We start from the raw sequence: 144,179 nt of genomic DNA on the forward strand, positions 1-144,179 counted from the left end.
TATCTCTCAATCGCTCTCTCTCCTCATTCTCTCTCCCTGCTGTTGCTGCCCCCGCAGCCCGCCCCCCTTTTTTCACGCCGTTCCCACTCTCACCTCCCAGCTGTCCTCTCCCCCCCCCCTACTTCATGGAAGCCATTGCGCGGTAGGAAGAGCAACCTCACCGACCTCGTCAGTGAACTGCTCTGCTACCGCGTAGCTCCACCGGTAAGTGAAGCCCCACTGTTCACTGATCTCTGTCAGTAGTTCGAGGCCCTCCTCCACCCGCAAGCTTCTGCCTGCGCCTCATCCCTGGTGTCTAGTGGGAGAGCTCTGCTCTTCCTCTGGGCTGCCCTCTGCCTCTTTTTTATTTTTTCCTCATTTTTTCTTTGTGAAAAACAAAGACTCCCAGCTGTCCTCTCCTCCCCCTCCCTACTTATTGGTGGCCGCTGTGCAGCTGCATGGAAGGTGCACATAAGGCAAGCCCGCCTGTGCCTGTCTGCAGGACCTCCTGCCCACCACCGCTACTCATCAGCAACACTCATCGCACTCAAGCCAGGAAACAACAACATCTGTAAGCAAGCATCACCAAGCAACACTAAGGGACCCTTCACCTGTCGCCACTGCAAATTCACCAGCTTCTGTCACTCAAGCCCTCCCCCGAAGACCCACAAAACAGAACACAACCTCAGATGTATCCTGATCAACACTCGCTCCATCCAGAGGCACACCATCGAACTCTGGAATCTCATCAACACCACATCCCCGGACGTCACCTTCCTCACAGAAACCTGACTTAATCCCTCTTCGGCTCCAGACATCGCCATCCCAGATGGCTACAGGATCATTCACAAAGACTGCATGAACCGCCCTAGGGGAGACATCATCATCATCCACAAAGACTCCCTACACCTGTCCACCAGCACCGAAGACTCTACAACCAACATGGAACTCCTCCACTTCCAGATTGGAACCAACCCTAGCACCACTCTGCAAGGCACCCTCATCTACAGGCCGCTGGGCCCCGGCCCCGATTCTGCAATACCATTGCTGACATCGCCACCACCTACGCGCTCGCTTCCAAGGACTACATACTCCTTGTGGACCTCAACTTCCACCTGGAGATAGCCAATGACAACAACTCCATGACACTGCTCGAAGACCTTGCCAACCTCGGAGTCAAGCAACTCATCACTTTGCCCACCCACTCCGCCAGACACACACTTGACCCCATCATCATCGCCAGCAACCACACCTCAATCAGCCACATCACCGAACTCCAATGGACACCCGTCTCACATACCACCCCGCAGGAGCTGGAACAAGATTGTCAAGGCCCAGCTACTCACCAGCTTCAACAATTCACCCCCCCAGACGACCTCGACACTAACACAGCTGCCCAGGACCTCATCAACTGGATCTCAGACTGCACAAACACCTTAGCCCCCATAAATAAACCCTCCAACAGACGCTCATCTAGGAAAGCCAAATGGTTCACCCCAACCCTCAAGGAGTCCAAACAAAACTGCAGACCAATCTAATCAAAATGGCGCACTGACAAGACCCCAACCAACCACGAAGCCTTCAAAAAAGCCTTACACACACACCACCAACTCATCAGGACCACCAATAGAAACACCTTCCAGGAATGCATCAATAACAATGCACACAACAGCAAAGAACTCTTCACGATCATCAGTGAACTGACCAACCCTAGAGTGAACTCCACGGACATCCTCCCATCACAAGAACTCTGCAACAACCTCTCCACCTACTTCCACTGCAAGATAGTAGACATCTACAACAGTTTTCCGACACAGGACAATCCCACGGTCAACACTGACATAGCCTCCACCGAAGCTCCACCAAACCCCCACCATCTACTCTGCTGGGCCAACATCTCTGACGAGGAAACCCTCAACATCATGAACTCCACCCACTCCGGCTCTCCGTCGGATCCCTGACCCCATCTCATCTTCAACAAAGTGAGCAGCACCATCACTCCCAAGCTCTGGCACATCATCAACCGCTCCTTCGAAACCGCCACCTTCCCAGAAATATGGAAACACGCCGAAATCAAGCCCTTACTGAAGAAACCAACCGCAGACCCAGACAACCTCAAGAACTTCCGGCCTATCTCTCTACTCCCCTTCCCGGCCAAGGTCATCGAAAAGGCTGTCAACAGAAAAATCACCAAATACATCGAACTCCACAACATCCTTGACCCCTCCCAGTCTGTCTTCCGGAGCAACTACAGCACCGAGACCGCCCTCCTAGCCGCCACAGACAACATTTGCATCCCCCTAGACAGGGGTGAGACCACGGCTCTCATCCTCCTCGACCTGTCTGCTGCCTTTGACAACATCTCCCACCGCACTCTACGGACTCATCTCCACAACGCCAGAATCCGAGACAAGGCACTAGAATGGATAACCTCCTTCCTCTCTGACAGAATCCAAAAAGTCTGACTCCCCCTTTCTATTCAGAGGCCACCAAGATCATCTACAGCGTCCCACAAGGCTCCTCCCTGAACCCCACTCTCTTCAAGGCCCCCCTAGCTACCTTTGCCAGACACCACACACTCAACTTTGTTTCATATGCAAATGACACATAGCTAATCATCTGCTTCACCAACGACGCGCACGCAGCCAAAGCCAACTGCCACAACAGAATGAAGGTAGTCGCCGCATGGATGAAGGAGAGCTGCCTCAAGCTAAATACAGAAAAAACAGAAGTCCTCATCATCTGCAACAGCCCCTCAGCGTGGGACATCTCCTGGTGGCCAACAGCCCTCGGAAGCATTCCGGCCAGCACCTACCACGCCCGCAAACTCAGATTCATCCTGGAATCATCACTCTCGATGAACCATCAAGTCAGCTCCTTCTACATGCCCACCAGGCACCTCCGCTCCACCGACTTCACCCTCGCCACCATCCCACTTATCCTGAAGGCCACAGCCGGAGGAAGGTCCTTCTCCCCCCACACCGCCAAGACTTGGAACTCCCTCCCGAGCCACCTCAGAAGATCTCCCATGCTTTCTCAATTCAGAAAGGATCTCTTCACCTGATCACCACTGACCTTCACTTACTGCTCCCCCCCAGTGCCTTGAGACCCGGGTGAATAGCCACTCTTTACAAGTACTTAATTGATTGATAGATATATTCAGAATATCAATTGTAAATGCCTAGGGTGACACCCCGTAAAAGGTCTCACTAGCACCAGTGGGCACACACACAAGACAGGTGCCACACATTAAGTAACCATTAGATGTACCATGCAAACCCTGCATGTGAGGGTACTATAACAGTCAGCACACAAGCAAGCTCAGAATCCTAAAACCATAATACCTCCTTTCTGTAGTTAAAACAATACAGTTAGTGCAGTTCATTCTTAACACAATATAGTGCGTGCAATTAATTCAAGTCAGGACTACAGGCAAAAATTCCTCCACAATAGTCAAAAGCAGAATTGTAAAATCAAACCCAACTAGAACCATTATTAAAATATTCCAGGATGGTGCCATCTTTCAACAACATGTTTATTTATTACTGGATAGCACATGAGTCTTTCTTCCAGTATTACGAATGATGTAAAGCAACCACATGTCTTAAATATAAAGCCACATCATCTCAGAACTACAAGACGAAAAGTCCTTTCTCTCAGTACATTTGTAAACTACCGAAGAGACTCTCAAAGGCATTCATTTTGGCACCTCGGAGATATAGAACAACCTTACAATTAAGACTTCTTCTAATTTCTATGGGATCCAGGGGGTGGCTCCTGCGGGGGGGCACCCCAACGGTCTAACAAGTTTTAACTAGCGCAACTGCTTTCTGGAGTCATCATGAACCAAGTATGCAAATTTGAAAATGCGACCCTAGGGCATGACTTTAGCTTGTAGCCATCTCTTATGCACAATGATACCATTCACAAGCCCTGTGGCCCTGGGACATGCTGAGCAGCTTTCATACTAGGGCAATCAACAAAGTCTCTGGCCATCTTGGGTCATTCTCAATGGGGTGTTTAGTATGTTGTCATTGGTGTCAGGCTCTGGCCATCAGCAGTGTTTATTCTTGGACTCCTGGCATCTAAAATTGTGTGCCTTCTAAGAGCATGATTTTAACTGATCCCTTCCAGTGATGAAGTAGTGCATGACGCCTGCTACCCTGCCCATGAGCTTATCATCGAGGAACTGCTGTTTTATCTGGGCTTTTGGTACTTGTCCTTGGCCCATGGCCTCCCTCAGCAGCACCCCAAAGCCTACAGGACGTATAACTCTCCCCCCGCTGCCAGACCCCATATCCTCATAAGCACTTACAGGGTGCATGTGTATGCAACAATTCTCTATTATGTCCCAAAGGGAGTGTGGAAGCCATGCCTAATACTAGTTTCTAGGTGGAACCTCATGTCCAAATTGTTTGAGTCCTCTTTTCCATTAGGAGTTAGATGCCCTTGAGCTCTTTCTTGCAGTAGGTATTAGAAATCCTTGTGTCCTTTTCTTTAGCAGCAGTCAGGTGTCTTCTTTCTTCCAGCCAGACCTTCTACTTGTATAGTTTTCCCCAGGCCCAGAATATTCTCTTAATGACCCTTCCTGTGCAGAGTTTTTTGAGGGTGGTTGAAAGCTCTTTAAAATGTGCATCTTTTCACAGTCCAACAACTGGGATTTCAAGTGGTCATTTGTTGCAGCTCTATGACAGCCTTAAGCTCCACTCCAAAGTAAAACAGCAGGCTAGTCCATTTGCTCCAAAACACCAAAGGAGAGCCACTCCTGTAAGTATTACAAGAGGCCTTTCTATCTTACTTTGTTTCTCTGTGGATGGGCATCTCTAGGCTTGTCAAGCAGCAATAATGTTATTAGTATGCAGAGTCTAGCTCCACCCTCTTCCTTCCTCTCCCAGGAACAAGCCTCTCCAGCTGGATCTATTGTGGGGGAAGGGTTTGCTGTACCTTTTGGCCAGCAGAGTAACTACCATGGCTCAGCACGTTCAAGTACTTTTTTTCAGACAACCTTATAGCTAGATAAACTACAATTGATCTACTGTGAATACACATACTCACTCTGGAAACAAAGTGTACTATTCTACACATAACAAACAATTCAAATTGTTTGCCAAGTAGCTGCATCTTCCTGTTTCTAATCAGATTATAGTAAAATAGTGTTGAAACAATATATTTTTGAGAATATTATTGATTTAGGTTTCAAATATTGTTGATATATGTGTTTTGTATGCCAAATTCTGATTTGAGGTGTAATGCTCTGAAAAAATGGTTTGAGGTGTACACAAGTACATGGAATACTTTAACCCCTTAAATTCTAAGGATGACATCGTCACGTCCTAATCGCAACCAGCTCCAATGGTGCTAAGGACAAGACCATCTAATAATAATACTTAAGGATTAATTCACCGTGTCAGTTACCATTACTACATTATTGTCCATAGTTTTACTGTCAAATACATAAAATCGTATATTATGTTAACCATATGTTGTGCTCCGGCCTCACAAGAGAATAGATTTAAGTTGTGATTATGTAGAGGTTAATTATATGTTATGCTAGCTGCTGTTTAATTTTAAAAACATACGAATAAACACAAAGTGGTTGGATTATTGTTACACAGATACTTTGTACTGAACACCTTTCTATATTTGCATTCTGTCAATGTTGGTTGTATTAGGTTCTGAAAACTCTGAAAACCGTTTTTCTTCGAAACTAAAACTCAGATCATAACATGTACCATATCTGATAACATTTTCTACATTCTAGTCTGAGCACAGGGAGAGTAACCCCAACAGTGACGTGTGGTCGATGGGAGTTGAATGGCAGCAACATTCCTGTTGCCTTTAGAGTCCCGTCTTTCTCATTAAACTACAAATTGCTATGCAGTTTTTACATCTACTCATAATTTAAATAAAATCAAAACAATACGTACATTGCGAGCCATTTCACTTCAAAAATTGGCACAGCCCTACCATTTAAACGCCATCCTTATATGCAGACCCCAGGAGACTTTTGACAAGGGCATCAGCAAAAAGAAGTATCAACCACTGAAATCTAAAAAATGAAAGGGAAATACTGTGGACTGGGAAAATGACGATAGACTTAATGACAATCTATACTTACTTTAAACATGTCATAATTAAATATCTTGATTCAATAGTATATTTGCTTTTGGTTGTGTGGGTTCGATTCTTCATATTTCATGCACCTGTAAAATTCTCACATGCCATTTAGTGCTCCAGTCGTAACAGCTGCTACTCCCGGTTTCCCCTTTGTTACACAAGGTGCCATTTTTGTGATACCTGACTCTGCAATCACAAAGCCAGTACCATAAGCTGAAAGCCAACATAGGGCCAGATGTAGGTAAGTTTGGGATTGCGACTCGCAATTTGCGAGTCGCAATCCCATATGCAGAATGGTGTCCCTGACACCATCTGCGAATCGCAAGGGGGTCGCAAAGACCCACCTCATTAATATTAATGAGGTGGGTCGCAATTTGCGACCCCCTTGCAATTCCCTGCACTCACAGGGATGGTGGCCTGCTGGAGACAGCAGACCACCATGTCTGTGACTGCTTTTTTAATAAAGCATTTTTTTTTTCTATTGCAGCCTGTTTTCCTTAAAGGAAAACGAGTTGCAATACACTCGGGAAAATGAAACCATTGGCTTAATTTTTTCAGAGTAGGCAGTGGTCCATTAGACCACTGCCTGCTCTGAAAAAATATTGTTGGCAACATTCACAAAGGGGAAGGGGTCCCATTGGGACCCCTTCCCTTTTGCGAATGAGTTAGCACCCACTTCACATGGGTGCTAACTGCGAATTGCTTTGTGACCACGTTTGCGGTCACAAAGCAATTCCGCATCGCGGTGCGACTCGCAAATAGGAAGGGGAACACCCCTTCCTATTTGCAAGTCGCATTCCCATTTTGCGAGTCGGTACCGACTCGCAAAATGGGAATGTGCATCGCGATGTCCGTTTTGCATGGCGCAAACTGCGATTTTCGCAGTTTGCGCCATGCAAAACGGTTCCTACATCTGGCCCATAGTTCTATAAAACCTACGATATTGTCTTTGCACAATTGCTCCATCCCCCTTTCCTGACAGCAAAAAGGATGCTGTTAGGATGTAAGGGAGGTACAGGAACTGGGAACTGACATACTGAGGGGCATATTTATACTCTGCTTGCACCGGATTTGCATAATTTCTTTTAAGCAAATTCGGTGCAAACCTAAAACCATATGTATACTTTGACGCCCGACCCCGCGAACGTCGAAATTCCGCCGTGTGAGTCATTTTCTGGATGCGTGAAACCACCTTGCGTTAATGAAATGCAAGGTAGGCGTTCCCGTTCAAAAAATTACTTAAACACCTGTGCGCCACATTTATCCATCTGTGCAAAAATCCCACACGGCTGGAAGGCGGAGTTGGAAAATGGCGCATAGCCTGATTTGCGTAAAAAATTACTGCCTGGGTAACGGTAGGCATTAAAATGGGGCAAACACACCAGTACTTAAGAAAAACACACAGAAGCAACATCAGAGCTCAAAAAGGAAGACATGGAGGTGCTATTCATCCAGCATACACAAAGACGCAATGCACAGGACCAACAGCAGCAGCTTCCACCACACCAACAGGGACCCCAAAGGCAACGCAGAAGGCAGGAGAGGATATTCCTGACCGGGACAACCCTTCTGGGCCTTAGGGAACATGACATCATCTAGAGGTACAGACTAACCTGGCAAGCTATACAGCAGCTACTGCGCAACATTGAGCCACAGTTGGCACCCAGCTTGCAGACACCCCAAACCATTCCACCAGAGACCAAGCTGCCAGCTGTCCTCCACATGTTGGCAAATGGCACTTTTCAAACAACTGGTGCCCTGGTTGCCGGGATCTCACAGCCCTCATTCTCTACCTTCCTACCCAAGGTACTGGATGCCATCATCTCCCTCACACCCCGCCACATCAGCTTCCCAAGAAACAGCAGAAGCAGCAGGAGACCAAATAGGGATTCTACCAAATCAGTGGCTTCCCACACGTGCTTGGTGCCATTGACTGCACACATGTACGGATTGTGCCACCTGCTGCAACCGAGCATCTATACCGCAACAGGAAACACACACAGTCCATCAATGTGCAGGCCATTGTGGATCACCGAGGATTGATCACCAACATCGTGGCAAAGTATCCTGGGAGTGTACATGATTCATTCATCTTCCACCACTGCACCATCAATCAACACTTCCAGGATGGACAATATGGAAATGGCCTACTTGTTGGTAAGTACAGAAACCCAGTTATATACACACTGCACAGCAACCCTGTAGGACACACAACACATACATCACTACATTGACACATGGCCAGGAAGACACTGAGGTTGTGACACTGCTGGACATGTTTGATATCCTGATCCAATGGGATACACACCTATGGACAAATGACAGATGCAAATAACAACAGATGCCATTCCAGAGCCACCAGGGGCCCATTTAAAACCACACAGTGACAATGACATGGCCTTAACTGGCAGTACAACTTGGAAGATTAATCTTTCAGTATCACATCAATAACACTCAATCACACACCCTTCCAAGCAATACCTACTGTGTAAGGGGTGTGTAATGTGTTTCGCTGCAGGTCAAACACCATGAGACACATAGCATGATGATGATGACTCTAATAAAGGTGACATGGAATCATTGAGGCAGTACCAACATCTCACATCACTCCTGTAGTGACATTGCCCGCTACCAATAAGCAAGTGGACTGTGCTAAGAACACATATTGATGTGACATTATTGCAAAGTGCATATTGTTACACATACGGATTGAGACGATTACACAAATGCACAACAGATGTACAGGCATATGGACCTTAAATATTAAACCTTCACCCCCACAACCAAGTTAGCCAGCTTACCTGGAGCAGGTTCAGTAGTGTAGGTACACGTTTGCACATGAGGCAACTCAGTGAGGGCACAAAAATAGGTTTGCATAGAACTTGTCACACATGGTTTATTTTTGCATTGTCAATTGTCAACACTTCAGTGCTGCTAACTTATGGAGATGTGTTGTACATTGTCACCTAGCCAAATCAAAGGTCCTCACTGTTGTTTCTCACATGCTATTACATATGTTGAATTGGATGGGATCTTCCGGCCACATAGTGCAACAGAGTTACCCCCACTGTGGACTCGATTCTGTGTGTGAAAGTATCATGTCACCACTATTAAAGACACATGGACACTTCTTTCACATGACGTAATGCATGGGTGTACACAATGTACTGCAAGTGTACAAAAGTACCGCTGATATCCGGTCAATCAGCCAAACACCAGTTTAGATAATTAAACAACCCAATGCTGATGGTACATCCTAGAAGCCTATGATTCCACACAATAACACAACACAGATGAGTCAAAGACAATACAAAATAACGACTGCCATGCAAAGTGATAATCAATGTGCAAGCTACATCAAATATTTTTCACTCATTTTACCTTTCAGCTGATAAGGGGTACGGGATCCAGCCATGGATCATGACCCCATTTGCCAACCCAAGCACAGCATCAGAGTGTGCCTATAATGAGGCACATCAGAGGACACGCACCATAGTAAAGAGGACTTTTGGCATCCTGAAGTCAGGATTCAGGTGCCTTGACATCACCGGAGGCAGCCTCTTTTATTCACCTGAAATGGTCTGCAAGATCATTTTGACCTGTGCCATCCTGCACAACATATGTGTAAGGAGGAACATCCCCCTCTATGAACCAGAGCCACAACTGCCTGAAGAGGAGGAAGAGGAGGATGTTGGCTATCAACATGAGGGGGACCATCCAAACACTGCAGCAGGATTGCATCAGAGACAACACATTGTACAAAATGTCTTTTAACTCTAGTCACCATTAACACTGTCTTACCATATGTCATTAAACACCTCACTTCATCACTAAATCATGGTCTGGGTAATTATTTATGCATCACATGATCCTTAGGAATCATAATCAGAGTTTAGCCTCATGGAGCATTGCAGATATACAGATTAGGATACTGAAAAAGCCACATCACATTTGATGGGTATGAATGTACACCCAACTTCACACACAGTGTAAATGACATATATCCTGTCCATTTCACATTTGAAGGGCAATATTAGAGTAGCACAGCTATGGCACACATCCATGTTGGCAACATGGTTCATTGCAGCATATGGCACACAACTAAGACACCATCAATCATAAGTTAAAAAACTGCTTCATACATGAGGAAGTGGATGTGTTATTGCATTGGTAACAGGAATGTATGACCAGACCTTTGACAGCAGTAAGTGTGACATCAGCTATCTCTGCAAGGAGCTTGTGTGACAAAAAGTCCATGTAAGCTGCAAATGGATAGCATGAGTGCCCCAGGTATAACAAGCATTGCTTACAAGACATGCCTTGTACATGCCATCCCAGGTTATAAGGCCTACCACAGGCATGTTTTCAGTCTCTCCCGTTCTTCTCTAGGGGGCCCTGTAACTGGACTATTTGTACCCTGATAATCCTTCATCTACACACACCCAGACTCACATTCTGACTCCAGTGTGCTTCCCTCTTTAGTATGACATGCCATAGTCTTAGTTCATCTGTCTGCATGGACTTCAGGTCCGATAATGCACTGCCTGGTAGTCTGTAGGACCTGTAATCACCTGTCCATTGCTTCCCATGTGAAAGGTACTGTTGGCCCTTTGAACTTGATTCTCACCTACAGGACTTGTGAGAGACTGAAACTGCACACACATGTGAGCACTTCAATGCAGACCAGCCATTTGAACCTGCACTGCCATTGCTGCTGCCTGGAACCGCTCAGAAGCTGCCATTTTATGTATATCCTTGTTGTGTATTGCCGTATAAATCACTTGTGTAACACAGGCCCTGGGTTATTGTGTAACGTTACAGCCCACAACACAAATACAGTTTTTATTTTCCACAGTGTTGTTCCAGCTTTTCCCAGTCAGAGTCTGCTCACTGTGCATTTGCCTTGTTCATGTTAGTTCCTGACAGAGCCTGCATCCTGTTAGCCTGATTGGTTCCTGTCTTTGTGTTACCATAGAGGTTCCCTGTGGCTACATTTGTCTCAAAGTTGCTTTCCATGCCCTCACTTTCCTCCTGGGGTATTGTGTCTGGTAGGTCTATGATAAATCGTCAAATAGATTGTATAGTGTAATCAGTTTACTTATTGTATCATGGTCTGGGACCTGTATTCAAATAGCCTAATCCCGGCCCTATACCTTGTCTGGGTTTCATGTATGCAGGAGTGTCAAACAGTGACAGTGTACTATGGCTGTATGCATGGATTGGTTATGGTGCCTCCAGCACAACAAACAATGTTTGCTAATGTGCATGAAGGGACAAAACATGTTTGTGCCCTAACGGTCCACACACAGATTCACATTGGCTGCAACCCAATGACAGTGCTTGCGTGGTGACTAGCTGTGAGATTAATCAGCACAGAGGCACTGATGTTCCCTGTTGCAGTGGGAATTTTAGAGGGCACCCTGTGTACAAATGTTGTGATGAAACCTGCCGGCTTCTATTTACTGATCCATTAAGTTTGTGAGCACACCAAGGCTGGCCTGTTGTCAGCCTCATAAAACTTCTGCAGTGCCATAGCTGGTCTATCCCCATGTGTGTTGTCAATTCCTCTTTGGCTTTCAGTCAATTTTGCTTTGAAGGATACTCTGTTAATGCAGGGAATGGCTTCACAGACTCATGACTAAACCTGCACGAAACTGTGACAACATGGATTCCAATAATGACACAGGGTACACATGGCCACACACTTGAACTGGACACCTTTGTGCCATTAATCACTGGAAATATGTGAACACATGCAGCTTGGTCTGCTGGTCCTCCACTGCCACATGAGAAACATAGGTCATTTATAGGACTCAAACTGTGGAGTGACATTATATTTTTGGATTGGTTTTGGGACTCTGTGTCACAAACACTGTACCTATCAGTCAAATGCCTGACTCATGGGTAGTATACAAACAAGTGACGAGGAAGTGGTATCCAACATTCCAGTACATGTGATGGCTTACTCTTGTAACATTGCCGTTATCAACCGTCTTCTATCTATCATGTGCATAGTTTGTCATGGAGATGTTTTGTCCCAAAAGTCAGGGAAGTTCACACAGCTTTAGATGCTAAGTTTATGACAAACACATATCCTGACTCATTTCCACACTGAATAACATCTGATGGTAATCCACATTTACAACACATGCATGCAAGCACATTAATGAAAGCACGTCTTGTGATGTTCACACAGAGTCCCAACAACAATTGAAATAGCCAATTCACAGACATAAACACACAGGCCATGAGTGAATGTATTAAGTTGCGTAGCCTTGCTATTCTCTATTGACGCACCACCTGCTCAAACTAGGTAATACCAATTTTTATTCAAAATGTTTGGGTAGCTGTTGCATCAGTTAAGAGTGTTCATCCGGTACAACAACATGAGTATTATGGTCCACAGTAGTGTGGTCTGACACATGTGCCCAAACACTGAAACACACAATGCAGGCACAGACAGCCTATCTCTGTACAGTTACAGCTTTCACGTACGATAAAAATGAGAGAAATGACACAAACACAGTTAAAGACAGATATTTTGACACAAATGCGTCAGAATTCACCACATATGTGTCAAAATTCGGCGCACATGCATTGAAAAATTACGCTCACAGCCATTATACATCCATTAGGCCAGAGCGGTAATTCCTACACTGTACCCCATGAAATTGGTTACCAATGAAAAATATATTGAACTATGAATGCGGGGGAATTTTGAAGCATTTGTGTCAAAAGAATTTGACGCACTGCCCATAAGTGTCATAACATTTTCACGCATCATAATAAAAACGCACCACATTTGAGACAGGAAGTGATGTAATAGGATATCCTGTTTACAGAAATGGTACAGTGGGTGTACTTTCACTTTCACTTTGCAGTCTGTGATTTTTCTAGACTGTGTGGCTGTGCTGAGAGTTTTGTCTGTCCAAATTGTGCTTTTGTCTCCTGTGTGCCATCCTATTTGTCGTCTGTTGTTTTCGTAATTGTCTCAGTTGTTCAGTGTAAGTGTGTTTTTGTCATATTTGGTGTCTAATTTTGTCTTTGTACTGTTGGGAGTGTGTAATGGGTATTGTTAGTTTGGGGATTGTTGGGCTGTTTGGGGGTTACTTAACTTTCATTTTCCTCCCTCCTTTCCCTGTATTTTCCTCTGTACCCTTTTCTATAACTATTATTTTGGTCATGTTGGTTAGGCCACGTCTGGGGAGAATGGGTGAGGAGGAGCTGGGGGCATTCATTTGGCTGGTGTGCCACTTCCTCCCCTTGATGATTGAGGCTGATGGCAGGGTGATACAGGGGTATCACACTGAGGTGAGAAGGCTCAGGTGGTCCAAGTTGCTGTACCATCTGAGGAGAATTTTCAACACACTGCGCAATGACCACCAACTCAAGCATCGCTGGGCTTCCCTTGTTGCCAGAGAGCAAGACCTGCTAGACCACCTGGGCGTGGTGATTGGTGGCCCTGTTGGTGAGTACAAATCAGAATAATGTGCACATTTAAATGCTCTGTAATGACAGTAGCAGATTTGTTGATATGCTGCATGCAATGTTTTTGGACATGTGGAAAGCAAGTTACATATACAGTGGCCCTGATTTATACAATATTTGCTACACATTACCATCATTTGTTGACACAACAGCTGCACAAACTTACAAAGCACAACTTGATCTTGTAAATTAGTGCTGCTTTGACATCAAATAGATGATGGTAATGCGGCTCAAACATATGTTTCATTCATGGTCTGTGAGTGTACCAGGAAAGAGATGTATTTCACAAGCTAAAGCAAGGAATTAATGTGGTCCCCAATTATTTGGAATACATGTCCGAACTGTATTCCTGGCCATGCGTACAAAGTTCTTCCTAACCTCAGGTAATATCTTAGGCTGATACTTTGACGTGGTTTGTGCCGCAATAAAATGAGAAATGGATGCCAAAGTAATGCATACGGGTTCATATCTAAATGTTTGGTGCTACTTTCCATAGCTGTAGCGTAAAACATGAAGCAAATACTACAAATTGAGGAATAAAAAATATATCTGGCCCTCTGTTCATTGTTCCTGTGTGTTTTAATTTGCCTTGGGCACAATAGCTGGAACAGAGCTGATGCATTTGCCAACTGTGTCCCTTTATAGCCATGCACTCATAAGTTTATGGGTCATCATGGGATACCTGAAGTTGGTGGTTGCATGGGCACAATTTATTACTTGCATGATGTTGTGCAAGGAAACCCTGACTGATTCCATCATACATATAAAGTGCCCAAATACAATGCTACTTCATGTTTGGTACACCCCTGCTGATCTAATGCAGCATATGTACAATAGCTAACTTCCCATTATGACGGCTATCACAGACATAGGTGTATGCTAAGATCAGAAGACCAGCATTCCTGTGACTGCTGCAATTCCCAAGGTGCATACAAATTGAAACCTACATCATCAAGATTGCTACAGTAGGAAATGTGCTAAACCATGTTTCAATAATGGGACAGTGTCAGTTTGTTGTATACCCGCAGATCACACAACTTGGCTAATGTAAGATGATAAATGTGCCTAACTGTGAATTCCAATACCCGATATGGGTACACAGGGCAATGAGTGACAAAATTTCAGGTGCAGTGACTTCACCTGTGCCCATGCATTCTGTCACGGATAACCAAAATAGACACGGTCATCATATATTTCTTTGTTGTATTAAGTTAGATAAATGGCCAATCCATGTTTATTGTCAGATTGTCATCAATTAACACACAGGATCCCTGTCATTATGATGTCATAGGGTGCATATCTGGCTCAGGGTACACTGTCAATGTAGCATATGTAACCTACAGACAACACAGGCCCACATGTAATGGACCATAGAAAGCATAATAATTCATGAGCTAAACTCAAACCACATGATCATCACACAGTAACTGATTGTCGCTTGATGCACAAGCCACAATACCTGAGTGACGGGTATTGCAGTGCACGAGGAACGTGGCTTTGCATGTCTCTCATAACAACAAATGAATAAATGGAGTACACTCTATAAATGAATCTGCAACCAATTGAGGAGTCATGTTTGTCACCACATGATTGTTAGGGCCACTGCATGTGTGCATATGTGTGTGTATCACTCACTGGAGTGACAGGGTCAATACATGTTTGCAGTGGTATGTCTGTTGGAGTGTCATAATGCCTGAGGGGTTGGACTTTCAGATGTAATGTCACACACAGTAATTTTTTCTTCAGTGTGTTGTACAGTGCACAGACACTGAGCACATTTCACCCTTCCATGCTTTACAGGTGGACATGCCCCCTACACAATTGGAGAAGTGGCTCAATTTGCGGACCCAGACATATCCAGTAAGTGTTGATATTTTAGTTCTGTGTTGTGTTTGCAGCTGTTGTGTGATTGACTCCTGTGTGTTGGACACATAGCAAGGTTTGATGTGCTGGCACATGATCTGATATTTGACTTGACTGGAGTTTGACTTTTTTTTCCATATTTGAGTTGGACAGCGCTGAATAGTGAATATGAAATGTGAATAGGGTGACATTTGTTGTTACATTTCTTGTAATAAAAAATTTGGAGGTAGCCATTTTCATGATTTAGTCAGCAAGTCATACCCTGAATCACACAGAGCAGGGATGCCGAAGTATTACCCAGAGACTTGAGCCCCTCCCTGTTAACTAATGAACATGTGGGACTGTATGTTTGACTTCCTAGCAGCATCTAGCTCTACATGTTGTGCTACGTTTATGTGGCACTTGAGTACAATGCCAAAGGTGTGCATGCAGCTCAAGTCCAAATGGGTGCTTGCATTTATGTGCTTGTTGTAGGACAGGTATTGGTGATATCAAATGATGTTGACAATTGTCTGCAATTAGGAACATAAATGTGGATGTGATTGTACAATGTTTATGTCTATCCTAGCTGGACACCCTCATTACCTGTGGTGGACTGACTAAACCCATGGACAGCTGTCCAAAGCTTCCTGGATGTCCTTGATGTTTGAAAGCATGTGTTTCATGTCCATCCCCCCTGAGGCACAGGCTTAGGGTTATGGAATATGTGTACCTAGGTGTGAGGATCCAAGTGTAGTACACAGATCTGTAATTCAGAAATTCATTTGTTCCAACCTAGGATACCCACTCATGATTAGCAACTGCATACAATCCTGGCAATTCCATTTATAAATCACAGATCTTGTGGCCCTTGATTGTCATCCAGAAGATAGTCATTAGTTCGCCTGTCACATGTGGAGGACTTGCAGCATTTGTTATGCGACTAATGGCAAAACAATGATGCTTAGATCATTTATGTAGGTACACATCTTTTAGAGCATTGCTGTGCTGTTAGATAGGAAATGTGTAGGCTGTGTTGGCATGTAGTTCCTCAGAGACAATCTGTGATCTGTACTGTGGTTTGGCCTGTTTAAGCTAATTTTGATGAATTTTTTGAATATCATCAGTAGCTGTATCACACAATGATGTAACTAATGTTTGGCTTCATCTTTTTTAGCAGCAGCCAATATGGATGCCAATTAGATCCGCGAATTCCAGAGGAGGGCGATGTGTCTGGGTTCCGCCACATGGCACGGCGTTATCTCCATGAGAGAGCCACAGGGGTCTGCAGGTCATTTGCCCAAGGGGGCCTATCCCTGTCCAAAACAGCCGCCACCACCAGCACCACCACTCCGACCCAAGTGGCACCAAGGATGACAGCCACCACTGCAGGTCCCTCAACATCATCCGTTCCTGGACCACTGACACTAGCCCCTGCAGCTCCCCATCCAAGCATGGCACCGGCAACAGCACAACCCTCCACAACTGGCACACAGACCACCCCTGCTGCAGTCATTGACAATGTTGGATTTAGGAACATGCAACGTGACATGCAACAGATGTTGCGTAGAATGGACAGGCTGCAGCAGGAGGTGTCCCAGATTAACAGGAGAGTGCGTGGGACAAAAAAGATCATGCGGAGGTCAAACTTATAACTGTTGGACCCTCAGCCATTATTCCCTCCCCTCCCTCCTCTTTCCTGGTTCTTATATTTAGTGGGTTTTGGGGCTTAGTTTTAGGTTAGAATAGGCTGTTAGTTTAGTTAGTATAAGTGGGTTGGGGTAGAGGGTATGATATTTTTACGTGTGCTTTTTGTGTGGGTGGTGGGTGGGGGATGATGTTGGGGTTTTTGTGTATTAAAAAATAAAAAATACAAAACAATATATAAAAACAAATATATATATATATATATATAAATTGTTTAGGATAAGATAGTATGTGTTTAGGTTAGTAAATGTTGTCCTCCATGTGCCCCGTCATATAAAGTGGGTGGGGGTTGATGTTCAGATTGTTTAGTTAAATGTGATAAGTAAGTTTAGCTTTGGGTAGTTAGGGCCACTTGTTCGTAATGTGTAGTTAGGATAGGTTAGGTTAGTTAAGGTGTTTCCCCTAGTTTTATTATCCTTTTTTACAGTTAAATAAATATTTAGGTACTCTTTTACAGTATGTGTCATATGCTTGGGGATCAGGGCCTAGGCATGGGTGAACAGTGTCAATTTAGTATTTGTGTTCCATCCTGCATCCAAATCCCAATTGAGCTGTCACATTGGCAGCTACACCAAAGCTACTTCTCTATGCATCTGCACCCAGCACTCAAGGCTACTATGGTTCCCAATGTGTTGTTAAGTTTGGATGTATGTTTTCAATCTGTAATACTTTGAGACTAGATTTTGAATCTTGGGCACTGTGGTACGTCTGCCTGCAGCCTGATGTTCATGTAAATCCTGATAAGGTGAGTGATGGTATAATCTTATGTAGTTCTGTATACATAACTCACACCTCTCCTTTTCTTACATTGTACTGCAGGTTACATATTTGTCTGTACACTGATACACATCCATTCCTGCTGTATGCAAAAGGACATGTAATTGGACATGTTGGGGTGAAGTGTCATACAGTGCAGAGGAACATGAATTGCCAATGAGGTAGTGAGAGACAATCACAGAGCATATTGTTAAGGTAAACAGTGGGCTGGAGAACAGTGCATGTGAGCAGCTGTTGCAAGACTGGCATGTTACGAAGCACAGGACCTTGGATATAAGTGCCCATTTGGCATGGACTTGTGCTACCGGGTACTCTTACAGGTGAAGGTGATCTGTTCAACATCTTCCATATCTTCATCTTCTGATGTGTGTGTCGCCTCCTCTGCCCTTGATGGTGGTGGGTTTGAAGGGTCAACACACACTTCAGTGTTTGAAGACGTGGAGTCAGAAATCCTGGCAGCTGCCAACTGTGGGGCTATTAAGGGCAGTACTGCTGCAAGGAGGAGCTGCTGGTTCTTAAGTATAGCAGCTACATCACTGTGGTAGGCAGCCAGGTCAGCCCTGAGGGGGACAATATTGCATTCATGCATGCAGTGAAATGTTTGGTGTGTGATGTGTTGTGGCAACTCCCCTACTGCTGTGCTGAGTTCCTTCACACTTTGTTGAAGTTCTTGCAAGATAGATGTTCGCCGTTTCATGGCTGCTGCCTGTTCTGCAGATGAAGTCATGCACGAACGCAACCCCTTTAGGCTGGCTGCCATATTTTGAATCCCCACCCGCACCTTCTTGGCCAGCTCCCACTGTACTCCATTTACAGTCCTCTCAAAGCTGGTGCCAGTGTCGTCAGAGTCCTCAGCTGGGTTGGAGCTGGCAGGTTGTAAAATTGGGGTGGTGGGTGGGTCCTCTGTGATGGCTGCTACTTCTGTGCTCCTCCTTGCGACTGAAGGTGGTGTCTGAAGAGTTCCAAGGGCATCTTGCAGGGTCTGCTGACTGATGTTTGTCAGCTCATCTTCCACGTCATCAGGGAAGACCAGGACAGGAAAATCCCCAGGAGAGCCTTCATCCTCTGCAATGAGATATTATACAATTAGTGTTTCTGTGTTGTGGCATTTGTAATGTGAGTTTCTGGACTTCCTATTAATTGCACATTGTGATCTTGGTTCCTGTTCATTGTTACTGTCATCAACATCAGCATTCTCCCAGGTCTATGCCCCACCTGCATGTCACATGTAGTGTGGGCAGTTTGGGGAAATGTCTGCGTCACATCCTCTAGGTGTAGGTTCTGCCCAAATTGTATGTTGCCACCTTCTTGTCCTATCCAACCCTCTGTCTACTTCCATTATCATGGTGTGGCCTTGCAATGGCTCTGGGTGTTCTGATGGCACTTGAACCACACTTGACAATCCGGACTGACCCAGTCTCAGATATTTCACATCCAACTATATATTGCTGAGACCTAGCATATACTATGTATAGCATTGGTATGGCACAATACAGGTGTCAGCATTGGTAGTGTGTAATGTTGATGTTGGAGAATGTGTGCTACATTGGATTGCACTGATGGTCCTAGCAGTGTTCCATTTCCTCTTCTGACTGTGCGGGTGTGTTTCACCAGTCGGAAACATATGTCCTCCCCCTCAATGTTGTTGTCTTAGCACTATGAGACACTTGAGATGTTGCATGGTGGCATTGCAGCTATTGTGACCCAGGCACAGGGTAGACCCTGACATGTGCAGCATGGGTATGACATCACTGTTGTGTACCTCATAATGTTTATGACAATGCCTGATGTTTGCAGCGACTATGGACATGAACATTTGACAGGATTGGCACATTTTAATTGATTACAGGGGATTGACAATGTTGTCATCCTAAACCCTCTAATTTGGGTGTGTTTGATCCATGGGCACGTAACTGCCATTAGCTACTTGACCTGCACACACAGCAGAGGTGGTAGTGGCAACTGTTGTCAATGTTAAATTCCACTTGTGGATATGCAAACCGTGTGAAGGATGAGAACCCACATAGATGAGTCAAATGTGCACAGTCTTTATTTGTAAGCTCATAAGTCCATACGAGGATAATTAGTGAAAGTGGAAAAAAACAAAGCCAGTCATTGATTCATAAGTGTATACAGGAGGTAGATGAATGTACTCAGTGACTGTTCTCCTAACTTCTGCCACATTGTTGATCTCATCGACAATTTGTTGCCAAATTGCCTCTCTCCTCCCAATTGGCAATTAAGAGGTGACAAATAGTTGGTGCTGGTGTTCAGTCACCTCTTTCACCAGTATTTCATGCTCCTCTGCACTGAACCGACACTTCTGTTTCTTCTTTTCCCTCTCCTGGGTCTTGTTAACATAATTTTTCTTTACGATGTGGCCCATTGGTTTGAGTAAAAAAAATGACTCACACCAGTGGTTTGCTCCGCTGTGCATCAAAGTATAAACTTAACACCCGGGTGGCGCAATGAAATGGCATTAGCCAACGTTAACATTTTTGACGCAAAACTGTGTCGCCGCAGTTTTGCGTCAAAAAGTATAAATATGGGCCTAAGTCCTTCCCTTACTTCATATCAATTTCACATATGAAAAAATAAAAGTAGCTTTTAATAGTTATTTGTAAAGATATGTACATTGAGCAGCACCATTCAATTGTGGGTCAGACAATCCCATAAATACTGATACATGAAATAGGAAACCACTTCAAGAACAATTTCTGTATTAAAAACAAAATTCATGTATTATCTATCAACCTAGACACCCTACACTAAACCACAAATTGTCCCTTATCTGTAAAAAACACTTCTCACAACCAGTGCATAAAAGGTACCACACAAGACTAAGGGAACAAACAACACATCAAAAAAACTATTAATAGAACAGTCCTCCACTCAGTGGTAAAGGTGTTGATCTTTCGGTCCCATAGGTGTCTGTCTGGGATTGAAGTGTTGGCATTTTTAATCATCCTAGTGTTTAACAGAGCGTTTTTAATAATGTGACGTTCTTCAACGTTACAAGGGGAGCCCACGAATAAATAGGGACTAGGGTTATATATATGTTTATAAGGAACAATAGACCCTATGACTAACATTCAAAAGTGTACTTCAAGTAGCAATTTGGACCAGACACGATGTATAAGAAACCAAATAAAATCAACATTTATTTACAAATAAACCAGAGAATGGTGGGCAGCACAAAAGACAACAGAGACAAAAAAAGATCGCATCAACGAAACTTTTGGGGCCCTTTGTTATGATTTTTGCAGGTTCTGGAGGGTCATTTGGGGATTCAACCCACACCCCAGCACTGAGGTTTTTATCTGCTGCACCACAGCTTCCTTTTCCCTGCACTGTCAGAAGGGCTGGGGCAGACTCCTTCTTTACCAAACCTTAATTCACTGCACTTTTGACAAGTTGGGCCATTCTGTCTCCAATTTGAATTAATTAAACAAGATTATTTTCTAGTTATCAGCATAATTTTGATTTCTCCTTGGTAATCACTCCCCCTAAAAGCTGATCAATTTGCCATATCTGTCCTGGTAACTTTCCTCTCCCCAACTGATCTTTTACTATTTGTGGGACAGATTGCTGTTGTGCGTGCTGACAAATAGGCACAATCACAGTTTTTATCAAATCTAGGGGAATGTGCATCTCTCTAATCTCTGCCCACCTGTAAGAGGCTTTTTCTCCCAGATGTCCACATTTCTGGTGCACCCACTTAGCCATCCCCACTAAGTCAGAATTCTGGGTGGACACTTCTGTACTTTTCTCTTTAACATCTGCATGGGAATTGAACCGGTTAGGTACAAGCTATGTGGAAAACAAAACGGCTAAACCATTGGCAGTGAACCAAGAATCAGTGTAAAAATGACACATCTCAAGCAGCTCTTGCTTCAAAGTCTGACACACAGTGTACAACGGTGTTCCTTCTCCTGTGCTAGAAAACCACTTTTCAGCCAATGAATCATTAGTCAAACAAACATGCTTTTTATCCTCAGGGGACACGAATTCAAATGGTGCATCCAATTTCACTGGTGACTCTTTTACCTGTGGTACTCCCTGCATCCTCTCCACGTCCTGAAAAGGGGCTTGTGACACCTGTTCATGTAGGGCTGCAGAGACTCTAGCCCTGTCTTGCATGTACCAGATCCAGTGTATGATACTAGCCTCCTGTGCCTGTCTTAAATTGTGAAAGTTAGGTGAACTCATCACCCACTGCATGCTTTATATTTCAAGTTTCATACTCCAAAGTCCCAGGGGCACTCTTGTCCTCCCCTGTTCCTGATTTACATGTAAATCAGTGTTTCCCTCTTGCACTGCGCAGAAACCTAAAGTCTGAATTATTTCATTTGAAGCGCGCAGCTGCTTATATTTTTTCCTAGTTACTTTATACCAAAGTGTTAAGATTTCACTCAGATGAGAGCGATACTGTTTCCAAAAATCAAACAAGCTCATGAAACTCGGTGTCTTTTGCTTAGTGCAAACTGTAAGAAACTCTGAAATCTTTTGTTTTACTTGTGCCAGTAACTGCACATTTTGCGACGGTACTTCTGCCACGTCTGGATTCATTTTTCTTTGCAGAAGCGGTCTGTAAATAACATTCTGAGCTCTGTTCTCAGTGTTATCAGCTAAGGAATGCTCTTCAACTGCCAAAAACTGAGGGGTGTTTTGCTCACACGGAGGCTCAGACTGGCTCACAGCTGTCTTAACCCCCTCATTACTGGAATGGGAAAAGCCAGATTCTTCTAAAACAGCAGTTTTATAGATTTCAGCATTATCCTGCAATAAGGTGTTCTGGCTAATTTGCTCACGTAAATTCTTATTTTCATGTTCTAACTGCCTACATCTCTCCTGCATTTTTCTGTAAGCAGATAAAAGTATCCAAACCCTTCTGTCAACAACAAAAGGAACATCATTTATTTCAAAAGGCACATTTTATAAATATGCTTTATCACAGCACTCATTCGAAGACTCATACAGTCCTGATAAACAAGAAAACATGTTTCTCACAGCACCATAAGGCAGTTTAACTTCACATGCATTTTCAAACATGGTCTGCCGAGCTTCTGTAATTCTCTAAACAACAAAAAACAATTACACTTTCAAATCGTGCACTTCAAACTCCAATTTGAATCCCAGACTGCCGACAACGACAAAATGTTCTGCTTTCCTGCTCTTATCTCATAACCGAGCTTACAGAACCTCTCTGGAATGCACTTCTGACTTTAAAGAAGACATTTATTGTTCACCACAAGGTTCTTGAGAGACAAAATTAGTAGATTGGAAGCACAAGTTCAAAAATAGTCGCAGCAATGAAAGCAAAATATATCAAAGTACTTCTCAGTTGCAATGTACACAGCAGATATATGTGATTATATTATAGCATAACTTCAAAGCAAAGCATAAAAGACAAAATTCATCACGTAGGGCCCATAGCTCAGCTTCATCTTTCTGGGGTCTGCAAGTTGATGACTCCGGTCAACTGCGAGAAAGAGATCTTCTACCCAAACAGGAGACAGGCAACTGATGTCTACGTTCCTGTCTGAAGTCAAGCAGATTCAATCTACCCCTGCTGTAGCCCAGAGTCATCCTTAAAAGCAAACTCAGTGTGAGAACTGAAGAAACTTGGAGAGTGGCAAATTCTCCCGAGCTCACTCGTTCTCAGACTGGATTGCGAGGTAAACACAAAATCTACGTGCTCTTATCAGCTATGGTCTGGGGTGAAAAACACTACTTGGTCTACCATGTGGAAAAACACAGCTTGGAAAAACACAGCTCATCTGCAATGTCTCAACTGCAATGTCTAGCCCCACGTTAAAGCCAATAGGCAGCTAACCTAAATATCAAATGTGATGTCTAATGTCATGTCAAAGCCAATAGGCAGCTAAACTGAATACAGAATGTAGGCCCTGATTCTAAGCTTGGCGGGCGGCGGCAGCCGCCCGCCAAGCGGGAACCGCCAGAAGACCGTACCGCGGTCAAAAGACCGCGGCGGTCATTCTGGGTTTCCCACTGGGCTGGCGGGCGACCGCCAAAAGTCCGCCCGCCAGCCCAGCGGGAAACACCCTTCCCACGAGGAAGCCGGCTCAGAATGGAGCCGGCGGAGTGGGAAGGTGCGACGGGTGCAGTTGCACCCGTCGCGAATTTCAGTGTCTGCAAAGCAGACACTGAAATTCTTTGTGGGGCCCTCTTACGGGGGCCCCTGCAGGGCCATGCCATTGGCATGGGCACTACAGGGGCCCCCAGGGGCCCCACAACACCCCATACCGCCATCCTGTTCCTGGCGGGCGAACCGCCAGGAACAGGATGGCGGTATAGGGTGTCAGAATCCTCATGGCAGCGCAGCAAGCTGCGCCGCCATGGTGGATTCCCATGGGCAGCGGAAAGTCGGCGGTACACCGCCGGCTTTCCGCTTCTGGCCGCGGCTGTACCGCCGCGGTCAGAATGCCCGGCGGAGCACCGCCAGCCTGTTGGCAGTGCTACCGCCAACCTCCGCCCTGGCGGTATTTACCGCCAGGGTCAGAATGACCCCCGTAATGTCTAATGCCATGTCAAAGCCAATAGGCAGCTAACCTGAATACAGAATGTAATGGCTAATGCCATGTCAAAGCCAATAGGCAGCTAAACTGAATACAAAATGTAACGTGCTACTGATGAACATTGAGCAACTAATATGCGCAATGGTGAAACACAAAGTCATTGGTCAAACACAATTAATAGCATCACAACTTTACAGTATAGCAAGATAGAAATTTTCTTCCTTGACTTGGTAATTAAATCAGAGGATGGGGAACTATACACATCATTCTGTCGTGAACCCACAGAGAAAAACAACTTATTGGCCTATTCCAGCTGCCACCCTAGAGCACTGCATGACTCACTCTCTTATTTACAATTTTTACACATTAGAAGGAATTGTTTTTTTCAAATAGGTCTTCTTTAAGGAAGCTGAAACATTATATCCAAAACGTATGGCAAGAGGTTACCCATGCTAACCTGTAAAAAGATCTATGAAGGGCTTGGTACTGCCCTAGGGCGACATTACTCACCCCAAGTGTAAAATAAGACACAGGCAGGCAGGTATGAGTAATCACATTCTTTCAAATCTCTAATCTAAGAGAAGAACATAATTTTGCGACAATGGAATTTATTGAATGAAGGTGACCTTACGTTTGAGGTGCCCATCTCTATGTTTTGCAAAAAGAAGAGTATTAAAGACCATTTATTCAGAGCTAGTCTTTCCTCCACTAGGAGCGAGCATTCTCTCACTAATTTGTAGAGTTTAGCACTCCTGACTGTCCATTAGAAATGTGGCAACTGTAGTGTCTGTGATTTCACATTTGGAACAAAGGAATTAACTTATAAGATTAATTTATAATACTGCTAATGTGATTTATGTCTCCACAAAGAATCAGATATGCAGGCATAAGAGTCGCCTCAGATGCAAGGTGACAGCTGCTCCACTGGTTGAACATTTTATAGAAGGCAATGATAGTAAGAACGATCCCGGAAGGCAAATTGGTGCTGTTGTGAAACCTCAAGACATGTAAAAACATTGCATCCACAATTAACAAGGACGAACTAAAATGAATTCTGCGCATGGACAACCTACAGACTGGACTGAATTAAATGGAGGATTGAAGAGCCTTATTGTGAATATTGCCCAGAATCTGGGTTCATTATGAATCACTATGTATATCCATAGATTATTTTGTCAATGTATGTAGCCCTGTTCTTCTCTGCGTCTTGATTAATTAACTGGTGTCCTATTACCTGTGCCCCAAAAGACCCTTGATATTTGGCTGTTTTGGGATAATACCTTCTGTATACAGAAACGTTTCTTTCACAGGTTCTATATGCAACTAGATGTTGTATATGTAATTACATTCTCTATTTTATTAATGTATTCTCTGAATTATCTTCTGGCCTCCATGCACATTGCTATGCCTTACATGTAACTGGTTTGTACTCCATTCAAAGGCCACTGTTTTCCTTAATTTCTATTTCAGCTGCATTCTTATCCATATTTAATTTAGTAGCCTTTGCACAAAGGGCTATGCTATAATTTCTTGCTGGCATACTCATAAACAACTATTTACTAGTTTTAGTTATTTTTTCCTCTATCACTACCTTTAACTCTACATTAACTGGACTCTTATTTTGGCTACTCTCCCCTCCTAAATGGCCAATGATTAGGTGAAATCGGTTGTACTTTATATTTTTTAGCACTCTTGTGCTGTGCCCCTTTTCTATGTCCTTTTATTGTACTCTAAGTGCACCCGGATTTGCAACTGGGCTACTCTCCCCTCCAATATGACAACTGATGAGATACATTTGGCTGTACTTTTTAGTGCTTTTGCACTAACTCTCCTTCCCATTTCAGCCAAACATTTCCAAGCGTTAGTTAATCTGGCTCATTTTAAGATGTGTACTTTCACTGCTCATTTATCAATTTACAGCGACCCCATTGCAAGTCGGATTTCCCGCCGCCGTTAAGAAGCAGATTTTCACAGTGCCTCCCCCTTGGCACTCAGCCTCCTTATTCTGGTACATTGCTAACAATTAGACTGCCATTTCATTTTTTTTACTCCACTGGATATAATTTAATTATCGTTTCTTCTCGTTTCCCTTTAAGACGCACAGCTTTGCAGCATGTCCTCCTGGCACCCGGTCCTTTTGACAGTCGGATTGTCAGCCTATTGTAAAACGCATACCCATCACGACAGGGCCTCCCGGCTCTTGGACCCATTGTGCAGTTGTTGATTTTTGCTCAGGTATGCTGTGAATTCATACAGTCTTCCTCTAATACACCTTGGCTTTGGTTTATTCACCAATTTTCAAAGTCTTGAAATCGTCTCTATTTTACATGTTGGTGGACCTGCGACTTGCCACCTCTTTCACGGTTAAACTGGTTTACCACAGAGCCTTTTCTTTAGAAACCTGACTATGCTCTTCAGCTCGGTTGAGGTGCATGTTCATAGACTACAGGTATGATCTTAAGGTAAATACTTATCAATTTGACTTTTTTCCTTCCCCCTTGATTATGATTCCTTCACTTCGGTATGTAATTAGGTGATGCACCCAGACCATAGTTTTGCACATCTCATTGTTGAACTTGGCAATATTTTTTTGCAGCAAGGTGAGAACTCAAAATACTTCCTAACTTCCATTTGGAGTTATGACAGTGGTCACACTGGGGGTGGGCTTCACCCATTTGTAAAGACCCTAGGCACTTACCTCTTCAACTCACTGCTCTATGGAATGCAGAACTAATTGTATTACCTATACAGAATTCACTTACTTGCCAACTAACAATTCTTTTCTTTCTTTTTTCTTTTGCTTTCTCGCTCTCTTTTTCAGGTTGCTATGGAGTAAAACCATCTCTAGCATCATTTGTAATGTCCTGATGATGATTCCGGTATTTTTGTAGGCTCGAAACATCATCAATTTATGCACATTGACCCTAGAATTTGCATATAATAATTGACATAAGGGTGTAAATGCTGCTACATAAATATGTTGGCAATCGTTTGTTCAGGCAAGTGGGGGGTCGTGCCCATGTAATACCTTTTTGTGCTGTTTTTAATGCCTTACACTTCAGAAAGGGGTAACATGTCAATGACATGTCTGTTTTGAAGTTGTTCCATCAGTCTACAATGTCAGGAAGTCATGTGTTTACTAGTCACTCTTCGTATCACAGTACTGTTGAAGGACAATGTTCTGTCTAAACATTGTAACATCTGAGTACCCCCATGAACACACTAGTCCATTAACTATAACCTTACTATGCCAAACATAGTTTCTTAAATTTGACATTTGGATTCAGTGCTATTTGATTCAAGAACAACGTTTGTGTGTAATTCTCTTTACGAACTCCAGTGGCATATCACCAAGGGTGGGAACCCTCTTGTGAGACTTCACCTCACATGACCAAGGTGTAAAACTTGCATTCACCAAAGTATTATAAGTAAATTGTACGCCTTACGAAAATCAGATATTAAGCAAAGAGTTTGCTTTTAGGGTAAGAGAATATCTATGTGACATGGTACACCTGTGTTGTGGTACATTAAAAATTAACATCAGTTAGAGTGCTTAAAGACAGGGGCCCTGATTCTAACCCCGGCGGTCTTCGACCGCCGGGGCGAGGGTCGGCGGGAGCACCGCCGACAGGCCGGCGGTGCCCCGCAGGGCATTCTGACCGCGGCGCTTTGGCCGCGGTCAGAAAGGGTAAACCGGCGGTCTCCCGCCGGTTTACCGCTGCCCTCAGAATCCCCCATGGCGGCGCAGCTTGCTGCGCCGCCATGGGGGATTCTGACCCCCCCTACCGCCATCCTGTTCATGGCGGGAAAGCCGCCATGAACAGGATGGCGGTAGGGGGGGTCGCGGGGCCCCTGGGGGCCCCTGCCGTGCCCATGCCAATGGCATGGGCACGGCAGGGGCCCCCGTAAGAGGGCCCCGCAAGGTATTTCAGTGTCTGCCTTGCAGACACTGAAATACGCGACGGGTGCTACTGCACCCGTCGCACCTTCCCACTCCGCTGGCTCGATTACGAGCCGGCATCCTCGTGGGAAGGGAGTTTTTCCCTGGGCTGGCGGGCGGTCTTTTGGAGACCGCCCGCCAGCCCAGGGAAAAACTCATAATACCCTCCGCGGTCTTCTGACCGCGGAGCGGTATTATGGGGCGGAATTCTGGCGGGCGGCCTCCGCCGCCCGCCAGAATTAGAATCACCCCCAGGTTGTTTAAAAGAATTTGGTAATCTTGCAAAAATTCGTTCTGTAACATACCAAAATCACATAGGGGGTTATTCTAACTTTGGAGGAGGTGTTAATCCGTCCCAAAAGTGACGGAAAAGTGACGGATTTACCACCAGCCGTGTTACGAGTCCATTATATCCTATGGAACTCGTAATACGGCTGGTGGTATATCCGTCACTTTACCGTCACTTTTGGGACGGATTAACACTCCTCCAAAGTTAGAATAACCCCCATAGTGTCAAACATGTGGATATCCTGTCTGCTGTACTACAAGTGGCATAGCATATACTGCACTTGTATTACAGCAGATGGGATATACATCATATTTGTGATTGAGTATACCACCTAATAAAATCAAAATTAAACAATGCTTCCCCACAACCTATTATACCATTTCTGCCCTCCTCTCCATGCTTAAAGAACCATGTTCCTATCTATCCGAATTTCAGTTCACCCTTTGTAGAAAGTCTTCTACTCTCCACAAAAGATCATGTGGTAAAGTTAAGTATGTGTTGCAATTGGTGTAGTTTGTTATTTTGTTATAATTGCATGACCTCAGCCAGAGTGTAAGTCCAGCAACACTGTGAAAATGTCACACACACTACTTCAACTCTTGCAGAAATCTTCAGTGGGATGATCTTGACTGGGAAGAGGAACAGGCTGACCCATCTGGTTTGCCTCCTCACTCAGCTGCTATTTGCTGCCACATAAGATAGTTTAGTCCGGTCTTCTGTTCAACAATCTGGTGCTGGATCAGCTCCTTGTGCACCTAAAGCCACCAATTCAGTAGTGTGCACCCCAGTACTGGTTTCTGTATGTTCTGCATCTGCTACATCTGCTGTTGAGCCAGGACCCACTGTAACGATGCACACACTTTCAAGGTCACATGGTAGTGATGTTAGGTGTGCTCCTGAGCTGAGTAAGGCCACAAATGACTGTAGGTTTTGACCAACTATGGGCCAGAACATCATAGGTGCAACCTACAGACATGAGGAGCAGATGGGGCAGATGATAGCTCATCTCCAAAAACAATGACCTCATGAGGGAGTAACGTGAGCTGCAGGTGGGGCACAATGATCTCCAGAAGTCCATTAATGACCTTCAGAAGGATCACATCTCAATCATGTGCTCCTGCTCTGGAGTGGTGCAGGATGGTTTCCAGGACACTATAAAGTTACAAGGGAATTATCTATCTCTTTCTGTGGAGAGTCCCTAACATCCACTATCCAAACAGGTTCCTTCACAGAAAAGGCATCCCAGGAAACCACTGACACACCAGGCATCACGTCTCAGCCTGCAACTGAGAAGACATCAGTTTCCCTCAGGAGGGGCCATACATCTGGATCAGTAGAAGTGGAATCCAAAGAAATTGACCAATAGGCACAAGCACTAATTTTTGGGTGTGAGCCAACAATATTCACTTTCAAACAATTTCTATAACACATTAGCCTTTTAAAAATGTGTAATTTAAGACATAGGCTTCAAATAACTGTGAAATCATTTTAGTAATCTCATTAAATCAACTAGTTAATTATTTTTCTAAAAAATGCATTCTGTCACATTTTGAATGTATCATTTTCCATTGTACCAAATGAAAACATCATAATGTTAGTTTCAATAATAAAATGTTGCTGGAATACTCATGTGGATGTTACGTGTTATACAATTATGTGACACATTTAACATGATGGAATGCACATATATCAAAGAAATTAGCATGACACAAAGGCCCATATTTATACTTTTTTAGTGCTGCATTTGCGGGATTTTTTGACACAAAAGTGGCACAAACTTGCAAAATACAATTGTATTTTGTAAGTTTTGCGCCGTTTTTGCGTCAAAAAGTGGCGCAAAAGCAGTGCTTAACAAGTATAAATATGGGCTAAAATATCCTAAACAACGTTTATTTGATCAAGGATTTAGTTGTTTTTATAAAGTAAATCAAAATATATTTGAAAACTAATATGTGTGCTCACTGAACAGAAACGTACATTAATTAATTATATACAATTGCTCCTTGAAATCCCCTTCCACTTCTTATTTGCTCAGTAGTTGTTATGATCGCATCCAAAATACAACTGTTTCACTGACACCATGTTCATAAATAAGGGGCCTGAGATACACTCACTTGTGTGTTGGTGTATGTTGGACTTTTGGCCATACGCATGGTCATCCCTAGTCTTTTTGCCTCCTTCCTCCTGGTTTTTCTGACCTCTCGCTGTTGGCTCTAGGACTCTGAGCACTTTATCACTGCTGACCAGTGCTAAAGTGCAGGTGCTCTCCCATCTAAAGTTGGTATGATTGGCTTATACCTAATTGGCATATTTAATTTACCTATAAGTCCCTTGTACAGTGGTATCTCTATACCCAGGGCCTGTAAATTAAATACTACTAGTGGGCCTGCAGCGCTGCTTGCGCCACCCACTGAAGTAGACTTTCAAATCTGTCTCAGGCCTGCTAGCGCAGGGCCTGTGTGCGCAGTTTTCTGCCACAGGGACCTGGCATCTAAATTTACTTGCCAGGCCCAGAACTCCCCTTTTACTACATGTAAGTCACCCCTAAAGTACGCCCTAGCTAGCCCTATGGGCAGGGTGCCATGTATGTAGAAAGGCAGGACATGTGCCATATTGCATGGCCTGTCCTGGTAGTGACAAACAGCCTAAGTTGGTGTCTCACTGCTGTGAGTGCTGCCTTCTCATAGGATTGCATTAGAAATGCCCTGCCTTATGTGTAAAGGGTATTGTCTGATTTATGAGGGGTAGCGTAGGCGTGTTTGGTATGGTTGTGATGGTGATAATAAATACTGCTTACTGGTGTGGGTGTATTTTTTATTACTATCACAGAAATGCCACTTCTAGAAAGTGCGCATTTATCTGTGCTTATGATTCTGGTGTTTTGCAGCTTGACTCCAATCCACGTCTGGGCAGAGTGACAGTTGGGGCTTTGTGCATACTTTTCAGACAGCCTGTACACAGGGAGGGTGGAGGTGTCACCAAGGTGCATCTGCATACTGAATAGTCTTCCTGGGCTGAGAGAAGGGAGAGGCGGGGCACACCTACATTCGTAAAGGCTGTGCCCTGGCCTCACACAATAGGGTCGTTAACCCCCCACTGATGTTTGGAGCCTGTGCTGAAAGGAGAGAGGGGGCACTCCCAGAACCAGTTGTAACTGGCTGGAACCTCCTCTCCCTATCATTGTAAAACACTGTAAAAATGGACTATAAGTACAGGGGAATTTTCCCCACAATTTGAACATTCTTGGAACTTGAAACTGGACACAGAACGCTGATGAATGGACTCACCAGGAAACCGCCATGGACTGCTGCTGCTGTGCTGACCTGTGACCTGCCTGGTCACTAGGAGGAACTACCACCATCTGCACCCCTTGTGCTGGCCTGTAGTTGGGCCCACCAGCCCTGTGCTCCTTCTTGTGTAGTTGTTCCCAGGGGCAGGGTGCTGTGGCCCCTGACCCCTGCAACGATCTTTTACATCTTTGCCCAGGATGCTTCAAGAGAAAAAGGCATTCTTTTAATTGTTGAGGCTGCTGAGGTGCTATCGCGCTTTGAAAGCGCTTTTCTTTGACTAAAGGAAATCACCGCCGCAGCCCGGGCTTTAAATTGTGTCCTCACGCTTCCTGGAGCGCGTTTCTGCTAAGAGGAATCACCGCCGCAGCCCGGAGAAGTTAATTTGGTGAAACGCGAGCGTTGCGCGTTTACCGGTGCCCCCAGGGCACGAAGACAACCTTCTTTGTGCTTATAGGAGCCAGCGCGCTCCTAGCGGTGCCCCCGGGGTAGGGATCGCTCCGAGGAGCGCCCCCGGGGCACCAGCAGGCCCCACCTTGGGCCACGACGTCATCCGGAGGTCGAGGGAGAGGAGGACGCTTCTCCCTAGCACGCAGGAGTCCCGGAGGACTTTCCTGCTATCCCGGGCCGGGCGGCAGCCTCACTGGAGGCTCGCCCTGGCCCCCAGCTCTCGTGTTGGCCCCCTCGCGGGCCAGGAGTATTTTCTTTCGGGGTCTCCCATAGTGGCAGGACCCACGGAGGTCCAGGGAGACCCCATAAGTTAGCGGGTCCCCGGAGGGGCCCGTGTTGCAAAGAGGAGGGAGCGCGAGGCACCCCTCTCCCCCTCCCTGACCTGGGCCCCCCTGGAGAGTGATCACGGGTCCCAGAAGGGGCCCGTCAAGGAGTCAGAGAGGGTGCGTGCCGCCCCTCTCGATCTGCCATGTTTAGGGAGGCCCCCGTTTTTGCGCAGAGGAGCGCCAGGGGCCCCATTATTCGTTTTAGGCACTGGAAGTGCCTCCTCATCAACCAGGTACTTTTAAATGGACCAATAGAGTTATAATTGAAGTTCTTTCTACAGACTTTACTAATTATGATATATTGCCTACCTGTTCTATGATGCCTTTACATATGTGTGCACATGTTCCTTTTATGGGCATGACTCGCTAATATGTTTCCCTAACTTGCCATAGGTTTTCTAATGTTCTTACTATGGGCGTTTCATGATATTCTTATGACAAGTCTTCTAATGTGATAACGTGTTTCCTGACTACTGCTTATGTTGCAGAATACTGAGTAACCTGTGTGTTATGTGTGACTACTGCTAGTTTGCAGAGTAACTAATGTGTAACGTTCTGACAAATGCTAAGGTAGCAGGATAGTACTGTTATGTGATGTTGGTCTGATAATTACGTTGTGTACAATACAGTATATTTTCATATAATCTGGTGTTGTGTTTCCTTTGTGGTGGGGATATTGCGTCACATGTGTGTGTGTGTTGTGCAAACGCTTTACACATTGCCTCCGTGTTAAGCCTGACTGCTCGTGCCAAGCTACCAAGGGGGTGAGCAGGGGTTATCTTAGACGTGTAACTCCCTTGCCCTGACTAGAGTGGGTAAGTTCTGCCTGGCTGAGGTGCATACCCTAGCCAACCAGAAACCCCATTTCTAACATTGGTTGTCAGCAGTGAGGATAGGACTTGCGCTTGCATAATACCATTGTGACTCATTATTTCACTACAAGGATTGCGTTTAGACCATCACATGTTTGGCTTCTCTTAACTTTCTCTCTTTGGTCATTTTTCCTGTTTTCAGTTCTCACGCTTGGGTATTGTGGTTGTCACAGTTGAGTTATTTGTACCTTTTCAAGATGGGGCTTACCTTTGATTTAGAGGACCTGCCGTTTTACACGCAGGGGGAATTAGAGGGGTTCTGAAGAGAGAGAGGGCTGCCTGTAGAAGGGGACCTCAGGAGATCTCTGAATTTCTTTGAAAGGTTTGTGACATTTACCCAGGGAGGGAGTGTGCTTAGGGGGTACCCAGAGGATCCTGAGTGTAGCGAGGGTTCCCAATGGGAGGGCTCCCAGACCTCATCCCTAGAGAGTGGTAGAGAGACTGATCAGGAGGGTGAGAATGACCGGTTGGGGACGCCAGTTGACAGGGAAGGCCCCAGTGATAGGGAGTCCCTTGCTGGGTCCAGTGTAAGAAGCAGGGCTACCTCTCATTCCTTGACGCCTGATGAGCTAAGAGATAGGCGGGAAGAGAGGGACCTGAAGTTGCAGTTAGCGCGCCTAGCTGTTGAGGAGAGAAGGGCTGAGGTAGAGAAGGCCTTAGTACAGGAGAGAATGGCAGAGGCAGAGAGGGCCTTTGCCAGAGAAAGACTCGCTCTAGAGCGCAGTCTGAAGGTTCTGGACTCACCAGCGCTGCAGGTGGAGTCCAGTGGTGGCAGAAATGTACAGTGCTGTAGCAAAGATGTTCCTCACATACCCATAGATCTGGTACCTAGGTTCCAAGAGGGGGGTGACATACGTCAGTGGTTAAAGGAATATGAGAGGGCTCTGGTAGAGCGCAGGATCCCTGAGAAGGATTGGGGAACTGGCCTAGGGAGTTTTATTCCTGAGGAGAGGAGGGATGCCCTACTGACTCTAGAAGAGAGTGACAGGGAGGGGTACTCCGCTGTGAAGAATGCACTGATTGTGAAGTATAGTTTTTCCCCTGAGGAATACAGAAAAAGGTTTAGGGGTGGTAAGAAACTGTCCCACCAGTCTTGGGAGGAGTTTGTGGAGGATTGTTGCATTGCACTAGATGGATGGGTGATGGGTAGCACAGTAAACAATTTTGAAGGGCTGTTTAATCTGATTTTCAGAGAGCACCTGTTTCATTGTTGTTTTTTAGAGTTACGCCAACACTTGTCAGTGTGTGAGCTCGCTGACTCCAGGGAACTCGCAAAGGAGGCAGACTTCTGGTTGCGTACCAGAGGGTCTGGTGTGGCATTAGGGGGTGTTCCTAATGAGAGTGGTCTAGGTATTTCCCAACACGGTGTGGTGGGTAAGGAATGGAGTGTCCCAGGTAGGTCCCAGTGGACTGGGGTGGGTGAGGGACCCCATGTCCCGTCTCCGAGGAGAGGGAATGGGGCTGGGCTGAGGCCCAAGGTGCCCGAGATCCCGTCCCAGGTCCTGGAAGGTTCCATGAGTGAACGCCATGAGGTGAGCCTAACCTGTGCCGTAGGGCCAGCTGTTCAGAAGGATCCCATTTTGTCATTAGGACTTAGGCGGGTGGCTGGTGATAGCGTTCCGCCGGTCCTGGTGTCTGGTAGTCTCGCTCTACAGCGGAGGAGGCGGAAATCCAGGCATAGGGTTGAGAGGGGGCTGCGGGCCCCAGTGGAGAACCTGGAAGGTCAGGGGTCAGCTCTGAGAGCAGAGCCCCCCAGGAATGACCTTGGTGAGACCATTTCTGGGCTGGGGGGAATCCAGACTCTGTCCGATGGGCAGAGGTCAGGAGACCTGCGCCAGCCAGACTCTTGTGTGGCCCTTGGGGAAAGTGTTTCCCTGGTGGGGGGTAGGTGTGCCCCCCAGGAAGTCCTGGTGCGCCAGGCAATGATTCAACCGCAGGGTGGTGACTCTGGGTTGGATGATCAGGTTCAGAGGGTAAACTCTGACCTGATGGGGAGTACGTGTGCTCCCAAGGAAGTCCTGGTGCGCCAGGCAGTGGTTCAACCGCAGGGTAGTGACTCTGGGTTGGATTGCCAGATTCAGGGGGTAAGCTCTGATCTGGTAGGGGGTAGGTGTGCTCCCAAGGAAGTCCTGGTTCGCTGGGCAATGGTCCAGTCTAAGGGTGTCGTCCCTGGACTAGATAGACGGGTTCAGGGGGTAAACTCTGATCTGGTTGGGGGGGCGGTTAGTGTGCTAATCCCCGTGTGAAACTTCTGGTGTCTTCTCCTGAGGTGGGGAGACGCAGGACTCTGGAAGTGGGGTTCAGGGAGGGGGAAGTCCGCCCCGGACCCCGGTGCAACCCAAGGGTGTCGTCCCTAGGTTGGGTGGTCAGTCGCCAGGTAGTGATCCTGGGCTGGCGAGAAAGTTGAGCAGGGCTGCTGTACCCAGCACCCTGGCAAATGTGGATTCTGGTGATACCCCTCCTAGGAGAGGAGGGCGGGATCCTAGGAGGAGGGGTAGAGGGAGGAGAGCCTCGCCTCTAGCCCCTGTAGAACCTATGGGTGCGGACCCTAGGTTGGTGGATCAGTGGCAGGGTAGAGCCCCTGAACTGATCGGAAATGGAGTGGAGACAGGTTGCTTTGCACCTGGGGCTACCGCCCCCCACTCATTATGGTTTCAGAGACCAGAGGCTCCTAGATGGCCTGGGGCCTGGTTCTGGCCATTGGCAGCTAGAGAATCCCCGTGGGTTGGTCTAGGCTGCCTGGGACGCATTGACAGAGAGATCCCAGTGGAGTCAGGAAGGCGTAGAACTGGAACATGCCCCTGCTATTGTGGGCCTGGGTCCTTGTTCTATCGCCCCAATCAGGGAAGTACATCAAGGTATTGATTGTTCTCCCCTGGCTTTTGGCTGGTAGGGGGTTGTGTTGGACTTTTGGCCATACGCATGGTCATCCCTAGTCTTTTTGCCTCCTTCCTCCTGGTTTTTCTGACCTCTCGCTGTTGGCTCTATGACTCTGAGCACTTTATCACTGCTGACCAGTGCTAAAGTGCAGGTGCTCTCCCATCTAAAGTTGGTATGATTGGCTTATACCTAATTGGCATATTTAATTTACCTATAAGTCCCTTGTACAGTGGTATCTCTATACCCAGGGCCTGTAAATTAAATACTACTAGTGGGCCTGCAGCGCTGCTTGCGCCACCCACTGAAGTAGACTTTCAAATCTGTCTCAGGCCTGCTAGCGCAGGGCCTGTGTGCGCAGTTTTCTGCCACAGGGACCTGGCATCTAAATTTACTTGCCAGGCCCAGAACTCCCCTTTTACTACATGTAAGTCACCCCTAAAGTACGCCCTAGCTAGCCCTATGGGCAGGGTGCCATGTATGTAGAAAGGCAGGACATGTGCCATATTGCATGGCCTGTCCTGGTAGTGACAAACAGCCTAACTTGGTGTCTCACTGCTGTGAGTGCTGCCTTCTCATAGGATTGCATTAGAAATGCCCTGCCTTATGTGTAAAGGGTATTGTCTGATTTATGAGGGGTAGCGTAGGCGTGTTTGGTATGGTTGTGATGGTGATAATAAATACTGCTTACTGGTGTGGGTGTATTTTTCATTACTATCACAGAAATGCCACTTCTAGAAAGTGCGCATTTATCTGTGCTTATGATTCTGGTGTTTTGCAGCTTGACTCCAATCCACGTCTGGGCAGAGTGACAGTTGGGGCTTTGTGCATACTTTTCAGACAGCCTGTACACAGGGAGGGTGGAGGTGTCACCAAGATGCATCTGCATACTGAATAGTCTTCCTGGGCTGAGAGAAGGGAGAGGCGGGGCACACCTACATTTGTAAAGGCTGTGCCCTGGCCTCACACAATATTGTTGTTAACCCCCCACTGATGTTTGGAGCCTGTGCTGAAAGGAGAGAGGGGGCACTCCCAGAACCAGTTGTAACTGGCTGGAACCACCTCTCCCTATCATTGTAAAACACTGTAAAAACGGACTATAAGTACAGGGGAATTTTCCCCACAATTTGAACATTCTTGGAACTTGAAACTGGACACACAACGCTGATGAATGGACTCACCAGGAAACCGCCATGGACTGCTGCTGCTGTGCTGACCTGTGACCTGCCTGGTCACTAGGAGGAACTGCCACCATCTGCACCCCTTGTGCTGGCCTGTAGTTGGGCCCACCAGCCCTGTGCTCCTTCTTGTGTAGTTGTTCCCAGGGGCAGGGTGCTGTGGCCCCTGACCTCTGCAACGATCTTTTACATCTTTGCCCAGGATGCTTCAAGAGAAAAAGGCATTCTTTTAATTGTTGAGGCTGCTGAGGTGCTATCGCGCTTTGAAAGCGCTTTTCTTAGACTAAAGGAAATCACCGCCGCAGCCCGGGCTTTAAATTGTGCCCTCGCGCTTCCTGGAGCGCGTTTCTGCTAAGAGGAATCACCGCCGCAGCCCGGAGAAGTTAATTTGGTAAAACGCGAGTGTTGCGCGTTTACCAGTGCCCCCAGGGCACGAAGACAACCTTCTTTGTGCTTGTAGGAAACAGTGCGCTCCTAGCGGTGCCCCTGGGGTAGGGATCGCTCCGAGGAGCGCCCCCGGGGCACCAGCAGGCCCCACCTTGGGCCGCAACGTCATCCGGAGGTCGAGGGAGAGGAGGACGCCTCTCCCTAGCACGCAGGAGTCCCGGAGGACTTTCCTGCTATGCCGGGCCGGGCGGCAGCCTCACTGGAGGCTCGCCCTGGCCCCCAGCTCTCGTGTTGGCCCCCTCGCGGGCCAGGAGTATTTTCTTTCGGGGTCTCCCATAGTGGCAGGACCCTCGGAGGTCCAGGGAGACCCCAGAAGTTAGCGGGTCCCCAGAGGGGCCCGTGTTGCAAAGAGGAGGGAGCGCGAGGCACCCCTCTCCCCCTCCCTGACCTGGGCCCCCCTGGAGAGTGATCACGGGTCCCAGAAGGGGCCCGTCAAGGAGTCAGAGAGGGTGCGTGCCGCCCCTCTCGATCTGCTATGTTTATGGAGGCCCCTGTTTTTGCGCAGAGCAGCGCCGGGGGCCCCATTATTAGTTTTAGGCACTGAAAGTGCCTCCTCATCAACCAGGTACTTTTAAATGGACCAATAGAGTTATAATTGAAGTTCTTACTACAGAATTTACTAATTATGATATATTGCCTACCTGTTCTATGATGCCTTTACATATGTGTGCACATGTTCCTTTTATGGGCATGACTTGCTAATATGTTTCCCTAACTTGCCATAGGTTTTCTAATGTTCCTACTATGGGCGTTTCATGATATTCTTATGACAAGTGTTCTAATGTGATAACGTGTTTCCTGACTACTGCTTATGTTGCAGAATACTGAGTAACCTGTGTGTTATGTGTGACTACTGCTAGTTTGCAGAGTAACTAATGTGTAACGTTCTGACAACTGCTAAGGTAGCAGGATAGTACTTTTATGTGATGTTGGTCTGATAATTACGTTGTGTACAATACAGTATATTTTCATATAATCTGGTGTTGTGTTTCCTTTGTGGTGGGGATATTGCGTCACATGTGTGTGTGTGTTGTGCAAACGCTTTACACATTGCCTCCGGGTTAAGCCTGACTGCTCATGCCAAGCTACCAAGGGGGTGAGGAGGGGTTATCTTGGACGTGTAACTCCCTTGCCCTGACTAGAGTGGGTAAGTTCTGCCTGGCTGAGGTGCATACCCTAGCCAACCAGAAACCCCATTTCTAACAGTGTCATTTCAAAAAGCACACATTAATTGGAATCGCTCTAAGACTCAAAAATGTTGTTGGGGAATAAGATACACACACACAGATTAATATGCAGAAATCATAATTTCAGGGTATGTTCACTGTTAGTAATAGTGCTCACAAATTAAATAATTTACCAGTGATAGTGCTACAAAAGACCACAGTGTGATGTGGTCTATAAGGATATACAAAAATAAATGAGTGTTTTATTTTTTAATTCTGCCTTAATGTCCATTTCTGTCCTCATATACCAAAATATATTTTCTGTATATATGTAAATGTGCATATATTCTGCACATCACCATATAAATTAATTTTTGAACTAACTATGAGGGTGTCATTGTCTAAAACAATTTAAAACCTATTTTAGTTAATCGTGCTCTGCCACCTTAAAGTGGTATAATTGAAGGCAACAGCCAGAAGGTAGATAAAACCAATGTTTAGTTTTTAATAAATAGAGATGAATATTTATGTAACTTTTTATGCAAAACTTACCCTCAAGCAAAGAAGTTGTCAGTTACTTCTTGTCTGAGGCCAGTACCTTTTTCCTCATCACTATGATCTCCATGGTGCAAACTGGAAACATCGCCCTGGGAATTCTCATTGTAGTCATCATCAGGGATTTGAAGGGAAATTCCACAGCAGGGTAATGTTGTGTAGCATACAACATAAAATAATGATTTGATCAGAGGTGGGGGGGCACTACGATTACGTTGGCAGCATACCAGGAAGCTGATCTTTGGAAATTCAAAGTACATATTCATCTGCGTGATTATATTGCCCAATAAAATAGCGACCACGAGGCAGTAAGCTGTGTCTTGGCTCTTGGTATGCATTGTTAGTTGTGCCCGAACTCAGTGATGTTCTTTAGCCTAGTGAAAATTAACAGCTGCCTCTACCCTTGGCTTTTTGCCCTTATGGTATATACACACAGATATCCGCCGTAGGTGCACAAGGGCAGTGAGTTGCACACATTATTCTATAGGAAATGATCTGCAGCATCCGACCATCTGTGACTTGAAGAACATATAATTTATACAGGATGAACACTAGTCTAGAGAGGGCTCTTGGGTTCTATTAAATGCAGTAGTAATGTGAGCACTCATCTCTGATGTCTGCACAGCGATGGCGCCTTCAGAACTAAACCCAAAACATACACATTCAACCCTTTTGGAGAGACTTGCTTGGCTACAAAACTACTTGCTGCTTGTTTCATTGTGCCACAATTTGCAAGTTTTGCTTCATTATTTCCCTGGCATACTCCTCATCTAATTACTTACACAGCCACTCACTCACTTCCCCCCACCCAGAAGAGTCCTTTCCTTCTAATCATGACAATATTTCCACTACAATTAATACAGGCAGCACTGTCTTTTCTGTAGTTGTGTGTGTAGGTATTTTATGACATCAGAGTGTTTCACATGCGTCAACAGCTTGTGGCAATTCTGTGCACTGTCAGCTGTTACTGATTGTCACAGGTTGCACACAGATCCTGCTGGTGCATAGAGTTCAGAGATATAATCTGCTCTTGTGCAGAGCAAGAGGGCCTTTATATTACAGAAACCCATACCCTAGAAGGATAAGACAAACTCCAGCCTTTGGACTAGCTTGAATCTTGGTAACTATATGCGGTACAATTTGCTCCAGGATAAATGTAGCAACTTGTTTTGTACCATTTTGAGTGCTCGCTTAAAATGTGATTTTCAGACTGGTGAAAATGTATTCTTGTGCCATATAACAAAAAAGCTTTCCACTAGTGAAAAATGGGGCACATCTACTAAATCTAATGAAGGGAGGCATCTGACCCCCCCACCGGCCCATGGGCCAGCTCCTCCCTGGGGCTAATATTGAAAATGATAGAAGGTATGTTGCGGACCCCCAGACCCCAGCGACAGGTCCCTCCCAAGGGCTATTTAAGTTGGAGGCTCAAAGAGCAAATGATGGCCTTGGACTCCCCCCCACCCCAGGGACGGCTCATGCTATGTCCTGGGGTGCCCTCCCCAGGACATCGAAGTTTGCTGTGACTTGGCAGAAGCTTGCTGCAATTGTAGGCAGGGAAACAGAGGAAACAATTGCTTTTGCAGAAAAGGAGCTGCATCTTTAGCAGCACCATGCATGCAAAAGCAATTCCAGCTCCCGCAGGTGGTTGGGAGCCAGCTGGGATCGCAGGAGCCTTCAGGCTACCCCCGTGGTCCCTAGAGCTCAATGAGTGCCCTGTATTCACCCGGGATTGATGGCTGGGCCCCTGGGGGTTGGGTTTCCCAGGGCCACCATCAGCTGGGGAAGGGGGTCTGTGTGGCCCCAACCCCCTAAAAAATAATACCTGGTGAGGCTGGGCCCCAAGGGAAGGGTCCCCGGGCTGAAATTGGTCGGGGGAGGGAGGCTGAGCAGCTCCCCTCCTCCAAAATAAAAAAATATATATATAATAATTAAAGGCTGGGCCCCGAGGGATGGGGTGCCCGGGCGAAAACTATTGAAAGACTGGGAAATTCTGGCCTAGATGCTCATGTCAAAGAAATTAAACCTCAACAGGTCCCCCAGTTGAAGCTCCACCTCTGGGAAACGATAAAGGCCGTGCACAGCATGGGGTTGGGTGTTTAGGGGGATTAGCTGCAGGCACTGGATTTCGGTCAGGCACTGCAGCCAACCCTTCCTGCACACAGCCAAAGGCCATGTGGCATTGGGTGGTAATAGGGGGTAGGCTGTGGGCAGCGGTGTTTGAAGTAACGTGTAGTAGTGAAAATTACTGTATGTTTAACAAAACCATAGAAATTCAATGAAAAGGCCAAAGGTTACAGGGACATTATAGTTAGGAAATAGAATTTAAAAACCTTGTAACTTCACTTAAAAAAACAGAGGTAACAGGGACATTATAGTTCGGTTCTGAATTTTGAATTAACCTGCCTGGTAGCTACCACTTTGAAACTGATGTTTTTTTCCTCCTGCATTTGCTTCTAGTGCCAATAGTATACTTTAATAAATTCGTATAACTAAGGAAGTTTACTGAGTGAGGCATCTTCCTTGCCTTGACATTCAAAACCATAGAAATTCACCTGTTAAAGTTAGAGTTATTTCAAGTAACAATAACTCACGGCATAAGGTAACTATAGCTTGCGTCCCCGCCATGCACAGTTTTCTCCTCAATAGTTTTATTGCAAATTTTACAGTAACATTATCATTGGTGTTATCAAAGATGTCATGAGTGCTGTAATTTGTGGCGAGGGCGCAGTTATAGTTACCTTAGGGTGTGAGTTATAGTTACTTGAAATACCTTCAACTATAACAGGTAATTTTCGATGGTTTAAAATGTGAGCCTTACTATAACATCCCTGTAACTTTTGGTTTTCTAATTGAGTTTCTATAGTTTTCTTAAAATTCTATTTCCTAACTATAATGTTGCTGTAACCTTTGGCTTTTTCAGTGAATTTCTTTGATTTTTTTTAACGTAAAGTAATTTTCAGTACTATACGTTGATCCAACCACCAGTGCACGCAGTCTTTGGCCGTGCACAGTGGCAGTTTTTTTTATTGGAATTGGAGTTATTTTAATGAAAATGTTGAATGTTGTATTTAAAAACTTGTTACTGACACTGTTGAAGCTAATTAGTATTGAAAAAGGTAATTATGCTGAAACAAGTCTGTTGGATTATTAAAATTTGAAGATTTGGAAACCCGTGAATGCCGTGCTCTGTGAAGAGCTGTGTTGTAGAGATTGAAAAGTGGGGCCACTTCCATGAAGGAGCACGCATTCGCAAAAAGAATTCGCCATTATTTTAGTACCATTGTGTTAACGATTTGAATGTGGATGGCGGAACCGACGCAAGCCAGAATTGAGTACCACACTAGCCAATATTACATTGGGACATTACCAAATAATCTTGCACCAATCACAAAACAAGAACTTGCAGGTATGTGGTACATGATAAATGATGGGAGCAGAAGGACAGGACAATCTTCAGGACATCAGAAACACAAGTAACTTAACCAGCGGGCAAGACATCTACTAAAGAGACAATGGGATCATTATGGCCCTCATTACAACCCTGGAAGTGGGTGATAAGGTGGTGGTAATACAGCAAACGGACTGGCAGTAAGTACCACCAACTTATGACCATGGTGGTGATATCTCCTTAAGACAGCCAATGTATCACACCGACCGCCAGGTTGGAAGCAACAGCCACCACAGAGGTAGCTGCCTACAGCCAAGCGGAAGCCAAAGTTCCACCCATCATATTAATACTCTGCAAACAGCACCATTTACGGGGCAGTACCAACGGCAACAAAAGCCAGGCAGAAACAGAACACAAAAGTGAAAGGATTCACCATTGGAGACACAGGGAAGAACCACGTCGCCATAAAACCTGAACTGCAAGTTTTCCCGATGATCTTCTATGTTATGCTCCACCTGGAACACCAGCGCCGACGAAGATGATGACGGTGAGTACAGATGCCTAGCAGACAATGGAGGGTGGGAGGAAAAAGAGAGTGACATATACACGCACGACACACACCAGACACACACAAACCACACACAGAACCAGCTGCATTACAAAAACAATTTGACCCCGAAGATTTGCAGAATAATGCAAGGACAACAGAAATTTACGAAAGTGATTGTAATCAGTTCAACATCAAAATTAATAATCAGATTTTGCCTTCAAACCGATATGTACACTTGTATAAAAAAGGGACACTGCCCAGTCCAAAGTTCAAAGGGCCCACATGGCCACAGGGCACAGTCCAAGGCCCAACTGGAATCCTGCCCACATCCGGATAGAACACTGCAGAGGCATCAGTTTGCAAATAGGCAGGGGGGGCACCTCAGCCGGATGCAGGAATAAGCCCATTGGTTCTGGAGGGGACAACATGCCCATTGCTTTATCCTGGGGAGTGGAAGGTCACAGTCTCTCAAGTAGGTGACTTGCCCACTGGTTCTGGAGGGGGCAACATGCCCATTGCTTTGTCCTGGGGAGTGGAAGGTCACAGTCTCTCAAGTGGGTGTCTTGCCCACTGGTTCTGGAGGGGGCAGCCCATATAGTAGCCCCTGGAGGGTGGACTACAATGCGTCCACCGGAGTTGATGGCTGAACTCTGGTGGTGGTTGGGGGAGGCTCCTAGGCACCCCCTGCACTCTGCGATGGCTGCATGCTGGTGGTGGTTGGGGGAGGCTCCTGGGAAGTCCCTGCTCTCTATGATGGCGGAATGCTGGTGATGGTTGGGAGAGGCTCCTTGGTAGCCCCTGAACTCTGTGATGGCAGCACATCCACGGCTGGTGGTGGGGGCCTTGTGACAGTTGATGGTGGTCGTGATGTTTGCCTGACAGCTTCTGCTGGTGCAGAGTGCCTCTAGTCCTCCTGGTCAAGGGATGGGGATCCCTTACCCTTCCTGGCAGGGGTGGATGGGCTCTTCCCCTCTCTGCCTGGTGGTGCAGGATCCTTCCCCTTCCTCACAGGTGATGCCGGTTCCTTCCCCTTCCTCACAGCTGGTGTTGGCTCCTTCCCCTTCCTTACAGCTGGTGCAGGCACCTTCCTCTTCCTCACTGCTGGTGCAGGACTGTTCCCTTTCATCCCTGGTGGTGCTGGCTCCTTCCCCTTCAGTGTCGTAGGTCTGGTATCCCCACTACCATGAGTAGGTGGTGCTACCACTGTCCCCGAGGACTGTTTGGCTGAGGTGCTGGGCTATGTCCTTGGTACCCTGCCCCTATGTACAGGATGAGGGGGAGGTGTAGGGAAGCAGTCAAGTTAGGCAAGGAAAAGCCTTTTAGGGACATTGGGGTGGGAGAAGGGAGGAGTAATTGGAGTGAAGGATGAGGGAGTGGTTGTTGGAGGTGTATGTCTGCTGGATTTGGGTGCAGGTGCATGAGCTGTATGCTGATGTGTGGATGGCTGTTTGGTGTCTGAGTGCTTGCGTTCGTTCCTTTAGGAGGGGAGGACAGACACAGTGGGAGAGGACACAGGGGACGTGTGCATGGATGTTGTGGAGGTGTGTGTTTTGCTTAGTGTGGTGATGCTGATAGTGGATGTTGATATAGTGCATGCAGGTGTGAGTGTGGAGGTAACTGGGGGTGAAGGAGAGGGAGGAGGGGGAAACAGTGGAGGCTGTGGATGTTGTCGTGTCTGCAACAGGATGTTGTTTGTGTGAGTGCCTGTGGGATGAAGTGTTGGGCTTGTGTTTGCCTGTATCACTCTTGTGTGTTGCCTTGTGTACATGCTCATCTGACTGTATGCTTGGAATGGGTTGGGGTTGAGGAGAATGGGACTGGGAAGTGGAAGTTGGAGGGGGACGGTAGAAAAGGGGACAATGGCTGCCATCAGAGAGGAAGCCAGAGCCTAAATCGATCTCTGTTGGGCCACCAATCCACTGTGAATGCCCTCCAGGAATACATTGCTTTGCTGCTCTTGGATGCCAGACCCTGGATGGTATTCACAATGGTTGTTTGCCCTACAGAGATGGATCTCAGTAGGTAAATAGCCTCCTCAATCAGGGCAGCAGGGCTCACTGGGGCAGGGCCTGAGGTGCCTGGGGCAAAGGAGATGCCCACTTTCCTGTGTCAACAGGCAAAGGCAACTCGCTGAGGGGCTGCTGGGATGGCAGTGCTGGTACAGGGGTGGCGGCTGTAGCTGCAGCTGGGGTGGTCGCAAAGGTGTCTGCCACCACCAGGGAGCTCCCATAGAGGAGGAATCTGAGTCTGTGTTGTCCCCTCCAGTCTCCGCCATGGTGGTCCCCTCGCCCTTTGTCTCACTGGTTCCCTCGGCGTCTGTGGACTCTGCCTCCTGGGTCTTGTGGGATGCAGCTCCCTCTGTCACTGATGCCTATGCTCCTCTGCCAGACGATGCCAATGCACATAAGGACCGGATGACAAAACAAGAAAGGGGGCAGACAAAGGATACACTGGGTCAATGACTGCACCAACATCACCGTTGGCGTACACAACACCCTCACACGCAGGGAACGGGCCTACGCACTATGCATTGCACTACCAGTGAAATGGCTAGTCATCAAGGCATGAGGAGGGCCACACACCGCCAACTGAAGCACACCTGAGACCCATGCAGCCCTGCATAGAAGTGAATAATAACAAGCTAGGTAATCAGTATTTTCCATTCAAACCCTTAGCCACCAGAGGACCTATGCTGCTATGTCTGGCCTGGCCTAGGGGCACCCAAGGACACACAACCACCACCTAGATAACCAACCCACAAGTCATAAGTTGAAATGATAGCCACTGTACTCACCCCCTTGTGGCTGCTGTGATGCCCTCAAGTGCCCATCCAGCTCAGGGTAGGCCACTGCCAGTATGCAGGCCATCAGGGGGTCAGGGTCCGATGGGCACCCCTTTCTTGTTTGGAGGCCATCACCAGCTGAGCCTCTGTGGTCTTTCGTGCCCAGTGTCTCAGGTCCTCCCACCATTTCCGACAGTGGGTGCTCCGCCTGCCATAGACCCCCAGGGTCTGCACCTCCTTGGCGATGGCACACCATAGTCCTTCTTTTGATGGGCGCTGAGCTGCAGAGGCAATACAGACAGGAGAACACCATTAGACAAACAGTCCAGCATGTCATACAAATGGCCCACCATACCTGTTTGCATCACCATTGGCAAACACATAGCCTAGCGCTCAACATCTACTCCACTAAGAGGATATCCATCCACCCCCTCACACCGATGCCTTGACACACAACTTCATGCATTCATGCCACATGCATCGTGCCCACAGTGTACTCACCTGTTGGTCTGGAGGCCCACACAGCAGTCTGTACTGGGGTAGGACCCCATCCACCAGTCGCTCCAACTCCTCCGAAGTGAAGGCTGGGGCCCTTTCACCAGTCATGTGGCCCATGGCAGATTCCAGACACAGGTCACAGCAGCACATACAGTGTAGGTCCTCTCCTCAGGAAACAAGTGAGGATTGAGATAGAAAATGGTGGTCACATCCGCGGCTGTGCATACCGTTACCGCCATCGTAGATCTCCATTGACCACTGTACCCTATAGGGTCCAATATAAACCAATGAGGAATTGCATGGCTGTTCACGACCGCCTATTGCCACTGTGCCCAAAGTCGGCCGAATTACCTCACTTCCACCTGGCCCTCCACACAGGACAGGTGGTCGTCATTTCAGGGGGGGTGAACAGACCAATCAATTATTCATGCATCACAGGATATATAGGCACATGCCTTTAAATTACACTTTCCCCAAACATGATTGCACGATGTGGACTGATGTTGTGGTATAGTTGTTCATATTGTGACAGCCTACTCACTCTTATGTCCCTTAGATACCTACCGCTGCAGATGAATAGGAGATGGAGACATACCCCTGTGTACAGACCCCTGATGGACTTGGCTACATTGGAGGACAGGCACATTATACTCACCTATAGACTGGACAGGACCACAATTACAGAGCTGTGTGCCTAGTTGGAACCTGACCTGATCTCAGCTATCCGTCATCCCTCTGGGATCCCCCCTATTGTGCAAGTTCTATCAGTGCTCCATTTCCTGACAATTGGTTCTTTCCAAGTGACAGTGGGCTTGGCAGCAGGAATGTCACAGCCAATATTCTCTATAGTGCTGGCAAGAGTCTTGTCTGTCCTGATAAAACACATGGGCAGCTACATTGCTTTCCCCCAGGTGGAGGATTTGGCCACTGTGAAGGCAGGGTTTTTATGCAATGGGACAAATCCCCAATATAATTGGGGCGATTGACGGAACACATATTGCATTTGTCCCCCCCAGCAAAATGAACAGGTGTTCAGGAATCATAGGAGTTTCCACTCCATGAATGTGCAGATAGTGTGCCTGACGGACCAGTACATCTCCCATGTCAATGCTAAGTATCCTGGGCTGGTGCATGATGCCTTTGTCCTAAGGAATAGCAGCATTCCAAATATGATGGCCCAACTACAGAGGCACAGGGTGTGGTTAATAGGTGAGCCTTGGTTCCCTCCCAGTATATGTTGGTGTTTGCCCATGTTGTTGGCCATATAGGATAGTGTGTAGCTAAGTGTTGTCCCTCAATATTTGCAGGTGACTCTGGTTACCCAAACCTATCATGGCTGCTGACTCCTATGAGGAATGCCAGGGCAAGGGCAGAAGAACGTTATAATGAGGCACATGGGTGAACCAGAAAGATCATTGAGAGGACCTTTGGCCTCCTGAAGGCCAGGTTCAGGTGCCTCCATCTGACAGGTGGATCCCTGTGCTACTTTCCCGAGAAGGTCTGCCAGATAGTAGTGGCATGCTGCATGTTGCACAACCTGGCCCTCAGACTCCATGTACCTTTTCTGCAGGAGGAGGAGACTAAAGATACCCCTGTGGCAACAATGGACCCTGAGGACAGTGATAATGAGGAGGCAGAGGATGAGGATGTGGACAACAGAACATTGGTGATACATCAGTACTTCCAATGACACACGGTGAGACAGTACAACGTTACATTTCTATGACTATTGGTATATTCTGTGTGGCATTTCCATGCTGGCATTACCCACTTCTTTCCACTTCTTACTGATACCTATGGATATTAATTTTACAGATGTTGGTGATATGACAACAATGTCCTGATGTGATCACAACAGCCAGCAACAGGTCATTATTCTTTGCTCATTCTATGTAGTTTATTTTCAATGGTTGTAGCTATTTCAATCAATACAAATTTGCAATACATTAAATACTAGTAGTCGAGTTTTATCCAAAGGTGTTTATTGTTGTGCTAAAATATAGGTGGGGAAGTGCAATGGAATGGGGTGATGATGGAGGCAAGTCTAGGGTATTGTTCTAGTCTGTTTGTAGCACAGGTGCAGTGTCCATGGGGACACAGGAGGGGGAACAATGGCAGTTCAAGGTGGACAAGGTGACAGAGTGGGTCACAAGGGGGACAATCAGGAGAGTCTCATTTCCTGGTGGTGGTCTTGGCAAGTGCCTTCTGTCTGGGTTGCAGGGAACGTTTGGGGGGTGGTTCACCTTCTGCAGGTGGAGGGGTGCTGGTGGCCTGTGAGTACTGTGGCTGGGCCTCCTGGCTACTAGCGGCAGCAGAAGGGAAGGGCTGTTCAGATGACTGGCTAGTGGTAGGGGCCCGCTGGTGTGCTGTTGCCTCCCTCATGATGTTGGCCATGTCTGCCAGCACCCCTGCTATGGAGAACAGGCTGGTTTAAATTTCAGTATGCCTGACATTCTTTGGTTTGTGTCTGGAGAAATGCAGTCTGCCAACCCAAGAATCTCCAAAATACTCCTTTAAAGGGCTTAGTTGGTCATCATTTTGTTGGAATAATGGGTTTTCTATTAGTCAATTGTAGTGGTTAGCTACCTCGCTGACAGACAACATGTGTTTTGTGATACCATCACTTCTTCAAGAATGTTAGGTAAAAATGCATTAAAAAATATTTGTATACAAAGTCTGACATTTAAAACTCAAAAGATCAAAACAATACACCGTTCACATGCAAAAACAAATTATTTGGCACCACACGTTCCCATTTTGTGTAGCTATCGGAACAGCTACTCTAAATTGCAATTATTGCTAAGAACCGACATAGTACAAAATAGTGTAATGAAATTATGTCTTGTCTCCTAAATGTATTATAGTAGTGCATTATTCAACAAATTCTCCTAAAATGCTCCACCATCTTACGGATATGTGTGTGTAAAATATTAGCATGATTAGGTTCTTCCATAGATTTAAAATCTCATTCTGATAGTAATAGCAACTAATATCTATCCTTCAAATCATTTAAGTATCTTACTACCACAGAAAGGTTTTGCTCCTCATAATGTCTCATTGTTAAGCGTTCAGACATTTATATGTCTTCATATCTTCTAGGGACAGGAGGAGTATCACTGGTGCCCTTTTTAGTTTGTGCAATTAAATGTTTTTAAAGTGAGCTTATGTGGTGTTTGGCCATAGATCTGTTTGGGGACTTTAGGCAGCATTTTTTTTAGGATTTTGTTGTGGGCTTGCCTCTTGCCTCTCTCATTCAAAAATATATCTCTTCTATTTCTGCTACATTTGGGGGTGGTTGTGCTCTCTTACATGAATTATATCATCATCTTTTGTAGTGGTGCTCCCATGGCATGAATCAGAATAATATCTGCCACATTTCCAAATTACATTTCCTGTTGATGCACTTTCTTAGTTTTAGGAGTAGCCCAGTGACTTACTAACTGCTTTACTTTCTACAATGTTGTATATTTGGCTCTCCCTGTCATTGTATCTGAAAGTAGTTTAATATTATAAATATATACAATATTTTAAAGTATGTAAATTATTTACATTTAAAATTCTTCTATTGTTTATACTTACATGCATGCACGTTTTAGATGTTTAACCCTGTTTTGCAGCTTTTCCGTTAGAAGTGTTCTAAAGTGAACCAGATGCTTGCTTTTCGATTGGATAAAAAAGTGTCAGTTGTATTTTAAATGTTTATTTGATAGTAATTTGATGGTAGTTTATAGAGGTTGAGGTTGTTAGGTTTATTTGTACTCGCAAATGGGGTGAGTTCATATATTTCAATATTTTTAATTTAAATACTTTTTAATATCTTTTTGCTGGTTTGTCATATTTAATTTTTTCTGGCACCTTATCACTTTTCCAAGTTGTAGTGTTCCTTTTAGGAAGTACATGTAAAGAGATAGAAGTTACTTCGTTAGGTAGGTTGAGATGTATATAATCCTTCTTTAGGGGGTCTGGTCACAGAATCTGGCAGATTTTTCTCATCTTGCAGCGTTTGTAATTCAGAAGTATTTTGTTGATTGAATGAATGTGCCTTTTCTATTGTTGATTTAATTCATATTTGTCTGATTTTATTGGTTAAAGTTGTTTATTATTTGATTTTTGGCAAGTTTGGTTAGTTTAGTTTCAGCCTGAATTTCTATTATTTTTTATCTTCTTTTATGGTAAATACTAATTTAGGCTTTATTAATAATGTATGATATATAGTTTGATAGCTTATAATATAATTATCTTTCCTTTTCTCTCTCTCTCAGTATGATCCCCCATCCACGGTTTTTTCTCCAATAATTTAATGTATAATATTTTATTGATATTTTTCTTGATGTTATAATAGTTGTCATGTATGTTGTACTATCTGGGGTAATTAGCAGTGCATGGCGAGGGCATGAGATATAATTACCTTGCACTGCAAGTTATAGTTGCTTGAAATAACTCCTTGGTTGTGTGCGAGTAAAATCATAACCTAACTATAAAGTTCCTGTAACTTTGTTTTTTTAAGTGAATTTCTAAGGTTTTTTTAACTCCTTTTCCTAACAATAATGTCCCTGTAACCTATGTTTTTTCAATGAACATCTATGTTTTTTATAATGTAAAATTATTTTTACTACTATGCGTTAATCCAACTACTGCCGTGCACAGCCTTTGACCGTGCGTGGTGGGGGTTTACATTAGGGCGTGGCCTGTGGCCATTCCCTGCGGCCAACTCCCCTAACCACCCAACCACACGCTACACACAGCCCTTATGCCATGCGTGGTGGGAGTTGGCCATGGCCTCTCTGGGTGTGAAAATAGATGTGAGAGGGTGTATCTGAGGGTGAGAGTGGCTGTGACAGTGTTTCTGTGGGTGTGACAGTGCATACATCGGTGTTTTAGTGGGTGCGTCAGTGTGTGCTCAGGCCTGTGAGCGGGCGCATGAGGGCTTCAGTGGGTCTGTGAGTGGGTGTGTGAGAGTCTGAGTGGGTCTGTGAGTGGGTGCCTGAGTGTCTGAGTTTGTCTGTGAGTGGATGTGTGAGGGTATGACTGAGGCTGTGAGTGCATGCAAGAAGGTCTGAGTGAGTCAGTGAGTGGGTGCATAAGTGTCTGAGTGGGTCTGTGGAGTTATGTTTGCTGTGACTTCATTACAGCTATCAAAGCTACAGCCAAGCCACAGCAAACAGCTACGTCCCAGGAGTGGGCACTCCAGTACATAGCAGGAGCCGGGGGGTGACAGTCCCCAGGGCCATCAGTAACTCCTTGAAGGGTGTAATTCCGTCCAGTGGTTCGGGCTGTAGCTTTGTTCACAGGTCCATTGGGAATGAACAAGGGAAACAAAACTTTTTTTACTCCCTTTTTTCTCAGCCCCAAATTGATGAATCACCCCAAAACTTTCCGGCACTTTTTGGGGAAACTTTTGTGATCATTGTCAAATGGTGGCAAAGATATAGGCAAGTCATAAAACACATTTACTATGGAAACGTGACCCTAATTTTAACCACCTAGTGGCAACCACCACTAGGTAAGATATATATGATCCCAACAACTAATTTCCTACAGTTCTCCTGACCGCTTGGCATGACAGCTCGCGCTGACAAGCAGGGGAAACCCCATAACCTCTCGAATTTGACAGTGTCCAAAAGAAACACCAAGGCACAAGCACATATGTGTCAACAGTGCAAAGTTTTTATTTAGGCAACAGTGTTTATTTAGGCAACAGCAAGGATACCCATCATGTTTTATCAGCCTTTATTCTCTCATGGCCAAGAAAGTAATTTTTTGTTAGGATAGTTGAAATTTGAGTTTTTATAAAATGTTTACTTATTTTAACTTCTAGACCACTTATCTTCATTTCCATGAGAACATCTTGTGAGGAAATCAATGTTTCTCTTGAACATGGTTTATCAAGTCCCAGCAGAGAGTCTGCATTTTTCAGGTAGTGACATCATCCTAAAACTTAACCAAATCTTAAAATTAGTTTGTGATCACCTGGTTTGCATTGTAACTAAAATGTGTTATCAACCTTTCTTTATGCACCTTTTTGTAAACCTCCATTTTCACCGCATAGCCTTTCAATGAGATAAATCTGTAGTAGCCTTATCACCATGGAAATCCACCAACTGTCTTTCTTGTATACCTCCACCAAGATTCTTATTAAAAAAGTGAACACCTAACAGTACAATGGGAATTCTACTGCAAATTGTAAGGGTCTGATTTACAATAGTAGTAACATCTTAGGGAGTGGGTGCTCCTAATTATGTACTGACTGAGGCAGATTAGGTCCCTCAACTGTAGTGTGACGGCACCCCACTCAATACTATTGCCCTGCTCCTTGGAGAATATTGCCTAAGTAAAGCGGATATTAGCAATGTATGAGAATTCATATTGTTTTTAACATGTTGATTTATACAAGTAACATGTATGACTAACATGCCCATAGGTACGTTCAAAATAAGGAGATGAGCCCATGTTTGGTCAGACCCACACCATCATGTCACAGGTGCATAATTATGTTTTTGAACCTACTTAAAAGAAGTACTCCACAACTCTCTTTCCACCATTCATGGGGGCCCGGCCAATGGCACTAAGGGGCTTATTTAAAAGCCCTGTGTGCCGCCAGTGGATCACCTTTTCCCATATAAAAAGTGATGCACCAGAGGCTCAAGGGGCTTGTAAGTAGGCCCCGAAGTTTCCAGAGTGACCAAATGGAATAGATATTAACAAAGTCAGATGTTTAGAGAAAACTCTTTAGAGAACTGTTGGGCAAAATGTAAACTTTTAGTTCCTTCTCTAAGCCCAGCATTTGTGCTTTGAATATATGTTGGACAAAAACCCCAATTCCCATGACAAGGTAAAAAGGGAATGGGACCAGTAGGGAATGTGTCCATCCACTTTCTTATTAACCATGGACAGCATCAGCATGCATAGCCCAAAGTACCAATCAAATGTAACTTATTTTCCTGCACTGCGGGACTATAGAGTAATAATAGACATAACGCCGTGTCTTTCCACTACCATTATAAATATGAGTAAATCCAAATAGCACAAAAAGCATATTGTGAATGACATTTGAAGAGGTTGATGGTGTGTAATAGGAAAGCTAGAATGCACAAAGACATGAGTTGGGTTGATTGACAGCAGGCCAACTATGTTCCACCTAAAATTATAAACTTATATTCAAATAAAATAAAACTGATTAAGTCCCAGTCTTAACATTTGTACTCATTGTTCTAGCACACATAAGATCATCTCATGCAATAATGCAGGAATAATTGCCAAACAAAGGGCATAGGTAAACTGCATTGTGTATGTTTTTTAGTACTACAAAACGTATTACAAAATGCAATTCATAAACTACATGCAGAGTTGTAAGCCTCTGTGCTCCGTATTGTTATGTGTGAGGAGTTTTGAGCTCTGACTGCAAATTCTCTAGATGCAGAAAATCCCACACACATAAGTATAGAGAGTGCAGAATCGTAAAACTGTGCACATACTTTTGCCAAGAAAGTGGTTAGCCTACTACCAAGTGTAAGATTCCATTTTTGAATTACGCAAATAGTGGGTATACACCTGATAAAAACACTGCATGCCAAAGTAATGGTAGTTAATCGGTGGGTGTTTATAAAGATCGTAATTAGTCCCAAAGAAAATATGAATAGTTTTATTTTAAAAAAAACTTTTCAAGTTTGCAACAAGGAAATGTACATGAAGGCATACTGCACACATACACAGATCTCCTTAAAAGTGAGGAAGCAATTGTCAAACACTTGAGTTATTTTTAAGACAGAGTCCAGACTGCTATAAAAACTCTGTTCTTCTCGTAAGCCCACCATCACTGAAGATTTAAGCCTTTGGTATAGGGTGAACCCTATGATAATTCATACGACCCAGAGCAGGTGAGAGTTCAATGTCCTTTTATCGCAAAACTCTGAGTTCAATCACTGATGATTATTCCCTTCCAAAACACTTTCAGTTCTGTGAGGACTTTCCTATATATCTGTTTGTTTATATTCAGCACCATGTGTTTTATTATGTCTTCAAACAAGACTACCTAGATGGCTCTGGAGCTGTCTTCCTCTGTCTCCTCACTGGTGATATGTAGATATGTAGTAAATGAAGTTAGTACTGCAGATTTATCTGCCATATCTGAAATACCAAATGCCACATGAATGGTGAGTAGGCAGACAAAGTTGAGGCTTGTCTTTGAGGTTTTGTAAATGATAAGGAACTTGTTACTTGGTGGACATGCACAAACTCAGTTGTGAAAATGTCCTACCCTGAATATGATCACAGTGTTGCTTCAGCAAACGTTTTGAGTACCTCCCATTCCAGAATTCGAAGGAGAAATGATCACCTCATATTAGAAACTGGATTATTAGTTGGGCTGGATGGTAGTCCACCACTAGTAACAATGGGACTAACTTTGTTAGGTCTGGTAAAGGTTCCAGTAATTAACTCCTAGCAGTTATGGCATAGAGCAGACAGGTTTAACTTAAGAAAATGTGTGAACCACTTAGACGTGCCAAAACAGTTAAAATGTCAAAAACACAACTTAATAACAATTCCACTTCAATTGGTCAAAATAAACAAAATCTTAATGAGCTCATTGACATGAAATCAACAGAAATTCAGTAAGGGAAACCAGAGATATGAATTTTGGAGTTTTACATAAAAATAGCACCAAAAACCTCAAAGGGTGAAACGTGGGCAACTAGTCACTCTAGACTGGGACAAGTTTAAGGTTTAAAACTGCATTCCCAAGCTGGAGAGGCAGGCCTAAAGATAAGATTTTTCATTTGTCATTTTAGTGGTGACACACTATGTGTTACAGTCCACTAGGGACGTTTAACTTTCTGGCTCTAGGTACACCTTTGTAGCATATACGAGGGACATATAGGTAAATTAAATATAGCAATAAGGTGCGTACAACAGTGTCCTAGTGTGCAGTGTAAAAAAAACAGCAACAAGAGCTATCAAAATATGCAGGTAATCAGGCAAAAAGGGCATTTTTCTACAATCTCCAAACATGGAAATTGTGTAAAGAAAATGCCTTTTCTGTGTGGCAGTTTCTCAATGGAAAAATGCAAACAAACCAGGCTGAAATTGCATATCATGACTTCTTTCCCCATTGTAGAATTATACAAAGAGTATGACACAACATTGGAGAAATTGAAGCCTGACACATATGATATACCCTGTAGAATGATTGGAAACCAATGCCTGGTCCAGTTTTTCAGCCACCTATGCCATTGAATTCCCAAAAGTAGTAAAGATCACAAGTAATACGTCTTCACCAGTTCATAATGGTACTACTCTTGGTGTAAATGTACAACTGTTTGTGAATCATGTCCTTTGACTTTGTGGAAAGCAAATACAGTCAGTGATAATTGAACCTGTTATCTAACATTGTGCATGTTGCAATTCCAGAGGTAAAATTTGGAAATATACTCTGAGCTGAAATTTGGTGCTAATTTCAGTCGCTGAACAACTTCCTGATGAAAAAGTCAGCAATCACAAGCATTTGCCCGAGAATGGAAAATAACATGGGACAAATACCCTTCCATTTATCACCTGCTCTGTGCTAATGGTAAACAGAAGCAAGAGGCCAGTGAGGCAGAGAGGATATACCAAGCTCTCCTTTTAATGTAATGGTTGGATGGAGCTACACTTGCAATTCATGAGTGATGATATTTTCTAGCTGATAAAATCAAACCCTGTGTTCCCCTCTATTGAGAAATCCAAGTGTGAAACACTAGACAGGTTATAATTATGCAGATCAGTATCCCACATAGGAACCCTTAACAGGGTCCAATAGATTTTGCAAAACAATTACATTTTAAGCTTGGGCATAGAAAAGATAGCAAGTATTGGACTCTGAAACGTTTAAAGAATTAGAGTTTGTTCTCAGATGATTAGGTTTAATTATGAGGTCTTGTAGGAGGCTGGCCTGGCTTATAGTGGGTACCTTGTGGTACTTACACCTTGTGCCAGGTCCAGTTATCCCTTATTAGTAGATCAGAGGTGTTCTAGCAGCTTAGGCTGATAGAGGTAGCTATAGCAGAGCAGCTTAGGCTGAACTAGGAGACATACAAAGCTCCTACTATACCACTTATATCACTTAGCACTATATCACAAGAAAACACAATACTCAGAGTTACTAAAAATAAAGGTACTTTATTTTAGTGACAATATGCCAAAATTATCTCAGAGGATATACTCCCTTAGGAGGTAAGTAATATACACAAAATATACACACACAACCAAAATCAGGTAAGTAAACAGTTAGAAAAGTAGTGCAAACACTGTAGAACACAATAGAATGCAATAGGTAAGAATAGGCCTAGGGGCAACACAAACCATATACTCCAAAAGTAGAATGCGAACCACAAATGGACCCCAGGCCTAGTGTAGTGTGTACCGGGTCGCTGGGAGTGTAAGCAAACACTAAGGGTGGCCAAGATACCCCACCCCAAGACCCTGAAAAGTAGGAATAAAGTTAACCTACTACCCCAGAAACTGACTGCAAAACACTGAAGATGGATTCCTGGACCTGAGGATCTATAAAGGAAGAGGACCAAGTCCAAGAGTCACACAAGTGTCCGGGGGGGCAGGAGCCCACTAATCCCCGGATGAAGGTGCAAAAGGGCTGCCTCCGGGTGGAAGAAGCCAAAGATTCAGCAACAACGGTAGGTGCCAGGAATGTCTCCTTTTGTCAGAAGATGACGCACGGCATGCTGGAGGATGCAGAGTTGTTTCCATGCAGAAAAACTGCAAACAAGCCTTACTAGCTGCAAGAGTCGCGGTTGAGGATTGTGGGCGCTGTCAGGGCCCAGGAAGGACCAGGAGGTCGCCCCTTGGAGGAGGGGACAGAGGGGGCACTCAGCAACACATGGAGCCCACGCTGAAGCAGACAGCACCCGCAGAAGCACCTGAACAGGCACTTAGAAGATCTGAGGATGACAGTCGACTCAGAACAACAAAATAGGGTCCCACGACGTTTGAGGCCAACTCAGTGAGTTGGGCAATGCAGGACGGAGTGCTGGGGACGTGGGCTAGGCTGTGCACAAAGGAAGTCTTGCAAAAGTGCACAGAAGCCCGAGCAGCTGCAGTTCACACACTACACAGGATTACTGTCTGGCGTGGGGAGGCAAAGACTTACCTCCACCAAATTTGGACAGAAGGGCCACTGGACTGTCGGGGACACTTGGACCCAGCTCCTGTGTTCCAGGGACCACTCTCGTCAGGATGAGAGGGGACCCAGAGGACTGGTGATGCAGAAGTTTAGTGCCTGTGTTGGCATGAGGAAGATTCCGTCGACCCACAGGAGATTTCTTCTTGGCTTCCAGTGCAGGGTGAAGGCAGACAGCCCTCAGAGCATGCACCACCAGGAAACAGTTGAGAAAGCCAGCAGGATGAGGCGCTACAATGTTGCTGGTAGTCTTCTTGCTACTTTGTTGTGGTTCTGCAGGCGTCCTGGAGCAGTCAGCGGTCGATCCTTGGCAGAAGTCAAAGAGGGAAGCGCAGAGGAACTCTGGTGAGCTCTTGCATTCGTTATCTGGTGAGATACCCACAGGAGAGACCCTAAATAGCCCTCAAAGGAGGATTGGCTACAGAGAAAGGTAAGCACCTATCAGGAGGGGTCTCTGATGTCACCTGCTGGCACTGGCCACTCAGAGCTGTCAATTGTGCCCTCACACCTCTGCATCCAAGATGGCAGAGGTCTGGGACACACTGGAGGAGCTCTGGGCTCCTCCCCTGGTCACTCCCCTTTCCTTTATCCAGTTTCGCGCCAGAGCAGGGATGAGGGGATCCCTGAACTGGTATAGACTGGCTTATGCAAGGAGGGCACCATTTGTGCCCTTCAAAGCATTACCAGAGGCCAGGAGAGGCTACTCCTCCCAGGCCCTTCACACCTATTTCCAAAGGGAGAGGATGTAACACCCTCTCGCAGAGAAAATCCTTTGTTCTGCCTTCCTGGGACTGGGCTGCCCAGGCCCCAGGGGGGCAGAAACCTGTCTGAGGGTTGGCAGCAGCGGTAGCTGCTGTGAAAACCACGGAAAGTTAGTTTGGCAGTACCCGGGCTCTATGCTGGAGACCCGGGGATGCATGGAACTGTCCCCCCAATACCAGAATGGTATTGGGGTGACAATTCCATCATCTTAGACATGTTACATGGCCATGTTCAGAGTTACCATTGTGATGCCACATATAGGTATTGACCTATATGTAGTGCATGCGTGTAATGGTGTCCTCGCACTCACAAAGTCCAGGGAATTTGCCCTGAACAATGTGGGGGCACCTTGGCTACTGCCGGGGTGCCCACACACTAAGTAACTTTGCACCTAACCTTCACTAAGTGAGGGTTAGACATATAGGTGACGTATAAGTTACTTATGTGCAGTGTAAAATGGCTGTGAAATAACGTGGACGTTATTTCACTCAGGCTGCAGTGGCAGTCCTGTGTAAGAATTGTCTGAGCTCCCTATGGGTGGCAAATGAAATGCCGCAGCCCATAGGGATCTCTTGGAACCCCAAATCCCTGGGTACCTAGGTACCATATACTAGGGAATTATAAGGGTGTTCCAGTGTCCAATGAGTGTTCCACTAGCCTGCAGTGACAATTTTAAAAGCAGAGAGAGCATAAACACTGAGGTTCTGATTAGCAGTGATACAGTTAGGCACCACACAGGGAACACATATAGGCCACAAACTTATGAGCACTGTGGTCCTGGCTAGCAGAATCCCAGTGACACATGTCAAACATACTGACAACATAAGGTTTTCACTATGAGCACTGGGCCCTGGCTAACAGGATCCCAGTGAGACAGTAAAAACACCCTGACATATACTCACAGGCCAAAAGTGGGGGTAACAAGTCTGTCTGTGATTTCGAAATAGTGTATTAGCACTTACAATACTAAAATGTTTTTAAAATAGTAATGTCAACATAGCTATGTCACACAGCTCTAGTCCATGAGGAATCTAAGCAGATGTCACACAGTGGGACCCACATCTGTGAAATTGTAAGGGAAAGTGACAACTCAGTGACCATACACTGGGTGAAAACGACAGACAGGAGAGAGGTAGTAGTGTTAAAGTACATGTAGTAGGCAGGTTTGTATTCCTACCTGTGTCTCACTGGAAATATTGCAGGATCACTGAGTCCCTGTTGTGCATGTCTTCTTCCTCTGCTTCCTCCTCATCACTGTCCACAGGCTCCACAGCTGCCACAACACCGCCATCTGGACCATCCTCCTGCAGAAAAGGCACCTGTCGTCGCAAAGCCAAGTTGTGAAGCATACAGCAGGCCACGATGATCTGGCACACCTTCTTTGGTGAGTAGAATAGGGATCCACCTGTCATATGGAGGCACCTGAACCTGGCCTTCAGGAGGCCGAAGGTCCGCTCGATCACCCTCCTTGGGCCTCATTGTAGCGTTCCTCTGCCCTTGTCCTGGGATTCCTCACTAGGGTCAATAGCCATGACAGGTTGGGGTAACCAGAGTCACCTGCAAATGGCGAGGGACAACTGTTAGACACACACTAACCTGTAGGGATAACTCCAGACCCAGACAACCATTCCAAATGACTTGCTTCCAGGTGCTCACCTAATAGCCACACACGGTGCCTCTGGAGTTGACCCATCACATAAAGGATGCTGCTATTCCGGAGGATGTAGGCGTCATGCACTGAGCCACGGAACATGGCATTCACATGGGAGATGTACTGGTCTGCCAGACATACCATCTGTACATTCATAGAATGATAACTCTTCCGGTTTCTGTACACCTGTTCACTCCTGTGGGGGGGGGGACCAAAGCCACATGGGTCCCATCAATGGCACCTATGATGTTGGGGATATGTCCCAGGGCATAGAAATCACCTTTCACTGTAGGCAACTCCTTCACCTGAGGGAAAATGATGTAGCTCCGCATGTGTTTCAGAAGGGCAGACAACCCTCTGGACAATACGTTGGAAAACATAGGCTGGGACATCCCTGATGCCATGGCTACAGTTGTTTGAAATGAGCCACTTGCAAGGAAATGGAGCACTGACAGCACCTGCACTTGAGGGGGGATTCCTTTGGGATGGTGGATTGCTGGCATCAGGTCTGGCTCCAACTGGGTACACAGTTCCTGGATTGTGGCACGGTCAAGCCTGTAGGTGATAATCAAATGTCGTCCTCCATTGTCGACAGGTCCACCATCGGTCGTTACACCGGAGGATGCCGCCATCTCCTCACATGTCCCAGCGGACGGTGCCTATGAAGGACAACAGCGAGCACAGAGTCAAACAACTCAGAGGTATTTACCCACAGTTTACACAGAACACCATCCATACACAAAAAGGTGGCATGTATGTGTGTTGAGTCTAGGCCTAGGTCTGTGTGACGCAGTTGAAAATGAAGCCATGTGGGCCCCTGAAATGGTGGCTGCCTGACCTCTAAGGTGGGACAATGGGATGTGAGATAACTGCACTGGCATTCTACACAGTTGCGGTAGGCAGTCGAAGACAGCGGCGCAATGCTGCATTGGTTAACATTGGACCCTATGGGTCCCAGGAGCCAATAACGATGTACGCCGGCGGTAACGGTACGCACAGCCGCAGACCTGACCGCCATTTTCTATCTGATCAATCACTCGATACCTGATCTTCGACAGGAGAGGACCTACACTGCAAGTGCTGATGTGACCTCGGTCTGGAAGAGACAATGGCTTGTGCATCTGGGGAAAGGTTTCCTGCCTTCACATTGGAGGAGTTGGAGAAACTCGTGGACGGGGTCCTCCCCCAGTACCAACTACTCCATGGTCCTCCAGACAAACAGGTAAGTACACAGTGAGCATGTTGTATGGGCTTAGCCTGTGTGGAGAGGGCTGGATGTAAGAAGGAAGGGGGCAGAGTGCTGCATGCATGAAAGACGGTGAATGCATGTGCCACATGGCAAGGGTAGGGATGGGGTCCAATCACTTTGACGGTGCAGTTGGTAATGACTTCTCTTTTTCCCCTGTACATTTCATGTAGGTCAGCGCCCACCAGAAGAAAGATATTTGGCGTGCCATCGCCAAGGACGTCCGGACCCTGGGGGTCTACCACAGACGGAGCACCCACTGCCGGAAAAGATGGGAGGACATTCGCCGCTGGAGCAAGAAGATGGCGGAGACTCATCTGGAGATGGCCTCCCAATGTGGGAGGGGTGCCCGTCGCACCATGACCCCCCTGATGTTCAGGATCCTGGCGGTGGCCTACACGGAGTTGGATGGGCGATTGAGGGCATCACAGCAGACACAAGGGGGTGAGTACACTCTCATTCTGCTGACTTTGCGCGCAGTGGAGGTTTCTGGGTGGGGGAGGTGGGCTGTGGGTTTCCCTAAGGCAGGGCAAGTTCCATAGGCAAGGCCCCTCCGTAAGGCAGGCCATGTGGCACCCCACCCCACCCCACCTCTGTAGAGTGCCAAGTACAGCTATTCATGTGTAGGAGGCTGGACTGGCTTGTAGTGAGTACCAAGGGGTACTTACACCAGGCCCAGGTATCCCTTATTAGTGTAGAGGGGTGTCTAGCAGCTTAGGCTGATAGAAAAGGTAGCTTAGCAGAGCAGCTTAGGCTGAACTAGGAGACAAGTGAAGCTCCTACAGTACCACTAGTGTCATATGCACAATATCATAAGAAAACACAATACACAGATATACTAAAAATAAAGGTACTTTATTTTTATGACAATATGCCAAAGTATCTCAGTGAGTACCCTCAGTATGAGGATAGCAAATATACACAAGATATATGTACACAATACCAAAATATGCAGTAATAGCAATAGAAAACAGTGCAAACAATGTATAGTCACAATAGAATGCAATGGGGGCACATAGGGATAGGGGCAACACAACCATATACTCTAGAAGTGGAATGCAAACCACAAATGGACCCCAAACCTATGTGACCTTGTAGAGGGTCGCTGGGACTGTAAGAAAACTGTGAGGGTTAAAAAATAGCCCACCCCAAGACCCTGAAAAGTGGGTGCAAAGTGCACCTAAGTTCCCCAAAGAGCACAGAAGTCGTGATAGGGGAATTCTGCAAGGAAGACCAACACCAGCAATGCAACAACAATGGATTTCCCGACGAGAGTACCTGTGGAACAAGGGGACCAAGTCCAAAAGTCACGATCAAGTCGGGAGTGGGCAGATGCCCAGGAAATGCCAGCTGTGGGTGCAAAGAAGCTGTCACTGGATGGTAGAAGCTGTGGATTCTGCAAGAACGACAAAGGCTAGAAACTTCCCCTTTGGAGGACGGATGTCCCACGTCGTGAAGAGTCGTACAGAGGTATTTCCGTGCAGAAAGACAGCAAACAAGCCTTGCTAGCTGCAAGGGTCGCGGTTAGGGTTTTTGGATGCTGCTGTGGCCCAGGAGGGACCAGGATGTAGCCAATTGCGTGAGGGGACAGAGGGGGCACCCCGCAAGACAAGGAGCCCTCTCAGAAGCAAGCAGCACCCGCAGAAGTGCTGGAACAGGCACTACGAAGTGGAGTGAACCGGAGCTCACCCGAAGTCACAAAAGAGGGTCCCACGACGCCAGAGGACAACTCAGGAGGTCGTGCACTGCAGGTTGGAGTGCCGGGGACCCAGGCTTGGCTGTGCACAAAGGAAATCCTGGAAGAGTGCACAGGAGCCGGAGTAGCTGCAAAACACGCAGTTCCCAGCAATGCAGTCTAGACATGTTACATGGCCATGTTCGGAGTTACCATTGTGACGCTATACATTCGCGTGACATATGTATAGTGCACGCGTGTAATGGTGTCCCCGCACTCACAAAGTCCGGGGAATTTGCCCTGAACAATGTGGGAGCACCTTGGCTAGTGCCAGGGTGCCCACACACTAAGTAACTTAGCACCCAACCTTTACCAGGTAAAGGTTAGACATATAGGTGACTTATAAGTTACTTAAGTGCAGTGGTAAATGGCTGTGAAATAACGTGGACGTAATTTCACTCAGGCTGCAAGGGCAGGCCTGTGTAAGAATTGTCAGATCTCCCTATGGGTGGCACAAGAAATGCTGCAGCCCATAGGGATCTCCTGGAACCCCAATACCCTGGGTACCTCAGTACCATATACTAGGGAATTATAAGGGTGTTCCAGTATGCCAATGTAAATTGGTGAAATTGGTCACTAGCCTCTTAGTGACAATTTGGAAAGAAAATGAGAGAGCATAACCACTGAGGTTCTGGATAGCAGAGCCTCAGTGAGACAGTTAGTCATAACACAGGTAACACATATAGGGCACACTTATGAGCACTGGGGCCCTGGCTGGCAGGGTCCCAGTGACACATACAACTAAAACAACATATATACAGTGAAATATGGGGCTAACATGCCAGGCAAGATGGTACTTTCCTACATCATGCCCGTGTCATCTATGTGTGCAGATGTCGTCCATAGCCTTGTAGGCCATTTCCCAGGAATTGAACAGTGGAGCCCAAGAGCGCGGCATAGTGCAGGGGCCTTCTGTGACTGTCGTGTCCGCCAACGGTAGCGGTAATCCATGCACTCAACATGTCTTTCTTCTGTTCCCCCCCGCTTTTTGTGGTCTCCCTGTTCTTGTGTGCATTAGCATCATCAGGCTGAGGGGCAGTGGCACCGGAGCACAAAGGAGCTGCATCCCACATGGCCATGGAGGGCGATACTACGGAGTCTGAATTCACCTGTGGGACGGAGGGCGAGGGGAGCTCCACGGCGGGGACAGGAGCTGAGACCCGCGACACAGACTCGTCCTCTGATGGGAGCTCCCTTGTGGTGGTGGCAACATCTGTGTCCCCTGCATCTACAGGTACAGCTGCCAGCCCCCCTACCAGCACCGCCCTTCCAGCAGCCCCTCAGGCTTTGCCCCGTGCCCGCTCACCCAGGAGGGTGGGCATCGCCTTCGCCCCAGGCACCTCAGGCCTTGCCCCAGTCACCCCTGCTGCCCTCAGTGAGGAGGCCATTGACCTCTTCAGGTCCCTCACTGTTGGGCAGTCTACCATTTTGAATGCCATCCAGGGTGTAGAAAGGCAGTTGCAACAAACCAATGCATCCTGGAGGGCATTGATTCTGGTCAGGCGGCCCTTCACCAAACTTTTCAGACTCTGGCCTCAGCACTGATGGCAGCCATTGTCCCCATCTCTAGCCTCCCCCCTCCAAATTCCTCCACCCTGACCCAATCCCCTGTACCTCTGCCTATCCCAAGCACACCATCAGACCAGCCTGCACACACCCCAACACACAAGAGAGGCTCAGGCAAACATAAGCACCACACATCCCACAGGCACTCAATCAAGCAACACACACATGCAGACACACCAACATCCACTGCCTCCACTGTGTCCCCCTCCTCGTCGTCTCCCTCCTCCCTCCCAGTCTCGTCTACACTCACACCTGCATGCACTACCTCTACAGCCACTACGTCCCTTACCAGCACACCCACCAGCACACCCCGCTCACGTGCAGTCACCCCCCCACTACCATTCACACATCCCCTGTGTCCTCTCCCAGTGTGTCTGTGACACCCCCTCCCAAGATACACAAACGCAGGCACACACCCATCCAACAGCCATCCACATCACGACAGCCTCCAGCGCATGCACCTTCACCCAAAGTCACCAAACGTACACCTCCTAGTACCACCACCTCTTCCTCCACTCCCAAACCCCCTCCAGCTACCCGTCCCAGTGTGTCCAAAAAACTTTCCTGTCCACCCTTGACCTTTTTCCCATACCTCCCCCACCACGTCCATCTCATAGGTCACGAAGTAGCACCTCAGCCACAACATCTCCAGGACCAGTGGTGCCTGTTGTCATCGGTATGTGGAGTGCACCGGCCACCAGGACAGCCATTGTGGCACGGAGCCACAGCACAGCCCGTCCCCCACCTGTGAAGCATCAGAAGTTGGCCAGTGCCCGGCGGGAGAGGGGGAAGACTCCAGCCACCAAAGCCGCTCCCAGGGGTCCCATTGGGAGTGTGGAGTCAGCTGTGACACATTCCAAGGTGGGGAAGGGCCACAAGAAACCCGGCAAGTCTGGGAAGAGTAGCACGGCGGAGAAGACCGCCATCATCCCCGCTGCCCAGGAGGCCACCGCAGCCCCAGCCCAGCTGCCCAGGAGGTCACCGCCAGCCCCAGCCCAGCTGCCCAGGAGGCCACCGCCAGCCCCAGCCCAGCTGCCCAGGAGGCCGCCGCCAGCCCCAGCCCAGCTGCCCAGGAGGCCACCGCCAGCCCCAGCTCAGCTACCCAGGAGGCCACCGCCAGCCCCAGCGCAGCTGCCCAGGGCGCCACCAACAGCCCCAGCCCAGCTGCCCAGGACGCCACCGCCAGCCCCAGCCCCTCTGGGCCATGAAGGACCGCCAGCACAAGCCCCACTGGGCCATGAAGGACCACCAGCAAAAGGCCCGCTGGGCCATGAAGGACCGCCAGCACAAGCCCCGCTGGGCCATGAAGGACCGTCAGCACAAGCCCCACTGGGCCATGAAGGACCGCCAGCAAAAGGCCAGCTGGGCCATGAAGGACCGCCAGCACAAGCCCCGCTGGGCCATGAAGGACCGCCAGCACAAGCCCCGCTGCATGAAGGACCGCCAGCACAAGCCCCGCTGGGCCTTGAAGGACCGCCAGCAAAAGACCCGCTGGGCCACGAAGGACCGCCAGCACAAGCCCCGCTGGGCCATGAAGGACCGCCAGCACAAGCCCCACTGGGCCACGAAGGACCGCCAGCAAAAGGCCCGCTGGGCCATGAAGGACCACCAGCACAAGCCCCACTGGGCCATGAAGGACCGCCAGCAAAAGCCCCGCTGGGCCATGAAGGACCGCCAGCACAAGCCCCGCTGGGCCTTGAAGGACCGCCAGCAAAAGGCCCGCTGGGCCATGAAGGACCGCCAGTAAAAGGCCCTCTGGGCCATGAAGGACCGCCAGCACAAGCCCCGCTGGGCCTTGAAGGACCGCCAGCACAAGCCCCGCTGGGCCCTGAAGGACCGCCAGCACAAGCCCCTCTGGGCCATGAAGGAACGCCAGCAAAAGGCCCACTGGGCCATGAAGGACCGCCAGCACAACTCCCACTAGGCCATGAAGGACCGCCAGCAAAAGGCCTGCTGAGCCATGAAGGACCGCCAGCACAAGCCCCGCTGGGCCATGAAGGACCGCCAGCACAAGCTCCACTGGGCCATGAAGGACCGCCAGCAAAAGGCCAGCTGGTCCATGAAGGACCGCCACCACAAGCCCCGCTGGGCCATGAAGGACCGCCAGCACAAGCCGCTCTGGGCCATGAAGGACCACCAGCAAAAGGCCCGCTGGGCCATGAAGGACCGCTAGCACAAGCCCCGCTGAGCCATGAAGGACCCCCAGCAAAAGGCACGCTGGTCCATGAAGGACCGCCAGCAAAAGGCCCGCTGGGCCATGAAGGACCGCCAGCACAAGCCCCGCTGGGCCATGAAGGACCGCCAGCACAAGCCCCTCTGGGCCATGAAGGACCGCCAGCAAAAGACCCGCTGGGCCATGAAGGACCGCCAGCACAAGCCCCTCTGGGCCATGAAGGACCGCCAGCAAAAGACCCGCTGGACCATGAAGGACCGCCAGCACAAGCCCCGCTGGGCCATAAAGGACCGCCAGCAAAAGGCCCGCTGGGCCACGAAGGAAGGACCGCCAGCACAAGCCCTGCTGGGCCATGATGGACCGCCAGCAAAAGGCCAGCTGGGCCATGAAGGACCGCCAGCACAAGCCCCACTGGGCCATGAAGGACCGGCAGCACAAGCCCCGCTGGGCCATGAAGGACCGCCAGCACAAGCCCCGCTGGGCCTTGAAGGACCGCCAGCAAAAGGCCCGCTGGGCGATGAAGGACCGCCAGCACAAGCCCCGCTGGGCCCTGAAGGACCGCCAGCACAAGCCCCTCTGGGCCATGAAGGACCGCCAGCAAAAGGCCCGCTGGGCCATGAAGGACCGCCAGCACAAGCCCCACTGGGCCATGAAGGACCGCCTGCAAAAGGCCCGCTGGGCAATGAAGGACCGCCAGCACAAGCCCCGCTGGGCCATGAAGGACCGCCAGCACAAGCCCCACTGGGCCATGAAGGACCGCCAGCAAAAGGCCCGCTGGGCCATGAAGGACCGCCAGCACAAGCCCCGCTGGGCCATGAAAGACCGCCAGCACAAGCCCCGCTGGGCCATGAAGGACCGCCAGCACAAGCCCCGCTGGGCCTTGAAGGATCTCCAGCAACAGGCCCGCTGGGCCATGGAGGACCGCCAGCACAAGAACCGCTGGGCCATGAAGGACCGCCAGCACAAGCCCCGGTGGGCCATGAAGGACCGCCAGCAAAAGGCCCGCTGGGCCATGAAGGACCGCCAGCACAAGCCCCGCTGGGCCATGAAGGACCGCCAGCACAAGCCCCGCTGGACCATGAAGGACCACCAGCACAAGCCCCGCTGGGCCTCGAAGGACCTCCAGCAAAAGGCCCGCTGGGCCATGAAGGACCGCCAGCACAAGCCCCGCTGGGCCAGGAAGGACCGCCAGCACAAGCCCCTCTGGGCCATGAAGGACTGCCAGCAAAAGGCCCGCTGGGCCATGAAGGACCGCCAGCAGAAGCCCCTCTGGGCCATGAAGGACCACCAGCAAAAGGGCCCCTGGGCCATGAAGGACCACCAGCACAAGCCCCACTGGGCCATGAAGGACCGCCAGCAATAGGCCCGCTGGGCCATGAATGACCGCCAGGAAAAGGTCCGCTGGGCCATGAAGGACCTCCAGCACAAGCCCCGCTGGGCCATGAAGGACCGCCAGCACAAGCCCCTCTGGGCCATGAAGGACCGCCAGCAAAAGGCCAGCTATGCCATGAAGGACCACCAGCACAAGCCCCGCTGGGCCATGAAGGACCGCCAGCACAAGCCCCACTGGGCCATGAAGGACCGCCAGCAAAAGGCCAGCTGGTCCATGAAGGACCGCCACCACAAGCCCCGCTGGGCCATGAAGGACCGCCAGCACAAGCCGCTCTGGGCAATGAAGGACCACCAGCAAAAGGCCCGCTGGGCCATGAAGGACCGCTAGCACAAGCCCCGCTGAGCCATGAAGGACCCCCAGCAAAAGGCACGCTGGTCCATGAAGGACCGCCAGCAAAAGGCCCGCTGGGCCATGAAGGACCGCCAGCACAAGCCCCGCTGGGCCATGAAGGACCGCCAGCACAAGCCCCTCTGGGCCATGAAGGACCGCCAGCAAAAGACCCGCTGGGCCATGAAGGACCGCCAGCACAAGCCCCTCTGGGCCATGAAGGACCGCCAGCAAAAGACCCGCTGGGCCATGAAGGACCGCCAGCACAAGCCCCGCTGGGCCATAAAGGACCGCCAGCAAAAGGCCCGCTGGGCCACGAAGGAAGGACCGCCAGCACAAGCCCTGCTGGGCCATGATGGACCGCCAGCAAAAGGCCAGCTGGGCCATGAAGGACCGCCAGCACAAGCCCCACTGGGCCATGAAGGACCGGCAGCACAAGCCCCGCTGGGCCATGAAGGACCGCCAGCACAAGCCCCGCTGGGCCTTGAAGGACCGCCAGCAAAAGGCCCGCTGGACGATGAAGGACCGCCAGCACAAGCCCCGCTGGGCCCTGAAGGACCGCCAGCACAAGCCCCTCTGGGCCATGAAGGACCGCCACCAAAAGGCCCGCTGGGCCATGAAGGACCGCCAGCACAAGCCCCACTGGGCCATGAAGGACCGCCTGCAAAAGGCCCGCTGGGCAATGAAGGACCGCCAGCACAAGCCCCGCTGGGCCATGAAGGACCGCCAGCACAAGCCCCACTGGGCCATGAAGGACCGCCAGCAAAAGGCCCGCTGGGCCATGAAGGACCGCCAGCACAAGCCCCGCTGGGCCATGAAAGACCGCCAGCACAAGCCCCGCTGGGCCATGAAGGACCGCCAGCACAAGCCCCGCTGGGCCTTGAAGGATCTCCAGCAAAAGGCCCGCTGGGCCATGGAGGACCGCCAGCACAAGAACTGCTGGGCCATGAAGGACCGCCAGCACAAGCCCCGGTGGGCCATGAAGGACCGCCAGCAAAAGGCCCACTGGGCCATGAAGGACCGCCAGCACAAGCCCCGCTGGGCCATGAAGGACCGCCAGCACAAGCCCCGCTGGACCATGAAGGACCACCAGCACAAGCCCCGCTGGGCCTCGAAGGACCTCCAGCAAAAGGCCCGCTGGGCCATGAAGGACCGCCAGCACAAGCCCCGCTGGGCCATGAAGGACTGCCAGCAAAAGGCCCGCTGGGCCATGAAGGACCGCCAGCAGAAGCCCCTCTGGGCCATGAAGGACCACCAGCAAAAGGGCCCCTGGGCCATGAAGGACCACCAGCACAAGCCCCACTGGGCCATGAAGGACCGCCAGCAATAGGCCCGCTGGGCCATGAATGACCACCAGCAAAAGGTCCGCTGGGCCATGAAGGACCTCCAGCACAAGCCCCGCTGGGCCATGAAGGACCGCCAGCACAAGCCCCTCTGGGCCATGAAGGACCGCCAGCAAAAGGCCAGCTATGCCATGAAGGACCACCAGCACAAGCCCCGCTGGGCCATGAAGGACCGCCAGCAAAAGGCCCCCTGGGCCATGAAGGACCACCAGTACAAGCCCCGCTGGGCCATGAATGACCTCCAGCACAAGCCCCGCTGGGCCATGAAGGACCGCCAGCAGCTGAGACCCTGCAATGTAGACCGTCATCTGAAGCACCGCTGAACAGGGCACCGCCATCTGAAGCACCGCTGTACAGGGCACCGCCATCTCAAGAACCGTTGTACAGGGCACCGCCATCTCAATAACCGCTGCACAGGGCACCGCCATCTCAAGCACCGCTGCATAGGGCACCGCCATCTCAAGCACCGCTAGCCCATGAGCGGCAGGGGCACTGACGCAACTGGGTCCGTCACAGGGTGAGTGATGCACTCTGGGCACCAGTCCCCCTCCAGAACCAGTGGAGAGATCCATCCACTACCTCTGTCCTGAACAGGATGAAGCACTCTGGGCACCAGTCCCCCTCCAGAACCAGTGGAGACTGTCATCCACTTGAGAGACTGTGGCTTTGCACTCCCCAGGATTGAACAGTGGGCAAGCCACCCACTGTAGAGACTTGAGAGACTGTGGCTTTGCACTCCCCAGGATATGGCAGTGGGCAAGCCACCCACTGTAGAGACTTGTGAGACTGTGGCTTTGCACTCCCGAGGATATGGCAGTGGGCAAGCCACCCACTGTAGAGACTTGAGAGACTGTGGCTTTGCACTCCCCAGGATAAGGCAGTGGGCAAGCCACCCACTGTAGAGACTTGAGAGACTGTGGCTTTGCACTCCCCAGGACTGAACAGTGGGCAAGCCACCCACTGTAGAGACTTGAGAGACTGTGGCTTTGCACTCCCAGGATTGAACAGTGGGCAAGCCACCCACTGCAGAGACTAGAGAGACTGTGGCTTTGCACTCCCCAGGATTGAACAGTGGGCATGTGGCCCCCTCGTGGATTTTGCGTTGTGCACTCAAGCGGCTGAGGTGCCCCCCCTTTCCCTCCCCCTGAGGTGCCTGTTTTCTTGCTGTCTGATGCCCCTGCAGTGTTCTCTCCGTCATGGTCGGGGATCTTGTGTGGGCCTCGCCAATACCGTGTGGTCCCGGTGTTCCACGGACTTTCATTGTGCAGTACCAGGACTACTATGCCTGGTATTTATTTTGTACATTGTGTATATATATATTTCTGCCTACTTGTTTTTAATATATTCCGATGGTTACACTCATTTTCTTTGGTCTTTGCATTCTTCCGGGGGGGCTGGGTGTGTAACTGTGATGTATTGATATGCATTAGTGTGTGTGTTGTGGTGGGTGAGGGTGGGGGTGTTGCGTGTGTGTGTCCCTGTTTTTTGCCTCCCCTGTGTCGTAGGTGCTGTACTCACCGTGGTCTTCGTCACCGGCGTTCGTGCTCCTGGTAGAGGAGCAGGAAGACTATCGCAGGGAGAATTTGGAGTTCCGGTTCATGGTGTCCTAGTTCCTCGTGGAGTGTGTAGAGGTGAGCGTTTTCCCTTTGAAATTCCTGTTTCCGCAGTGTTTTTATCCGCGGTGAATCCGCCCCAGAAAAGGTGGCAGATTGGCCTGTCATAATAGTGTGGACGGTACATTGTCCCCCGCCTGTCTGTTGGCGGTGACCGCTGTGCTGTTTGTTTGTATCGCCGTGGCGGTCTGAGTGTTAATGTGGCTGTCTTTGTTGACGGTTTCCGCCACAGTCGTAAGTGCAATTTTTTTACCGCCGGCCTGCTGTCGGTCTTACCGCTGCTTTAACACCGTCCGCCAGGGTTGTAATGACCACCTTAATCTTCTATTTCCAGGTCTGCAGGGCCTGGTGAACGCTACTGGGGTGGGATTACCAGTGGCTCCCAATGAGTGGCTGACCCTGGATGACTTCTTCCGTGTAATTGAGGTGAACCTGATTGGGCTGATTGATGTGAATCTGCATTTACTCCCTCTTGTGAGGAAGCCTCTTGGAAAGAGCATCAATATGCCCAGAGCATTAGGCAGGCTAACCATAGTGGGAGGCGGATGTTGCATTTCCAAATTTGGAGTGAAAGCTTTCTCTGATAGCCTGAGGTGAGAGTTTATTGAACATTCCAATGTACCCCTGTCTATTAGTGCCACAGACCAGCGTTATAAACTGGTATAAACATTTTATTAGGTATGGAGTGACTGTATTTTTACTGATTTTCATAATTGTACATAGAAACCTGGAATGTGAAAGTTAAAACTAGATGCACTCCATATTGGTCCACATTTCTAGACAATACACCTGTAGAATACGGACAAGAGTTTATTGTTTCCATAATTCTTCAGTAGTAACTTTAGGGCAGCCGTAAAGTCATTCCTCATGTTCGGGTGTCTGGTGCCTTGTGTTCATCTTTAGGGCCACAAGTGAATCTTTATTGCACCATACTGTAGAATTCACTGATCACTTTTGCCATGACACTTCTTAATCATGCTTATAGGTACCACTGAAGATATAATAGTCAATAACCCAGAAATTGTGAGTTATGATAGATTATTTAATTATGGATAATGTGGTGCTCTCGGAGATGAGAACCGAGGCTTTCATAGGACTTAGGGGGTCATTCTGAGTCTGGCGGGCGGCAGAGGCCGCCCGCCAGACTTCCTCCCTCCAAAATACCGCTCCGCGGTCGAAAGATCGCTGAGGGTATTTTGGGTTTTGCACTGGGCTGGCGGGCGACTGCCAAAAGGCCGCCCACCAGCCCAGTGCAAAAACCCTTCCCACGAGGACGCCGGCTCAGAATTGAGCCGGCGGAGTGGGAAGGTGCGACGGGTGCAGTTGCACCCGTCGCGAATTTCAGTGTCTGCACAGCAGACACTGAAATTCTTTTTGGGGCCCTCTTACGGGGGCCCTTGCAGTGCCCATGCCATTGGCATGGGCACTGCAGGGGCCCCCAGGGGCCCCGCGACACCCCATACCGCCATCCTGTTCCTGGCGGGAGAACCGCCAGGAACAGGATGGCGGTATGGGGTGTCAGAATCCCCATGCGGAAAACCGGCGGGAGACCGCCGGTTTTCCCTTTCTGACCGCGGCCATACCGCCGCGGTCAGAATGCCCTGCGGGGCACCGCCAGCCTGTTGGCGGTGCTCCCGCCGACCCTGGCCCCGGCGGTCCGTGACCGCCGGGGTCAGATTCACCCCCTTAGTCAGGATATCACTAACTGTTTCCAGTATGTGTAGTACAGGTTGTCCGAACACAACACAATGCCAAGGTCAAGAGAGGGCTTCATGTTTCTGGACTCTCCAGTACCACAAAGTGGTGGGGGCATTGGTCACATAAATTAGCACCAAATGTGACATAAGTGTATGCTGTGTGGTTGTTGAATAAGCCACAAGGATAAAGGTTCAGCCGTGTATGTTGTGTATTTAAACCATGGGCGGTCCCTGCCTATGCTGCTTCTACACAGCAGTAGTCTCTATTGTGGTCAGTGAGTTCTGCTGCCCACCCTGGAATGCCAATCTGTTCACTGGAAATAATTTTGTCTCAAAGTGCTATTAGGCTGGTCCTGGGTTAATTTTGAGTACCTCCTTTATGGACAGTGGGAAACGTTTTCTGTCTGCAGAGAACTATATGAGACAGGCAAGCCCTTCAGGCCAAGTTTACAGCTACAACTTTGTTGGAGTTTGGTGCAGAGTGGTGGAAAATCTGCATCATGCAGGACCACATTTCAAAAAGCACTCTTTATACTCATGCATCACTTCTTGCTGTCCAAACTTTCTGCTACAGCAATCCATTTGCAGTTCCTTTCTTGCTCTCTACTGCTGCTCTGGTATCAATGAGTGAATGAGCGAACACGAGTGAGGGCTTCCCGATTTAAAACATGTGCAGGCTGTTGATGGTAAGCACATTAGTCCACTAGTTCCCTGACCACTGAAAAAGGTTGAGCTTGTATGTAGTTGAAAGCTCTCTCTGGTACCTCCCTAATATAAACACTGGCTAACATATACAGATATTCTGACACCTCTGGAGCCTACAGTAAACACGGTGTTCATAAATCGATAGGGAGTTGTGTACTTTATCTCCCTGGTCTTCGTTTCATCTTGGTGATTACACTGAGGGAGACCCTAAGTCAGACCACTCAAACCATGCACCTAAATAACTGTGCATGATTAAAAATGCAGTGCTTACTCACGTTCATGAACATGTATAACAGGAATGAAAGAACATGCATATTTAAGCATAAAAATGGAACATGGGTTAACTTTAAATGGATTTTTACATTTTTAAATCCTGTACATCTATTATTAAAATATTATGGATATATAAACATACATTTCTCACAGCATAAGTAAAACCATAATATATATATATATATATATATATATATATATATATATATATACATATATATATATATATACATTTATATATGTATATATATATATATATATATATATATATATATAGTGTATCAATTATCTCATAAAAGATGTCATGACTGCCATAATTTGTGGGGTAATTAGCGAGGCGAAGGCACAAGTTATAGTTACCTTAGGGCACGAGTTATAGTTACTTGAGGTAACTCTAGCTGTAATTGGTGAATTTCTATGGATTTGTACATTTTAAATGTGTGTCTAACTATAATGCCCCCGTAACCTTTTGTTTTTTAAGTGAATTTCAAAGTTTTTTTTTAACAAGATACAGATATAGCTCTTTGCTTTATCTCGATCTGTTTTAAAAGAAACACCTGTGTTAGTCAGAGAGATGTGCATGGGTAAATAGAAGAATTCTTAAAAACCTATGACAGAAAGGGGGTGTAGGAAAATGAAATAATCTTAAAAAAATGAATTATGCTGCAGAGATTTTTCTACAGTGTGCCACAGTCAGGGTGTCCAGGAGGTAATGGAATTCTTATACACCTAAGGAAACTCAATGCTGTAGTGCAGCTGTGCGCCTTTAGTGGATGGATGGATGGAAGAATGGTTATGGATGTGGTTAGTTGGGTGGATCAAGGCAAAATACAGAATTAAATACAATGAAATAAACAACAACAAAATTTAAAAAACTAAAAAATATTACACAACTAAAAGAAACATTAAAATAAAAACAAGAAATAAACAACATTAAAATTAAAAATTAATTAAAATGACAAAATAAAATACAAAATAGAAATTCAAAAATGAAGTAAAAATTCCATTAAATATAATAGAATAAAAAATCTAAATAAATCATGAATATATACAATAAAATTAAAAGATGACAATGTAAAATTAAAATAATCAAATGAGCAATAATTAACAATGTTTGTATATGAGCGTATGTCAAAGAGACACTGGCTGGATGCATACAATGTCAAACAGCCACATGGTAAAACAACAAGGAGCAAGAAGCCATGGCAAACAAAGAACACACGTAAGCCTATGGCAAAGGGAGGGACACTGGCTGGATGGACAAAATGACCACCAGCCACATGGTCAAACAAAAACGACCACCAGCCACATGGTCAAACAAAAACAACAAGGAGCAAGGAGTCATGGTGAATAATGAAAGAACACATGCACGCCTATGGCAATGGAACACTGACTGCATTCACAAAATGGACGCCAGCCGTATGGTCGAGCAACAAGAGCAAAGAGCAAGGAGGCATGGGGAACAAAGAAAGAACATATGCAAGCCTATGGCAAAGGAACACTGACTGCATGCACAAAATGGCTACACTTGGTCAAACAACAAGGAGAAAGGAGAACAAAGAAGAACACATGCAAGCCTATGGCAAAGACACACTGTCTGGATGCAGAAAATGTCTGCCAGCCATATGGTCAAACAACTGCGATTAAGAAGTCATGGAGAACAAAGAACACATGCAAGCCTATGGACATAGACTACACAAAATGTCCCCTGGCCATATGGCATGGAGAACAAAGACCAATGGTGGACGATGACAAACATACACACACACACACACACACACACTAGCTATAAGGAGGCATGGTGGTAACACTGAAGAAAACACTAGCAGTAATTCAGCAATGAAAAATACGAAAATTAACTGAGTTATAAAAACTTCACAAGAACAGTACACACATCCTCTATGTCATTGAATATTACCACACAACATATACATTTTTTGCAAAAGAAAGCCAACATTTTTGATTTAAACCAATGCCATCCTGGCCCTAAAGGAAGTTTTAAAATCAAATGCCACTAAAATATTTATTTCATGCACTCATGACTACTAGTACTGGGCCTACTGGCTGGATGGCCCTTTGTAAATCTAGGCCACATCGCAAAATAATATTGCAAATGTTATAAGCATGCAGAAAAGGCCGGGTACTGAGCTGTGCGACAATTTCTGTTTTACAAAGGATGAAAAATCAACTGATATGAAAAATAAGTAATTTAGCCCATACTTAAACTCCAGGCCATGCACCACTATAAATCAAATTGAGGTAAAAAGAAATATAGGTGCACACCCAAGCAAACAAGCCTCACCCTTAGTCAGTAGTTTTGGAGCTGTAGTGCTCACAAGAAAGACTGTTTTGGCAACATGAGTAAACGCAAAGTCTTCCATGCATGGCTGGAAACAGCACAATAGCACACAAAGAGGTGCTAGCAACAACCAGTCCCCCCCCAGAAGAGTCCCACAGTGATGACAGCAGCTCTGCTTGCCTGGATCTGGATGACCAACCTGGCCCATCAGGGACCTCCGGACAGTCGGTTACCCAGCCACAGTCCCATATCACTACAGAGCCTCCCCCCTAAGAAAAAACCACCACAGCACCCACCTAGCGGGCCCATCCCTCTGTTCCCAGGACACGTCAATCAGCAGTGTGTGTCCACCACTACAGGGACCCCAAGAAACCCTAAAAACACAGTACGATCAGGGACCTGGGGTCAGTGGCAGTGGGCACACGGTTCAGGGGACAGAGGCACAGGACAACAGGGAAACTGGGAGGACTCCTGTGCGACAACGGGGGGCAGGCCCAGGGAACCGACTCTCCATGAGGCACTCACCAACATCCTGGGAGCATACCATCATTCCCAGGAGCCGATGGGCCATATACTGGCCAAGTTGCAGAAGACCCAGCGGCTACAGGAGGGACAGTACCTGAAGATCACGGAGGACATGAGGGACATCCACACCACCCTGGTCACCATTGCAGCGGTGCTGGCAGACATGGCTAACACCATGAGGGAGGCAGTGGCACACCAACAGGCCCCTGACACTAGCCACACCGATGAACAGCCTTCCACGTCCACTGACGCTAGTAGACAGGAGGCCCCAGCACAGGATCACAAGGCTACCAGGACTCCTCCCCCTGCAGAAGGAGAACCACCACTAAACGGTCCCTGCGATCCAGGAAGAAGCCAGAGAACATTGCCAAGACCCCCACCAGGAAATAAGACTCTCCTGATTGTCACCCTTGTGTCCCACTCTGTCACCTTGTCCACCTTGAACTGCCATTGCTCCCCTTCCTATGCCCCCTTGGACAATGCACCTGTGATACAAATAGACTGGACTCTATCCTGGACTCTCCTCCACCATCATCCAAGCCCATTGCACATCCCCATTTACTTCTCAGCAATTAAATAAACACCCTTTGAAAAAATACAAGTATGTAGTATGTCAAATGATTTAAGTATGTATTCCTTTAACAATCTGTAGACATTGCAATTATACTGTACAGTAATGTATATATAGGTATGACCTGTATTGTGCTGTAGTCAATACACCAGGAGCCAGAGTAGGGCACAGATATCTGTGAATAGACATGTCAAAGGGTACAGTAACTGGCCATAGTAGTGGGAACAGCAGCCTGCCAGAGGAAATTTACAACACAAAACTGCAATGGAAGGTGAAGTTACAGTGTCTTACCTGTGTGTCACCGGAAGTATTGTTGAATGATAGATCTTCTGTTGTCCACATCCTCATCCTTTGTCTCCTCGTTGTCACTGTTCACAGGCTCCAACGCTTCCACAGGCCCATCCCCAGCCTCATCTTCCTGCAGAAAAGGCACCTGGGGACATAAGGCAAGGTTGTGCAGCATGCAACATGCCACGATGATCTGGCACACCTTCTCCGGTGAGTAGCACAGGGAACACCTGTTAGATCAAGGCACCGAAACCTGGCCTTCAGGAGGCCAAAGGTTCGCTCTATAATTCTTCTTTTTCGCCCACGTTCCTCTGCCCTTGTCCTGGGATGCTTCACTGGGGTCAGTGGCCATGAGAGGTTGGGGTAACCAGAGTCACCTGTAAATACAGAGGGATACTTGTTAGCCAGACACTAACCCTTTGGGCCAACAACACACCCATATACTAACATCCAGAGCCGTCACATATGGGATGCTGCTATTCCTTGGGATAAAGGCATCATGCACAGACCCAGGATACTTTGCATTCACATTGGAGATGTACTGGTCCACCAGGCACACTATCTGCACATTCATCGAGTGAAAGCTCTTTTGATTTCTGAACACCTGTTCATTTCTCTGGGGGGTACAAAGGCAATATGTGTACCATCAATAGCCCCAACAATGTTGGGGATATGTCCCATTGCATAGAAGTCACCTTTCACTGTGGCTAAATCCTCCACCTAGGAGAATACAATGGAGCTGTGTATGTGTTTCATCAGAGCAGACAACACTCTGGTGAGCACTATTGAGAACATTGGCTGTGCCATTTCTGTTGCTAAGGCCACTGTCACGTGGAAGGAGCCAGTTGCCAAGAAATGGAGCACAGATAGGACTTGCACAAGAGGGGGGATCCCAGTGGGCTGAAGGATAGCTGAGATCAGGTCTGGCTCCAATTGGGCGCACAGCTCTTGGATTCTGGCTACATCAAGTCTGTTGGTGAGGATAATATGCCTGTCCTCCATTGTTACCAAGTCCACTAGGGGCCTGTAGACGAGGGGATGTCTCCATCTCCTATTCATCCTCAGCAGTTGTAATCTAGGGGGCAAAACGATGAGCAACTGGTCAGTTTCTGACATTTCCTCAATGTACAAAGCATTGCATGTTGTGACAGAAACAGTATGTTGATGTTTAGTCCCAAAATTTGCTCATGTCTGCTGTGACGCAGTTAGGTGCCATGGCCTGCCCCCCCTCCCCCGAAATAGAGGATGCCGGTCCTGTGTGGATGGACACTTGGAAATGAGGTAATGTCACAGACGTTTTGCACCGTTGCGGGAGGCGGTCGAGTACCGCTGGGCAACTCCTCATTGGTTACTATTTTGCCATATGGGTTACAGTAGCCAATGGTGATGGACGCCGTGCTGCTGTGACCTGTGTCTGGAACCGACCATGGCTCGAGTCACTGGGGAAAGAGCCCCTGCCTTCACCGCTGCGTAGTTGGAGAGACTGGTGGATGGGGTCCTACCCCAGTACCGAATGCTGTATGGGCCTTCAGGCCAACAGATGAGTACGCTGTGAGCACGATGCATGGGGCATGAATGCATGGAGTGCTGAGTGTGAAGGCCTCGTGTGAGGAGGGGGTGGTTGAGGCGTCCTGGGCAGCGTGCTGCATGTATGGTGGGCAACATATGTGGGTAAGGGGATGGGAGGGATATGGTGGGCCATGACTGTAACAGGCCAGACGGTATGACTGATACCATTTTCTGTTTGTATTTTTCTGCAGGTCAGCACCCATCAGAAAAAGGGTATATGGTGTGCCATTGCCAAGGACGTGTGGACCCTGGGGGTCTACGGCAGGCGGAGCACCCACTGTCGCAAATGGTGGGAGGACCCGAGATGCTGGGCAAGGAAGACGGCAGAGGCCCAGCTGGGGATGGCCTCCCAACGAGGAAGGGGTGCCCCTCAAACCCTGACCCCCTTGATGTTCTGCATACTGGCGGTGGCCTATCCGGAGCTGGATGGGCACTTGAGGGATCACAGCAGCCACAAGGGGCTGAGTACAGTTACCAATATACTACATGCGCCTGGAGGGGTGGTCTCTGGGTGAGGGATGTGCACCTGTTGGTGCCCATAGGCCAGGCCCGACATTGCAGGGTAGGTGCCATGTTGGGCAGGGGCTGATGCACTCCACCCCCAAACAAGCTAGTGGGCATCCACTACTTGTCAGGGCTCTGTGAGTCTCAAGTATGCTGCAACTGGTGTTAGATATTACTGTCCATGGCCTTGTGACTAGCATTCTGACTGGTAGTGCATCGCCCAGGGCGTTGGGCTGTCCCCTGTGTGTTGTGTACGCAACGGTGGTGTTGTTGCTGGCATTGACCAAGTGTATCCTCTGTCTCTTCCCCCTCTTTTTGTTTTGTCACCCTGTCCTTCTGTGCATTAGCATCATCTGGCGGAGAAGCAAAGGCATTGGTGACAGAGGGAGCTGCACCCAACAGTGCCCAGGAGTCCGAATCCACTGACGGTGAGGGCATCAGTGGGACGGAGGGCGAGGGGTGCACCATGGCGGAGACTGGAGGGGACAGTTCTGAAAGTGATCCGTCCTCCAATGGAAGCTCTCTGGTGGTGGCGGACACCTCTGAGGCCACCCCAACTACAGGTACAGCTGGCACCCCCGTACAAGCATTGCCATCCCAGCAGGCCCTCAGTGTGTTTCCAGTGCCCGCTCACCCAGGTGGGTGGGCATCTCCTTCGCCCCAGGCACCTCAGGCCCTGCCCAGTTAGCCCTGCTGCCCTGAGTGAGGAGGCTATTGGCCTCCTGCGATCCATCTCTGTTGGGCAGTCAACCATTCTGAATGCCATCCAGGCCCTGGCAGGGCATTTGCAACAAACAAATGCATTCCTGGAGGGCATTCATTCTGGTGTGGTGGCCCAACATAGATCATTCCAGGCTCTGGCCTCTTCCCTGATGGCAGCCATTGTCCCTGTCTCTAGCCTCCTCCCTCCAACTTCCTTTACCCAGCCCCATTCCCCTGAACCCCAACCTATGCCAAGCACACATTCAGACCAGCATGTACCCAAGACAATACACTGGAGTGGCTTAGGCAAACACAAGCACCACACATCATCCCACAGGCACTCACACAAACACCATCCAGATGCAGAAGTACCAACAACCACTGCCTCCACTGTGTCCCCCTCCTCCTCGCCATCCACTTCCCTCCGAGTAGCATCTATACTCACACCTGCATGCACTACATTCACACCCACTGCCTCTATCACCATCATGCCTATCAGTGCACGCCCCTCACTGGCAGTCACCACCCCCACATCCATGTACACGTACCCAGTGTCCTCTCCAACTCTGTCTGTGCCCCCTCCTCCCAAAGTACACAAACCAAGCACTCAGACACCCAACAGCCATCCACCTCACAACAGCATCCAGCCCATGCACCTGCACCCAAACACAGAAGACAGACTCCTCCTACAACCACTCCCTCTTCTTCCACTCCCAAACCTTCACCCTCTTCCCCCCCCCAGTGTCCCTAAGAAGCTTTTCCTCTCCACCCTTGACCTCTTCCCTACCCTTCCCCCCGTCCTTCACTTCGGGCCAGGGTGGGCAGAACCCAGGGCAGCACCTCAGCCACCCAGTCCACGGCCACTGTAGTTTCTGCAGGTGTGAGAGGCACCAAGGAGACACCCACCAGCACTGGCAGTGTGCCTGCACCAGTTGCAAAGGGGAAGGGCAAGGAGGCACCACCAGCTGCCAAGGGTGAGGAGGCACTACCACATGGCAAGGGCAAGGAGGCACCACCAACTGCCAAGGGCAAGGAGGCAGAACCAGCTGCCAAGGGCAAGGAGGCACCACCAGCTGCCAAGGGCAAAGGCAAGGAGGCACCACCAGCTGGCAAGGGCAAGCGCAAAGGGCCTGTCCCTGCAGGCAGGAGGGACAGGAGGCCTTGTGTTGTGACAGGATCTGAGCCCCCACCACCAACCATGGCGCTTCAGCCATCAAAGGCTGCAGGGGAAGGGCTGGAACCTCCCCCCACCACTGGCAGCACCGCCACCTGCACCGGCATCAGCACTGCCACATGCAACGCCACCAGCACCACTGGCAGCAGCAGCAGCCTGAGTGGGAAGCTGTCTGAGGCTGCAGGGGAAGGGCTGGAGCTTCCCCCCAACACTGACAGCACCACCAACTGTACTGCCATCAGCACTGCCACCTGCACCGCCACCAGAACCACTGCCAGCACCACTGGCAGCAGCAGCCCCAGTGGGCAGCTGTCGGAGGCTGCAGGGGAAGGGCTGGAGGCCCCCCCACCACTGGCAGCACAGCCACCTGCACCACCATCAGCACCGCCACATACACCGTCACATGCACCGCCACCAGCACCACTGGCAGCAGCACCACCACATGCATCGCTACCAGCACCACTGGCAGAAGCAGCCGCCCGAGTGAGCAGCAATCCAAGGCTGCAGGGGAAGGGCTGGAGCCTCTCCCCACCACTGGCAGCAGCAACACCAGCACCGGCCCTGTCACCGCTGTGCAGCCGTCGCTGCCGGCGGATGGACTGTAGTTTTGCCTCCATGGAGTGTTATGTATCCTGCCCACTGCAATTCTTGTGTGTCTGACACCCAAGTGAGAGACTGTGACCTTGCACTTCCCAATTGCTGCATCACAGGGCACAAGGCCCCCTCCAGAACCAGTGGAAGAAGGCATACACTCACCCCCTCCTTGCCAGGATGGAGCACACTGGGCAGAAGGCCCCCTCCAGAATCAGTGAGAGAAGGCATCCACTCGCTCCCTCCATGCCAGGATGAAGCACACTGGGCACAAGGCCTCCTCCAGAATTAGTGGAAGAAGGCATCCACTCACCCCCTCCTTGCCAGGATGAAGCACACTAGACACAAGGCCCCCTCTAGAACCAGAGGAGAAGACCTCCACTAGAGAGACTGTGGCCTTGCACTCCCCAGGACCAAGCAGTGGGCAAACCACCTACTTGAGAGACTGGGTGTGCACTCCCCAGGACCAAGCAGTGGGCAAACGACCCACTAGAGAGTCTGTGGCCTTGCACTCCCCAGGACCAAGCAGTGGGCAAACCACCCACTTAATAGACTGTGGCTTTGCACTCCCCAGGACCAAGCAGTGGCCACACCACCCACTTGAGAGACTGTGGCTTTGCACTCCCCAGGACCAAGCAGTGGGAAAATCACCCACTTGAGAGACTGTGGAATTGCACTCCCCAGGACCAAGCAGTGGGCAAACGACCCACTGGAGAGACTGTGGCCTTGTACTCCCCAGGACCAAGCAGTGGGCAAACCACCCACTTGAGAGACTGTGGCTTTGCACTCCCCAGGACATCGCACAGGGCATGTGGCCCCCTCCTAGACCAGTGGTGTTATACCATTTTCCGGCTGAGGTGCCCCTCATTCCCCTTCCCCCTGAAAGTACCTGTATATTTTCGAGCTGATGCCCCAGCAGTGTTCTCTCCATGTTGATGCAGGAGTCAAGTGGGGCCTTGGCCTATGTGATGTGGCCCTGTGGCCCATGGACATTATGGAATGGGCAGTGTCCCTCCATTTGTATATCTGTAAATACTCTTTTGAATTTTGAGGACGTATTTCTAGTTTTGTATCTTATTACACTCACTTAAATCACGTCCTTTTGTCCTTGCATTATTCCTGGGGGGCACTGGATGGATGTGTAATGTTGTTGCTCTGTTTGTGTGTATGGTGTTGGGGGTGAGGGTGGGGGGAGGTGCTGCGTATTGCCTGTGTGTGTCACTCTCTTTTTCCTCCCCCCTCCCCCTGCTGAGCAGCAGTACTCCCCGTGGGCATTGTCGCCAGCATTGGTATTCCTGGTGTAGGAGGAGGTAGACCAGCATGTGGAAGATCTGCAGTTCGGGCTTCATGGCATTGTGGTTCTTCCTTGAGTCTCCAGAGGTGAGTCCTTTGCCTTCTGTGTACTGTTTCAGCCTTGATTATGATGTTGTTGGTACCGCCCCGGAAAAGGTGGCGGATAGGCTGTTCATAATAGAGTGGGCTGTACATTGTCTTCCGCCTGGATGTTGGCGGTTACCGCCATGGTGCTTTTTGCTACCGCCGTGGCGGTCGGTGTGTTAAAGTGGCTATATGTGTTGGCGGTTTCCGCCGTGGTCATAATTCAACTTCTTTTACCGCCACTTCATCACCAACTGCCAGGGTTGTAATGAGGGCCAAAGTGTCATGTCTGCCTGCTAGTCACCCAGGAGATTTGTGCCACTCACGAGAAAACTCCTAAACCCAACAACGCACCTGCAAACGAACTCTGCTTAGCTCCATAATGCGGATTTCAGGAACTCCACACCACTCCGCATAGCACAAAGTGCCTGAATTCTGCAAACTCTGCTGACAGCGGAGTTCTAAACCCGGGCCTAATTGTAATGCCATCAGGGCTTGTGGTGGGCCAGAAGTGGCTAGCACAGGGAATTTCTCAATTTCAGCGAGCTGTCTCGCAGCCCGGAAAGCTCTCTGAATTGGTATAGGAGCCCTCTGGCACCTGCAAAGGCCTTGGTCGTGTTTTGGAGGAACATCAGGTCATCGGTATATAACACTATATGATGTGTGTGCCTCTCTATCGCATTACCTTCTAGCCTCTCCCAGCTCTAGCACAGCTGGCCAGGGCCTCTATCACTAACGCAAACAACCGATGTGATAAAGGACACCCAAACGACTACCGTGGATCACTGTGTAGCCCTCCAATTTGAAGCCCCCTGTTCATAACCTGGCAACAGGAGCTGAGTACTATCCTATGAACCCCTATCCTAGTTGGAAGCGTTCCATTATGCCAGAGAGAAAGGCCCATTCCATGCTGTCAAACACCTCTTCTATGACTAGGTCAAGTACTGTGGCCCATCGTGTGATTGTATTAGATTCTAGTATGGTAAGAAGACATTGAAGATTAATTGCCGTATTACAGCAAGGAATAAATCCTGCTTGCTCGGGGTGGATAAGTATAGACATATAAAGAAGGCATCTGTTGGCTAACATCTCGCTGAGAATTGTATAATCATTATTTAAAATCAACGGAGGTCAATACGCCCTCTTATCATGCACTGATTTCCTAGGCTTCCATATTGATACTATCAAGGCTTCTCAGGTAGTACGTCAGCAACTCACTCGCCACTTTTGCTGCCCTCCAGAGGTCCACCAGCCTAGGAGCCAAATCCTTTGCATACTTGGCACAAAGCCATACTGGGAGTCCATCTGTCCCAGAAGTTTCCCCCGGCCATAGTCCTTGTAGCTGCCTTGATCTTTTGCAGTGTAATATCTTCCCCAATTCCCCCACCTCTTCAAGTGAGGGAATCCACAGGTGTGAGTCAAGCTTGAACATCAGCCTCTTTCTCATTGTCACACTCTTGTAGAGCAACAAATAATAACTATAACATTCTCAATGGATGTCTGATTTCTTAAACAGTTTGGTCCCCTGATCTATTTCGAGTTCAAGTATCACTGATCCCTGTTTTGTGGGGTTCTCTAGGCACACTAATAACTAGCCAGTGTGAACCTGTTCTGCATGAGCCCTGACTATATAGACCCTATAATCAAAACATCTAAGATACTCTACATGTTCTACGGCCTTCTATCAATCAATCAATGAATCAGTGTATTTGTAAAGCGCACTACCACCCATGAGGGTTTCAAGGAGCTGCAGGGGGTTCTGCTACTGCTCAAAAAGCGAGGTCCTGAGCCGCTTCCTGAAAGTCAACAGGTCTTCGGTCTGTCGTGGAGGCAGTGGAAGGTTGTTCCAGGTCTTGGCGGCGAGGTGGGAGAAGGATCGGTCTGTCTGTTGAGGTAGGCTGGGCCGGTGTTGTGGAGCGCCTTGGGTGCGTGGGTGAGGAGCTTGAAGGTCATCTTTTTGTTGACGGGGAGCCAGTTTAGGTTTCTCAGAAGGGGAGTGATGTAGCTGTGGGCATCGAGGATCAGGCGTGCGGAGGTGTTTTGTATGCGTTGGAGTTGTTTGAGGTGTTTGGCTGGGGCTCCTGCGTAGAGGGCGTTTCCGTAGTCAAGTTTGCTGCTGATGAGGGCTTGGGTGACTGTTCTTCCTGTATCTGTGGGGATCCATCTGTAGATCTTGCGGAACATGCAGAGGGTGTTAAAGCAGGATGAGGAGACGGCGCTGACTTGCTTGGTCATGGAGAATGTTGAGTCAAGGATGACGCCCAGGTTGCGTGCTTGGTTGGGTGGTGTTGGGGCTGCTCCTAGAGAGGTCGGCCACCAGGAGTCATCCCAGGCTGAGGGGTTGGCACCAAGGATGAGGACCTCTGTCTTATCTAAGTTCAACTTCAGTTTGCTGTTCCTCATCCATTCGGCAATAGCCATCATTCCTTTGTGGAGGTTGGGTTTGGCGGAGAGGGGGTCCTTGGTGAGGGAGAGGATCAGTTGGGTGTCCACGGCGTAGGAGATGATGTTGATGTTGTGTAGCCGGGCGACGTGGGCAAGCGGGACCATGTAGATGTTGAACAGTGTAGGGCTGAGGGACGATCCTTGGGGAACGCCGCAGATAATCTTGGAGGCTTCAGAGTGGAAAGGGTGGAGGCGAACTCTCTGGGTCCTGCCGGAGAGGAAGGAGGTGATCCTGTCTAGTGCTTTGTCCTGGATTCCGGCGTTGTGGAGGCGTGTCCGTAGGCAGATGGTGTCGAAGGTGGCCGAGAGGTCCAGGAGGATGAGAGCCGCGGTTTCGCTGTGGTCAAGCAGGGCCCTGATGTCGTCAGTGGCGGCGATGAGGGGGGTTTCTGTACTGTGGTTGTTGCGGAACCCTGACTGGGATGGGTCCAGGATGTTGTTTTCTTCGAGGTAGTGGGACAGTTGTCTGTTGATGATTTTCTCGATGACCTTGGCCGGGAATGGGAGCTGGGAGATGGGGCGGAAGTTCCTGGGGTCTGCCATTTGTTTCTTGAGTAAGGGTTTGATTTCAGCATGCTTCCAGCTCTCAGGGTAGGTCGAAGTCTCGAAAGAGATGTTGATAACTTTGCAGAGGTGGGCAGTGATGGTGGCGCTTGTTTTGTTAAAGATGTGGTGCGGGCATGGGTCTGATGGAGATCCAGAGTGGATAGTGCTCATGGTTTTCATTGTGTTGTCTTCCTTCTCATTGGCCAAGACGAGCAGGGGGTCATAGTTGAAGGTGGGTGTAGAGTCTAGGGCATCGGTGGTTGGTGGGGTGGTCTGGCTGTTGAAGCTGTAATGTATGTCTGTGATCTTGTCGAGGGAGTTGCACAGGTCTTGTGAAGATGGGATGTCGTTTGTCCTGGGATTGGAGAGTTCCTTCACGATTTTGAAGAGCTCCTTGCTGTTGTGTGCATTGTTGTCAAGGCGGTCTTTGAAGGAGTTTTTTTTGGCAGATCTGATGAGGTGATGGTGGTTGCAGATGGCGTTCTTGAAGGCGGCATTGTTGTCCGGTGTTTGCTCGAGGAGCCACTTTCTTTCCAGTTTCCGGCAGGTTTGCTTGGAGGCTTGAAGGTCTGGGTGAACCAGATGCCCCTCTTGTTGGCAGCTCTGTTAGAAGATTTATTGAGCGGGGTGAGTGTGTTGATGCAGTCGTCGATCCAGCGCCAGAGGTTGCAGGCAGCGAGGTTGGTAGGTTCGGTGGGTGGTTTTTGGGCGAGGTTGGTGTTCAGCTGGTCTTGGTTGATTTTGCTCCAGTTGCGGTGGGGGATCTGTTGGGTGTGGTGGTGCGTGGTGGTTTTCTGGAAGGTGAAGTGGATGCAGCGGTGGTCAGTCCATGGGAGTTTGGTGGTGTGGCTGAAGGTGATGTGGGGGCTAGCGGAGAAGACGTGGTCCAGCGATTGGCCGGCGGAGTGTGTTGGAGTAGTGACGAGTTGTCTGAGTCTGAGGGTGGCGAGGTTGTCGATTAGGGTGGTGGAGCTGGGATCGTTGTTATTCTCCAGGTGGAAGTTCAGATCGCCGAGGAGGACGTAATTGGTGGAGGCTAGGGCGTGCCTGCTGACGAGGTCAGCGATGGAGTCGCAGAACTGAGGCCGTGGTCCGGGAGGCCTGTAGATGAGGGTTCCTCTGAGGGTGGTGTTGGGGTTGATGTGGATCTGGAAGTGCAGGTGTTCGGCTGTGTTGAGGGTGTCATCGGTGCAGGTCGTAACCCTGATGGTGTTCTTGTGGACGATGGCGATTCCACCTCCGAATCCGTTGGTGCAATCCCTGCAGGTGATCTTGTAGCCATCCGGTATGGCTATGGCGATGTCTGGGGCGGAGGAGGCGTTCATCCAGTACTCCATCAGGAAGGAAACGTCTGGGGTGGAGGTGTTGAGCAGGTCCCAAAGTTCGACGGCGTGTTTGCGTGCGGAGCGGGTGTTTAGTAGGATGCATCGGAGGTAGTTGTTCAGCAGGTGGTTTGGCGATTTTGAGGCTGGTGAGGCTGCAGTTCCGGCAGGTGCCGGCACCACTGCTTGGAGGTCAGGATGACCCGGCCTGTCCAGCTCAAGAGCTCTTGATGCTGCCTCTGAAGTCAACACCTCAGACAATAAATTACATCTCACACCCACTGACTCAGCTCTATATGTCCTTCGGATCACCACCTTAAAGGTATCCTACTGCGCTTGGGGGGAAAATGCAGTCCTTGCATTATCCTCAAAGTATTGTCTAATGCTATGTCACACCGTCTACTGGAAGACAGGGTCATCCAGGGATTGTGGTTTCATCTTCCATGTGGATATATTATTCCCATCCCAAGTTCAGCAGGATTGGGTTATGATCAGACATGGTTCTGGATAGGTATCCAATAGTGCGTACCAATTCATGAACATCTGGGTGGCAAAGAATTTCGTCCAAGTGCACATGGCAGTCATGAAGGGGCGAGAAGAAAGACTAGTCCCTCTTCTGAGTGTGGTGCATTCATCAGGAGTTTAAAAGTCCCCACTCTGACTGCCAACTGGAAAAATGCTGGGCTGTCCAAATTATTGAAGAGTCCCCCAGTAGGAGATGGGATTGACTCTAGAAGGGATCAGTCACACAATCATAGGCGCATCCCATGATAATAAGAACCCACTAGGTAGGGGACCATTTTTCTAGATAGCACTTCCAGGAACCCCCTTAGACCACATTAAGGGCACAGACACTGATTATGGCAACATCTCTACTGTCTAGGTGACGTGTGACCAGCGCGTAATGACTCTCAGGGCCAATTAGATCAGCAGTATGCAGAAAGTGGATACCCAGATGTATCCATACAATTGTTCCTCCTCAAAGACTGAATAGGTGGTGTGATAGGCCTGCCCCCCCAAATTACAGTGTAGTGTTGCCCCTTCCTTAGCTGTGTTTCCTGAAGAAGGGCTATCAGGACCCCTCTTCTACAAATATGTGAAAATACTTTATACCTTTTGGACATGGTGTGCATTCCCCTCACAATACAAAAGAGGATTTTATATTTCTTAGGGAGAGCCATCTGAGATGTATATAGTCAGACATGTGATCCCTCTAGAACTGGATAACTGTAGTAATATTCAGCATCTCCTGATAGCATGTAAATTGAATCATCCATGGTGCACAACATAAATCCCCATCCCCAGCATATGAACAGTAACCAGCTCAACTCCCACTCCCCAGGACAAGTAAGTGAACTACCCCCCTCCAAACTTATACTTTCCCTGTCAATGTCAATAGATGCACCCATGTGACAAAATAATACAGGGTTTGGTATGAGGAGGGAGTAGCCTGTTCCGGGCCCCCTCCAGTACAGCCAATTATGTAGTGCCTGTAATATCAAGGAGTCAATTTGCCCTTCTGTCAGCCAACAGGAGTAATAATACACTGCATTCCCACCACGTCCCAGTGGTTCTCACACAAAGGTTGTACAGCCACCTCTTACCACATTCCAAACAGGTCAACTTAGTTAATCTTCTGTCCCAGGTATCACATCAGGTAATGCAATGTCTGAGTCTTAAGAGGAGCTAGATCTACTGTGCAGATCCAAAGTCTGGCCCTCTCCCAATGAAGCAGTTGGACTCACCCCTTCACTATTCAGAGCTGCCACCACCTTTAGTGCTGGTTGCTGTTGCCACTGCCTCTCTTCTCCTGAGTGGGCCATTCTGGAGGCACCCCAAGCTTCTCACTTTGCTGACTTCTACCAAGATGAGTGCACTGGGGACCACTAGTTAGGACAAACCTGTAGGTGGATGTTGATCCTGTCCCATACTTCCTGCAGGGGCTTAAAAAAAAACTGTAATCCACCTGGTGTTATTACTTGTAGTTGTGCTGGGAACATCATAGCATAAGTCACGCTCATTTGCCTAAAGCAAAGTTTAGCCTTCAGAAATGTAGAGCATTGTTTCTGCACTTTTTTAGTTATGTCAGGGAAAATCATGATTTTGCTGTTGCCTACTTTGATTTCCCCTTTCTTCCTGGCTTGAGACAGTATGCAGTTGTGGGCCCTATAGTACAGTATAGCCACTGCCAGCTGTGGTGATGCTCCCAGGTGCAGAGAACATGTCGGGCACTTTGCGCCCTCTCCATGGCATAAAATGATTAAAGGCCCTCCGGTGCCATCTCTGTGTGAATCAAGATCTCTGCATAGTTCACCATGTTCTTCCCCTCTACTATCTCCAGCAGTCCAATTACTTGAGTATTCTTCTCTTTGATCTATTTTCAGCATCCTCTTTTCAAAGCTCCTGGATCTCGACTTTGTCCTCCTTGATGGTCAGTTTTTCTCGCATTGCTGGAAGATCGAGGGTAATATCTGTTAGTGTTCTCTCTGACGTGGTGACTCTTTCCACTAAACGGCAGTAGTCATCTTTTAAGGTACCAAACTCTGCCTCCTGTCGGGTGTGCTATATACACAGCATCCTTTAAGGCTGCACGCTGCACCATGAATGACTACTCATCATTATGAAGATCCCTGTCCGCAGTACACTTACCTGTGTGCTTGGTCAGCACTTACCTGTGGCTCGTATGCCCGTTCTCCGTGTCCTGTTTCTGTAGGGTGCTCTTCCATCCCTCTCTCCTGACGGTATTGGCGTTGGGTTCTCCCAGGTCTCGGCAGGTCTTCAGTTTTGGTTCTTCTTATGGGATTACTCATCATGCCCTGTTAATAACAAGAAAAGAAAGGCATTGGGAAAGGAGGCAAACTCATGGGATCTTGTAGGGCTTCTGGAACATTTATAAAATACTTATCTAATCGGAATTGCTGACTCTGCTGTGTGTAAAAAAAAATGTCTTGCTTCTGCTACTACCTAGAAAATATAAAAGGGGAAACACTCAGGCCCTCATTACGAGTCTGGTAGTCCCAGGACCTCCAGACTCACGCTGCTTGTTCGACTACCACCAATGTGGCAGTCTGACCTCCACATTATGACTGTGGTGAACGTGCCGCAGTCGGACTGCCGGCACCGCCACTTTTTCAATGGCTGATAGCCTGGGGGTGCTGCCGTCTTAATCCACAGGGGATTGCGAGTCCTCCCTCACTGCCGGCTTTTACATGGTCATTGCACAACAATGTGAAAGCTGGCAGAGATGGGCTCCCTGCCCCCATGGGGCCTCCTGCACTGCCCATGCACTTGCTGCTGCACCTGCCGCACTGCAATATTGCTGCTGGCTCTATAATGGGCCAGCGTCAATGTTGTGGGTTGTTTCGCAGCAGAAAACTTGTAATACCCCTTGCAGTCCACACTAGCGGTGTTCTGACCGCACAGCTTCACGGGACGGGCTTTTCCATTTGCCGAAGTCACAATAAGGGCCTCAGTACTGGAAAAAACTGTTCATTAATCTGATTGTGACAAACTATGATTTATTAGACGAGGAGGTGTTGGAACTCTAGCATACAAGGAGCATTCATTATTACTCACCACTTATGTTATTTTTTTATGGCATCTGAATGAGATATGTTTGTTTAAGTATTACTAGAACTCCTATGGATGCAGTGTTTCTCCACATTTCCTGAATGTGCTTAGGTGTGTGTTAATAAGCAACACTAATACTAATTAGCATGAACCTATGTACATGTCTGCTATTACAAGGATTGACATTGTAAGTACTTTATTATTGATCCAGTGAACAGATTCTGAGTACTGCATTACACCTATCTAAATAAAAGGAGGAAGGGGTATTAGGGAAATCTAATTAGCAATTGTATTATAGTACTCATTCATACTACAGGAGTATGCAGTACTAAAATGTTGTCATTATCTTGTAGATGCTGAGAAAAGGAAAGACAGCTTAGAAGCAGCAAGCGGCTGTCTAGTGTTCATCAGCTATTGTCCCTGTCAAGGAAAAGTGTCCCAAAATAAAAAAAGCTGTTACACCAGAAAAAAAGATTCCCCTTTCTGTATTTGATGGTTAAAATATGTTGGATGATTGTCATGTGTGCCAAAGACTTAGAAACTACATGTTCCACAAATTGCTCCAAATGTCATTTTTTCTGAATGTGTGTTAGCAAAAGTGAATGTTCACTACAGAGGACCCAATATATACTGGCTGCTTATCATGACTGCAATGGGAAATTATTCCTTGTTTTATAATGTTGCATTGGTGCTGAACATGCTTGCTAACTTTGTTTTCCCTGAATTGAGTCACATCTTCCTTGCAGATGGTATACCAAAAGTCAGTAAATCTGACAATGGTCCACCATTTGATAGTAAAGATTTTAAAACTTTCACAGAATATATGGGGTCCAGCATTCAAAATACCATTATGGCCTAAGATTAGTGGCATCTTTGGAGCACACAAGGATGAACCTGCATTTGATCCTAACCTCCACATCATAACTGACACAAAGAGACAATGCTTTTGGTCTTGGAGGAATGTGACAGTAAGCAAAGGAGATCATCTTACCTCTAACGTCTCAGGAACAACTAATGTGTTGTGTCAATAATAGACAATTAAGAGGATCCTGATCATGAATATCTGAGCGAGATCTGCCTTTGAAAAATGTTTCCACTGTTGACTTTAGATATGCATCCCCAGCATGAGTTTTGGTGGAATAGGATTTGGCAGTGATGTCAGCCTGGGGTGAACCTGAGGCCCTCAGAATAGCTCTTCACAGGGAACACTTGCCATTTTAGATTGCCGAAGAAAGCTGTGCAGAAGGGTTGTGACAGAGATGCAGGGAAAATGTGGAATTGTCCGTGGGTGCTTGGGATCAAGAATGTTCCACTACCACTTGTAAACCCCTAGAACAAGACCCTAGACCTGGAAGGCAATGACAAGAGAATCAGGGGCAACTAGAAGGAGAGGCCACCTGATGGACTCTGCCTACAACTGACCACCAGGACTAGATGGGGCTCTCCAGGGTCAATAGTGCTTGCTTCCTTATGCACCCTAAGGAACAGTGGGTAAATTATTTGGACTACATTGAAAATCCCAATTACTCTGCCAGGAGACTCTGCAGCCTGGGAGTGGGGATAGAAGGGTGCTCTGACAGCTGTAAGGTGAAGGGGCTGTGAAAGATGCCCTATTAGCAGGGGAGGAGCACCAGGAGCTAAGAGAGGAGAAGACAGACAAAGAGAAACAGTAAAATCAGCCCCCCTCAAAGTGCACCCTTTAGAGGCTAAGAAGTCTGTTAAAAATGCTTTGCGTGCCTAGAGCCTGCCACCAGGAGCAAAACGAGCCAATGATCTGGAACGTTATGCCAAAAAAGGCCAAAGTTATGCATCTGGAAATATTTGCCTTTCACCTTCATAAAACCAAGAAACTGAGATCATGGCGCCCTGCTGCTATCTCTACAAATTACTCCCAGGGAGGGCCAGGGCCCTGCACATTAATATTTTTTTATCCTCGTTTGGGAGAAGATGTGTATGGGGTTTCCTCCCCCTAAAGTCTACTGCTTCCGTGGGTCCCTGTTAGAAATGGGGTCTTTGGTTGGCAGTCAGGTTACCCCCTGTTCAAGCAAGGGCCCTCACTCTAGTCAGGGTAAGTCACACACAATCCAAATTATCCTGTGCCCATCCTCTGGTAGCTTGGCACTAAGCAGTCAGGCTTAACTTAGAAGGCAATATGTAAGGTATTTGTACAATAAATCATGCAATAACACAGTAGAACACCACACAGTGTTTAGAAAAATATATATATTTATCTGGTAAGATGCAGGTCAAAAGGATTAAGATGCAATAAGTATCTGTTGAAATATCACTATAAAAAATGATATAAAGGCCCTCATTACAATATTGGCGTTAAATGCTGCTTACCGCTGTGCAGAAGACCGCCATTACACCGCCGCAGTAGCAGAATACCGCCACAGCTATTACGACCCACAGCTCGGAATCCGCCAAAATCCAGACACCCACACAAGTCCGCCACACCAAAGGTCAGTGATAAACTGGCGATAACAAAACCAACACCATCACGCCAATAGGAATACGCCCACACTATCACGACCCACGAATCCAAGCAGCGGTCTTTCAACAGCGGTATTCCATTGGCGGTACACACCGCAGCACTCAAAATACACACACATTTACAAAACACAACCACATTGGACAAATCGAAATACACACACCTGATACACATACACACACCACTCCCACACACTCAATACAATATAAAACACACACCCACATCACCCACAAACCCCTACCACCACAATTGCGACAGAAGGCCAGAGAGAGACACCACCATCAACAAACTAGCATCTACAGGCACTCAACACCATCAGTCACACAACATCCATGCACCTCACACACATCCCCTCACACATCACAACGCACACCACCTCACACATCACCCACACCACACCATGGCACCCCAAAGACACCCCAGGTTCTCTGAGGAGGAGCTCAGGGTCATGGTGGAGGAAATCATCCGGGTAGAGCCACAGCTATTCGGATCACAGGTGCAGCACACCACCATAGCTAGGAAGATGGAGCTATGGCGCAGAATCGTGGGCAGGGTCAATGCAGTGGGAGAGCACCCAAGAACTAGGCAAGACATCAGGAAGAGGTGGAATGACCTACGGGGAAGGTACTTTCTGTGGTCTCAAGACACCACATCGCGGTGCAGAGAACTGGCAGCGGACCCCCACCTCCTCCCCCACAACTAACAACATGGGAGGAGAAGGTCTTGGCTATACTGCATCCTGAGGGCCTGGCAGGAGTACCAGGAGGAATGGACTCTGGTAAGGCAAATCTTTCACATCCCCCACCCTACCTGCATGCTAGCACATACCCCCACCCTCACCCCCATCACTCCAACTCCTCACATATGTCCCATTATCACAACCCACCCATCCCAACACCAAGCCCTGCATGCAACAACAAAGAATGGACATCCATCACCAATGCATGGCCACTACACATACCCACACAGACCCCAAACCAATTATCACACAAGGTCCTACACAAGAATGCAAGCACTGGGTTACAGGGTCACCCACCCATTGCACACCATGGCACATCCAGAAGCAATAATTATGCCTTTACACCCCTGTAGGACCACTACCCAACGTCACCGGACAGGAGGTTCTAGACATGTCCACTCCCCCCACAGAAGAGGCCCACAGTAATGACAGCAGCTCTGTCCAACTGGATCTAGATGACCAGCCCGGCCCATCTGAGACCTCAGGACAGTCGGTTCCCCTTACACTGGCACAAGCCACCACAGAGCCTCCCCCCTCTGGAAACACCAGCACAGCACCCACCTCTGTCCCCATGACACGTCAAGCAGCAGTGTGTCCACCACTACAGGGAACCCAGCCTAACCCACCACCCCAACAACAACAGGGACCTGGGAGAAGTGGCAGTGGAAACACGGTTCAGGGGACAGAGGCCCAGGAACACAGGGGAACTGGGAGGGCTGCTGTGTGACAGGGGGAGGACAGCCCCAGGGAACCCACTCTCCACGAGGCCCTCTCCAACATCATGGGAGCCTACCACCATTCTGAAGAGACAATGGCAACGGTACTGGCCAAGTTTCAGGAGACCCAGCGGCTGCAGGAGGAACAGTATTTGGGGTTCAGGGAGGAACTCAAAGCCATCAATTCCACTCTGGGCACCATTGTAGGGGTGCTGAAGGAACTCGTCAACACCAGGAGGGACACTATGGTACAACAAGGGGCCCCTGACACTAGCCTGGACGATGAACTTCCCACCACCTCCGCCGGCGCTAGTGGACAGGAGGTACCGCCACAGGACAACGACACCAGCATCCCACCCCCTGCAGATGAAGAACCACCCCGCAAGCGGTCCCTGAGATCCAGGACAAAGACAGAGAACAATGCCAAGACCCCTGCCAAGAAATTAGACCACCCTGATTGTCATCCTTTTGTCCCACTTTGTCACCCTGTCCATCCATCAACTGCCCCATCTCCACTTCCTATGCCCCATTGGACAATGCACCTGTGAGAGTAATAGACTGGACTCTGCCATGGACATTCCCCCACCATCACCCCTGACCATTTTACAACCCCCTCCACTATTTAGCACCTAAATAAACACCCTTAAATCACAAAACTATCTGGACTCTGTGCTTTCGAAAATTTGTATTTGCAATAACTGAGGAAAAATGCACTATCCATTGTATTGTCAACATGCCTATGTCACACAGCTCTAGTCCATGAGGAACCAAAGCAGTTGTCACACAGTGGGACCCACATCTGTAAAATCGAAAGGGAAAGTGACAACTCAGGGTTCAAAAACTGGGTCAAAATGACAGACAGATGAGAGGTAGAACAAGTGTATCAGATGTAGTAGGCAGTGTTGTCTTCTTACCTGTGTCTCACTGGAAGTATTGATGAATCACTGTGTTTCTGTTGTCGATGTCCTCTTCTTCTGCTTCCTCGTTTTCACTGTCCACAGGCTCCACAGCTGCCACAACACCTTTATCTGGACCATCCTCCTGCAGAAAAGGCACCTGTCGTCGCAAAGCCAAGTTGTGAAGCATACAGCAGGCCACGATGATCTGGCACACCTTCTTTGGTGAGTAGACTAGGGAACCACCTGTCATAAGGAGGCACCTGAACCTAGCCTTCAGGAGTCCGAAGGTCCTCTCTGTAACCCTCCTAGTTCGCCCATGGGCCTCATTGTAGCGTTCCTCTGCCCTTGTCCTGGGATTCCTCACTGAGGACAGTAGCCATGACAGGTTAGGGTAACCAGAGTCACCTGCAAATGTCGAGGGACAACTGTTAGACACACACTAACCCTTAGGGACAACCCCAGACAACCATTCACACTGTATAGGGTCTATGTCCTCACCTAATAGCCACACACAGTGCCTCTGGAGTTGCCCCATCACATAAGGGATGCTGCTATTCCTCAGAATGTAAGCGTCATGCACTGAGCCAGGAAACTTGGCATTCACATGGGTCATGCACTGGTCGGCCAAACACACCATCTGCACATTCATTGAATGGTAACACTTCTGATTTCTGTACACCTGTTCACTCCTGCGGGAATGTCCCATCAAAGGCACCTATGATGTTGGGGATATGTCCCAGGGCATAGAAGTCACCTTTCACTGTAGGCAAATCCTCACCTAAGGGAACACGATGTAGCTGCGCATGTGTTTCAGCAGGGCAGATAACACTCTGGACCACACGTTGGAGAACATAGGCTGGGACATCCCTGATGCAATGACCACTGTTGTTTGAAAAGACCCACTTGCCAGGAAATGGAGTACTGACAGGACCTGCACTAGAGGGGGGATTCCTGTGGGATGGCGGATAGCTGACATCAGGTCCGGATCGAAGTGGGCATACAGTTGCAGGATTGTGGCACGGTCCAGTATGTAGGTGACAATTACATGTCGCTCTTCCATTGTCGACAGGTCCACCAGCGGTCTGTACACCAGAGGATGCCACCATCTCCTCACCTGCCCCAGCAGATGTGCCCTATGGATGAGAACAACGAGCAGAGGGTCAGCCCACACTGAGGTACGAAAACACAACTTTATTGCACACATTTTTCAATCCGCTATGTCCCTGTCGTAATGTGTATGCAAGGCCTAGACAGGTGTGACGCATTTAAAATGAATGCCATGTGGCCCCCTGAAATGGCAGCTGCCTGACCTGTAATGTAGGACAAGAGGATATGAGGTAACTGCGCTTGTAAACCGTTGCTGTAGGCAGTCGAAGACCGCAGCGTAATCCTGCATTGGTTAACATTAGACCCTATGGGTCCTAGGAGCCAATGATGATGTACACCGGCGGTGACGGGACGCACCGCTGCGGACGTGACCGCCATTTTCTGTCTGTTCACTCACTTGATACCTGATCTTCGGCAGGAGAGGACCTACACTGCAAGTGCTGCTGTGACCTCTGTCTGGAAGAGACAATGGCTCATGTGTCTGGGGAAATGGCCCCTGTCTTCAGCACAGAGGAGTTGGAGAAACTAGTGGATGGGGTCCTCCCCCAGTACACGCTACTCTACAGTCCTCCAGACAAATAGGTAAGTACACTGTGAGCATGCTGTATGGGCAATGCCTGTGTGGAGTGGTGTGGATGGAAGATAAGGGGGGGAGAATGAGGCATGCATGAAACAACGGTGAGTGCATGTGCATCAGGGCAAGGGTGGGAACGTGGGCCAATGATTGTGACAGTCCAGACGGTTATATCTCCTCCTTTTCCCCTGTACCATTCCTGCAGGCCAGAGCCTACCAGAAGAAGAATATTTTGTGTGCCATCGCCAAAGAAGTCCGGACCCTGGGGGTCCACCGGAGACGGAGCACCCACTGCCGTAAAAGATGGGAGGACATTCACCACTGGAGCAAGAAGACGGCGGAGGCCCAGCTGGGGATGGCCTCCCAATGTGGGAGGGCTGCCTGTCGCACCATGACCCTCCTGATGTTCCAGATCCTGGCGGTGGCCTATCCGGTGTTGGATGGGCACTTGAGAGCATCACAGCAGCCACAAGGGGGTGAGTACACTCTCATTCACTTGAATCTGTGCGCATTACGAGGTGTCTGGGTGGGGGAGGTGGGTAGTGGGTTCCCCTAGGCCAGGGCGAGTTTAGTAGGCAAGGTCCTTTTGTAAGGCAGGCCATGTGGCACCCCACCCCACCAGTGTTCAGAGGCAACTACACCTATTGAGCATCGTGTGATATTCATGTGTGCATCAAACGGGCATAGGCCTTGTACCCCATGTCCCTGTGAATAATTAGGGAACTCTAAGTGCACGGCATAGTGCAGAGGTCTTCTGTGTCTATAGTGTCCGCCAACGGTAGCGGTATTGCATGCACTCAACATGTCTTTCTTCTGTCCCCTACCCCTTTTTTTGGTCTCCCTGTTCTTGTGTGCAATAGCATCATCAGGCGGAGGAGCAGTGGCACCGGAGCAGGAGGGAGCTGCATCCCACATGGCCCTGGAGGGCGAGACAACGGAGTGTGAAGCCACCAGTGGGACGGAGGGCGAGGGGAGCTCCATGGCAGGGACAGGAGCTGAAACCAGTGACACGGACTCCTCCTCTAATGGGAGCTCCTTTGCGGTGGCGGAGCCCCTCTGTGCCCCCGCATCTACAGGTACAGCCACCACCCCCCTACCAGCACCGCCCTCCCAGCAGCCCCTTAGCGATTGCCCCGTGGCCGCTCACCCAGGAGGGTGAGCATCTCCTTCACCCCAGGCACCTCAGCCCCTGACCCTGTCAGCCCTGCTGCCCTCAGTGAGGAGGCCATTGACCTCCTCAGATCCCTCACTGTTGGGCAGTCTAACATTCTGAATGCCATCCAGGGTGTAGAGAGGCAGTTGCAACAGACCAATGCGTACCTGGAGGGTATTCATTCTGGTCAGGCGGCCCAACAGCGAGCTTTTCAGACTCTGGCCTCAGCACTGATGGCAGCCATTGTCCCTGTGTCCAGCCTCCCCCCTCCAACTTCCTCCACCCAGACCCAAACCACTGTACCTCAGCCTATCCCAAGCACACCATCAGACCAGCATGCACACACCTCAACACACAGGGGAAGCTCTGGCAAACAGAAGCACCACACATCCCACAGGCACTCACACAAGCATCATACCCATGCAGACATACCAACAGCCACTGCCTCCACTTTGTCCCCCCTCCTCCACGTCCTCCTCCTCTCTCCCTGTCTCATCTCCACTCACACCTGCATGCACTACATCCTCAGCCACTGCCTCCATCACCAGCACGCCCATCACCACACCCTGCTCACATGCACTCACCACCCCCACTACCATTCACACATCCCCAGTGTCCTCTCCTAGTGTGTCTGTGAGCCCACCTCCCAAGGTACACAAGCGCAGCCACACACCCACCCAACATCCATCCACCTCACGACAGCCTCCCGCCCATGCACCTTCACCCAACGTCAGCAAGCGAACACCTACTACAACCACTACCTCTTCCTCCACTCCCAAACCCCCTCCATCTACCCCTCCCAGTGTGCATAAAAAAACCTTTCCTGTCCAACCTTGACCTCTTCCCTTCACCTCCCCACCCCTTCAGTCACCTAGGGCACGCCTTTCCAGGTCCCAACCCAGCACCTCAGCCACCACATCAGCAGGAACAGTGGTACCAGCAGTAACCGGCTTCTGGAGTGCGCCAAGCAGCAGGGCAGCCAGTGTGCCAAGGAGCCAGACCACAGACAGTCCCCCACCTCAGAAGCATAAGAAGTTGGCCACTGCCCGGAGGGAGAAGGGTAAAAGACCTGCCACCAAGGGCCCTCCCAGGACTACAGTTGGGGTGGGAAGAAAGCTGCGCCACCATCCAAGGTGGGGAAGGGGCACAGAAAGAAAGGGAAGTTGGCGACAACCTGCACGGCGACCAAGACTGCTACCAGCACCGCTCCCAAGGACACCGCCGCCACCAGCACCGCTGCCCAGGACACCGTCGCCAGCAGCACCGCTGCCAAGCACACCGCCGCAAACCAGCATTGCTGCCCAGGACACGGCCACCACCAGCACCACTGCCAAGGACACCGGCGCCACCAGCACCTCTGCCCAGGACACCACCGCCAAGGACACCGCCGCCACCAGCACAGATGCCAAGGACACTGCCGCCAGAAGCACGCTCACTGAGCCACGCACCAGCACCGCAGGCCCATGAGCGCTGCAAGCACCGCCGCTACTGAGGCTGCCACGAGCAGGATGAAGCATTCTGGGCACAAAGCCCCCTCCAGAACCAGTGGAAATTCACATCCACTACCTCTATCCTTGGCAGGATGAAGCACTCTGGGCACAAAGCCCCCTCCAGAACCAGTGGAGATTCACATCCACTACCTCAGTCCTTGGCAGGATGAAGCACTCTGGGCACAAAGCCCCCTCCAGAACCAGTGGAGATTCACATCCACTACCTCTTTCCTTGGCAGGATGAAGCACTCTGGGCACAAAGCCCCCTCCAGAACCAGTGGAGACTGTTATCCACTTGAGAGACTGTGGCTTTGCACTCCCCAGGATAAAGCAGTGGGCAAACCACCCACTTGAAAGACTTGAGAGACAATTTGCCAGCCCACAGGTATCCCCCCTCTAGTGCAGGTCTTGTCAGTGCTCTATTTCCTGGCAAGTGGTTCCTTTCAAACAACAGTGGTCATGGCATAAGGGGTGTCTCAGCCAATGTTCTCCAACATGTTGACCAGAGTGTTGTCTGTCCTGCTGAAACACATGCGCAGCTACATCATATTTCCCCAGGTGGAGGATATGGCCACAGTGAAAGCTGACTTTTATGCCCTGGGACATATCCCCAACATCATTGGTGCCATTGATGGTACACATGTGGCATTTGTCCCCCCTCGGAGAAATGAACAAGTGTTCCGGAATAGAAAAAGCTATCACTCTATGAATGTGCAGATGGTGTGTTTGGCCGACCAGTACATCTCCCATGTGAATGCCACATACCCTGGCTCTGTGCATGACACATTTATCTTGAGGAATAGCAGCATCCCATATGTGATGGCACAACTCCAGAGGCACTGGGTGTGGCTAATAGGTGAGCCCCAGGTCCCCACACAGTTTACGTTGGTGTCTGGGTATGGTGTTGTCCCTAAGGGTTATTATGTGTCAAACACTTGCCCCTCGATATTTGCAGGTGAATCTGGTTACCCCAACCTCTCATGGCTACTGACCCCAGTGAGGAATGCCAGGACAAGGGCAGAGGAACATTACAATGAGGCACATGGGCGTACAAGGAGGATTATTGAAAGGACCTTCGGCCTCCTGAAGGCCAGGTTCCGGATCCTCAATCTGACAGGTGGATCCCTGTACTACTCACCCAAGAAGGTATGCCAGATCATTGTTGTATTTTGCACACCCTGGCATTGAGATGCCAGGTGTTTTTTCTGCAGGAGGATGAACCTGGAGATGGCCTTGTGGCAGCAGTGGAGCCTGTGGACAGTGAGGAAGAGGAGGCAGATGAAGAAGATGTTTACAAAAGCAACATAATACTGCAATATTTCCAGTGACACACAGGTAAGACACTAACATAACTTAACGTATTAGGTATCTGTTGGACATTGTACATGGCAGCCTGATTTCCCTATGTCTATGGCCACTTATTGTACCTTTTGGCATCTCTATTTTCAGATCTCTGTGGCCCACTCTGTCTCCTGCTATGTGTACTGCTGCCCGCCAAAGGTCATTTCAAAGTATATATGACTGTACACATGACTTGCAATGCTTTGATAATGTAGAAGTAATACATAATTGATTGATTAGGATTTGTTCCAAGGGTTTTTATTTACGTGCTCATAGGTAGAGGGGTATGTGCAATAGGTTGAGGTGATGGTGGAGGAAAGTCCAGGGTAGAGTCCAGTGTATTTGTCTCACAGGTGCATTGTCCAAGGGGGCATAGGAAGGGGAGAAATGGCAGTTCAAGGTGGACAGGGTGACAGAGTGAGAAAGGTGGGTGACAATCAGGAGGGTCTTATTTCCTGGTTGGGGTCTTGGCAAAGTTCTCTGGCTTCTGCATGGATCGCAGGGACCGTTTGTGGGGTGGTTCTCCTTCTGCAGGGAGTGGGGTCCTGCGGCGGGGCCTCCTGTCCACTAGTGCTGGTGGAGGTGGAAGGCTGTTCATCGGTTTGGATAGTGTCAGGAGCCCGTTGGTGTGCCACTGCCTCCCTCATGGTGTTGGCCATGTCACCCAGCACCCCTGCATGACCAAGATGGTGTAGCTATTTTTTAGGTCCTCCCTGATCCCCAAGTACTGTCCCTCCTGCAGCCGCTAGTCTCCTGCAACTTGTACATTATCTGGCCCATGGTCTCCTGGGAATGGTGGTATTCTCCCATGATGTTGATGAGGGCCTCCTGGAGAGTGGGGTCCCTGGGCCTGTCCTCCCCAGTTTCTCTGTTGTCCTGTGCCTCTGTCCCCTGAATGGTGTGCCCACTGCCACTGACCCCAGGTCCCTGATCATCCTGTGTTTGTAGGGTCGCCTGGGGTCCCTGTAGTGGTGGACACACTGCTGATTGACGTGTCCCGGGGGCAGTGGCATGGGCCCACTGGGTGGGTGCTGTGCTTGGTGTTTCCTGAGGGGGGAGGCTCTGTGGTGGGTTGGAACTGTGGCAGGGGAACTGACTGTTCAGAGGTCCCGGATGGGCCAGATTGGTCATCCTGATCTAGGCGTGCAGAGCTGCTGTCGTCACTGTGGGGCTCTTCAGGGGAGTGACTGGATGTAGCTGGCACCTCCTCTCCGGTGACGTTGAGTATGGGTCCTGTGGGGATGGAAATGCAGTTTTCTTGCATCTGTGTGTGTCATCTTGTGCATGGGTGTGTTTCCCTGTATGATTGTGATTTCCCGGTCAGCCTGACCTTGTGTGAGTGGTGATTTTGTGGGCTGGTTGAGTCTCTCTACTGGGCATGCTGTGATGATGGGTGTCCATGCAGGTCTGTGATGGGGTCCATGCATTGGTGTTACATGGGGGTCTTGGTATTGGGATGAGTGGGTTGTGATGGATGGGGTATGTGTGAGGTGGTGGAGTGATGGGAGTGAGTGTAGGGGTAGGAGTTTGTGACAGCATGCAGGTAGGGTGCAGGGGATAAAGTAGTAGAAATTTGACTTACCAGAGTCCAGTCCTCCTGCTATTCATGTGATGCACTCATGTGATGCATTATTGCCAAGACTTGCTTCTCCCATGTTGTTAGTTGTGGGGGAGGAGGTGGGGGTCCACCGCCAGTCCTCTGTATGGCTACCTGGTGTCTCGCAACCACGGAACCTACCTTCCCCCGTAGGTTGTTCCACCTCTTCCTGATGTCATCCCTTGTTCTTGGATGCTGTCCCACGGCGTTGACCCTGTCCACGATCCTCCGCCATAGCTCCAACTTCCTTGCAATGGACATCTGCTGCACCTGTGATCCAAATAGCTGTGGCTCTACCCGGATGATTTCCTCCACCATGACCCTTAGCTCCTCCTCTGAAAGCCTGGGGTGTCTTTGGGGTGCCATGGATGTGGTGTGAGTGATATGTGTGAGGATGTGTGGGGTGATGTGTGGGGTGATGTGTGGGGTGCTGTGTCGTGGTGTGTGGTGTGAGGTGTGTGGATGGTGTATGGGTGATGGTGTTCTGTGGCTTAGATTGAGTGGGTACTCCTGGCTCATGTCTCTCTCTGTTGGCAATCTTTTTTTTCATGGAATGGGTTGTGGGTAATATGGGTGTGTGTTTTATATTGGATTGGGTGTGTGGTTGTGGTGTGTGTATGTGTGTCAGGTGTGTGTAGTTTGAATTGTCCAATCTGGTGGTGTTTTGTAAATGTCTGTGTATTTTGAGCACAACGGTGTGTACCGCCAATGGTTTAACGCGGTTGAAAGACTGCTGCAGTGATTCGCGGGTCCGTGATACTGTGGGCATCTTCCTGTTGGCGTAACGGTGTGGATTTTGCTCTCGCCAGTTTATCACTGACCTTTGGTCTGGCGGACTTGTGTGGGTGCTGTATAGTGGCGGATTTCTCTGTGTGGATCATAATACCCTTAGCGGAATACCGCAGCAGTCACGGTATGTTGGTGGCAGTCAGCACGGCGGTAGATGGCATTTACAGCCACTTTTGTAATGAGGGCCTAAATTTGGCCTTTTTGAGCCCACCCGTGGATTACCCTAGATGGTAAATTGACAGACCTCCTTGATCCCGCAGACCTGCAATCCTTTCTGAATGACTTCACTCTGAATCCATGGACCAAACTCCTGCTCATCCGAGAACAGATTCTCCGTCCCTGGAGGATTCCTCCTCCGTTGATACTTCCCACCATCATGCCACCCTGCAGAAGAGAGGACAGACCTATGACCGAACACTAAAATCAAAAGAAGGCAGAGAACATGCTCTTCAGGCTGTGATTGCCCTGACTCAGGATCAAGATAGAGACAAATCCCGATCCCCTCTGAAACCACTACCGACCACAGAACGACCGTAGCGTTGATCCTTCACCACAGCCAAGAACACCTGCTATCCTGCCAGAAGCCTGTACTCTTCTGCTGGGCAGATAAGTGACCAGTTTGTTAGCTCCGACTTCTCTCTCTCCCCATTCTGATTAGAGCAGCTGGTAATGTGACTGCTAAAACTACTGTGACTATTGTCTTTGCCGCTTTGTTGATCCTGTCTGCCCTATGCATGGAACACCTAGTGCACATGGCTCGCAGGGTGCTTCCCACCTTTTCTGAGGCTACGTCGGCGATGGGACTGAGGGGGCCTGCTGACTCCTGTTCCCCATCCCCCTTGATTACAATTTCTGATTACTCCGAATGGTTGGTTGTTTATATTCAGTGTTATAAATACAGTGTGGGCTCTTTTGTATCGAATTTGTTGCTTATCTTATGTTGTGGGATAGGGATCCTTCTCCTTCTACCTATCCTCCTTAGGAGATATCCTCCACTAGTCATGTCAGTCTGAGCCTGCCACTCCCCACAATCAGCTGGAGACCGGACCATGTCATGTCCTGTGAGCTACTACTAGCAGTCTGTGCAACTCACTCACTATTTTGTCCTCTTTCTTCTCCATCTCCCTACTCTTACGGCCGCTACACTGGGGAGTGCCTTGGGTTACACCACACAGTTCCTTCTGCCCACTACATCCTGGAACGCCCCCACTTCACACCATTTAGCTTAATTTACCTCGACTTATCTCACTACTCCCTCCGCGTTATCCGTCTTCCGGTCCTGGTTTATTGCAAGCCCTCTCAGTCTTCCTCCCCTCGAGGTCCCCTGCCCTGATGGGACGAATCGGGACACCACTGACATGGAGATCCTCTAACTTTTTTCAGGCGCCATCTTCACCAATAGGGCAGTCGTCCTTCCTCCCTTAACCCAAGGGCTCACCGCTCTGCGCGCGTCCAGGTTATAAAATAGACCTCCTCCTCGACGCTCTCTCTCAAGTTTTTCACTTAACAATGCTCGTTCCTGGTTGCTTGTCGATGGTTCTTTGGACTGCCCTCCACCTCCCCCCTCCCCTTTGGGCTCGCTCGGCGCACGGTCTCTACAGGATCTGACACGCGGTTTAACAAGGTTAATAACAGTGAGCCACCTGCCTCGGTTTCTATAGTCTACGTTACTGTATCCTTGTGTATTCTTTGTTTTTATTCTATAGCCCTACTTTTCTTCCCCTATCTCTCCCTCCACTCCTCCCTATCCTAACTTTGTTATCCACGGAGGTGACATAACCGTCTCCTATTTCTTTCTCTCTTTCTTTCCCTTGCTTTTCTTCTATCACATACTGCTCTCTCCTGTTTCTCCCTCTCTCTGCCTCCCTCCAGGGGTTTACTTGCTGCTCCCCCCACTCCTTTGACCGAGGGTTGTCCCACAGTCCCATCCTCTCCCCCAGCACCATCACGCCCCCAGCCTTCTCACTAAAGCGTGTCTGAGTTAGGCAGACTCCACTGTCACTGCGACCCCTCAGTTCCCAACTAGGCATGGGATCCACAGTCCTCTCCTGGAACGTTCATGGCATGACACACTATGTCAAGCGGCAAAAGATTCTATCCTACTTATGATCTAAAAGAACAGGCAGGAAACGCATCTCTCTCCCTCAGAGTCAGAAAAATTGCGTAGAGATTGGGTGGGGAAGGTACTCTTCAGTGTGCCCCGTCCGTACACTGTGCGCCACAGGGTTCGGGAAGGCAGTGTGGGGTAGCGATTCTTATTAGCTGCTTCTTACAATTCTGACTTCTCAATACGTGGTCCGACACTGAGGGGTGATATGTCCTTGTCAAACTTAAACTGGGTGCTTTCACGGTCTGTGTTGGCTCAGTTTACGCCCCCACAGGCTCCAAACGTCCTTTTTTCCTCTCTCTGAACCGCCTATTGACAGAGATAGGCACCTCACAATATATACTGGGTGGGGACTGGAACCTAGCACAAGATGCTATCCTGGACCGTTCAGGGGGACATGACACCGGCAACAATGCCGACCAGGCCCTTATGGGTGAAATCCTTTCTGACCATGGTCTACTGGATCATTGGGGCCTCCCCCATCCCTCAGACCGTGAATACACTTTTGTCTCCCCAGTTCATGGGACCCAATCCAGGCTTGACTACTTCCTCATTATCCATAGGCTATTACATATGGTCAAGGAGTCCCAGATCTTACTGGCCGCATTGTCTGACAATTCTCCGGTCTTACTGGCCCTAGAGCTTTGGGTGATGTCCCCAGGACGCAAGCCCTAGAGACTTCAGAGTTCTAGATGTAGGACTCCCAGGGTGAAGGAGCAACTCCGATCTCATGTAGCCACTTACTTGCTCAACAATAAGGGCTCGGTCTCCTCACCCCAATTGCTATCGGCTGCAGCGAAGGCAACGATACCGGGACAACTCATGAGGGATGCCGCCAGTGCTAATGCCCAGAGGCATGACAACCAAAGAGCACTGGAATCCAGCATAGTCCAGATTACGCGTGAATACACCCGGACTCCCTCCCTGACCAACTGGCACCACCTGGAACAGGCTAAAATGGAGCTTAATGCTCTCTTTACATCACAAGCGGAATACGCGCTGCAGCGACTGAAAGGTCGCCACTATGAGCACGGGGAGAAGGCAGGGAGATTATTGGCCGCTTAGCTCTGCCAAAGGGAGGCGGCGCTGGCCATCCCGCTCCTGCAAGGCGCTGATGGGAAATTTATCACCCACCCTCAAGCAATTGTGGACAAATTTGGCCGCTTTTACCATACCCTTTACACCCCAGAAACAGTGGAAGATGAGGGCAAGTTGACCACCTTCTTTGAGAAGGCACGCCTGCCCAGTCTTTCGGAGGCTGGCAGGTCTTTAATGGATGGAGAAATTCGTAAAGAAGAGATCCAACAAGCGATAGCCAAGCTTCCCTACCACAAAGCTCCTGGGGAAGATGGATTCACAACAGAATTCTATAAATGGACTGGGGCGGATACAATCAATGCCCTATTTGAGGGATTCCGTGGGGTGGACCATTCGGGCTCTCTACACCCCCTCTCTAACAAAGCCTCTATAATAGTACTACCCAAACCTAGGAAGGACCCCCTTTTTTGTGGCAACTGCCGACCTATATCTCTTCTCAATGGAGACATCAAAATCTTGGCGGGAATTCTCGCGGCCCACCTTAAGAAGGTCATTCTCTCTCTTATACACCACGCACAGGTGGGCTTTGAACCTGGTCGGTATTCGAGAAACCTCTTACGTACCTTGCTGCATGCTCTCTGGGTGATACAAGACTCCCGGGAGAAGGCTCTGGCTCCTCTTTGAAACTCTAAAACGATTTGGACTTGGGACTAGCTTTATCAACAAGTTGTGTTTGCTATATGACTCACCAGCAGCACAGGTCAATTGCAGAGGGTTTCTATCCAACACCTTTTCCATTACAAGGGGGGACTCGTCAGGGTTGCCCCTTGTCGCCACTACTATCTTTGATAGCCGCAGAACCCCTGGCGGCAGTGATTCGTAGATCAAGTCTCATAATTGGGGTACCTCTACCAGCCGGTACATCTACCATCTACCTTTATGCCGATGAAATCTTATTAACCCTCACCGATCTGGCTAGGTGACTACTGGCACTCCGAACCATATTAACAGACTTTGAACTCCTCTCAGGATACCGGATTAATTGGGACAAAAGCGAGGCCTTGCTCTTGTTCCCTGTGACAGTAAGTGCATTGGTGCAGGAACTACCGGTCAAGTGGAAGCGGTCACGTCAACAATATTTGGGCATCCACATCAATGGAGGATTGGAGAATAAGGTGGTTGATAACCTGGACCCGCTGTTAGCCACCATGACAAGTGAGTTAGATAAATGGGCGCATTTGGGCCTATCTATGTGGGGCAGTGCACAGGCGGTGCAAATGGTGACACTCCCGAGATTCCTTTATGTTCTGGGCATGCTACCTCTACAGGTCCCCATGTCCCACCTTAGAGAGATAGACCGTCGCATCAGAACTTTTGTCTGGGGGACGCTGCGCCCTCGATTAACTAGGTCTGCACTTCTCACCTAGCAGGGAAGCGGGGGGCTGGGTCTCCCCTCCGTGGAACACTATGCCCTTGAATTACACCTATCACAAATGTCCTTCCTTCTTCCGGGAGCGCTGGATCCGCCGCTGTGGGTGGGGATAGAGCGGACACTCTCACATGCCCAACCAGGCCTTAATGTGCTCTACAACTTAAACTTCGTACTTGTATAGCACACTACTCACCCGTTAGGGTCTCAAGGCGCTGTACGCATACCGCTGTGGAACCCCTCCTGGCTTTTCCCTGTGAGGTGCCCACTCCTGGGCAACCTCCAAGGTGAAGCCAGGATTCCCAGCGATGTTGGGGCCGTTGTGGAAATTAAGCAAGCTATTGCCCAGAGTTACAGAGTGGGACCCATGAATTAGATTAGGCACCAATGCAAGAATTATCAGGTCCGAGGAAATTGAGCCCAAGACCCACTGAGGCGGGAATTGAACCCTGGTCCCGGGCCAGATTTCTGCATCAGGGTCTGCCGCTCTAACCATTGAGCCACACTTCTCCACACTTCTACAACTCAGGACGTTCATCCTCTCGGTCATCCAACCCCATGATTAGAGCCATGAGGAACGTCTGGTGGCAGGCTCACCGCCTATTGGGAGTGGATCCTATGATTCATGATCATGCCCCGATTTGGGGGAATGCAGGTCTACAGATAGGGGGAAATACTATTGTTTGGGAGGAGTGGTGATCAAAGGGCCTCTTGCGAATTGATCAGCTTCTAACTGATGGCCAACTTAAGTCCTCTGCTGCTCTCCGAGAGGAATTTGATCTCCCCACCTACCACTCGTGACTTTATCTACAGCTTAGACACTGTCTTGGGAGACACCTGTGACCCCTCCCTGGTGACTTCCCCGCTCCCCTACACTCCACTACCTGGAAACCTGGGGCCTCTCCCGCTGAGTCATTTCTGGAATGCATGGCATACTGAACCGTCATTTATTCTCCATCCCCCTTTTGATCTCTCTTAAGGACAAGTGGCAGACACGTATTCAGATAGAATATGAGTTAGAAGACTGGGCGGATCTGATTGAGGCAAGAGATCGGGGGGGTCGAGAGGCTCGCTTAAAATTTAGCATCTTCAAGACCTTACACAACTTGTACTGGACCCCCCCAGAAGCTACGGTCTGCGGGGTTACTTCCCCACGCCTCCTGCTGGCGGTGCCCTCACGCTTGCTGCAACCTCCCTTACATCCTGTATGATTGCCCCGCTATCCAACCCTTCTGGAGATCGGTGGGTGTAGGAAAGAACCACCTTGCCTGACATGTCACCCCCATTTTTTACTTGTGTGTCAGTTTGTTTTTGCCTGTCTCACTGAGATCCTGCTAGCCAGGACCCCAGTGCTCATAGTTTGTGGCCTAAATGTGTTCCCTGTGTGGTGCCCAACTGTGTCACTGAGACTCTGCTAACCAGAATCTCAGTGTGTATGCTCTCTCTGCTTTTAAAATTGTCACTGCAGGCTAGTGACCATTTTTACTAATTCTGATTGGCACACTGGAACACCCTTATATTTCCCTAGTATATGGCACCTAGGTACACAGGGTATTGGGGTTCCAGGAGATCCCTATGGGCTGCAGCATTTCTTTTGCCACCCATAGGGAGCTCAGACAATTCTTACACAGGATTGCCACTGCAGCCTGAGTGAAATAACATCCACGTTATTTCAGAGCCATTTTACACTGCTCTTAAGTAACTTATAAGTCACCTGTATGCCTAACCCTCACTTGGTGAAGGTTAGGTGCAAAGTTACTAAGTGTGAGGGCACCCTGGCACAAGCCAAGGTGCCCCCACTTTGTTCAGGGCAATTTCCCCAGACTTTGTGAGTGCAAGGACACCATTACACGTGTGCACTACATATAGGTCAATACCTATATGTAGCTTCACAGTGGTAACTCCGAATATGGCCATGTAACATGTCTAAGATCATGGAATTGTCCCCCCCATGCCAAATCTGGTATTGAGGGGCCAATCACATGCATCCACGGGCTCCAGCATGGACCCCAGGTACTGCCAAACTAGCTCTCTGGGGTTTTCACTGCAGCTACCGCTGCTGCCAACCCACAGACAGGCTTCTGCCCTCCTGGGGTCTGCGCAGCCCTGTCACAGGAAGGCAGAACAAAGAATTCAAACAGGGGTTGACAAAGATGGCAAGAAGAGGGATGGTAAGTCTTCTGATAAGGGTGGGGACAAAGATAAAAAACATTCTGAGTCTTCATCAGGCCCACAAAAATCCTCTGGGGGGGTAGGTCCAAATCCAACAATCAAAAGAATCCATGGTGTTATTTATGTAAGAGTAAGGGCCATTGGGAAGTGATTCCACTTGTCCAAAGAAAAACACCAAGGCTCCCACTACCACAACCCCAAATGCGTCCTCTAGTGCCCCTAGTAATATCAGTGGTGGTGGGACGTCTAATACAAATAGCCAATCAAAGGGTGTAGCTGGGCTCAACATTGGTAGTGTAGTTGGGGTTGTTCTTGTTAGGGAGACCACAGAGGCTGTTTTAGTCTCTGATGGTGGTCGACCACTGACTGCTCCAGGACGCCTGCAAAAGGGCAACAAAGTAGCAAGAAGACGACCAGCAACATTGTAGCGCCTAATCCTGCCGGCTTTCTCTACTGTTTCCTCATGGTGCATGCTCTGGGGGCTGTCTGCCTTCACCCTGCACTGGAAGCCAAGAAGAAATCTCCTGTGGGTCGACGGAATCTTCCCCCTGCAAACGCAGACACCAAACTTCTGCATCACCGGTCCTCTGGGTCCCCTCTCATCTTGATGAACGTGGTCCCTGGAACACAGGAGCTGGATCCAAGTGACCATGACAGTCCAGTGGTCCATCTGTCCAAATTTGTTGGAGGTAAGTCCTTGCCTCCCCACGCCAGACAGTAATCCTGTGTACTGTGTGAACTGCAGCTGCTAGGACTTCTGTGCACTTTTGCAAGGAATCCTTTGTGCACAGCATAGCCCAGGTCCCCAGCACTCCTTCCTCCATTGCTCAACTCACTGAGTTGACCACCGGCTTCATGGGACCCTCCTTTGTAGTGTTGAGACGACTGCCATGCTCAGTTTTCTTGAACCTGTGTTCAAGTGCTTTTGCGGGTGCTGCCTGCTTCTGCATGGGCTCTCTGTGTTGTTGAGTGCGCCCTCTGTCCCCTCCTCCAAGGGGCGACCTCCTGGTCCTTCCTGGGCCCGGGCAGCACCTATTTTCTTCAACCGTGACCTTTGCAGCTAGCAAGGCTTGTTTGTGGTCTTTCTGCATGGAAACAACTCTGCGTCCTCCAGCACGCCGTGAGGCATCTTCTGTGCAAAAGATAAGTTCCTGGCATCTTCTGTTGTTGTAGAATCTTCATCTTCTTCCACCCAGAGGCAGCCATTTTACACCTTCATCCGGGGTTTAGTGGGCTCCTGCACCCCCCGGACACTTTTGTGACTCTTGGACTTGGTTCCCTTCCTTTGCAGGTCCTTAGGTCCTGGATTCCATCTTCAGTACTTTGCAGTCAGTTGTGGTCTTTCCAGAATCTCCTATCACGACTTTAGTGTGTTTCTGGGGAAGTAGGGTAACTTTACTCCTACTTTCCAGGGTCTTGGGGTGTGGTATCTTGGACACCCTTAGTGTTTTCTTACACTCCCAGTGACCCTCTACACACTACACTAGTCCTAGGAACCCTCAGGGGTTCGTATTCCACTTTCTTAGTATATGGTTTGTGTTGCCCCTAGGCCTATTGCATCCTATTGTATTCTACAGTGTTTGCACTATTTTTCTAACTGTTTACTTACCTGATTTTGATTTGTGTGTATATTTTGTGTTTTTTACTTACCTCCTGAGGGAGTATATCCTCTGAGATATGTTTGGCACATTGTCACTAAAATAAAGTACCTTTATTTTTAGTAACTCTGAGTATTGTGATTCTTATAACATAGTGCTATGTGATATAAGTGGTATAGTAGGAGCTTTGCATGTCTCCTAGTTCAGCCTAAGCTGCTCTGCCATAGCTACCTCTATCAGCCTAAGCTCCTGGAACACTACTAATCTACTAATAAGGGATACCTGGACCTGGCACAAGGTGTAAGTACCATCAGGTACCCACTATAAGCCAGGCCAGCCTCCTACAGAAAGCTCATATGTTTTTGTAATGTGCATTGCGATTCTGCATCTTGAAGCTGTGATGTTTGTCCAGTCAGTGTCATATAATCTGCATGGTGGAAGGACTGTGTAACGTACTATGTGCTGTATTATGTAATATCTTATAGATTTTCTAAATAATAAAATACCACACAAGACCTCCTTCTTGGTGGATCCTCCTTCCACTTGCCATCCAGGAAGCTCTGGCAGGTCACCAAAGGGAGCAATGACCCCCCTCAGTGTGCTCTGGGGTGGCCCCCACACGTGCTCCATCTACCTCAACTGGTGAGATACATTCGGGGGCTAGTTTCTCACACCCTCTGCACTTTCTCTACTATGCGGCTGGCTTGACCATTCATCCAGGCTTCAGGTCATCTTGACTGTCATCCTGGGCTGCCATGCACCTGATGGTAGCACATATCCATTCAGGTAAACCTAAAAGTTCCAGGTGTGGCTTTAGCTCCATTTTCTTTTAAGTAGTGTGCCAGTGTGTCACCCAACAAACAGTTCACATGCATGGCAGGGCTCACTGTAACTTTCAGAAGACCTGAGGAGCCCCCCCACTCAAATTCAACAAGGGTCACTGGACAGTGACCCATCCTGTTGCAGTCCAGAACCTAGTGGACTGCATTTGGTATGACCTGCTCTGGGGACACCAGCTGACTCCTTTGCATAGTCATACTGGCACCTGTGTCCCTCAAGCCTTGATGGTGACCCATTGCCTATAGTTTGCAATATCTGATGCATATGGATTTTAGGAACCATCTCACTGTCACCCAGGGATACTAGGGTAACCTCACTGAACTCCCCCCCCCATTTACTGGGACAAACTTCTCCCCCACCACTATGCTCACCGAACATGGGACTTTTTTCTCTAGTGGGAGGTTGTCCTCTTTTTAGGCTTAAAGGATCCTCATTGTAGTGTCCATACTCAAAACACTCATTGAACTTGGGATTCTTTGGCTGATACTTGTCAGGGATGGTCTTCTTCTGGTAGCCAGACTGGCAGTTGGACCTGTTCCCCTGTAGTTATTTTTGGAGCCGTGAGGGCACTCCTCCTTTTCCTACTCCTCCTTCTTCTGGTGACCTGATGACCCTTTCCTTTTGGAAGCCCCCCTGGACACTCTGGTGCTGATCCAGATGTCTGCCACCTCAGCAAGCATCCTGGGATCAGTTAGCTAGCTATCAACTTGGTGTTGACAAAGTTCTTGAGAACAAATATCAAGCATGTGCTCATTTAAAATTGGTTTGTAAAGCCCTGAATTACCATGAACCTTGCTGCCCCTCATGCAGCCCCTCAGTGCCTTACTGGCATAGTCGAGGAAATCCACCCATGACTATGATGAGATCTTGTGTCTGCCCCTGAATCTCTGCCTACACTTCTCAGGGGTCAGACCAAACTGTCTTTGATTGCAGTGTAGTGTGTCTATTCCTCTACCTCCAGTGTTAAGAGTGTGTCCCTCCCCGATGTAGCCATGTACCTCAGCAAACTACCCCACATGACATCTCAAGAACCTTGTGCATCCTAAGAGCCACTTCATGGGGTGAAAAACATTTGTCTATGTCACTGCTGTGCTGACGGCCGCCAACATACCGTGACCGCAGCAGTATACTGCTATGGGTATTATGACCCACACGGAGAAATCTGCCACTTTACAGACACCCTCAAAAGTCCACCACACCAAAGGTCAGTGATAAACTGTCGATACCAAAACCCACACCGTTACGCCAACAGGAATACGCCCACAGTATCAGGACCCATGAATCACTGCGGCGGTCTTTCAACCGTGGTAAACCATTGGCGATACACACTGCTGCGCTCGTAATACACACACACTTACAAAACTACACCACATTGGACAATTCAAACTACACACACCTGACACACATACACACACACACCCACAAAACTATAAAACACACACCCACATTACCCACAACCCCTTTACGACAAAAAAAAAGATTGCCAACAGAGAGAGACACAAGCCAGGAGCACCCACTCAAACTGAGCCACAGAACACCATCACCTATACACCATCCAGGTGCCTCACACCACACACCCCAACACAGCACCCCACACACCACCCCACACATCCTCACACATATCACTCACATCACATCCATGGCACCCCAAAGACACTCCAGATTTTCAGATGAGGAGCTAAGGGTCATGGTGGAGGAAATTATCCGGGTAGAGCCACAGCTATTCAGATCACAGGTGCAGCAGACGTCCATTGCTAGGAAGATGGATCTATGGCGGAGATTTGTGGACAGGGTCAACACCGTGGGACAGCACCCAAAAACAAGGGATGACATCAGGAAGAGGTGGAAGGACCTACGGGGGAAGGTGCATTCCGTGGTTGCAGGACACTAGGTAGCCGTACAGAGGACTGGCGGTAGACCCCCACCTCCTCCCCCACAACTAACACCATGGGAGGAGCAAATCTTGGCGATCATGCATCCTGAGGGCCTGGCAGGAGTAGCAGGCGGCCTGGACTCTGGTAAGTCAAATCTTTACTACTATATCCCCCACCCTACCTGTATGCCATCACTAAATCCCACCCCTACCCTCACCCCCATCACTCCACCACCTCTCACATATACCCCACCATCACAACCAACCCATCCCAGTACCAAGCCCTGCATGCAACACCAATCCATGGATCACCACAGTATGCCCATTAGAGAGAATCACCTAGCCCACAAAATCACCACGTACAGAAGGCAAAGTTGACAGGGCAATCACAACCATACATGGAAACACACCCATACACAAGATGGCACACACAGATACAATAACACTGCATTTGCATCCCCACAGGACCCCCACTCAGTGTCACCGGAGAGGAGTTGCCACCAACAACCAGTCTCCCCCGAGGAGGCCCACAGTGATGACAGCAGCTCTGCACGCCTGGATCACGATGACCAACCTGGCCCATCAGGGACCTCTGGACAGTCGGTTCCCCTGCCACAGTCCCATACCACCATAGAGCCTCCCCCCTCAGGAAACACCACCACAGCACCCTCCCAGCGGGCCAATGCCACTGTCCCCAGGACACGTCAATCAGCAGTGTGTCCACAACTACAGGGACCACAGGCAACCCTATAAACACAGGACGAGTAGGGACCTGGGGTCAGTGGCAGTAGGCACATGGTTCAGTGGACAGAGGCACAAGACAACAGGGCAGCTGGGAGGACTGATGTGCGACAGGTGGAGGAGAGGCCCAGGAACTCACTCTCCAGGAGGCACTCACCAACATCCTGGGAGCATACCACCATTCCCAGGAGACCATGGGCCAGCTACTGGCCAAGTTGCAGGAGACCCAGCGGCTGCAGGAGGGACAGTACCTGGGGATCAGGGAGGACCTCAAACACATCCACACCATCCTGGTCACCATTGCAGGGGTGCTGGGTGACATGGCCAACACCATGAGGGAGGCAGTGGAACACCAACGGGCCCCTGACACTAGCCACGCCGATGAACAGCCCTCCACTTCCACCGGCGCTAGTGGACAGGAGGCCCGCCACAGGAACAACAGGCCACCAGCACCCCAACCCCTGCAGAAGGAGAACCACCCCACAAATGGTCCCTGCGATCCAGGCAGAAGCCAGAGAACATTGCCAAGAACCCCGTCAGGAAATAAGACTCTCCTGATAGTCACCCTTCTGTCCCACTCTGTCACCCTGTCCACCTTGAACTGCCACTGCTCCCCTTCCTATGCCCCATTGGACAATGCAGCTGTGATACCAAGAGACTGGACTCTAACTGGACATTTCTCCACCATCGCCCCAGCCCATTGCACACCCCACTCTACTTCTTAGCACTTAAATAAACACCCTTGGAACATATACAAATCTGGAGTCTGCCAAATGATTTCAATATGTATTAATACAACATTCTGAAAACATTGCAGGTCATATGTACAGTTATATATACATTGGTATGACCTTTAGTGGGCAGCAGTAAACATACCAGGAGACAAAATGGGCCACAGAGATCTAAAAAAAGAGATGCCCAAGGGTACAGTCAGTGACCATAGACATAGGGAAATCAGGCTGCCTTGTACAATGTCCAACAGAAAACTGAAAAGTGAAGTGAAGTTTCAGGGTCTTACCTGTGTGTCACTGGAAGTACTGCAGTATGATATTACTTCTGTTGTCCACATCTTCCTATGCCTCCTCTTCCTCACTGTCCACAGGCTCCACTTCTGCAAAAAGACCATCTCCAGGCTCATCCTCCTGCAGAAAAGGCACCTGGAGTCTGAAGGCCAGGTTGTGCAACATGCAACATGCAACGATGATCTGGCACACCTTTTTGGGTGAGTAGTACAGGGATCCACCTGTCAGATGGAGGCTACAGAACATGGCCTTCAGGAGGCCGAAGGTCCACTCAATTATCCTTCTTGTTCGCCCGTATGCCTCAATGTAACGTTCCTATGCCCTTGTCCTGGCATTCCTAACTCGAGTCAGTAGCCATGAGAGGTTGGGGTAACCAGAGTCACCTGTAAACATCGAGGGACAACTGTTAGACAAACACTAACCCTTAGGGACAAACCCATACCCAGACAGCAACATATACTGGGTGGGGACCTTGGGCTCACCTATTAGCCACAACCGGTGCCTCTGGAGTTGAGCCATCACATATGGGATGCTTCTATTCATAAAGGCATCATGCAGAGTCAGGATACTTGGCATTCACATGGGAGATGTACTGGTCCGCCAAACACACCGGCACATTCAGAGAGTGATAGCCTTTTCTATTCCTGAATACTTCTTCATTTCCCCTGGGGTGGACAAATGCTACCTGTGTACCATCAATGGCACCAATGATGTTGGGGATATGTCCCAGGGCATAGAAGTCAGCTTTCACTGTGGCCAAATCCTCCACCTGTGGGAATACAATGTAGCTGCTCATGTGTTTCAGCAGGGCAGACAACACTCTGGTCAACACATTGGAGAACATTGGCTGAGACATCCCTAATGCCATGGCCACTGTTGTTTGGAAGGAACCACTTGCCTGGAAGTGGAGCACTGACAGGACCTGCACTAGAGGGGGGGATATCTGTGTGCTGGCAGATAGCTGAAATCAGGTCTGGCTCCAATTGGGCACACAGTTCATGGATTGTGGCCCGATCAAGTCTGTAGGTTAGGATAATGTGACTGTCCTACATTGTCGCAAGATCCACCAGGGGTCTGCAAACTGGAGGATGTCTCCATCTCATATTCATCTGCAGCGGTCGAAGCCTATGAAGGAAAACGGTGAGTAGAGGGTCATAATCACACATCTATTGCAATAATGATGCATTTCCACATTTACAGAACCAGTATGTGTTTCTGAGACTCAGTTGCTGTGCCAATGTCTGCTGTGACGCAGTTTGGTGCCATGGCCTGTGCCCCCCTGAAATGGCGGCGGCCTGACTTGTGAGGAGGGACAAGTGGAAAAGAGGTAATTCCGCTGGTGTTGTGAGCCGTTGCGGTAGGTGGTCGACAACCGCCACATGACTTCCCATTGGTTATCATTGGGCCCAATGGGTTCCAGGAACCAATGGCGATGTACACCAGCAGTGGCGGTACGCACTGCCGCAGACTATCTATTCAGTCACTAGCTACCTGACCTTCAACAGGAGAGGACCTACACTGCAAGTGCTGCTGTGACCTGTATCTGGAAGCGACAATGGCTCATGTGTCTGGGGAAAGTGCCCCTGCCTTCACTGAGGAGGAGTTGTAGAGACTGGTGGATGGGGTCCTACCCCAGTACACTTTACTTTGAGGTCCCCCAGACAAACAGGTGAGTACACTGTGAGCATGATGCGTGGTCCATGAATGGATGGAGTGCTGTGTGTGTAGGCCACATGTAGGGGGATGCTGAGGTGTCCTGGCCAGAGTGCTGCATGTATGGAGGTCAATGTATGTGCGTCAGGGGATGGGAGGGATATAGTGGGCCATGAGTGTGACGGTCCTGACGGTTAACTAATTCCATCTTCTACTGTCTTTTTCCTGCTGGTCAGCGCCCACCAGAAAAAGGGTATTTGGCTTGCCATCCCTAAGGAGGTGCAGACCGTGGGGTCTTTGACAGGCGGAGCACCCACTGCCGCAAACGGTGGGAGGACCTGCGCCACTGGGCAAGGAAGATGGCGGAGGCCCAGCTGGGGCTGGCCTCCCAATGAGGAAGGGGTGCCCGTCGTACCCTGACCCCCCTGATGTTCCGCATTCTGACGGTGGCTATCTGGAGTTGGATGGGCACTTGAGGGCATCACAGCAGTCACAAGGGGGTGAGTACAAATTCAGATTAATTGCTTTGCGCGCGTTAAGGTGTTACCTGGGTAGGGATGTGGACTGTCGGTGCCCCTAGGCCAGGGCGAACATGGCAGGGTAGGTCCCTTGTTGGGCAGGCTCTGAGGCACTTCAACCCCAATAGTGTTAGTGGGCATCTACTACTTTGCAGGGACCTGTTGGTTTCAGGAGTGCAGCTGATGGCGTTAGGCATTGTACCTCATGGGCTGGTGACTAGCATTGTAACTGGTAGTGCATGGCCTAGTGCATAGGGCTGTTCCCTGTGTGTTGTGTACGCCAACGGTAGTGTTGTTGCTGGCACTGACCAAGTGTATCCTCTGTCTCTCCCCCCCTTTTTGTTTTGTCACCCTGTCCTTGTGTGCATTAGCATCATCTGGCGGAGGAGCAGAAGCACTGTCAACGGAGGGAGCTGCATCCCACATGGGCCTGGAGGCCGAATCAATTGACGGTGAGGGAACCAGTGGGACAGAGGGTGAGGGGAGAATCACGACGAGGACAGGAGGGGACACCACAGACAGCAACCCCTCTTCTGATGGCTCCCTGGGGGTGGTGGACACCTCTGTGCGCACCCCAACAACAGGTACATGCAGACACACCAACATCCACTGCCTTCACTGTGTCCATCTCCTCCTCCTCGTCCACCTCCCTCCCAGTAGCGTCTCCACTCACACCTGCATGCACTACATCCTCATTCACTACCTCCATCACCAGCACGCCCTTCACTATACACCCCTCACTGGCAGTCACCACCCCCATGTCCATGCACACGTCCCCTGTGTCCTCTCCCACTGTGTCTGTGACCCCTCCTCCCAAAGTACACAAATGCAAGCACCCACCCACCCAACAGCCATCCACCTCACAACAGCTTCCAGCCCATGCACCTGCACCCAAACTCAGCAGACAGACACCTCCTACAACCACTCCCTCTTCCTCCACTCCCAAACCTTCTCCCTCTTCCCACCCCAATGTCCCTAACAAGCTTTTCCTGGCAAACTTTGACCTGTTCCCTACCCCCCGTCCTTTCCCTCAGGCCAGGGTGGCCAAAACTCTGCACAGCACCTCAGCCACCAAGTCCACGTCCGCTGTGGTTCCTGACACCTGTCAGGCCAGCCAGTGTGCCACCAATCCCTGCCAAGGCAAAAGCCATTCCGCCACCTGGCAAGGTGAAGAAGGGGACAGCATCCAGCAAAGGGAAGGAGCCACAACCACCCAGCAAGCCCACCTCAAAGACTCCAGCTGCCAGACCCAAGGTGACACCACCATCTGCCAAGGTCAGGAAGGGGCACAAAGCAACAGGCAAGGCACTTCAGCTGTCCGAGGCTGCAGGAGAAGGGCTGGTGGCTACCAGCACAACTGCCAGCACTGCCACCTGCACCGCAGCCAGCGCCTCCAGCAGCCCCGCCGCAAGCACTTCCACCTTCACCGCCACCTGCACCACTACTGACAGCATCAGCAGCCCCAGTGGGCAGCCGCCCGAGGCTGCAGGAGAAGGGCTGGAGCCTCCCCCCACCACTGGCAGCACCGACACCTGCACCCGGCCAGCACCTGCACTACAGCAAACACCGCCGCAAGCACCGCCACCTGCACCTCTTACAGTAGCACCACTGCCAGCATCAGCAGCCCCAGTGGGCAGCCATCCGAGACTACAGGAGAAGGGCTGGAGCCTCCCTCCACCACTGGCAGCACCCCCACCAGAACCGGCACTACCACCACTGTGCAGCTGTGACCGCCGCCGGATGGACTCTAGCCCTGTCTCCATGTACTATCATGCATCCTGGTCACTGCAAATCTCGTGGCTCCGACACCCAGGTGAGGGACTGTGAACTGCCACCCCCCAAGAGTTGATTCACTGGGCACCAAGCCCCCTCCAGAACCAGTGGAGGAATGCATCCACTCACCCTATCCTTGGCAGGATGAAGCAGACTGGGCACCAAGTCCCCTCCAGAACCAGTGGAGAAATGCATCCACTCACCCTATCCTTGGCAGGATGAAGCAAACTGGGCACCATGCTACCTTCAGAACAATGGAGAAATGTATCCACTCACCCTATCCTTGGCAGGATGAAGCAGACTGGGCACCATGCCCCCTCCAGAACCAGTGGAGAAATGCATCCACTCACCCTATCCTTGGCAGGATGAAGCAGACTGGGCACCATGCCCCCTCCAGAACAAGTGGAGAAATGCATCCACTCACCCTATCCTTTATGGGATGAAGCGCACTGGGCACAAAGCCCCCTCCAGAACCAGTGGAACATGTCGCCCACTTGAGAGATTGTAGCTTTGCACTCCCCAGGACCAAGCAGTGGGCAAACCACCCACTTGAGAGATTGTGGCCTTGCACTCCCCAGGACCAAGCAGTGGGCAACCCACCCACTGGAGAGACTTGAGGGACTGTGTCTCTCCACGCCCCAGGACATCACTGTGGGCATGTAGCCCCCTCCAGGAGCACTGGAGTAGTACCATCTTCCAGCTGAGGTACCTCCCCCTTCCCCGTCCCCCTGAGGTGCCTGTGTGTTTTCAACCTGATGCCCATGCAGTGTTCTCTCAGTATTGAGGCAGGAGTCAAGTGTGGGCTTGGCCTCTGAGTTTTGGCCCAGTGGCCTATGGACATTTTGAGTGGACAATGTACCGCCGTATGTACATATTATATATATTGCAAATACTGTTTTTGAATTTGGATTGTATATCTGACTCTTTCTAATAGGACACTAAGTTGACTCCATTCCTTTTGTCTTTGAGTTCTTCCAGAGGGTTACAGGGTGTATATGTACTGTTGATGCATGTGTTGGTGTGTATGGTGTTGGGGGTGAGGGTGGGAGTGTTGCGTGTGTGTGTCATTCTCTTTTTCCTCCCCCCTCCCTTGTGTGCTAGGTGCAGTACTCACCGTAGTCATCGCCGCCGCCGTTCGTACTCCTGGTAGATGAGAAAATACACCAACATTGGTAACACTTGTAGTTTGGGCTCCATGGCGTCCTGGTTCTTCGTTGAGTGTTGAGAGGTGAGTGGTTTCCCTACCAAACACTGTTTCCGCCGTGCTTTTGATGGCGTTGGTACCGCCCCGGAAAAGCTGGCGGATGGGCGGGTTGTAATGGGGTGGGCGGTACATTGTCTTCCGCCTGTCTGTTGGCAGTTACCCCTGCGGTGCTTGTTGCTACCACTGTGGCAGTCGGAGTGTTAAAGTGGCTGTCTTTGTTGGGTGTTTCCGCTGTGGTCGTGATTCTATTTTTCTTACTGCCGGCCTTTTGGAGGTATTACCACTGCTTTAACACTGACTGCCAGGTTTGTAATGAGGGCTCAAGTCTTTTAGTAGCAGACCGTTCCTTCACCAGTGGCCATTGTAGATATGCTGCCACCATTACTGCTGGACTTCAGCTGTAGTGCTCTCATGCTCAGCTCTCTCATGCTGATCTCATGGGCCATCTTTCTCTCTTCCATGGCCATCTGTTTCTCCTCTAGATCTTGTTCATTCTCAAATTCCAACTTGGAAAGCTCTAGCTTTGCTTTATTTCCTCCCTCCTCTCCTCCAGCTCTTCTGGGGACAGGTTTCTTGAAAGCAAACTACTGCCTGTCCAGGGGTGGACTCCCATTCTTGGGGGCATGTTACCCCCACCTCAGTAGGCTGCTTGACAGGATCTCCAGGCAGGTCCTGCACCAACTCCTCCCTAGACTCTGACCCTTCCTCCTTATCATCTGGATTGGTATGGTGATCTGCTACCCATGCCCCTAAGGTTTCTTTAAGCTCTGCCTCCTTGGCACTTCCTTTACCAAACAACCTCTTCTCCTGCCAGAACCCATTGAGCTGGGCCACTGTGTAGGTTTCCAAATTGGCCAGCTCAAAATCCATCTTGCCAGACAATTCCACAGACATTGCAGGAAAAATGGGAGACTTTTAGAAAAATCAAAGATGTCACTTAGGGAGGATTATTTAGAATTGGTCTAAATTTGGAGTAGTAGCGTATATAAAGTCCCTGTGTGGCACTGCACAAAAACAAGCCCTATCCTCACCACTGATCACCAGTGTTTGAAATTAGATTCCTGGTTGGTAGAGGTATGCACCCTGCCCAAGCCAGAACCACAGTCCTAGTGAGGGTAAATCTCAAACACACCCTAAATTAACCTGTGTTTCCCCCCCTGGCAGCTTGACAAAGAGCAGTCAGGTTTAACTTAAGAGGCAATGCGCTAAATATTTGTGCAACACAAAACAGTAAAACAGTGAAAACACCACACAAAAAGATACATCAATTGTTTAGATAAACGTTGTTGTCGATCCTTGGGATGGAGGCATTGTGTAGCCATTCTGTCGACTCCAAGTCACGCAAAGTCAGAGATGTGTTGGAAATGGATGCAAAGTGCTGCATAGTCAGCGATGCATTACACTCGATCCTTGCAGCAGTGGCGATGCATTAACATTGATGGAGTTGCGCTGGTTCTGAGAGGCACACAAGAGTCGATGTGGGGTTTCTGGTTGAAGAACCACGTTATTGACACTTACAAGGTACCAGGACTAGATTAAAACCACTTGCAGGCCAAGACTCATAGATGGCAGAGTCCAGTTGCTGTAGAAGAAAAGTTGGAAGGGTTGAGTGTTCCTGAGACTTCAGAAAATGGGCGACCAGTTTGCTGGCCTTTGAAGTCACTCTGGCTATTGGGGTCAAGTGGTGTTGGTCCAGTCATTCTCACCCAGTTAATGAGGACAGCAGGCAGAAGGTCAGCACAGCAAGTAAGCAGTTCTTCTAGGGCAACAGTGCAGCAGAGTGGCAGTCCTTGTAGCAACGCAGCAGTCCTTCTCCCTCGGTTCTTCCTCCTGGCAGAGTATCCGCAGGTCCAGATGTGTACTGAGTTGGTAGGATCAGAAGTCTAGTTCTTATATCCAGTGTTGCCTTTGAAGTGGGGGAGAGTTCAAAGAAGGGCTTTGAAGTGCGTGGAGGTCATTCCTTCCTGACCTGGTCACAGACTCAGACTCAGTACAGGGGGTTAAGCAGTCTTTTGTGTGGGGACAGAACACAGCCTCTTCATGTGTAAGGATAAGGCTGTGCCCAGATCCTCCCTCCCATCCTCCCCCAGATGGCCCATCAGGATGTGGCTGTCTAAAGGGAACGCACCAAGTCCAGCTGTCACCCCACCCCAGACATGTATTAGAGACAGGTTGCAGGCACACAGGACTAAGAGCAGGAAAATGCCAACTTTCCAAAAGTGGCATTATCAAAAGTAAATGAGTCTGGCTTTACCGTTGATGAGGATTTGATATTACAATTCCAAATGTACTAAACATGACATATTTATCCCTTCTCAATTAGGAATTAGCTTATTAACCAGGAAATCCCCAGTGTAATCATGTGAGAGTGGTAGGCCTAACAGTAGCAAAGAAAATGACTTTTCTAGTTTTTCACGACCAGAACATGTCAAACTTAAAAGTATACACCATTTCTGGGTTTTTTGCACAAACCCCTGCCCTATAAGCTTCCTAGAGCCTATCTTATGTGTGACATATCTAATAAAGGGAACCTAAGACGTTGCAAGGGGTTTTAAGAGTCAATTTGACATGGCAATGTAGCACTGCATTTAGGCTGCAATGGCAGGCCTAGGACATGTTTTAAAGTGCTACTTAAATTGGTAGCACAAACAGTGCTGCAGGCCCATTAGTAGCATTTAAGTTACAGGCCATGAGGACATATAGTGCACTTTACTGACAACTTATAAGTAAATTATTTAAGCCAATTAGGTATAAAAGAATCAAACCATGGTTAGAGGAATGAGCACAATCATTTTAGCACTGGTTTTCAGTGGTAAAGTGCTTTGAGTCCTAAGACCAACAAAAACAAATTCAGGAAAATTGGAGGAAAGTAGGCAAAATGTTTGGGGGAAGACCACCCTAAGGCTGTCAGGCCTAACACTCCTCTTCATCAGATGTGATTTGAGAATTAAGCTTCCGTTGTAGGCTACTATTCAAACATATGTTATACAGAATAGCACACACAAGTATGATTTTGCACACCACTGGTGATGAGTACAGGTGTCTTTCACCTGATTGGTCCAGGCATCTGAAACATGATTTCAGCAATTAAAACATTCTTTCCACAATGTTGTGAGTTTTTCTCAATGCATCACTATATTTCTTCTGCCCTTTATGTGTGGATTTGTGTAGGGTATCATCATCCATGGCTAGAGACCACAGCCTTGATCACGTGACTGAAGATACAGATATATATTTAAGCAGTATTAGTGTAGTCACAATCAATCAATTAATCAATCAGCATTTGTAGAGGGCAGCACTGTTACCCCTAGAAGTATCTGGGTGCTGGGGTGCAAGCTCTCAGTTGAAAAGCCTGGTCTTGAGTTTCTTTCAGAAGTCCGCAAGGGAGGGTGCCGTTCGAAGTTGGAAGAGTAGGTCCTTCCAGGTCTAGGCGGTAATGTAGGAGAAGGAACAACCACCACTGTGGCTGTGACAGATGTGAGGGTTGTGTGCAAGGGTTAGTGAGGTGGAGTGTAGGAGTCTTGCTGGTTGATGGAAGTTAAATCAGTGGTTGACATAAGCTGGTCCTTGATTGAGTAGGGCTTTGTAGGCATGTGTGAGGAACTTAACCTGGCATCTCTTCTGGATGATGAGCCAGTAGAGGTTTCTGAGGTAGGGGTAATGTGGGTCTGTTTGGGGAGGTTCAGGATGAGTCTGGCTGCAGCATTCTCTATGGTCTGGAGTCATTTGAGGAGCTGGGTGGATATTTCGGAGTAGAGTGCATTGCCATAGTTGAGGCAGCTGTTGATGAGGGCCTGTGTGACAGTCTTTCTGGTGTTGACTGAGATCCATCTGAAGATTTTGTGGAGCGTGCAGAGGGTGTGGAAGCAGGAGGAGGTGACTGCACTGTCCTTTCGCTGTTGAGATTGATGGCTAGGTGGCGTGTGTGGTCTATTGGTGTGGGTGTAGGTCTGAGTTTGTATGGCCACCAGCTGTGGTCACTTATGGATCTGTTTTTCCTGAAGATCAGTTCTTCTGTCTTGTCGGAGCTGAGTTTAAAGAAATTGGCTGTCATCCAGTTGGCTACATTGGTCATGGCATCACAGAGGTTTGTTCTAGTGATGGAGGGTTCTTCAGTAAGAAAGAGGATGAGTTGGGTGTCATCTATATAGGAAATTATCTTGAGACTGTGGGATCTGATAATGTCTAGGAGGAGGTCTTGTTGGTGTTGAACAATGGGGGGTTAAGGAATGGTCCTTGGGGTACACTGCATGTAATGTTCTTGGGCCAGGAGGTGAAGGGAGGCAGCTGGATGCTCTGTGTGCATTTAATAAGGAAGGAGTCTATCCACTTGAGGGTGTTTTGCTGTATACCTTTGTTGTTGTGTCTGTTGACGAGAGTTCGGTGGGATAGGGTGTTGTGAGCAGTAAAGAGGTCAAGGAGGATCAGGGCTGCCTTTTCCCAACTGTCGAGGAGGGTTGAGATGTAATAGGTGGCTTAAATGGTGCCGTCTCTTTGATGTAGTAGGCTCAGAAACCTGACTGGGAGGAGTCAAGCAGGTTGTTTTGTTCTAGGTATTCAGCAGCCACTTGGTTAACGGCCTTCTCGAGTACTTTGTCAGGGTATGGCAGCAGGGAGATTGGTCAGAAAGTTTCAAGTTGCATGGGTTCCAGGATGGTTTCTTTAGGAGGGGTTAGATATCTGTGTGTTACCATGTATTTGGGAAGGCTGCCATGGTGATGGAGGTGTTGAGGATGCTGATGAGTTCCATGCTGATTTGGTTGGTTGCGAGGATGAAAAAATGATAGCGGCATGAGTCGGTTGATGGACAATATGGTGGCCGTGGTGATCTGTATGGTGGGTGGAGACCATATTGTGATCATTCGGCTGGTGTGCGTTAGTTGGCAGAGGCTATTGAGGTTGACAGCAGTGGGTTAGGTTTCAAATTTGTTGTAGATGGTGGCACCCTTGCTGACAGGGTTTCGCAGAGTTTTTTGGAGGGGTGGATTGTGTTGCCTGTGGCTGCCAGGTTGGAGTATTCTCTGACTTTTTTTAGTAGTTCTTTCATGTGGTTAAGTGCTGTATCAATGAGGGATGATGTGGCTTCTCTTTTAGCTGTCTTGATGCACAGATGGTAATTGATGAGGGCTGCTTTGTGAGCAGCTCTGTCGGAGGGGTTCCTGTTGGAGAGACATCGTTTCTCGAGTGGGTTGCCATTGTACTTGGTGGTTCTGAGCTCTGTGGTGTACCATTTGGCCTGTTTTGAGGTTTTGTTGTTTTTTGCTGTTTTCATCGGGGCTACTCAATCAGCGCATTTGGTGATTCAGGTGGAGAAGGAGGATGAAGATTTACTATCTGAACTAGTAGGCACTAGAGCAGGTCGTGCCAGAAGAGATGAAATTGTATAAATTTCCTTTGAAGCTTATGTCCATTGTGTCATGTTTATGTAAATGCAATCTACATATATTTTTACTCATATCTTTTTAACTAGATTTAGGTTTTAACATGTACGATTCAGGTTTTATACGTTGTTTGAAAATTTGAGGGCATATTTATCAAATATTCAAACAATGCAGCAAGATACCTTGCTGCACTGAGCTGCATGAAAGGCAGAGGGCAGGAATCTTGTGGACATGATGGATTCCTGCCCTCCCTCATTCATGCAGAGCAGTGCAGCACAGCAAGGTGTTTTGCTGTGCTACGCTGCATGAAAGTTTGAGAAATCTGTCCATCAGTGTAGGAAGCCTGACATTCCTTCTATTAACTTAGTCCATGTCCCATTATATAAATTGATGTGTGATTCAGAATTTAACATGCATGCATACTTTCTGAAACAAATTTAGGAGGTGATATTAATACCGACATTGGGAGGCATCTGTCACAAAAAAATATCTTTGTTCCTGTTTTGAAGTCAATATTTCATTTGAAAAATTTAATGTATTCATGTTCCAATACACATTTTTCAAGCAATGCAGAGCAATGTAAAGAGGCTCAAAGAATTGTATCAAAACATATCAAAGAGCAACTGTAACATTGCATTTATTGAGCTTAAAAGTAAGACAAGGGAGATGGTTGCTAAGCATTACTTAACTTTAAAAAAATAGTGATGTGTATTGTGGGAAGCATGGATGTCAACATACAAACACAAATGTTTGTGCACATATACCTACCTTTACAAATTATGGGGTCGTTCTGACCTCGGCTGTAAAAGGCGCTTACCGCCGTTCAGAAGACCGCCATAACACCGCTGCGGCCGCGGGAAACCGCCACGGTCATTCTGACCCGCAACAGGCAAACCGCCAAAAACCCGACATCCACAAAAGTCCGCCACACCAACGGCCAGCGAGAAACTGGCGATGACCAAACCTCCACCGTCACGCCAACAGAAATACGCCCATTCCATTCCGACCCACGAATCCACGCGGCGGTCTTTCAACTGCGGAATTCCATTGGCGGTACACACCGCCGCGGTCAAAATACACACACAGCTCCAAAACACGGCCACATTGGTCATTTTGAAACACACACACCTGATACACATACTAACACCACTCCCACACACCCAACACAATATAAAACACACACCCACATCACCCACAAACCCCTACGACCACCATTTATTGACTAAGGCCAGAGAGAGACACCACCAGCTAGTACAGAGCATTCACAGGCACATAACACCATCACTCACACAACATGCACGCACAAAACACCACACACCACCACACTCACCACCCTCATCACCACAAACGCCACCCCACACCTCATCCACACCACCCCATGGCACCCCAAAGACACACCAGGTTTTCAGACGCTGAACTCAGGGTCATGGTGGAGGAAATAGTTTGGGTAGAGCCCCAGCTCTTCGGGGCACAGGTGCAGCACACCACCATTGCCAGGAAGATGGAGCTATGGCAAAGAATAGTGGACAGGGTCAACGCTGTGGGACAGCATCCACGAAATCGGAACGACATCAGGAAGCGGTGGAACGACCTACGGGGGAAGGTGCGTTCCATGGTATCCAGACACAACATCGCGGTGCAGAAGACTTGCGGCGGACCCCCACCTCAACCCCCAGAATTCACAACATGGGAGGAACAGGTCTTGGCGATCCTGCATCCTGAGGGCCTCGCAGGAGTAGGCGGAGAATGGACTCTGGTAAGTTTAATCTCAACTACTTCATCCCCCCCACCCACCGGCATGCCAAATCATACCCCCACCCTCCCCCCCACCCCATCACACATCCTCCTTGCTAATGTCTCACCATCACAACCCACCCATCCCCACACCAAGCCCTGTATGCGACCACAAACCATGGACACCCCTCACCTAAGCATGCCCACTGCACATACCCATCCCCCCCAAAACCACCGTCACAACAGCCCCCACAAGGGAATGCCAGCACTGGGGTACACGGGCACCCACCCATTGCACGCTATGGCACACACAGAAGCAATAACCATACTCGTATACCCCTGCAGGACCCGAACGCCACAACACCGCCCAGGAGGGTCCAGAAATGTCCATTCCACCCCCAGAAGAGGCCCACAGTGATGACAGCAGCTCTGTCTCCCTGGACCCAGATGACCAGCCCAGCCCATCGGGGACCTCGGGACAGTCGGTTCCCCTCAGACAGCCACAGGCCACAGCAGACCTACCCCCCTATGGGAACACCAGCACAGCACCCACCCAGCGGGCCCATGCCTCTGTCTCCAGGACACGTCAATCAGCGGTGTGTCCACCACTACAGGGCACCCAGGTTAACCCACCACCCTAACAACAGGGACCTGGGGGCAGTGGTAGTGGGCACACGGTCCAGGGGACAGAGGCCCAGGGAAACAGGGGAACTGGGAGGGCTGCTGTGCGACAGGGGGGGTACAGGCCCAGGGAACCCACTCTCCACGAGGCCCTATCCTCCATCATGGGAGCATACCACCACTCCCAGGAGACGATGGCGACGGTCCTGGCCAGGTTCCAGGAGATCCAGGTACTGCAGGAGGAACAGTATATGGGGTTCAGGGAAGAACTCAGAAATATCAGTTCTGCAATGGTCACCATCGTTGTGGCTCTCAATCTGATTGTCACCACATTGCGGGACCATGTGGCACCACAACGGTCCCCTGTCACTAGCATGGACCAAGAACAGGCTACCACCTCTGCCGGCGCTAGTGGACAGGAGACCCCGACACAAGAACAACAGGCCACCAGAACCCCACCCCCTGCAGAAGGAGAATCACCCGCAAGCGGTGCCTGAGATCTAGGAAGAAGACAGACTAGGATGCCAAGACCCCCGCCAGGAAAGGATGCCCCCTGATTGTCATCCCACTGTCCCACATTGTCACCCTGTCCAACCTTAAACTGCCCCTGCTCCACCTTCCACAGGCATATGGACAATGCACCTGTGAGACTCAAAATCTGGACTCTGCCATGGACATACCTCCACCGTCACCCATCACCGATTTGCAACCATTACCCAAATTTGAGCACTTTAATAAACACACTTATTGCACAAAAATAATCTGGAGTCTGCCTGTATTTTTGAACAAATGTATTACACAGAACCGTGCCAAAATGTCCATTTACATTGTGATGACAACATACCACTGTCACACAGCTGTAGTCCATGGGGAAACAAAGCAGAGGTCACGGAGTGGGGCCCACATCTCTGAAATTGGAAGGGAAAGACACAACTCAGTGAACATACACTGGGTGGAAACTCAGACAGTAGAGAGGCAGGAGACTTTAAGTAAATGTAAGTTCCGGTGTTGATTCTTACCTGTATGTTATTGAAAATACTGCTGTATTACTCTGTCCCTGTTGTCTGTGTCGTCCTCTTCGTCTTCCTCCTCTTCACTCTCCGCAGGCTCCACAGCTGCCACAACATCACCATCTGGACCATCCTCCTGCAGGAAAGGCACCTGGCGGCGCAAAGCCAGGTTGTGAAGCATACAGCAGGCCACGATGATATGGCACACCTTCTTTGGTGAGTACAATAGGGATCCACCTGTCATATGGAGGCACCTAAACCTGGCCTTCAGGAGGCCGAAGGTCCGCTCGATCACCCTCCTAGTACGCCCATAGGCCACATTGTACCTTTCCTCTGCCTTTGTCCTGGGATTCCTCACTGGGGTCAGTAGCCATGACAGGTTAGGGTAACCAGAGTCACCAATTAGCCACACACGGTGTCTCTGAAGTAGTTCCATCAGGTAAGGGATGCTGCTATTTCGCATGATGTACGCGTCATGCACTTACCGAGGGAACTTGGCATTTACATGGGAGATGTACTGGTCAGCCAAACAGAACACCTGAACATTCATGGAATGATAACTTTTTCTGTTCCTGTACACCTGTTCACTCGTGCTGGGGGATACCAAAGCAACATGTGTCCCATCAATTGCACCAATGATGTTGGGAATATGTCCAAGCGCATAGAAATCACCCTTCACCGTAGCCAAATCACCCACCTCAGGGAAAACAATGTAGCTCTGCATGTATTTCAACAGGGCAGACAACACTCTGGACAACACCTTGGAAAACATAGGCTGTGACATCCCTGATGAAATGGCGACTGTAGTTTGAAATGACCCACTTGCCAAGAAATGGAGTACTGACAGAACCTGCACTAGAGGGGGAATCCCTGTGGGTTGGCGGATGGGTGACATCAGGTCTGGCTCTTGTTGGGCACACAGTTCCTGTATAGTGGCTCTGTCAAGCCTGTATGTTAGTATGACATGTCTTTCTTCCATTGTCGACAGGTCCACCAGCGGTCTGTACACAGGAAGATTCCTCCATCTCCTCGCAAGTCCCAGCGGACGGTGCCTAGGAAGGACAACATGGAGCACAGAGTCAATCAACCCACAGGTACGTTCCCACAGCTTGCACAGTACACGATTCTCAATGCATTGAATGGCTTGTATGAGTGTTGATGCAAGGCCTACGTATGTGTGACGCAGTAGATTTTAAGCCATGTGGGCCCTTGAAATGGCGGCTGCCTGACCTGTGAAGTGCGACAGTGGGATGTGAGGTCAATGCGCTGGCGTGGCACACCGTGGCGGGAGGCGGTCGAAGACCGCGGCGCAAAGCCGCATTGGTTAACATTGAACCCTATGGGTCTCAGGAGCCAATGACGATGTGCGCCAGCGGTACGCACCGCCGCAGTATGCACCGCCGCGGGCGTGACCGCCATTTTCTATCTGCTTAATCACTCGATACCTGATCATCCACAGGAGAGGACCTATACTGCAAGTGCTGCTGTGACTTCGGTCTGGAAGAGACAATGGCTGCTGCGACTGGGGAAAGGGCCCCTGCCTTCACTTCTGAAGAATTGGAGAAACTCTTGGATGGGGTCCTCCCCCAGTATGCGCTACTCTACGGTCCTCCAGACCAACAGGTATGTACACTGGGACAATGCTTTGTGGCCAATGCCTGGGTTGAGTGGGGTGAATGAACGATGGTGGGGAGGGGAGCGAATGAGGCATGCATCAAACGACAGATGAGAGCATGTGCCACATGGCAAGGGTGGGGATGGGGGGCCACTCACATCGAGCATGCAGAAAATGATTGTTTAATTTTCTCCCCCTGTACATGTCACATAGGTCAGCGCCCATCAGAAAATCGACATTTGGCGTGCCATCGCCAAGGACGTCCGGACCCTGGGGGTCCACAACAGACGGGGCACCCACTGCCGCAAGAGGTGGGAGGACATCCGCTACGGGAGCAGGAAGACCGCGTAGGTCTCCCAACGTAGGAGGGGTGGCACTCGTCAATTGACCCCCCTGATGTCCCGGATCCTAGCGGTGGCCTACCCTGATTTGGATGGGCGCGTGAGGACATCACAGCAGACACAAGGGGGTGAGTACAAATACATTCTGCTGACTTTGCGCTCAGTGGAGGTGTCTGGGTGGGGGAGGAGGGCTGTGGCTAACCCTAGGCCAGGGCGATTTAAGTAGGCTAGGTCCCTCCGTTAGGCATTGCCCTGTGCCCCCGCCCCCCACCTCTGTAGGTTGCCTAGTACAGCTAATCATGGCCCTGTGTCACCTATGTGTGGATTTGTCGTCCATAGGCTTGTAGGCCATGTCCCACGGATTGAGTAGTGTACCCCAAGTGCGCGGCGTAGTGCAGGGGGCTTCTGTGTCTTTCCTCTCTGCCAACTGTGTCGCCAATGCATGCACTCAACATGTCTTTATTTCCCCCCCCCTTTTTTTGGTGGTCTTCCTGTTCATGTGTGCATTAGCATCATCAGGCGGAGGAGAAGTGGCATCGGAGCACGAGGGAGCTGCATCTCACATGGCCCTGGAGGGCCATGCAACCGACTCGGAGTTCACCAGTGAGACGGAGGGCGAGGGGAGCTCCACAGCGGGGACACGTGGTGACACCAGCGACACAGACACGTCCTCGGAAGGGAGCTCCCTTGTGGTGGCGGCAACATCCGTGCCCACCGCAACAGCAAGTACAGCCGCCACCCAGCGCACCAGCTCCGCCCTCCTAGCAGCCCCTCAGCCTTCGCCCCGTGCCCGCTCACCCAGGAAGGTGGGCATCTCCTTCGCCCCAGACACCTCAGGCCCTGCCCCAGTTACCCCTGCTGCCCTCAGTGAGGAGGTCATTGACCTCCTGAGGACGCTCATTGTTGGGCAGTCTAACCTTTTGAATGCCATCCAGGGTGTAGAAAGGGAGGTGCACCGGAGTAATGCATACCTGGAGGGCATTCATTCGGGTCAGGCTGCCCATCAGCGATCGTTCAACGCTCTGGCCTCAGCACTGACGGCAGCCATTGTCCCTGTCTCCTGCCTCCCTCCTCCAACTTCCTCAACCCAGTCCCACTCCCCTGTACCTCTGCCTATCCCAGACACACCTATAAACCAGCCTGCACACACCTCAACACCCAAGGGAAGCTCATCGAGACATTAGCACCACACATCACACAAGCATTCACCCAAGCAACAGCCACATGCAGACATGCCAACAGCCACTGCCTCCTCTGTGTCCCCCTCCTCCTCGTCTCCATCCTCCCTCCTTGTGACGTCTCCACTCACACTTGCATGCACAACATCATCAGCTACTACGTCCATCACCAGCACACCCACCAGAACACTCCGCACACGTGCAGTCACCACCCCCACTACCATTTACACGTCCCCTGTGTCCTCTCCCACTGTGTCTGTCACCCCCTGTTCCAAACCACACAAACGCAGGCAGCCACCCACCAAACAGCCATCCACCTCACGACAGCCTCCAGCACAAGCACCTGCACCCAAAGACACCAGACTTGACTCACCTACAACCACATCCTCTTCCTCCACTCCCATACCCACTACACCTACCCTTCCCACTGCTCCCAAAAAGTTTTTCCTGTCCAAAATTAACCTCTTTCCATCACCTGACCCACCCCCTCCACCTCATAAGACTCCAACCAGCACCTCAGCCACCACAAAACCTGGACCTACAAGGACAATAGTCCAAGGATTTTGGAGTCCAACACCTTCAAGGCCAGCTACTTTGGCTAGCAGTAAAGATACAGCCAGCCCACCCCCTGGAAAGAAAGCCAAAAAAGCCAGTGCCCGGCGCGAGAGGGCAGAGACAGCAGGCTCCAAGGGCACTACCCTGGAACCGTCAGGAAGTGGGGTGCCACCTGGCACACTGACAAAGGGAGGAAAGGGCCACAGAGGAGCAGGGAAGGGTGGCAAGGGCAGCACGCCCGACAAGTCCAGCAGCAAGCGAGCTGCCCAGGAGGGCCCCACCAGCCCCATTCCAGGGGTGAAGGAGGACACCCATGGGCCTGGGACGGCAGCACAGGAGGGCCTACAAGCAAGAAGACAGATGTGCACGAAGGGCACGGCAGCCACATGTCGGGTGGCGAGTGAGATCCATGTCATGGCTGGATCTGGTGCCCTGGAGACACATGTCAAGCACCGCTGAACAGGTCACTTCAAGACAAGCACCGCTGAACAGGGCACCGCCGTGTCAAGAACCACTGAACAGGGCCCTTCAAGACAAGCACCGCTGAACAGGGCACCGCCGTGTCAAGAACCGCTGAACAGGGCCCTTCAAGACAAGCACCGCTGAACCGGGCACCGCCGTGTCAAGAACCGCTGAACAGGGCCCTTCAAGACAAGCACCGCTGAACAGGGCACCGCCGCCTCAAGAACCGCTGAACAGGGCCCCTCAAGTCAAGCACCGCTCCGCTGGGCCCTTCAAGTCAAGCACCGCTCCGCTGGGCCCTTCAAGTCAAGCACCGCTCCGCTGGGCACCGCCGTCTCTGCACCGCTCCGCTGGGCCCTTCAAGTCAAGCACCGCTCCGCTGGGCCCGCCGTCTCTGCACCGCTCCGCTGGGCCCTTCAAGTCAAGCACCGCTCCGCTGGGCCCTTCAAGTCAAGCACCGCTCCGCTGGGCCCCGCCGTCTCTGCACCGCTCCGCTGGGTCCTTCAAGTCAAGCACCGCTCCGCTGGGCCCTTCAAGTCAAGCACCGCTCCGCTGGGCCCTTCAAGTCAAGCACCGCTCCGCTGGGCCCTTCAAGTCAAGCACCGCTCCGCTGGGCACCGCCGTCTCTGCACCGCTCCGCTGGGCCCTTCAAGTCAAGCACCGCTCCGCTGGGCCCTTCAAGTCAAGCACCGCTCCGCTGGGCACCGCCGTCTCTGCACCGCTCCGCTGGGCCCTTCAAGTCAAGCACCGCTGGACAGGGCACCGCAGTCTCATGCACCGCTGGCCCATTGGCAGAAGGGACAGGGCCGGATCTGTGTCGGGCAGGGCTGCACGAAGCACTCTGGGCACCATGCCTCCTCCAGAACCAGTGGAGTCTGTAATCCACTTGATTTACTGTGGCTTTGCACTCCCCAGGATGGCACAGTGGGCAATCCACCCACTGTAGAGACTTGTGAGACTGTGGCTTTGCACTCCCCAGGATGGCACAGTGGGCAATCCACCCACTGTAGAGACTTGTGAGACTGTGGCTTTGCACTCCCCAGGATGGCACAGTGGGCAATCCACCCACTGTCTGGACTTGTGAGACTGTGGCTTTGCACTCCCCAGGATGGCACAGTGGGCAATCCACCCACTGTCTGGACTTGTGAGACTGTGGCTTTGCACTCCCCAGGATTGAACAGTGGGCATGGTGGCCCCTCGTGGATCTGGCGTCGTGGACTCATCTGGCTGAAGTGCACTCCCTTCCCTTCCCCCTGAGGTGCCTGTTGTTTTGCTATCTGATGCCCCTGCAGTGTTCTCTCCAATGGAATCAGGTATCGTGTGTGGGCTTTGCCCATGTGTTTAGGCCCATTGGCCCACGAACAATGGCTGATACCCAATTTGCACAGGACAATTTACATTTGTATATATAGTTATAGATGTTGGATATATTTTTATACTTAGCCGTTCAATATACTTCAGAATTCATGAACATTTTATTTTGTCTTTGCATTCTTCCGGGGGGTTTGGGGGGTGTCACTCTGAGTTGTTGCTCTGCATTGATGTGTATGTAGTTGTGGGTGAGGGTGGGTGTGTCGCGTATGTGTGTGCCCATAATTTTTTGCCTCCCCCCTCCCCTGTGTCGTAGGTGCAGTACTCACCGGTGTCTTCTGCGCTGGTGTTCGTGCTCCTGGTAGAGGAGCAGGAAGACAATAGCTGGTAGGATGTGTAGTTCGGGTTCCATGCTGTCCAGATTCCTCGTGGAGTGTGTAGAGGTGAGCGTTTTCCGTTCGTAATGTCTGTTTCCGCCGTGTTTTTATCGGCGGGGCTACCGCCCTGGAAAAGGTGGCGGATTGGTGGTTTGTGATAGGGTGGGCGGTACATTGGCTCCCGCCTGTCTGTTGGCGGTGACCGCCTCGCTGTTTGTTTGTCCCGCCGTGGCGGTCGGAGTGTTAAAGTGGCGGTCCCTGTTGGCGGTTCCCGCCAGGGTCAGAATTCCATTTTTTTTACCGCCTGCCTGTTGGCGGGTTGGCCGCCGCTTTAACACCGACCGCCAGGTTTGGAATGACCCCCTATATCTAATTGTGGGTGTGTGGACAAATGTTACACCTTCACAAATTAAGTGAAGAGTGGACTTTACAGTGATGGTGTCTGTTTAATGAATACTTTGCATACATGCTGCATAATGCAATACATATTGAGAGAGGTCATTCAGTAAATCACATTTATGTTGTGATAGTAGTTGTTCCTTCCATATAAGGCCAAAATATGCTTCATTTACAGGCACTGTAGTCCAATGGTGCAACGTTTTCTCTGTTGGCGAAAATTGAAAAAATATTCAAACCCCACTATGAGGAAGCTAAAATGTTTTAGTAGTGGTAAACATGTTGCAGTTTTGCATTGTCCTTGTGACACAACACTGAGCACAAAGTAGCAATGAAAAGCTACATAATGTAATCTATGAAAATTAGGTGTGTAAAGTATCTGTGTTTGCTTGTGGTTTGTCCACACTTCAATCACATAACAGTGCACATCACAAACATTTATTGGATGCCACCTGTGTGTGAATTATAGAAATGTTAAAGTGTTGAAATTTAAATGTGACCTCAGTGTGGCAAATGGTATGCAGTGTATCACAAAAATGCTTTTCAATTCCCTTGTGTGGACAAATGGCATGGTGCATAATGTAAAAAATGTTTGAGAGGTCCCTGCGTGGAAAAATAGCATGACTTAGATCCGTTTTCAGGCTTTTCCTACTTAGTATTTGTGCTGTACAGTCCAGCCCATATGCAAAGTTGAAAAACAAAGGAAAACTTAAAACATTTTTCCTTTTAATGCCTGCAATCCAGCAGTGTTACTTTTTGGGGCAAAAACCCTGTCTACTAATGTCAGTAGGTATGATTTTATATCAAAATGCATGGATTGTTGCATAAGAATGCATTGTACCACTCATGTAATGCCCCCTTGACACTAACTAATGCAAAGCAGGGATTTACACGCCGCCCCCATAATTTATGAACATAGCCCCGGTGAGGTGGTGGCCTCCAGGGCTGAGGGGTCCACAGAACCCCAATTATATTCTTATTAAATAAGCCCTGGGAAGGTGGTGGTCCCTGGAGCGCCAACATATTTAAAGAGCATGCCCCCAGGACCTGGCCCACCGGGCTCCAATTAAAAGTAAGAGCAGGAGACCACGCTTGCTTTTTTAAAAACAATTCACAGCAAAATTTGAAAATATTCACTGATTTTGCCATGAATTTTCAAGAAAAGTGTTCTTTTCTTAGTGGGTACCAGGGGTTCCTCCGCACGAAGGCTGGGGGGTTAGGGTACATATACCTTGCCCCCTTTTCTTTTTTCATTTGTCCTTGAGATTCAGCTGAGTCTCAAAATGTCTGCCAACACTTCCTAGTTCTTTGCTTGACATCGGGTGGACTCAGAGAGCTGTCGCTCCCTTAGACATACAAATTTGGTTTTCCTTTGATATCTCAAAACATACAGAATGGATTTAAACCAAATGAGAAAACATAAGCTTTCTTGACCAGGAGCTACCTTTGTGCTAAATTTGGTGTAATTTCGTCCAGTGGTTGGGGCTGTAGTCGTGTCTACAACCTCTATGGGAATTAACATGAGAAATACACTTTTCGTAACACCCCCCTTTGTCTTGACCCCCACTTGATGGATCACTCTGAAAATGCACAAGGATCTTGGGATCACTGTTTTGGGGAATTTTTTTGAAGAAATGGCAAATAGTGCCAAAGATATAGGCTAGTCAAAAAACGCTTTTTCTAAGTCCTAACTATAATTACATATGTATATACAAATATATATAAATATATATAAAGATATATATATATATATATATAGCTGTGTGTGTGTGGGGGGGGACATAATATGTGTAGAGTGAGGGCTGATGTTGAATATGTTTAAGTTTTTAGAGAGGACAATATTGGTTACACTAAGTAGCATAGTGTTAGTATTAGATAGTTATTAGATTGTTGAGTATTTGTACACTGTGCAAAAGTGTTTTACAATAAATATTTGTTCCACTTTGTCCTCTCTGAGGCAGAAACACCAACTGCAGGACAACCTAGCAAAGCACATAAAGCCAAGGGGCAGTATTTCTCCTCACAGCTCTTCCGCTCTTCTCCTTGGTAGAGGTTCCTCTTGATCCAGAAGTGCTCTAAAGCTGTGGGGTCAGCAGTCCAATAACCCTACTCATTTCTGCTATTGAAGTAGGTAAACTTCAGAGGAAAGTATTCGTAGTGCACAAGACCCTGCTTCTTCCTTGCCCTGCCCCAGAGGGGGGTTAGAGTCTGTATCTGAGGGCAGGCAAGGCCCTTTTAAGTGCAGGTGTCAGCTCCTCCCTCCCATTCTTACTCATCAAGATATGCAGGATACACCTCATCTCCCTTTGTGTCACTGTCTAGAGTGAATTCACGAACAGCCCAACTGTCAGTCTGAACCAGACGCGTATTCAACAGCTGAGCAGAGGCACAGAATGATTAAGCAAGAAAATGCCAACTTTCTAAAAGGGCCATTGTAAAGTAGACAATTAAAAAAAAACATTCCAAAAGATGTGTTTTTAAATTGTGAGTTCAGAGACCCCAAGCTCCGCATCTCTATCTGCTCTTAATGAGCAACTGCACTTAAAAGATATCCCCATGTTAAGCTATGGATGAGATAGGCATTGCAATAGTGAAAAACAAATTTGCCAGCATTTCACTACCAGAACAGGTAAAACATACCAGTGCATGTCCTACCTTTTAAATGCACTGCACACTGCTCATAGGGATACCTAAGATCTATCTTAGAAGTGACTTACATGTAGTAAAAGGGAAGGTTTAGGTCAAATTGGCAGTGCAAAGCTGCACACACAGACACAGCAGTGGCAGGTCTGAGACATGTTTACAGGGCTACTCATGTGAGTGGCACAATCAGTGCTGCAGGCCCACTAATAGCTTTTGATTTACAGGGCCTGGGCACCTCTACTACACTTTACTAGGGACTTTCTAGTAAATCAAATATGCCAATCAGGGATAACTCATCATAATCACAATATACACAGGGAATACTTGCACTTTAGCAGTACTTAGCAGCGGTAAAGTGCACAGAGTACCAAAAACCAGCAAAAACTAAATCCAGCACACATTCAAAACTACAGGAAGCAGAGGCAAAAAGACAGGGGAAAGCATGACAAGGATGACAGGTCTAACAAATGGCTTTATAAAAGGGTGGCATGATCTTAAACACTTACCAATAGAATGAACTGGCTAGATCACCCTCACCAAATTTGTCAGCATTGTATAACTTACCAGTGTTCCCAGGGAATATTGCTTTTGTACTATAGGAAAGTGAACCTCTTCATCCTCTGATGAGTGTTACATTTGTCAGCACTGTATAACTTACCAGTGTTCCCAGGGATTTTGTTTTTGTACTATAGGAAAGTGAACCTCTTCATCCTCTGGTGAGTGTTAAACCTCCTTTTGTTTTTGTTGTGGTGGAGTAGGACGATGAGGATTGAAAGTAGTTGTTTCGGCACCACATACATCAGATGATGAAGCTGTTCAACACATTTTCCCCATGACATCCATGAATGCCAGTAAAGCTGCATGATAATTCCTAGAAAGGGCTTGCTGGTTTTGCAATACAGAAAGGATGTTTTTGTTGGGGACACTACTTACTGATATATGGGAGTCCATCTTGGCTTTCAATCTTTTCCCTCTAGGACTTCAGCCCTTGTTCTAAGGACTGGATTGAGGAACTGATGGATCCCGGCTTTTGTTCATCACTGATTTGAGCTGTGTAAGGGTTTTGTTCTTTGTCCCTCATCATCACCACACCAACAATGTCTGCTAAGGAGACATCTATTCCATGGAGCCAAGAATGTGTGTCTCTTACAGCCCCTTCCAACTGTATAATGGGCCTATAAGTCTCCTTTCAGTGTGCGTACTAATTTCTGCATTCCCAACTTGACAGTTTCCACCATATGGTGCTAGACCCCTACCATTCTCCATTAAAACATGACTCAGGGGACATCAAAGCCATGCTGCCAGTATGGTCAACTGGTGGATGATACACAGTCTTGGTTGGTTCATTTGGAGACCCAACAACATCTTCTTCCCTTGCCAAGACCATTAGAGGAGTGGGTACATTGCCCAGCAGTTGATTGAAGGTGTCTTCATCCAAAGGGGACATGATTGAGCCAAGGTGAGGTTGATTGTCATAAACAGACTCCTGTACAGGAGATGATGCAATTTCATGTTTATGATGATGAGATAAATGTTATCATTCTTAATTTACTGATAGACATATTAAAGAACAGACATTATTTATGACAGGCTAACAAAACAGTTTGTCCTAGACAGTCATGTTTTCATACATATGTTAAAGCATATCAATTTGTCTAATTTGTCAAAATTGTAGGGCCAGCAATATATTTCCCAAGCAGACTGTTGTCACATCATCAGTTTCAATGTTTACTTTGTAGATTGTAGGACCTGACATCCTTGGTGCGTTTTCATAGAAACATTTTCACTTACCTCCTCCTCTTTTTGCAGACTAATTTTTTTCATGCCCTTAATACTCAGCAAACTTTACCAGTGCTAAGCAATGCAGATGTGCTTGTGCTCTCTTCTTTCAACATGTTTACATAGGCTTATACCCACAATGTTATTTTTGTATAATGTGTAAGTCCCTAGTAGAGGAGTAGTAGATGCACGCAAGGCCTTTTAATTAAATGCTACTAGTGTCCATGCAACACTCATTGTGGCACACACTTATGTAGTCTTTTACGCATGACTATTGCCTTCCAGTGTAGACAGTAAGTGCATATTCACACAGCCGTTAGGACCTGACAGGATACACTTCTTGGCAGGCCAAGACTTCAATTTGTACTACATAGAAGTCACCCTTGAGGTAGGGACAAAACAGGCCAGAAGGCAGGCAAGGTGCAGTGTTTTTAGAAAAATCCACATGTACTTTGAAATTTGGTATGTCCTGGTAGTGACAAAATGATGAATTCAGTTTGTCAGCACTGTGAGGTCTACCTCTCCCAAAGGATCACATTGGCTTACCTAATGACATAAGTGATAACAATGAATTGGGATAAAGTAGGAAAGTAGATTTTGGTGTGTAATGTAAAAGTATCAAAGAACAGTATGCAATGGAAATGTTGGTTTTGAAGTGAAAATTCAGTAAATACCACATTTTATTTGCACATTATGTTGATTGTTGCCTGTAGCTTGGGTCCCATGACTAGGTGTACCTTCCTGTTTGTCTTTGTGTATTGTTTTCAGAGAACGAGACTGAGACAAAGGGCCAAATATGTTGGCAGGATGGACCAGTTAAGGGGGAGGAAGTGTCTCATGACAGACTTGAATATGACATAAACCCTGCCTGGGCTAAATCACAAAGGGTTTGAAAACAATGTTTTATTACCCCAGACAGGCTGGGGCCAGGGCAGTCAGCCACACTAATCATAACACCTCTGAGGGTGCCAAACCCAAGTACCTTACCCTTTGTTAAAGTGGGCACTATGTACATTACATAGATACCTCATACCCAAAGGTTCATTCAAACTCTGAAGCTGTGGAAGACTCAGAAACACTGCTGAGGTGCTCTGCAAGAAGGACTGCTACTCCGTTTCCCTGCTGATCTACTGCTAGATTGAAAGTAGTGGACATGATTCTTCAACCCAGAACCAACACACTGTCTTCAAAAGTTGGTTGACTTGCCTCTTGATCAGGACGTCAGGGACAGAAAAGCCTCAGAACACATTTATCTAAGCACCTGGCCTCTGTCTGCTGTAAGTACTACCCCCCAAGTGGTGCCATCACAATCCTGGAACTTGGGAAGTGGCACTGCAGGTGACCTGCAAGACCACTTATGGTCCTGTGCAGCAAAAACAACTCCCCCCAGCACATCTCCTCACATCTACATCTGAACCACTGCAGCACATAGCCAACACAGGCACTCCCTACACTCAGCAAACTAGGATTTAACACAATACTTTCAGTTGTGCAGGCCTAAAGTGTTACCTGTATTGGGACCACACTCCATTGCAGTTGTCTTATATTTGTTAGTCACAAACTGGTGACTCACAAATATAGGACATCTGGCACACCAATATGGCCACAGTTGTCACTTTTTTATTTTTGCCACTATTTTCCCAAAACAATTTGAAGTTGCATATCTCCTGTTGTCCAGATCTGTTTTTTACAACTTTTGTACTCAATTAATTGCTTGA

This window comes from Pleurodeles waltl, chromosome 1_2, assembly GCF_031143425.1.
Source record: "Pleurodeles waltl isolate 20211129_DDA chromosome 1_2, aPleWal1.hap1.20221129, whole genome shotgun sequence".
NCBI lineage: Eukaryota > Metazoa > Chordata > Amphibia > Caudata > Salamandridae > Pleurodeles > Pleurodeles waltl.